The sequence below is a fragment of the Cannabis sativa genome, chromosome 8 (assembly GCF_029168945.1).
Source record: "Cannabis sativa cultivar Pink pepper isolate KNU-18-1 chromosome 8, ASM2916894v1, whole genome shotgun sequence".
In the NCBI taxonomy this organism is placed as follows: Eukaryota; Viridiplantae; Streptophyta; class Magnoliopsida; order Rosales; family Cannabaceae; genus Cannabis; species Cannabis sativa.
In genome coordinates, this window is record NC_083608.1 from 20,217,711 (window position 1) to 20,354,647 (window position 136,937).

Consider the following 136,937-nt stretch of genomic DNA (forward strand, 5'->3'; position numbering starts at 1 on the left):
ATTTTGATTAATCAATTATAATTCTAAAGTTAGACTATGTCTACTTTGTGAAGTTTCACTAAGCAAGGGCGAAATTGTAAAGAAAAGAGATTCTAGGTTTATTTATTAATTAAGAGACTTTATATGTCTAATTAATAAATATATTAAATGACAATATTATTTAATAATTAATTTTTAGTTATTAAATAATTAGAATTGACATTTAAATTAGGGGTGTTCGCGGTGCGGGTGGTGCGGTTTTTAACCATTTTTTCAAACCAACCCGCACATGCGGTTTTTCCAATTTTTCAAACTGCACCCGCACCGCGATACTAAAAAACTGCAAAAACCGCACCGCAAAAAATGATGCGGTGCGGTGTGGTTTTTGCGGTTTATGCGGTTTGAACTATCACAATTTTTTTTTTTGAAATAATCATAAAATAATTAAACTATTGTTTAACGCCCAAATGTGACTTCCACTAGCGGTGGTTGTAGTATAGATCGGGCGGTCGATTCCACAGGGAGGTGATTATGGACAAAAGCGTTAGTAGAAAAATAAAAACAAAAGGTTAATAATAAGTGATAATAGTAACCAATGATTTTGTGATTTTTAATTTGATAATAAATATTAAAAGAAAGCAAATAAATGTATAATCAATAGTAAAAGAGAGAAAGGCTTTAAGAATCATCTATATGCTTGTTTAGCTATTTTGTACCTTTGATTCACAAAGTTGACACTAATCATACAACATTAAAGTTCATTATATTTTGAGTATACAAGTTCTTGAAAATAAAAGAAATGATTTAATCTTATGTAGAACCTAGAAATGACATTATACATCAAGCAATAATGCAATAAAAGATTAAACATAAAACAAATCATAAATATTATTTTTACTAAATGGAAACACATAGAAAGAGCATGACTAATCCTATATATCTTTAGTAAAAATAATGACAAAGAAAATATAAATAAAGATGGTGGTGATAGTGAAGGAAATGAACATTAATATTACTTTTCTTAATTTTTAAGCACATAGGAAGAGCATGACTAAACCTATATGTTTAATAAAAAGTAAATAAAAATGAACATAAAAGATAGAACAAGATAAATACTACTATTACTACAATCACTAAATAAAAATATATAGAAAGAGCATGACTAAGTCTATATATATATTTAGTATATAATAGCATATATAGTAGTATAGATGGATGAAGAACAAGAAAATAAAAGTGAAATAAAAACTTGCATTACTCAAATAAATATTACATGTGAATCAAAGATACAAAATAACCTCACTTTGCATATGGAATCATCCCTAACCTTCCAAGGAAGATTAGGCCATTATGCTAATCATTCTCATAAAATTTCTAAAGAGAAAAGATGAGAAGAAAAGATGAGAGAATTTTGCTATAGTTTTTCTACACTAAAAATTACACACTAAAAATTACTAAAATGAGCTCCTATTTATAGAGCCATAAAAGGACTAAAAATAAATAAATAAAATTTGGGATTATAAAATAAATATTAAGATTAAATTTGACATTTCAAATCAAAAATAAAATTAATATTATTTTTGTTATCATTGTGATTTTGACTTCTACTCTTTGGATGAAGGTTGAGTGTGGAAGAGGAAAATAGGGTTGATGATGACCTAGATTTATCATCATTGCATCACATGCTTTGGAAGAGACAAAATTGATGATGAGCTTCATGGGCTAGGCTTAACCTTTTTGGGTTGGGTTGCTTTGGACTTCAACAAAAATGCCATTTTTTCTTCATTTCTTTTCAACTTTGCTCCTTCCTCTTTCTTTCAACAAAAATACACTTTAATTCCTACAAGAAAGACATAAATTGAATCAAAATCAAATATTTTCATTTATAAAATATATTACAATAATTTCATGAAAATATCAATTAAAACTCAATTTATTTTATCATTTAAAATAAATAAAAGTGTATTTTTAACCACTAATCAACTATCATTAATATAATTATTTCAAAACACTTAAGAAAATACAACAAACTTGAGACTAATTAAAGTTATAACAATAACAATAAGTCAATAATCTTTTTAAAGTTTCAACAACACAATTAAATCAAAATAACAAACTTGAAACTAATTAAGTTCCAACAACAATATAAATGTACATTTAACATACTTACATCAATGAATTAAAAATAAAACAAACACAAACTTCCAACTCCAAATTTTAATACACATGTATGGACTTGGGTTTGTTGCTAAGAAGAGAGGGTTTGTGAAGAGTTATGGATTTTGCCTTAAGATTTATAGGCTTGGATTGGGCTCATATGTATGGGCTTAATAAAATAAATATAAAAATTGAAATTTTAAAAGATGCGGTGCGGTGCGGTTTGAATCGCGGTTTAATAATTCAAAACTGCAAACCGCACCGCACCGCGCGGTTTGGGAAAAATTCAAACCGCAACCGCACCGCGAAGAATTTCAAACCGCATTTTTTTTGCGGTGCGGGCGGTTTGAGCGGTTTGATGTATACCCCTAATTTAAATGGTTGAATTTGAAAATTGGCGTTTTTGAAAAAATCAGACGCGGGAATGATAAAACAGCGAAATTGCATAAGTGAGGCCCATTATCCAAAGCCCATGGCCGACCACACTTATAGGGTTTTATCATTTATTTTTTCATTATTTTAATTCCAGATAATTCTAACCTAAACCTAGATGGTTACCTATAAATAGATAGTGATGGCTCTCATTCACACTTAATTCTGTCAGATGAAAACTGAGCTTCCTATTCTTTTCTCTATAGGCCGAACCACTTCTCTCTTCTTTTCTTCTCTAAATTTCGAATTCCTTGAGTGAATGAGTGAGTGCCCACACACATCAAGTGGTATCTCAATCATAGTGTGTAAGACTGTGGAAAATCAACCAACAAGAAGGAGATTCAGCATCAAAGGAAGGAGAGAAAGAGATCCAGGTTCAGATCTTGGTGATGCTCTGCTACAGAAAGGAATCAAGGGCTAGAGATCTGAACGGAAGGAGTCATTATATTTAGCTGCACCCAATGTAAGGTCTTCTTAAACTCTTATGTGTTTATTTCATTGTTTTAGAATTCATATTAGGATGTTAATGAAACATACTTGTTAGTAAATCTAGATCCTGGTAAAATAATTTCCAACAATGCGGCCTTCTAATAATCCAAATTTGGAGCCCTTCGCGGATATCAAGCAACTCAACAATCAATGGAGAATACTCTTGCTTAATCTTCTTTGCATGAGCATATGCAACCTCACCTTTACCATTTTTGACCACAATTCCCAGCTCGGAGGCACCATGCCCCACTTTAACACCATCATCAACATTAATTTTTCAAGTAGTGGAGTTCAGGGTTTGCCATTTTGCTCTACTCCTTTATTGTGAGACACCTTTCTTATATCCATTAACTTCTTAAAAATTAGCCAGATACTTCCTACACCAATCTTATATATCCCCCACTCGAGCCATCTTATCCTTGTGTTTGATGTTGTTACAAATGGACAAGTTTAAAATCTTCCTGCTGCCAGTGATTAGAAAGGCCATAAAGCAAAATAAATGTATCATTGTTTTTAAACCTCTGCAAGTCTCCCCAAAATCTACTTTTTTCTAAACCTCCCTACTACTTATACATCCCCATAAAAGCATGAAACAGTTTCTCCTCATTCCCTCCAAAACACCTTTCACACATAGGATAAACTGTCATTCCTCTCTTAGACAAAATATAGTTAGTAGGAAGCTAAGAAAAGCATACCTTCTAAACAAATATATTTAACCTTGGTTGGTATTTTGAGCTTCCATAGTAACTTCCACCATCTCTCCATATGTTGAGTATTTGATTGAGATTCCTTTTCCTGCAAATTGGAAGCCAAAAGATATCCACTTCTAACAGAGTACTTATCTTTTTTGTTGTAATGCCACATTATTTTATCATCAATGTCCCAAGCACCACTTGGTAGGTTCATAATCAACTCAGCATCTTCAGTATTACATACTGCTCTCACTAAATCATTGTCCCATGAACCGTCTATCTTCTTTAGATCCACAACATAGAGCTGCTTAAAAAGATATGGCTTATCATAAAATTGAAAACTCAAGGGTCGAGGTAGCCACAAATTTTTTAACACACGGAAACTCTCACCATTGTCAATCCTCCATCGATATCCCTTAAGAATCAAGTTCTTTTCCCACACCAAACTCTGCCACACAAAAGATCCATGAACCCACATTTTGCCTCTAATATCCCCTTATTCAGAAAGTAACTAGCCTTTAATACTCTGCTACATAAGGACGAGGGAGATCTAATACACCGCCAAACTTATTTAGCAATCGAGCTTGATTAAATAAACTTAAATCACGGAACCCCAATTCACTTTTGTCCTTTGTCTTACAAAGATAGTCCCATGAACACCAATGAATCTTCTGACTTTTATCTAACGAACGCCACCAAAAGCGAGCAGCCATCCAATGAAGACTTTTTATAGTGCTTTTAGGAAGCCTAAAATAACTCATAGTATAAGTTGCCATCACTTGGATGATGACCTTTATTAACACTTCCTTACCAGCAATTGAGAAAATAGAGCCTTTCCATCTTCTTATCTTATTCCACACTTTATTTTTAATGCCTTTAAATAACTCTTTTTTTTCGTTTTCCCACCATAGACGGTAACCCCAAATATTTGCCATAACTTTCGACTACCTGAACATCCAATAGTTCAGCAACCCTTTGCTTATTAATCGCCACCTCAGTCCTGCCAAAACATAGCTCAAATTTATGAAAATTAACGACCTAACCTGAAGCAATTGTGTACTTTTACAACACTGTCTTACAGCATTGACATTCCTCTTCATTGGCCTCCATGAACACCAAGCTATCATCCGCAAAGAATAAATGTGACACTCTTAGTCCACGATTTCCAAATGCCAACCCACTTAACCGACCCCGCCTCTCCTCCGCTTGAATTCAACTTGAAAAAGCTTTAGCACAAAACAAAAAAAGAAACAGAGACAAAGGATCACCTTGTCTTCACCCTTTTTAAGGAGTGACATGTCCCAAAATTTTGCCATTTATCAGGAATAAGAAACTAATTGAGTAACATACACCATAATCTTTTGTACCCATCGATCCTCATACCCCAATTTCAACATCATAGCTTGGATAACTCTTCACTCCACTTTATCGTATGCTTTAGCCAAGTCAAGCTTTAGTGCCATCTTGGAACCATTACGGAAGTAATTTTTACGCATACAATGTAGCCCTTCATACCTGATTATGGCATTGTCATGAATTAACCGACCTTTCACAAAGGCACTTTGCGTATCTAAGATGACAACTCCAAAGGACTGTCTCAATCTATTAGCAAACACTTCGAGACCACTTTATAGATAACATTGGACAAACTAATCGGTCTAAATTCTTCAACCTTTTTTGGTTTATCAACCTTTGAGATTAAAGCAATTAAAGTATCATTAAGACTCCCAACCACAGCTCCATTATTAAGAATTGTTAAACATACCTCAACCACGTTAGACTCAACCTTATCCCAAAATTTCTGATAGAATAGGGTTGGTAGACCATTCGCTCCTGGTGCATTAGTCGGGTTAATATTCTTCACCACTCGAATCACCTCATCAACTAAAACTCTTTTAAGATCATGATTCATGACTTGAGTTACCTTAGGCTGCACAACAGCTAAAACATCTTCCATGACTTCTTCATTGAGCTCAGAAGCAGTGAACAAACCTTGGAAATACTCTCCAATAATTTGTTGAGCTATGTGGCTATCATTCAGCCATTTTTCTATAGAATCCATCAGACCTTTGATTTCATTTTTCCTCCTACGGGATGAAGCTTTATGATGGAAGTACATTGTATTTTGGTCTCCCCATTGTAACCACATTTCTCGGCTCCATTGTCGCTAGGGGTGTTCATCAAACTGCTCAAACCTCACAAATCGCCCGCACCGCAAAAAAAATGCAGTTTAAAATTCTTTGTGGTGTGGTTGCGGTTTGAATTTTTCATAAACTGTGCGGTGCGGTTTGCAGTTTTGAATTGTTAATATGCGCTTCAAACCGCACCGCACCACACATTATAAAAATACTAACTTTTATATTTATTTAGTCCAATATGTAAATGTCCAACCTAAAACTCACTAATTATTGTATTATTGAAACTTATTTTTTTTCATATTTATTGTCAAGCCTTATGGTATTTTTGACAAATGTTGCTCAAGCTTTGTTGTATTTGTGATAGTTTAATTATTTAGTGATAGTTCAAACCGCATAAACCGCACCGCATCGCACCATTTTTTGCGGAGTGATTTTTAAGTTTTGCGGTGCGGGTGCGGTTTAGAAAATTAGAAAAATTGCATGTGCGGGTTGGTTTAAAAAAATGGTCAAAAACCACACCACCCGCACCGCGAACACCCCTAATTATCGCCAATATTTCTCATCTTTGTTGAGCAATCCATTAAGCTTTTTCTCCTCCCTCATAATTTCAACCCAAGCACTTGGTTGTTGGGCAGCTGACAATTCAGCTAGTATCTTTTTAGATTTATCGATTTCCTCATAAAGTTTATTTTTTTTTCCTCTTATTCCATGCTTGTAATTCTTCCCACGACAATTAAACAAAAAAAATACAGATTTGAAAAAAAAAACTAATACCGAGAGAGGAAGGGCGGGGTTCATTGCCTAACGTCTTCAACAATTGACGATCGGAGACGGGGCCTTGTGGCCCACTGCCCTTTTTCGTCAAATAGATAGATAGACGAGAAAGGAGAGTGAGCGTGAGAGAGACCGAGAGAGAATCGGGGTAGGGATTTTTGGGTCTTGGGGTTTTGTGGGTATATGGATTGGTAGTTAATCTGGGTATTGGGGGTTTGGGGTTTGTTGATGGCTAACAGAGAAGGAGAGGGAGAGCTGTGAGATAGAGAGAAAGAGAGAGATTATGGTTTGAAGAAGAAGAAGAAAAAGAAAAAAAATATTTAATTTTTTTTTTCCGATTCTTTAAATTTTTAATTTGATTTTTAAATTTTTAAATATTTATAATTATTGGGAAATTTGTATTCTCTTATGCTAAATGGAAGAATTAAAGGATCTTTTAAAGGCGAGAAGGGTCTTCGCCAAGGAGTTCCTATGTCCCCGCTCCTTTTTGTGCTCATTATGGAGTATTTGACTAGATTGCTTATCCAAAAGTCAAAGGAGAAAGAGTTTGGTTTTCACCCTCTTTGTAAATCCATTGGCCTAGTCAATCTTTGTTTTGCGGATGATCTAATTATCTTTTGCAGGGGTAATGAGAAATCTGTCAAACTTGTTAATGAGGCTTTCCATCGGTTCAGTGAAACCACAGGGCTAGTGGCTAATAAATCCAAGTCCACTGTGTACTTTGGGGGTATTCAAGATGTTGGCAAACATAATCTTTTGAACATTCTTCAAATGGATGAAGGAAATTTTCCCCTCAAATATCTCGGTGTGCATCTCAGGCCCACCAAATAGAGGTTCTCAGATTGTGGGATCATCATTGATAAAGTTCACAAATATTTGCATAATTGGGCTAGCAGGAATCTCTCGTTTGCGGGCAGAGCTCAGCTGATCCATTCTGTCCTTCTGGGTAGGGGTAAAATCGGTCGGTTATGGTCGGTTTTTAAAATTTTATAACCGACCGTTTAGAAATTATAACCGTATAAAACCGACCGTACGGTTTTTGGCGGTTTTCGGTTTGGCGGTTTTGGGCGGTTTTGACAGTTTTTCGGTTAAACTATTTTTTTATTTCAAAAACTGAAACCGACCGCCATGTCAAAAAAACCGAAACCAAAACCGACCGCCAAATTCGGTGATGACGTGGAACCGAAAATTCGGTTACGGTCTGGTCAGTTTGATGGTCGGTTTTGGTTTTTCGGTTTTTATGAACACCCCTACTTCTGGGTGTTTAGAACTATTGGATGAACCTTTTCTTACTTCCCCAAAAAGTTACCGCGACCATTGATAAATGCTGCAGGGATTTTCTTTGGGGAGTGAATGGGAACCGTAGCAAAATGCATATCCCCTCTTGGGAGAAAGCTTGTCTCCCCAATAAACTTGGAGGCATCGGGTTTAGGGAAGGGAAGAAATGGAACATTGCTTTAATGGCTAAGTATTTTTGGGATGTTTCGAACAAGCAAGATAACCTATGGGTCAGATGGATTGATGCTATATATTTGAAAGGGCGAAGCATATGGACTGTCAACTTTCAGCAAGATGCTAGTTGGTATTTCAAAAAGCTTCTCCGGCTCTGCTCAATTATAGGTGACGATGATGTTAAGGCGGCGGTGAGGAGAGGTAAATTCCACTCTAAACTGTTTTATGTTTCTTTTGTTTAAGTACTGACTGATAATTATGCAAAGAACATATGGAATAGATTGATATTGCCAAAACACAGGTTTATTGGTTGGCAATTAGTGAATGAAAAACTGCTTACTAGAGATAATATAAGCAGATTCATTGTAATTCCTAATGAGAATTGTCCTGTTTGTGGTACTGAGAGAGAAACACATAGTCATTTATTTTATAGCTGCTGCCTCACTCAAAAGATCATCAAAGAGATTATGTCCTGGTGTGGTTATTTCAGCTGGCCAAACAACATCAGACAGTGGTTGTCCAGGCCTTCAAATAATGTTAGGGAGCATATGTTGAATGCGATTGTTTTAGCTACCTTGTATGCTGTTTGGACAAACCGAAATAGTTGTGTTTTTGAGCAGGAATGTAAGCTAGCTGAGATTGCTAGTAAAGAGGTCAAGTCGACTGTCAAGCTGAGATTTTTAAGCTGTAATAGCAGGAGAAATGAACCCCTGTTCGATTATATTGTCAATGTAATGGATAGTTGGTAAAGGGTGCGGCTGCTGCTCCTTGTGGCTGGCTGCTTTCCTTTATTTGTTTTGTATTCTTTTGCTTGTTTTGAATAAAGAACTTCCTCCCTTGTTCAAAAAAAATATTTATAATTATTTTTTAAAATTAATATTACGCGGGCCACTAAAAATTTGCTACGTGTACAAGTGTGTACACGTGGTCAGTCCACTGGCATTTAATTGTGATTTTTAGACGGAAGTGTAGAGAGCAAAACAGAATGAGAGTATAGGTAGTTTTGCTCATTAAAAAATTAATTTTTGTGGTTAAGTTTTATAAAATTTAAAGTTTAGGTGGTTTAACCGTTAATATTTTTTTTTATTATTTTTTTTTTGTATATCTAAATAATTTTTTTTTTTTTTTAAAACAAAACAAGTGGGCCCAACGCCCAAATCCGGAAGTGAAAACATACGATTCGACCACGGACCTGAATCCTGATCGGTAACTGAATAGTTGCCGATGCCGATAGTTTCACGTTATCTATTTATTTATTTATTATATATGATAAATTATTAAAAAATAGTCTCTTTCTTCTTTCTTCTTCTTCTTCTTCTTCTTACAGGGAGGGACACATGGAGCTTCTGTGTATACACTGAAACGACAAGGATAGAAGAAACCATTCTCACTTCTTTTTTTCTTCTAGCCCTAAATTTTTATCATATTATATCGAGAGAATTTTCTTTGGTTCTCGCTAATGGCGCTCTCGGAGGAGGAATGCTCTTCCGCCAAATCCCGATCGTCATCTTCCGCGGCCTCTTCCACCAGCAATCACTACCTCGCCAAGTGCGTCCTTAGAGGAAGTGTCGTTCTTCAAGTCGTCTATGGTCGAATCCGCTCTCCTACCTCACTCGACGTCGTTTTCGGCAAGGTCATTCTCTTCTTCCATTTCCTCATTTTCTCTTCTTCTTCAATCTTGATTTGTGATCTTTCTTCTTCTTGTTCTTATTGCATTGTTGGAGTATAAATCGAGTATCTGAAATGAATAAATGGATATCAGTGTTTTCACTGAGATTAGGAACTTTTTAATTGCCAATATGGTATAGAAAGTTCTTGCCTTTTCTTTGCGGATTGATCTTCACACATAGCTATGGATTTAATTCATATGCCTTGGAGCTGCCTTTGTGTAATTCTGTATTTTCATGTATGTTTTCATAACTAGCTACGGAGGTTTTTTTTTTAGCTGAACAGTGGGGTACTTGTTTACAAAAATTGATTCAGGAGACTTCTATAGAACTGGTTGTAATAGGCGAAGATGGGATAGTGCAATCTGTGAGCGAGCAACCTGTGTTTGGCACCATTAAAGACCTTGCCGTTCTGCCCTGGAAAGACAAGTTTTCGCCTCAGAATCCGCAGGTTTGGATTATTTCAACTATATATGGCCATAGTAGTTTGAAAGAGATATTTGTGTACATCATAATAAGTTCTTATTGGCAGAAGCTTTTACCTTCCCTTGTGAAGATCATAATTATCCCTTTTCTTGTTGTAGATGCTAGGTAAAGATTTTTTACTAGTTCTTTCTGATTCTGGGAAGCTCTCGGTTCTATCTTTTTGTAATGAAATGCACAGGTAATTTTTTTTTCTTACTTATTTCTTCATGTTGTTGTCTTGGTGAATAACTATTTTTGAACTGATTCTTGGTCTGTATGGTATGTGTGACTGTTCGAATAGATTCTTCCCAGTGACGCAAGTTCACCTTTCAAATCCTGGAAATTTGAGGGATCAACTCGGAAGATTGCTTGCTGTTGATTCCAGGTGCACCACTACTCTGCTTATTGGATATTTGTAAATGCTTAGAGCATCTCCAATTTTTTTTTTTAGCTAAAATAACTAAAGTTAAAATAGAGAGCCAATTTTATTATTGTTGCTCCAACTATGGTCTTTACTATAGTTAGTCTTGGATTATTTAATAATATTTTATAATTTAAATTTGTCAAATATAAATTAATATTATAAAATAATGGAAAAATAATATTGCTTTTAATTAAAATACTATTAAAAAAGTTTAGCAAAAAAGTAGCGAGCTCCCTCTCTCTATCCATTCTCTATTATAGAGAGCCATTTTTTGTATGGTTGTAGCTTATTTTTTCAAGTCTAACTCGCTATTTTAACTGAAGAGTGTGTTTAGAGAGCATGGTTGGAGATGGTTGTGATTATAGTGTAGTTTAATCATATATACATTTTTTTTAACATTTCTTTCAAATGTTTGTCCAATGCCATTATTTATAGAAATTAATCAGGTCGATTTGAGTTCATGAACTGATTTTGTAATTGAGAGATATATCTTTGTCTTGTAATTTTTTGTTGAGGTGGACTTCCTGTTTCCCTTCTCACACTAAACTATTATATTCATAATATATTCCTTTCACAACTAAAAGAAAAGAAGGATAGGAAAGACAATGAAAATTTGAGGAGTTTTTGTTGTCCTTATTATTTATTTTTTTATTTTACTTTACAGTGGATCTTTCATTGCTGCAAGTGCCTATGAAGATCGATTGGCTATGTTCTCTGTTTCAGTATCTGCAGGCTGTGATATCATTGATAAGGTTAGTTTTTTTTTTCTCCCACTCTTTAAATTTTCCAACTACTGTCTTCTTGTAAAGAGTGAACAGTTCCTAGCTTCCGCAATTATTTGTGATAACGTGCTCCACTCCCTTCATTTTGTTGAAAACAAAGTTTTCAAACAACAAGATTATTAAGTTATGTTAAGCTGTTATTTCAGAAAATAATTTATCCTCCTGAAAATGGAGGAGATGTAAGCACAGCTAGAAGCATTCAAAAGAACAATATAAGCGGTACCATATGGGGAATGTGCTTTATTTCAAAAGATCCTTATCAGCCAAGTAAGGGGCATAATCCTGTACTTGCCGTTCTTTTGAATAGGTATTGCATTTACGAGTATTTATGCTATTCTCTATGGTTGAGCTTTTCTTAGTATAAATTCTCTCTCTTGTTTATGTTTATCTAATTTGAAAATATATATAGGAGAAATGCAGTCCTTAATGAGCTTCTGTTATTGGAATGGAACATTAGAGATGATGATGTTTCTTTGTTATCGCAATTTGTTGAAGATGGACCTTTGGCATACGACATTGTTGAAGTTCCTCATTCCTATGGATATGCCATCATGTTCAGGGTGGGTGATGCACTCTTAATGGATCTTAGAGATGCTCTTACACCCTGTTGTGTCTATCGAACAAACTTAAATTTCTTACCCCATGCAATTGAGGAGCAGAATTTCAGTGAAGAGTCAATCAGGGCACAACATGATGTTGATGATGAAGGTTTGTTTAATGTTGCTGCCTGTGCTTTGCTGGAGCTTCGGGATTATGATCCTATGTGTATAGATAGTGACAATAGCAATATAAAGATTAGCTACAAACATGCATGTTCGTGGAGTTGGGAACCAGGAAATACTAAAAATCCGAGAATGATCTTTTGTCTAGACACTGGAGAATTTTTTCTAATTCAACTTGGCTTCGATTTGGGTGGTCTTAGGGTTACTCAATCTGACTGTCTTTACAAAGGATTACAATCAAAGGCGCTTTTATGGGTTGAAGGTGGCTTTCTTGCTGCTCTTGTTGAGATGGGGGATGGAATGGTTTTGAAATTGGAAGATGAAAAGCTGATTCACAACAGTCCTATTCAAAACATTGCGCCAGTACTGGATATGTCAATTGTAGATTACCATGATGAGAAACATGATCAAATTTTTGCCTGTTGTGGAGTGGTGCCAGAGGGTTCGCTAAGGATTATTCAAAGTGGTATTAGTGTAGAAAAGCTACTTAGGACAGCTCCTATCTATCAAGGCATAACTGGTACCTGGACAGTTCGAATGAAAGTTACTGATTTGTACCATTCTTTTCTTGTTCTGTCATTTGTTGAAGAGACCAGGGTATTATCAGTTGGTTTAAGCTTTACTGATGTGACTGATTCAGTTGGTTTCCAACCAGATGTTTGTACTTTGGCATGCGGCCTTTTGAACGATGGATTGCTCATCCAGATTCATCAGCATGCAGTAAGAATTTGTTTGCCCACCAAAGTTGCCCACTGTGATGGAGTCTCTTTGCCTTCTCCAGTTTGTAAGTCTTGGTTCCCTGAAAATATGAATATCAATTTGGGGGCTGTTGGAGAAAATTTAATAGTTGTCTCTACTTCCAACCCTTGTCTTCTATTCATTCTTGGGGTCAGAATGATATCAGAATACAACTATGAAATATATGAGATGCAACATCTGAAACTGAAATATGAGTTATCATGCATTTCCATTCCTCAAAAAAGTTTTGAGCGCAAAAGCACAAATCATCCCATGGACGTGGGAGATGAGAGTTGTGTGGCTTCTCTTTCAACTGAAGTTGACATCAGTAAATCTTTTGTTGTTGGCACACATAAGCCTTCAGTGGAAGTTTTGCTTTTTGATCCTGATGACGGCCTAAGACATCTTGCAATTGGAACGATTGCACTTACAAATATAACGGGAACTACTGTCAGTGGTTGTGTTCCTCAAGATGTAAGGCTTGTATTTGTTGATCGGTTTTATGTCCTTTGTGGACTTAGAAACGGGATGCTGCTTCGATTTGAGTGGCCCATTGCCTCTTCAGTTCCAACATCTGTATTACCCGACTCTTTTGTTTCAGTGGATATAGATTCTGATTTTTCTAGCATGTCAGCACCAAATAGTTTTGGTTTACAAAGCAATTATATTGAATTATCTGAGAAGACAGTGAGCGGGGTTCCGATTGATCTTCAGTTGATTGCCATTCGCCGCATTGGCATTACCCCTGTTTTCCTAATTCCCTTGAGTGGCTCGCTTAATGCTGATATAATTGCTCTGAGTGACAGACCTTGGTTGTTGCACACTGCAAGGCATAGTCTCTCTTATACATCTATTTCATTTCAATCTTCAACACATGTAACTCCTGTATGCTCTGTTGATTGCCCTAAGGGTCTTTTGTTTGTAGCAGAGAACAGTCTACATTTGGTAAGAAATCTAATCCATTTTATTATGTGATGATGTGGATATTTTGCTTTCTTTATCATTGATAGCTGGTACTTTCTCTGTTTGTTGAAAAGTTTGTTTCCATTGAACAGATGTTTTATAGATTGAGCATCGAATATCATGCTATCTTCAACTGCTACAAAAATTAATTATTCATTTAGTTTCTAAAGAGAGCAATTTAGTTGGTTTCATGGTTTATTTTCTGCTCTGGTATATGCTCTTGGATGGTCTTTTGTTCTTCCTCTTTTGGTTTCTCAGTTTTATTTCTTTCCCTTTTGTGGTGGTTACTCTGTAGGTTCCTTAAGTTTCTGGTGAATGTAGAGGTCAATTGGAAATTTTTGCAAATATGTAAACTAAATTGTTATGGTGTTAACAAATATCTAAGTTAACTACTTAATGATGTAAGTACTGTAGTTACCGATATTATTGTACAATTAAAATTGCGGCATTTCTTACTCTTGCTATCATGTATCCAGATTTACTGTGTTCGAGTTATGGACTCATTTCAAGAACCAAGTTCTGTACTTTTTCCTGGATACCTATAGTGGCTGTTTAGTTGAAGGAGTATATTATAGGAACTAGAAGTTGATGATTTAGCAACCCTTTTTCCTGTTTTAAGACTTACTTGTTACTTAAGCTGATAAATGTCTGCATCTTGTGATTCTTTAGGTGGAGATGATTCATAGTAAGAGGCTTAATGTGCAGAAATTCAATCTTGGAGGCACTCCTCGGAAGGTCCTATATCATAGTGAAAGCAGGTTATTGCTTGTGATGAGGACTGATTTAACATATGATTCATGTTCATCTGATATATGTTGTGTGGATCCTATTAGTGGGGCAGTAATCTCATCTTTTAAATTTGAGCATGGAGAAACAGGGAAATCAATGCAGTTAGTAAGGGCAGGGAATGAGCAGGTCATTGTTGTCGGAACCAGTCTATCTTCTGGTCCAGCCATAATGCCCAGTGGCGAGGCTGAAAGGTGTACCATTTTCCCCCTACTTTTCCATTTACTTTCTCTGCTTGTTCCACGTTGCATCACGAAAATGCTTCACACATTAAGACTTGTTATTTTTCTTAATGAAGTTAACTTTTCAGGAATTAATTTGGGACTATACAGGCATTCTTTTATAACTTACATGTTTGTTTGGATTTTATATCCCCCCTTTTGTGTATAGTTCCAAGGAAATGTCATCCTAACTTGACTTTTCTGAACAGTACGAAGGGCCGTCTTATTGTTCTGTGTCTTGAACATGCGCAGAACTCAGATAGTGGTTCAATGACTTTCTGTTCAAAGGCAGGGTCATCTTCTCAAAGAGCTTCACCATTTCGTGAAGTTGTTGCATATGCTACAGAACAGCTATCTAGCAGTAGCCTGTGCAGTAGCCCAGATGATAATAGCTCCGATGGAATTAAACTTGAGGAAACTGAAGCATGGCAGTTACGGTTGTCATATTCACTTGCATGGCCTGGAATGGCACTTGCTATCTGCCCTTATCTTGAGCGTTATTTTTTGGCATCTGCCGGTAATATTGTAAGTCACTAAACTCTTTCGTTCTTTTAACTTTTCTGTTTTTTAAACGTGCAATTTAGCATATATGATGGCAAGTGCAAACGTTCTCACATCAGATACTAGGATGAGTGTGGTTTTCTGTGCAATTTATTGGTGATAAAAATATATTAACTGCTCTATTATTTCAGTTTTATGTATGTGGGTTTTCAAATGACAATACCCGAGTGAAAAAATATGCGATGGGGAGGACAAGGTTTATGATTACGTCTCTAACGGCACACTTCACAAGAATTGCTGTTGGTGATTGTCGTGATGGAGTCCTCTTTTTTTCTTATCAAGAAGTAAGTGGAAAATTTATTTTGCCAATAAATTTTTTTTATTGGATGGATTATCTCCTTGCCTTCTTTCTTAGTTTCTTCAGTCCTCCACACTTCTATTCTTAGAAGGTGCTCTCTTGTTTCCTACCTGAATATAACAGGATTTAGCCTGCTTGTTATGCAATACTTGTGTTGAGAGTGCTGCTTCTCTTTCTTGTATGGCAGGATACTAAAAAACTGGAGCAACTTTACTGTGATCCATCCCAAAGACTAGTTGCTGATTGTATTCTCAAGGATGTTGATACTGCTGTTGTGTCAGATCGTAAGGGCAGCATTGCTGTTCTATCATGCACAGATCACTTAGAAGGTATTAGAGCCTTGTAAGCAATTGCTTCATTTTATGGAAATTATGGAACTTAAAATTACTATAATGTTTGAAAATGAGGCAGTAACGTCGACGACACTTAGAAGTTTGACCTTAGTTATCAAATTTAGGCATCAGCTCATAAAAGTTGGTAATTATTAGGCATCAGCTCATAAAAGTTGGTAATTATTAGGCATCAGCTCTACTCGGTTGAAAGGGAAATTAAATTAATACACAACCTTATAATCTTTGGTGAAGTACAGTTGGCGACTACATAAACATATGTGCAGGTTTGGAAAACTTAGACATGGTTGGTACAGAGGCTAGCATATCTTAATTTTTATGAATTATCAAATACTAATGCTATGTTTGGAAGTTGGATTTTGGTGAGAAAAGAAAAAGATGAGGAAAATGTAGGGAAAAAATGTGGAGAATTAAAAAAAATCAATTTTTCATGGTTGGTATGGAAATTTTGTTGAATCAAGTTTTTTTCCATACACTTTTTCATTCCACACTGAACATGAGAATTTATTCTTTTTTATATTTATTATTATTTTTTTATTTCACTTTTTTTTTTCCTACATTTTCCTCACATTTTTCATTTCCCACCAAAATCCAACTTCCAAACAGAGGATAAAGAAATTTCAATTACTATATGGTGTAACTCTTGGAAGATTTTGCCTTCATCATTAAGATGTGGGGCAATGTGGAGGATCTCTTTGAAACCATGAGTGGGAACTTTCAACTTAATTTTTCTGCCCCATTTGTCATTTTGTTGTTGCTCATGTTTTCCAGTTTGAATGAATATATCTTAATTTTTCAATGGGGTGCCAGATAATGCTAGTCCAGAGTGCAACTTAACAGTAAGCTGCGCCTATTATATGGGTGAGATAGCTATGAGCATCAAGAAGGTACTTGCTTTTGCACTTCCACATTATTTTCTTTGTGAAATCATCAAATTACTTTGCAGTGGAATTCAAGTATCTAAATCCAATTTAATGCATGTAACTTTTAGATCTGGTATCATATAATCATTGAAATTTCAATTAGTTACAACTTTGGAAATAATTTTGCTACTCCTGAACATTTATTTTCTCACGTTCGATTTTAGGGATCATTTTCGTACAGACTTCCAGCAGATGATGTATTGAATGGTGGTGACTTGAAGATTGACTCTACACATAATACTATTATTGCCAGCACTCTGTTAGGAAGTATAATAACTTTCATTCCTCTGTCAAGGTAAGGGACAATCATTTCAGCTTTCTTGAGGAATAAATAAATGCCTATAGAATGCAAGAAGTATAGTTGATTAATATTGTGGATGTTCGGAAATATGTTGAACATCTTAAATATCTAACAATTCCTACCTTGATCAGGACTTTGATTACTCATTATCTAATTAATTTTGAGTTGATCTAACTGATATAAACTTCATTTTCCTGCAGAGAAGAATACGAACTCTTGGAAGCTGTCCAAGCTAGATTAGTGATTCATCCATTAACTGCTCCTATTCTTGGAAATGATCATAATGAGTTTCGAAGACGAGAAAACCCAGTAAGATTAGTGGCTACCATTAGTACATTATATGGTTTGACATGCTTTCATGGGGTTTGTCGAAAATGTTATGCATGTAAATAGGGTTATTACTTTTTTTTATTTATTTTTTATTCTTTTCCTTATGTTATGAACTTATGATCATTACTTTCACCTTGATAAATGCATGGGTTTGTGTGTACATGGATTCTACCCTATGCTCCCACTGAATTATTGTTTCTTGGGTGTAGAAACTTCACAAAAGCAGTTGTGTGTCATAACTAACTGTTGTATATGTTGCACATTGGATTCAAACTAAATTATCTTTTGCCTAATGATCGTCGTATCAATTGCAGACTGGAGTACCAAATATACTTGACGGTGATATGCTTACTCAGTTCTTGGAACTTACAAGTATGCAACAAGAGGCTGTATTATTGTTTCCTCTTGGCTCAAGAGATGCTGTAAGCTCAAGCATGAAATCATCGTCATCACCTTTACCTATCAATCAGGTTGTACAACTTCTGGAGCGAGTTCATTATGCTCTAAACTAAGTACATGTCTCCAACTTGTTCTGGAGCTATCGAAAATGGCTTCGACCCACCAACCTTGATGGTCGTCAGATCACTTGTCATCCAATTTTCCCAGCACTGATTCACTGACTATCAAAGAAAAATTCCTTATATATAATCACTTCACTTGGATGAAGGGAGTGGAGGTACTGATGGTGGAGATAGAAATGTTCAGAGAACGTACTTGGTTGGTTCTTATTTAAAGTGGAGCAACAATTGAGTAAGGTGGGGAAGAAAGTGTGAGGGGTTAAGGTTTTTTACCATTTGTTCCATGTAATTAATTGCTGCGTTGGATTTGTGTTGTTCCTATTTATTGTTGACATGCCGTGTGGGAAGAAAGTTAAAAATCATCATTCCGTAGAGTAATTGATTCAACTTTTGTTCTTTTTTTTAAGCCACAAATAAAGGGTTTATGTATGTATCACTTGCCTTGTAGCTAATGCCATCTGTTGCAAGCGACGAATTTACAGAAATGGTAAAAAAAAAACTGAAAAGTTAGATTTTATAAATCTGGACAAAAAATAATGATAATAATAATAATATTAATAATGCATAGGTAGTTAGCCAAAAAATAAGGGTTTTCTTTTTATTTATTTTTTTTTTGTAAGGAACCAAAAATAAAGGTTAAAATATAGAATATGCATAAATTATAATATAAAGATACCATAAACGAACTTATCTAATTATTACATTTTCTGTTCTTTCATTATTTTTTTTTTTTTAATTTTCCTTTTTACATTCCTTCAAACTATACAATAAACAAGAGGGAAATTTGAATTTTTATGCTTACATTAGGGAATAATTTTTTCCCTAAACTTAAAATAGGGAATATTGGTAAAATGGGATAACATTTTCTTAATTCTCACAATACCCCCCCATTTGAAACTTGATGCCCTCTCTCTCTTTCGCCTCTCTTTCTCTCTTTCTCTCTTTCTCTCTCGCTCGGTGCCGCACCCACACATGCAGACCACCCACCCACGGCAGACCGGACTACGCACGACCACCGTCCGAACCACGCACGATTCAGCCCCTTCTCTCGGACCCAGCCCCTCTCTCTCTTCCTCTCTCTCAAACTGAAAAAAAAATAATACCAAAGGTCCGATGGTCGGACCACATGGTCCGATGGGGTCTGACCAATCGGACCCATCGGACCTCGGACCACGTGGTCCGACCATCGACCTCCGGTTTTTTTTTTTTTTTTTTTTTTTTTTTTCCGGTTTGAGGAAAACAAAGAGACACATTGGTCCGATGGTCGGACCACATGGTCCGATGGGTCCGATTGGTCGGACCCCATCGGACCATGTGGTCCGACCATCAGACCTCTGGTATTTTTTTTTTTCAGTTTGAGAGAGAGGAAGAGAGAGAGGGGCTGGGTCCGAGAGAAGGGGCTGGGTCGTGCGTGGTTCGGACGGTGGTCGTGCGTAGTCCGGTCGGCCGTGGGTGGTCTGCCGTGGGTGGGTGGTCTGCATGTGTGGGTGCGACACCGAGCGAGAGAGAAAGAGAGAAAGAGAGAAAGAGAGGCGAAAGAGAGAGAGGGCATCAGGTTTCAAATGGGGGGGGGGTATTGTGGGAATTAAGAAAATGTTATCCCATTTTACCAATATTCCCTATTTTAAGTTTAGGGAAAAAATTATTCCCTAATGTAAGCATAGAAATTCAAATTTCCCTAAACAAGATCACAAAGAAGAATTACTGCCAGACTTAAATGATGGAAAGTTAGCAGAGCTGTCATTGATATTGGAGAAGTTGTTTAAACATCACCAGAGTTTTTAATTATTATTGACTTCAGAAAAGTCAGCAGATAGTGTCTTTACATTGCTGGTGTTGTTATCGACTTCAGAAGTCATCGAAATGTCGTTAGAGTTGTCATTGTTATAGGGAAAGAGAAAAATCGTTTTGAGCTTTGATTATCGATCCAGATAAACATATAGGACAGTTTGCTCTGAAATTGAGGGGCAATTTTTGTGCCCAAAATATTTTGGCTCACAAAAATTTCCTTATAAAGAAAGGTTTACAAAAGTCCAAAATTAAAATATTCTGATCCATTTAAAAATGGCTAAAAGTATCTGTTATGGACTCGAGAATGAGCTCGTAGTAAGGTGAATTGAGCTTTCCTGATGTCATCAATCTGCACGAACGAGAGTAAAACTCTGATGACATCATCAATCTGCATGAGTACTCTTTTTTCTTTAAATGAATTTGAGCAGAAAATTCACTTATCACACACTAAGTGGGAACTGCCTAACCACCAAATCAGTTAACGATTATAGTTAATTTTCTCCAATACTCCATACTATAAATAAGGAAAGATGATTAACAAAAATGGTTGATTCCCAAAAAATATTTATGAAATAGACCAAAGTATGTGACGGTACACTATTTTGACAACTTGAATTTGAGTATTATTCTTCTTCATAATATAAATTATTAAGAATGAAACTATCAGTGAAAGTTGAAAATTATTTTCTTCCTTAGATTAGGATAAGATTGTTATAAAATAATATAGAATAGAGAAAGAAATAGTAAAAGAAATAAGATAACCAGAAGAAGAAAATGAGAGAGTGAAACTTTTTAAGTACATTATTTCAATATGGTAATCTTTTATTTATACATGTGAGCCATAAATTAGAAAACTAAGGAGATGAATAGTAATTACAATTAATGATAATTAATAAAAAAGATTGGATGATTTAGACATCCATATAAATAATATTTTATAACACTTCCCTTTAGATGTCTATAATAACTTTGTGAATAAGTATGCATGATTGACACCTGATTGAATATGTTAGACACCAATATAATTATTTTCTTGAAGATCATGTAGTAAGAAGAACTTGGTAAAAATGTCTTCTTCAAAGAGGATTGCTAATGTTGATGTTGCCTTATAGAGTGCAATCCATATATTTTCTGAATATGTTATGTCAATTATGTCACTTCCACACATTTTCTATTTGTTTCATAAAGTACAAGTATGCTAGCATGATTTAAAATTGCCTCGTTAAAAATCTTATTAGGAAAATCTAGTAGGATAAAATATGAGCTAAAAACAAAGAGTGCCATATATATATATATATTACATATTCATAATTATTTGCAAGTTGTTGTTGGGTTTTATGCCCTAAATAAAACTCTTTACAATCTGATTAGTTATCAATATAAGAAATTTGAAGTGATTGATGTTTACATGAATTTTACATGCTAATGGTTTAAATATGTTTATTACATTTACACACAAAATCAGTTAAATCCAGATCATATGTTTATTCACAATTACAGTATCGTCAACACAGTGGAATGTGATTGTGATCATATGAATCAAAAGACTTAGTCCCTGTTTCATCAGTGTTATTGGATTTACACTAATGTGATAATCAGCGATGATGTGTACTTACACTTGGAGTAAGTGTTATGTTCTTTCCAGGACATTAGTAAAGTATATTAGTTTCGAATGTATGGAGTATACATTGGACTGGACCGATATTGCAACTAAGTTAAGGTATTACAAACTTACCGTTATACATATCTTTCCAAGTCAATATCAGTAGTTGATCTTAAGATTAAAAGAATCTAAATCCTGATATGCTTACGCTCAACTCAGGAGTGCTATTCATGTTCTTAGATTTATTAGTTAAGCTTACTTTTGGGTCAGGGTGATACGTATATTTTGGGAACATGATAGTATGATTGAGTGGGAGTGCTGAACATAAATATGGAATCTATAGCTTCTACTGGTGTATAGAAGTCAAGTGATGATTCCCTTCGAGCTTAGCAAATAGAAGTAAATGGATGAGCTCTTGTTTATCTGACTAATTATTAGATCACTAAACACCATTTATAGGTAGCTAAGTGTTTTAAGGGGCAAAATACATTGAGGGGTGAGAACGGTAAAGAAATCCCTTCTCGATGTAGATCATCTATATAGAGGATCTTTAAATCACAATAAGATTATAACAATGGTTAAATGAGATAGCGTATTGATATCGTGGAACATACAATATGCTCTATATAAGTCTGAGAGTGCAATTCTAAGTTCTAAGAGTGGATTCAACGAAGAATTAATAAGTAGGAATTTACTTGGTAAATTTGGTTCACTTATTGGAAGCTCAGCATATAGATCCATGGTCCCCATTCTAGTTGAGAACATTCTGCTTGTAAGACTCATTAATTGATTCGTGATTGATCAATTATAATTCTAAAGTTAGACTATGTCTAATTTTATGAATTTTCACTAAGCAGGGGTGAAATTGTAAAGAAAAGAGTTTCTAGGTTTATTTATTTATTAATAGACTTTATATGTCTAATTAATAATTAAATTAAATGACAATATTATTTAATAATCTATTTTAGTTATTAAATAATTAGTTTTGGCATTTAAAAGGTTAGAATTAGAAAATTGGCGTTTTTGAGAAAATAGAGATAAAATTTGATAAAACTGCAAAATCAAGTGGGGCCCAATACAACACCATGGCCGGCCACTTATCGAGGGTTTTTCAAATTAATTTTTTCATTATTTTAATGCCAAATAATTCTTAACCTAAACCTAGTAGTTGCCTATAAATAGAAAGTGATGGCTCAGTCAAAAACACATCTTTGAATATCATCTTCTGACAGAAATTTCTCTCTTCAGAAAAACTGAGCCTTCCCCACTTTCTATACCTGGCCGAAATCCCTCTTCTCTTTTCTTCTTCATCAATTTCGAACCCAAGTGAAAGAGTAAGTGCCCACACACAGCAAGCAGTAACTCAATCATAGATTGGAAGACTGTGAATGATCAAACTTGAAGAAGAAGGACATTCGGGCTCAGATCTTGATTATACTCTGCTACAGAAAGGATACAAGGGTTAGAGATCTGAGTGGAAGGAGACATTAATTCCGCTGCATCAATGTAAGGTTTTCTTAATTTTATATGTGTTTAATTTATCGTTTTAGAAAGTTCATATTTAGGGTGTTTAAACAACATACTTGTGAGTATATCTAAGATTCTGGTAAAATAAATATTCCAACAGTTGTCTCGTTAAAAATTTTGTCAGGAAAACTCAATAGGACAAAACCTGCTAAGAGAAAAAGAGTGTAACATGAATATGTCTCTCCATTATGCACATATGATCCATAATTATTTTGGTGACAATATACCTCATAAGATTATTATTACCACTTTTAAAATATCACCGTATATTATTTATGACCATATATTTATTATAACTCTTCTAGAGTATGTGTGGACTTCTAAATTATGGATGATGGATTCCTGAAACATCAATATTTATCCAACTTATTGAATTATTTATGCGTGTGTATATACAATATTGTTCATACCAAATTTTGAAATTTTAAGTAATATGAACATAACACATTAATGATAATATAAATTTTTATTTGCGATAATAATGGTACTCTAAAACCATATATATATATATTCTATTATTGTTGCATGATCATAATTTTCATATCAGATGATCATATATCTATAATTCTTGATGTATATGAAACGCTTTTAAACTTCTTTTCTAATACTTATGAACAAACACACATTTAAAATTCATCAATATACAAAATAAAAAAAAATTCTTCAACATTTATAATATAATTAAAAAATCTTCAAGAGTATCACAACGTATAATTTATGAATTCATATTGCATAGACAATCATATGTATTTTTTAAATAATAATTTACTTACATGTCTTTGTTTCATACATAGATCTTTGTCATATAGTGCACACGACTTTTAATTTATATCACTTAAGACATGTATTAAATTTTTCTAAAAATTTTAAATAAAGCATATTTTAAATTCTCAATATAATAGGAGCTCCAAATAAATAACTTTTGTTGAAACATTTATGTGACACTTATAAATCCTCATAAAATATATTTCAAGCTATAATCAAATCATGATTATATTTTCTCAATGTCTAAACATTATTTCAATCAATATCATGTCTATGCAAATTTTGTGCAACAATTCATTTTGTGTACAAATATATATATATACAAATTTCTCATTAGAAATATTTATTTGCACACCCTAAATATCTTACTCCACTTTGAGCGAAATTATCTCTTATTTTAATTCAAAGTTAAACTAAGTAAGTTAAAAATGTGGTTAGAACTATCTATAATATTTTTAGTATTTTTAATTTAAATTAATTTTTTTTTATATAAAATGTTTACATAATTTTTATTTTTAAATATGGTTTTTTTTCAGTTTTAACCAAAAAAAATAATAATATTACAAAAATACTTTTAGCTGGCCAAATAAATAAATATACAGCCCATATACAAAAATTATAATAATACCACTTACACACACCTTCAACTCAGGATCCATGCTTCTTGGGCAACTATCGTGCAACCATCGTGCAACTACGTAGCAATCCAACGCAACCGAAACGAAAATTCAATGAGAAAGATAACCACCATTACTTCCGGCGACTTCACCTGAGAAGATGACCAGAATCAATCAAAACAGGGGCTGCTTCAAATTCATAAAAAAAAAGTGTAGAAAAACTACTACGAAACTAAAATTCAACTGAAAATCCAATTTAATTTGCATAAAACTAATGTCCTGACTTCAATTTTTAGATCCATGAAAGACAGATCTCAAAAAGTTGAACTGGAGTTCTCAAACAATCCAACTCAAGTATAATCCAAAAAAAGTACATCAATACTATAGTAAAATATTTATCCTGGTGTATTTTTGTTGTTTTCCGAATTTCTAATGGTGAATTTATTCATATTAAATCATTAAGAGACATGTAGATAGAGTTACGTACGTGGAAACACTGTTTTGATTTTTAATGTTTCACAATAGTTGCATTACAGTTGCCTAAACATTTTGCTAACAGTTATTTCGTCTGATTGAAACCTTCGTCTGATGCAACCTTCAACCAACCATCTAGCAACCACCCTGCAACCATCGTTTGATTCGTCTGATGTAACTACTGTGCAACCACGTAGCAACCACCCTGCAACCATCGTCTGATTGTGTAAGTGATGATAGTGTAAGTGGTATTTTAGTAATTAAAATCATATAAAAGGTATAAATGTTGTCTTTACCTTATGAAGGTATTTTTATAAATAAAATATCAATTTATATTTTCTACGTAATAATTCCTTTTAAATATATATAATAATATTATAAAATTAATAAAGAATATTATGTTATATGTGAATTTTGAATATTTTCTGTGTATTATTATCTCAAAGAGAGGGAATATATATACAACTTAGAATCAGACCTAATAAATATAAATAGCTAATTCTAGAAAGTACACCATTAAAATCCCCTAATTTTAGAAAGAATAAATATACAAAATATTTGGTATTAATACAAAATAGATTCCTATATACAACTGTAGTCAACTTTCCTAATTACTGAAATAAATCCACACTCCCCCTCAAGCTGGGTTGTGTATATCAAACATCCCAAGCTTGCAAATTAAATCTTCAAAACTGGTTCTTGGGAGAGCTTTAGTGAGGATGTCGGCTATTTGAAATCTTGATGGAGTATAAATAGCTTGAACAATAGCATTCTCAATCTTCTCAGTGATGAAGTGTCTATCTATCTCAATATGTTTAGTCATGTCATGATGAACAGGATTTTTTGCTACACTGATGGCAGCTTGATTGTCACAAAGCATTTGGATAGACTCTTTTGTAGATACTCCCAGTTCACCAAGTAACTTCTTCAGCCAAATTCCCTCACAAATACTGAGAGCTAGAGCTCTAAACTCAGCTTCAGCTGAGCTTCTGGAAACTGTCTGTTTCTTACTTCTCCATGTTACTAGATTACCCCAAACATAAGAACAGTAACCTGAAGTACTCCTTCTGTCTGTTATATCTCCTGCCCAGTCTGCATCAGTGTACACTCTGATTTCCTTATTATCATTCTTCTTGAATAGCAAACCTTTTCCTGGAGTCATCTTGAGGTATCTTAGGATTCTTGTAACCGCTTCCATGTGTTCCTCTGTTGGATTACTCATGTATTGACTCACCACGCTAACAGGGAAACCAATGTCAGGTCTAGTGTGAGATAAATAAATAAGGCGTCCAACTAGCCTTTGATATCTCCCCCTGTCCACAGGGGTCTGATTTGTTCCCGAGCCAATTTTCTTGTTCGACTCCATTGGAGTTGAGGCTGGTTTACACCCAAGCATTCCTGTTTCTTTGAGTAAGTCTAGAACATACTTACGTTGAGAAACAAAAATTCCATGTCTTGATCGTGCAATTTCCATGCCAAGGAAATATCTGAGATACCCTAGGTCTTTAATCTCAAATTCCTTTGATAAGAAACTTTTCAACCTTACTAGTTCCTCCTTGTAATCTCCTGTTAATATTATATCATCAACATAAACAATTAGGATAGCTATCCTTTCATCTGAGTCGATTTTGACAAACAATGTGTGATCTGCTTGACATTGAGTATAGCCATTTTAAATGATTGACTTAGTGAATTTTCCAAACCATGCTCGTGGAGATTGCTTAAGGCCATATAGAGATTTTTTAAGTCTACATACTTTATCCTGGTTGGATGAATTCTCAAAATCAGGTGGAATATCCATATAGACTTCTTCTTCAAGATCTCCATTCAAGAAAGCATTCTTAACATCTAGTTGGTGCAATGGCCAAACCTGGTTTGCAGCAAGGGAGAGAAGAACACGAATGGTGTTGAGTTTAGCAACGGGTGCAAAGGTCTCTTGATAATCTATCCCATAAGACTGAGTGAAACCCTTGGCAACCAAGCGAGCTTTAAACCTCTCAATGCTACCATGTACTTTATGCTTAATAGTGAATACCCACTTGCATCCCACGAGTCTCTTCCCAGTTGGAAATTTTGTGATTTCCCAAGTACCATTCTTGATCAGGGTGTTGATCTCATCTTGTACAGCCTTTTTCCAACGAGGATCAAGCAACGCTTCTTGAATTGTATGGGGAATCTGTACACCGTCAAGAGTAGAAACAAATGCCTGATAGGATGGAGATAAGATTTTGTAGGACACAAAGTTGCCAATAGGATGTCGAGTACAAGCTCGAACACCTTTTCTTAAAGCAATAGACAGATCATCATTTATATGAATAACATTATCATGACTAGGATTACTCAAACCTGAATGTATTTCTGGAGGATGTGGATCCAGTTCTGATTCATGGTGGCACTCAAGATGTGTTCGATCTTTTAATTCTTTGTCAGAATTTTTTCTTCTTTGGTAGACACGGATCTCTTTAGGTTCTTTTTGTTGAGGCTCAATAGTCATAGGCGGATCTTGATTTTCTATGACTTGGGAAGAACTAGATGGACCTTGATTTTCCATGACTGAAGAAGTCGAAGAAGTGTCCTTGACTGGATTGGAAAATTGATCGAGAGGCGGAGTATGAGTATGAGTACCTAGAGTAATGTCAGTATGGGTACTTGGAATACTCTCCCAAAGATGAGATTCATTTACATTCTCCCCCTGAATCTCAGATTTGTAGTAAGCATGTTTTTCAAAAAAGGTTACATCCATAGAGTTATAAGTTTTTCGAGTAGTAGGAGAATAACACTTATAACCCTTTTGATGGGAGGAATAACCAATAAAGATACATTTGATAGACTTAGGATCTAACTTACTACGATGTTGTGAATAGAGATGGACAAAAACAGTGCATCCAAAGATTTTAGGGTCAACAAAGCTAATGAACCTAGTGTGAGGAAATAGTTGCAAAAGAGTTTGACAAGGAGTTTGAAATTTTAGCACCTTGGATGGCATCCGATTGATGAGGTATGCAGCAGTAAGAATGGCATCACCCCAGAAGAATTTGGGAACATGAGTCCCAAACATGAGAGACCGAGCAACTTCAAGGAGATGTCGATTTTTGCGTTCAGCAATTCCATTTTGCTGAGGAGTATCAACGCAAGAACTTAGGTGAATGATGCCTTGTTGTATCAAATAAGAACCAAGAACAGAATTAAAGAAGTCTTTGGCATTGTCAGTTTTGAGAATTTGAATCTTTGTGTGAAATTGTGTTTGAATCATAGAATGAAAGCGCTGAAATATTTCACTCACTTCTGTTTTATTTTTCATGAGAAACACCCAAGTTAATCTCGTGTGATCATCTATAAAAGATACAAACCATCTTTTTCCCAATATAGTGTTGACCCGTGAAGGCCCCCAAACATCACTATGAATTAATGAAAAAGGTTTGGATGGTTTATATGTTGATCTAGAATAATTATTGCGAGTGTGTTTTGCAAACTGACAAATTTCACAGCAAAAAGAGTTTGGATTTTTGTTAACAAATAAAGAGGGAAACATTTTTGACAAATACAAAAAATTTAGATGACCAAGACGATAGTGCCATAGCATAATATCACTATCTTTATTAGAACAAGAAATGGATTGATTATTCAAAGAAAGCAAACTAAACTTTTGGGTTGTGCTAGTAGATTGAGTTTCATTCCTTAGAACATAAAGACCAGAACACATCTCAGCACTACCAATCCTCTTCCCCGAATCCAAGTCCTGAAACACACAAAGATTTGAGAAAAATTTAGTCACACAATGGTGATCACGAGTAAATTTACTAATAGAAAGTAAATTACAATCTAATTTCGGTACATAGAGTACAGACGTGAGGGTTAGGTCCTTATTAATGATGACTGAACCCAAGCCCTCAACTTTAGAGAGTGTACCATCAGCAATTTTGACAGTATGATTTCTTGTACTCATGTGCAACTCAGAAAAATTTGATGCATCTCCTGTCATGTGATCTGAAGCCCCAGAATCAAGAATCCAAGATTTAGTATTTCTTTTATTGACAAAATAAGCTACTGATTTATTACCTCGTTCTGCCAACATTCCAGTACCATGAGTGGCAGTCAATGAAGTGGAGGATTGACATAGAAGCTTCTGAAGGGCCTCAAGTTGAGCTTTAGTGAATGGAGCTGACTCAATTGCCTCACTTTTTCCTTAGCTGTGAAACCAGAAGTAGCAGCAACATTCCCCCTACTCTCACGTTCACCCCAAGACTTTGGCTTCCAATTTGGAGGCTTTCCATGAATTTTCCAGCATGTTTCTTTGTAGTGTCCAGGTTTTCGGCAGTGATCACACCAGGGGCGCCCCTTAGTTTTACGAGTATCAGGGGTAACTTCTTGGAACTGTCTTCCAGCAGCAAGGGCAGATGATTCTTGATCTGAAAAAGGATTTTGAGTACCCATCATAACCTTTTTCCTACTTTCTTCAAGACGGACTTCAGAAAATGCTTCTTTGACCTTAGGAAGTGGCTTGGTGCTCATGATTCGACTCCGCACTGGGTCAAGATTTTTGTTAAGGCCATGAAGAAATTTGAAAGTTCTCTTTCTCTCCACAATAGCACGATATAGAGTAGTGTCATCACTGCATTTCCAAGCATATTCCTCAAATAAATCCAGCTGCTGCCAATACCGTGTGAGAGTGTTGAAGTATTGGGTGACTGAGGTATCATCTTGGCGGAGATCGAACAAGGCAGCTTCAATTGCAAAAAGTTTTGAGGTATTTTTAGAACTTGAATAAGAATCTTTGACAGCATCCCATAATTCCTTTGCTGTGGCATATAAGAGAAAATTTTCTCCTATATCATTGTTCATAGAACTGATCAGCCATGATTTAATCACGTGATTATCAGATTTCCAAGCTTTGAATGTAGGATCATCTTGTTTTGGAGTAGAGATTTCACCCGTGAGATACTCCTCCTTGCCTTTTCCACCAATATACATCACCACAGATTGAGACCATTGAAGATAATTATGCCCATTAAATTTGTGACTGGTAACTAGGGAGATAGCTTCGTTGCTGTGAGAGAGAGTTGGAGTAGAGATGGGCTGATCTGGTGAGAAGTTCTTGGAGGTCACCTCTGATATGGAGTTGTCTTTTTCGGCAGCCATGGTAGTCAGAAAAGGACAGAGATGGACACAGAGAAGAGGAGAAAAAAAAATTGGAGAGCTAGGCAGCAGAACCTTGCTCTGATACCATGTGAATTTTGAATATTTTCTGTGTATTATTATCTCAAAGAGAGGGAATATATATATATACAACTTAGAATCAGACCTAATAAATATAAATAGTGTATTCTAGAAAGTACACCATTAAAATCCCCTAATTTTAGAAAGAATAAATATACAAAATATTTGGTATTAATACAAAATAGATTCCTATATACAGCTGTAGTCAACTTTCCTAATTACTGAAATAAATCCACATTATATAATAGTATATTCTGTTAAAGTTAACGTAGAAAATCAAAAAATATCATTAAACTAAAAATTTTGTTACATAGTTACATTTTTTATAAAATAGATTTAGAGACTCAGATCTCAGATTTTTTTTTTTAATATATTGAAAAAAAAAATAGGCGTGTTGGATCAAATTCAAAATTCAATAAGTATCTAAATATTTTGGATCAGAATTGATTTGTCGGATTGGAGCTTCAACCCGATCCGAATAAATGGATTTTTTTGCCATACCTAAGATACCTAAGAAGGAACAAAGGAAAATATGAGATGAGGAAATAAAATTGAGTGTGAAGAGATGAGAGAAGAACCAAATTTTGAGTGATTGAGTACTTTGTGATCTCCATATAAGTTGAGTGTTTTCTCTAAGAAAATTTGAGTATTTATTCATGTGTGCCTCTCCAAGAGAGTTCATTATTTCTCTATGTGAGTTTCTCGAAGAGAATTTGTGTGTGCTCTCCATATGTGTTCTGGGTTTCTTAGGGAGATGAGAGGATTTTGATGTACTGTTATGAGTTGAGTTTTGAGAACTCTTTGTATAATCTTGGTTATGGTAATTCTATTCTTGAAAACAATAATAAAAAAACCCTAGTACTTATTCCTCGTGGAGACTCAATTGAGTTCGAATCACGTAATTTGTGTCTTTTGTTTCCAATTACATCGGTAGAATTCATAATTTTATTTATACTTTTTCTTAATTTCAGAACTAAAGTTAATTTTGAATTTTAATTTGGTCTGTAGTATTAATTTAATTTGAAGTTATTGATGGGTGTGATTTGTATTAAATCAAAATACATTATTTATAATATTTCAATTAATTATACAATTATATTCACAACTTCACTTTTCTCCGTGATTATTTCTATGTTTATTTATAATTCACTTACAATCAATGTCCTATATCCTAAGCTACAACACTATTTCTAGTTTTAATATAGATTTTAAGAAGTCAACACAGTTGTTACTTAACTGTAAAATAATTTGGTATATGTAATGTATTATTTGGAAAAATAATGTGATGGGAGGAAATTACACAAGAATAAGGGGTCTCTAATAAGTTTGATGGTTGTAATTTAGAGGGCTCTTTAAAAGCTTCAAAGTTGAGAGTTAGTTTATTTATTTTCATTGATGAAATAAAATTTTTAGAGAGTTTTAATATGTATTAGTAAGTTTCTGTAGCATAAAATAGTAGAAGATTTCTTCGAATTTGTATGTTGCAGTTTTGGCTTAAATATTTTTCTGATTTAAATTTGACCAAAAAGAATAATTAATTCATAGTGGAAGAAACAAAAGAACCTTTTCTATGAAGTGAATAAATTTTACAACTGAAATATTGCTTTCAAATGTCCTTTTGTGACTGCATCATTCAATTCAAAAAGCTTACACAACACAGAAAATAAATTGAAGGTAGGCAAAATTGTTAGATTGCATTTATTGTGCCTATAAAACTTTACCTAATTTATAGTCTATTCATTTCATATATGCCAACTACTTTGCAAATTCACTTCTTTACACTAGAGTTCACACTATTTGGATTGTGTAGTAAGTGGAATATGTTTAATTTACTTATATATATACCCTATATGGAATAATTACATAAGTTACCATGTTTTGTAAAATATTTATATTTTTACGTTCAAAGAATATTTTTTTTACATTTTTACGGTTTTTCAAAAAATAACACGAAAACAACATAAAATCAACAAGAAAACAACATAAAAGTAACATGAAAATAATATTAAAATAACAACAAAAAAACAACAAAAATAACATACATATAACAAAAATTAACAACAAATGAACAAAATTTTAACATAAAAAGACCGTATTTTATGTAAATAAAATCAAAAAAATCGTAAAAATGTTTAAAATTCCGCGAAACCGTATTTTTGTTATTTTTTTGTTATTTTTGTGCATTTGTGAAATTAACCCCTATATATATTAACACTGTTTTTATCCAAAATTTCTTACTCAATAGCATTGGTACATTTTAGATATAAGGATAAAAAAAAATGTTTATGAAAAATTGTGTAGACGTATTTTTTATCCTTTTGATTAAACAGTCAAGATGACATAAATCTTGAAATCAGTGGATAAATATTTGAGGAGCGTTAATTACAATATTATATTATAATTTTTTAGTCAACATCTATGTCCGATATTATATGTCGGAATATTTTCTTTTAATTTTTTTTCATAGTAGTATTCGTTATAGTTATAATGTCATCTCTATAAATTTTTATAAAATTTTGAATAGTTTTCAGTACCGAAAACAGAATTCTTGATATTTTAATTTACCACGCGTGTTCAAAAAACTTTAAATCTATTTTGGCATTGTAAAGTATTCGAAAATGTTCAAAAATTTACAAGAACGATATCGTAACTATAACAAACACAGCTATAAAAATAATTTTGAAAAAAAAAAAAAATTCAACATGTATTTTCTGACATAAAAATGTTGACTTTACTCATGTATTACCAACTGAGCTACACTATCACTAGTCAAAATTTGAGTAAAGTGAATTTATATGTAAACAAATTATATAAATACCCAACTGATATAGTTATGGAGTGACACAAATATTGAAATATAGGGCAATCACTTGTCAATGCTACCAAAAGAATCTTTTAAACCATTATTTTTACTTTCAATTATAATTCTACAAAGCTTAGCTTATTCATTTAAGCTACTTAATTGGCAAGTCTATCTCCCCCCATACATATTCATGTGGTTCTTATGAAAACAAACAAAGCTCAGCAAGAAAATTAGTCAAATAAATAAACAATTTTTTAACGACCAACTTATTCACATATTATAGATGCTTATGTAGTTTACTTTTTCTTAGTCCATAATTAATAATTATACAATAATTTTATCAATATGAAATGTCTGCTGACATGGAAAAGAGAGTTCTATATATATATATATATATATATATATATATATATATATATAACATTTGCAAGAGAGTGATAGGAAACTTTCAATTTTGAAGATTTTCAATCATTTATATATTGACTAGACTAGCTTTCATGAACATGGATGCCTTATGCAGCCATGGAGGAAATGTTGTGACAGCCTTGAATGCTAATGTTTATGGAAATGGCACCCGAACTGTAGTTCTAGCACATGGTTTTGGTGCAGACCAGACAGTTTGGCACTACCTCATTCCTTACTTAGTATGTTATTTCAAAGTTGTGGTTTATGACTTGGTTTTCTCACCCAATGTAAATCATAAGCTTTACAACCAAACAAAGTACTCGAATTTCAACGGCTATGCTGATGACCTGCTCTGCCTTCTTGATGAACTCAATGTCAAGAACACTTTATATGTAGGTCACTCTATGTCAGCCATGATTGGTTGTGTAGCTTCTATAAGAAGACCAGAACTCTTCCAACAACTTGTCTTAATAGGTGGCTCACCAAGGTATTATATGTTTTTCTGCTCTGAAATGTTTCATTGGGATTTTTCAAGTCTGTCTTTGTTATTTGTTTGTCTGATTTTGTTTTCCTATTCTTATTATGATTTATTATCATATTAATAGATGTGATTGACTTATCTGTTGGAAAATTGCATTTTTGTTCACAGATATCTTAATGGGAAAGATTATAATGGTGGTTTTGAGAGGCTGCAACTCAGCAGAGTCTTCAAAGATATGAAAACCGATTTCCCAAACTGGGTTAAAAGGTTTGCTCCAATAGCTGTAGGTCTAAACAGAAGTGCTGCCATTGCTCAGTTTGAACATAGTTTGGGGAGAATGAAACCAAAGATTGCACTGAGTGTAGCCAAGACTGTTTTTCTAAGTGACCTAAGGCAGATTCTACCTCAAGTTTCTGTGCCCACTTTCATAATCCAATCCGAAAAGGATTTTGTCGTTCCAAAATCAGTTGCATTCTTCATGAATAGAAAGCTAGGCACCCCTGCTGGAGTTAAGATACTTAAAACAGAAGGTCATTTTCCTCAGCTGACTGCTTACCATATGGTTTTGAAAGCTTTGAAGACAGTTTTTCATATCAATAGATAGCAAGTTCAGTAGCTTGAAGATCCTTTTATGAGCTATTCTCGACCGTTTGCCTTAGGATTAGCTCGTTCTATTTCTCATGGTGAACAAGGGAAGGGATATAGCTCAGTGATAGAGTGTTGTCCTAACGTGGTCGAAGTAGTAGTGTTTGAATAGATGATTAGTTTTCTTCTATTTTCTCATACCACTTTTATGTATGACCAAAAAAAGAGCATAATTTGTCTGAGTACTTCGAAGTTTCAAGGTTTTTAGTGTACCTCTCCATCTCCACTTAGACCATCTTGTTTGTTAGATTTAGTCTTTATCATAATTGAATGTGAGTAGCATTACCTTGTACTTTGTTTATCAATGTATTCAATGTTGCCACGACCGTTGTGGCCTTTAATTTATATCAAGCACTTAATAGAAGAAAGTCTAATGTATTAGTCTTAGGTGGATTGGTATTGTCCTAGTATTTTGGTATCATGCCACCTTGCTTAAATCATTAAAATAAAAATAATACAACTAGAAAATTAATTTGGTACTTATCAATTTTAAAAGATGCCAAATGCATTCAATTAAGAAACACGAGTTTATTTCAACAAAAAAAAGCTTTAGTTCTGTAAAGAATGCCTTTATCTGTACAAATACAGAAGTAGAACAAAAGATAATACATTACAAGAAATAAATACTGATCATATACTCCTGATAATTCCCAAGGGTAAAAATGTCTTACAGAGTGAATTTAGGTGTCAAAATTTTTCTTCCAAATAAATAGGTCAAACCCCAAAAGTACACCTTCATTTGGAATCATGATTTTTCTACATTCCCCACACCCCACTTTGTATTGAAGATTCTTAAATGTAGCAGATCTCCGAAATCCAAAAGGGATGTATATGTTACTCCAGAATCCTCAGGTGTGGTGCGTACCCGAAAACGACAAAAACTTGTATTCCAGGGAAAATTTCTGCGCTCTCTGTGCCCCACGCATGAAGAGACTAACTTAACTTTACCTCAACGAACATGAACAACGCGACGCTTACTCTGCTAGTGTGCTCTCAACGTATTCCATTGCTCTCTTTTTGACATGCTCAATCCTCTCCTCGTCACCAAGAGACTTCTCATACTCCAAATACTTTTTGAATAAGAACTATAAAATCAGATAGAAATGAACATTCAATAACAGTAAGTTAAACGAGGAAACGAACATTCAATAACAGTAAGTTAAACGAGGAAACGAAATATTTGGCTGAAAGGAAAAGATAAGAGGTACATACTTTCATTTTTTTAGGTGCAAGACTCAAACAAGTCGCCCTCTCAAATAGAGCACGGATCACATTCACATCTTTAAGTCGAATCTCCTGCAAGCAATTGACACAAGAATGTAATTTCTACAGTGAACAGAAATTGAATAGACAAGTAACACTAGAATGTTGCCATCCCACAGTTTGATAAGCTTGGAAATAATGTAATTGTGTCAACTTTGAAAGGGATTTACTTGATCAATATAAATGCTCCATAAGTCTGTTCTCTTGGGATATTCTTTCAAAATTCCTTCAAACATGGATCTTCCCATATGAGGAACACCACGGTGGAACTCACGAATAGCCGTCTGTGTGATGAACTTTATGTGTTTGTGACGTGGAAGGCTTAACAGCGCTCGATTGATAACAGCCTGAACTGCATCTTGCTGTTGTCGTTCCAAGAGCCTGTCCACCCGCCGTAACCAAACCTAAATTTCCACAAAATATCGATGCTTAATTTTTTATGAATTTGGTTTTCTGAATGGAAAAAATAACAGCATTAACAGTTCATACAATAATACCTTGCATGACTGCTTGAACTTTCTGGTCATCTTGTCAACAAGTTCATCAGCTAGCCCAAGTTTCTTTGTCCTTTCATACAACCCCAATAGTGCTATATAAACTTTTTTGGGATCATTGTATTGCAATGCCCTTTGAAATACTTTCAAAACAGCCTCCTGAAAAAAAAATCCAATTTAAGAGATCTTAATACCGATGTAACACAAATTACAAGTGGAACTACAAAGTGTCAACTTTACATGATGTTACCTCAGGAGGATTTCCATGTTCGTTTTCCAAATTAAAATAAGCCACCCAAATATTGAGCTTCTCATTCTCTTCTCGGATATTTATTGTTTGCAAGGCCCTAAGTAAGACAAAGCAACGTCAAATGACAAGAGTCAACTGAGAGTAACCTTTCAGTTCTAAGAAGAGGGGAAGAATATTAAGACAATTGGCGATTATAATTTGCAATTTGCTACATTTGTAAGAGAAATACAAAAAGGAAAAAAAAATACAAAATGAAAAATGCAATTGGAAGAGAAGAGAGACAACAACAAACTTAAAAGGATTATATTATTACTACTACTACTATTATTATTATTATTTTCAGATTACCATGTTTAAGGCTCTGTGAGAGGCAGGGTAAGAGTGCTTATAGTTTTCTTATTATTAAAGTAAGCTTAGTGTGAAGTGAATTATAGGACAGCTTATTGGGTTTTCGAAACTTAACAACAGTATTAATTTTTCACAGCTGGACAAGCCGGACAATGAATTTACTTGCCAACCATTTATTGTGGTAGATTACTCTATATCAAAGGTCTTTTACTTGAAAATCTTAAACTAGAAAAATACATAATATGTAACTGTACAGAGAGACGATGATATCTGATAGCCTAGGATGAGAAACAAATAATAACAGAAGATGTGTTACTGCCGTGAAAAAAAGACCTAAACTTAGAATTTATTCAAACATCAGAGAAAAATGAAATTTAAGCAAGATTCTGGTGAAATAGCAAAAGGCAATGCACATTTGGGCTGAAGGGCTGAAAGAGTACCTTTCAGCAATAGAACGAGCTTTTTCAACGTCTGCCATGGTTGACTCAGCAAATTCCATGAATTTTATCCACCAATAGCTGTTATTTGGAGAACTTCTAACTTGTTTCTCAAATTCCTCAGCAGTTCTTGGCATATCATTTTCCAGTAATCTTTCTTCAGCAGCTCTAATTTCTTTCTCCCTGCACAAAAATATTTCAATATTAAAGGTAAAAATAAATAGGGGGATTTGGGGAGGGTGGAGAAGTTTCAATTGGAAAAAACTACAAAAATGTGAAGACTAAAATAACCTCTCTTTCTTTGCTTTCTTCTTTGCTTCTCTCTTGCTCTTTTCATCTAGGGTGTCTGTAACATTTATAAGCTCTTGATTTTGAATAGTTATACCATCCACATTTTCCTGGTATATATCATCGAGGGCCACTTCAAGTGGAGGAACAAAAGCCCTGGATTCCGCTTGTGCAAGAATGGGGATTTCCAAATTTAAACTTGGGCATTCAACATCCATATTGTGGATTCCTTGAAAACCACTTTCAGGTAATGATACCAACTTAGTATCATTTACAGAACTGTTGTTAATGGTTGCATCAGCCACTTGGTCTGAAGATTCCTCAGCATCATCATTTTCTAGAACATAGAAATTCTTCATTCCGAGAGAGATTCGATTTCTTTCTGCATCCACCTAAACCGAAAGTATATTGTCAGAACATAAAATTAACACATTCTGTTTTATTGAATATCATACAATCATTTTCCACCAAATCTAAATTGCAATTCTGGATAATCCAAACCATAGCAGGACCGACATTAGTTCTACAATGATCAGGTTAGATAATAAACGATTCCTATCTTGACTACAAGTAAAACACAAATGTCGAAATGCATAGAAACTGATGTATCATAAGCCTGAATGAGAATTAGATTTACCTTCAATATTTTTGCTCTCACTTTCTCACGTGCTTTGTATTTGCTTTCAATATTCTCAGTACGGTCATCTGAAAGCTCTGAGATATGGCACAATCCAACCTGAAAATAAAAGAAAAATTAAAAGTAAATAAAAGAAACACATCAAGGCATTTCACATAGTAAATAACAAGCAACCCCAATCGAATTCCACACACTGTATTGCTCTGTACGTAGAGCAATCCAACAGATTCCCATTTCTATTACAATTCTAAGTGACTTTACAAACTATCTGATTCTATGAGAAACAATCTTGTTTCAAAATAATTCTAGGGAATACTTCCAGCTAGGTAATAAAGACTGGAAGGAGTAGGCTGGACAAGGAAACGTCAATGGAGATGCAAAGTTAGTTAATATGAGGAAAAAGTGATATATCAAAATGGCATTGGTCAGTGGTCAAGAAATAGTTTACAGAATCATAAGATCCTCCAGATTACACACTCTGATTACATGGATCTTCATTTAGGATTTACTCCAACCCACGCAAGATAGGGGGAAACAAAAACAAATAAGTTGGTTGTGCAAATAAATTTCCACATGTTGACTTCACAGAATTACTTTCTCATTTTCAGGTAAATTTTAAATGCCCATTTTCAGGAATCAAATCACAATTATAATTATGCAAAAGTGACTTATCCTGTACCAGGTTGGTGTTGTCAATAGAGATAAATAAACCATACTTCTCCACCCACTTAATCCTGCCAGAAATAATATCTCCCACGTGCAGGCTACTTAAATTAGTAATATCTGATTTTGGTCCACTGCTTGCACCCATGGTCTTCAATGTAACTTCAACTCGCTTTGATAGAGGTTCCACAGATAAAATCCTGTATCGAAACTCTTAATAAATGCAACCCGTATTCATCTGCTAATAGAAAGAACTTTAGACAACTGACAGATGAAGAAATTGACTTACCTGCCAGTCACAAGTTTACCAATGGGGAATTCTTTGACAGGGTCATCAACAAATCCATCAGATAAATTTGAAAGAAGAATTTTGGCATCAAGTCTCCGGGAGAGAAAAATGAAACAACCTTTTGGAGTAACATTTTTAACATAACCCTGAAAAGCCCAATAAATTATTTAAGATGACATCGGCATAATATTGTAGGGCAATACATGATACATGTATTTTATAAGGAAGAGATGTTTTACAGCACCTGTATCTCCATATTAGGATGAAGATCTTCAATCTTTTCCACACACTTGGTTTTAGTGGGCCTGCATAGGTACCAGAGAGTAAGTAGCCAAATGAAGAAGAAAGAAATTAACTGAATGGTATATTTATGTATTAAAACTTTTATTTGTTAATTAGAAAAAAACTAAATTAGATTGAGCTGCAAACAATAAGGTAATCTTTGAAGAATAATGAAAACAAAAAACCTCTGCCACACATTTGGTTACAGTGGGCCTGTATAGATACCAGTGAGTTAGTAGCCAAATGAAGATGAAAGAAATTAACAACTGAATGGTATATATATGTATTAAACTTTTATTAGTGATAGTAATTATAATAATAATAATAATAAAAAAAAAAAAAAAAAAAAACTAAATTAGATTGAGCTGCAAACAAAAAACCCCAAAACTTGAACAAATTGAAACGGAACAATTGTAAACATTACTAAACAAACTGTTTTTCCAAGTAAAGAGTTATTTAATCCTTAAATTCAATTGCCACAGAAGTCCAGACAGAAGCTAAGAACTTGATTTATTATACTAAGAAAATATTCAAGAGTTTCTTCATTTAGCAACCACCAAATTAATTTCACGGAAACAACTAAGACAAGACAAGACAGATTTCTACTCTTCTAAAAGATTTCTAGTCTAGACCATGACATAGAGACACAAATTAAAGACTACAAGTCTTCAACGTATAATGCTGCTACTGAAGAAAAAGTGCAAGCAATACTATTTATGCATTCTCTTCTATAAGAGTGTTTGACATGTGGACTCCACTAAAATATCTCACAATTTAATAATATTATAAGTGATTCTTGGAATCCAGATGCAAACAATGAAAATTTGAAAAAGAAAAGTATCAAATAGAGAGGAAAAAACAATTCATTTATCACTTCCATATTATATGACATGGAAATGTACAATGTATATAATCATGTCACCCTAAATAAGCATATTATGCACCATATATACATTAATAAGTAAATTGAAATACAGAGATAACTTACATATTTTCGCAAGAATCATTTGGACGTTGAGAAATAATGTCTTTCGTTGATAAGTTTAATGATAAATCAATCTCAAATGTTCCTTTGGCAGATTGGTTGATCTCAAGGACCTTGCATTTGACAAACTCTCTTTCATGATATCCGGACAATGGATCTGACACCCATGAGTCAGTAAGTTCTGTATAATGAACCCTTCCATACGTGTGAGGACCAATTTGCACAATTAATCCACCAACACCGGGAAGTACTTTGGATACTCTGCCACCCACAATACATCCTTCACAAATATGAGCAGTAACATTTTCATTTGAAACGGAAGCTTGTTTATCATCTATCGTTGAAACTCCAGCTGAAGCTTTATCAGGGAAACTATGTGGAACAAGCCGCAATAGCTTTTTATCCTTGTTAACACTTAATACATGACCAGATACAACTTTTCCCACATGAAATTGCTTCTGGAACTGATGAAGTTCACTAGGCTCACATGAAGTGTCGAGAATAAATAGTTGAGCTCTCACATGTCGAGATATATTTAGCCACACCCATTCACTGTCCACTTTATATACATAACCAGTGACAAATTGTCCAGAAGAGAAATCAAACTTTTCAATCATAAGCTTCTCCTCTGTTTCATAGGAGCCTGAATTTAAATTTAAATGTAAGAGAGTATAAGTGATAGAATTTCACATTAAATACCATTTGGCAAAAATAATTAACAATAAATATATATTTATTTATAGCCAAAATCCATTAGAAAAACACAGATTAGGAAAAGTAATGCAAGCAGTAAAGGAAAGCTCCAATTAAAGATAACTGCATTTATCTGCCAGATCAGCATTTATGCGGATGAAACAACTAGGGAATCTCTGATCTGAGTCAACAATAGTTATTTTTTTAAAATAAATTGCTTAATAGCAAAAGACATAACTTAATATACTAGTGTTAAATAACAATAAAATAGTATTAAGTGTAAAAAAACCTTGCACAAAAATCTCAATATCTATGTTACCTGAGAGAACACTCGGTTTCATGGAAAGATCAAACTGGTAGCTATTCTTTTTGCTATCTGAATTATTAGCCTTTCCAACAATCCGTGCATTCACTGTTTGCCCAACTCTAAAGTTACAAAATGGATTTTCTGAAACATTATCATCATTTACCTGCCCAGAGGACATAGTTTTTGATCAACCAGTGACAAAGGAACATGAATAAGATGGAAGAGAATTTAAATAATTGTAGATCAATAAAAATGCAAAAATAGCAAATGCTAAGAGGTTTTACCTCTGTTATGTGAACACGCCCATGGAGTCCAATTCCAAATTTCAACCTTAGTTCAAGTGGCCTGATTTCAGTAATCTGGGAAGAACCAGAATGACATAAAAATATCTTCTAATAATTATTTGTGTACATTGAGCTACAGAAAAACAACTCTTTGTACTTTCATTGAGAATCAATCAGTGCCAACTGGTAAAGAAAAAAAAAAAGGGAAAGAATCATGTTTACTTACCTCTGCCTGAACAAGAGATCCCACAGTGTAGCTTGACTTCTTTTTTGCTCTTTTTGAGCTTGATGTTTCAGATTCACTGATCGATTTAAGAAGCAACAGTAGCCTCCCTGCTGTTGAAGGGCTTGGAAGAGCCATAACAGTGGCAACAACACTGCATGAAGTGTAACAATTACATGTAGCAAGCCAGTCATCATGTCATTCATATTCAGCATTGGATATGTACATTCATACATCAAAATCAAGTACACAGAAAAGGACTCGAGAACAAGAGGATAGTTTTGAACTCAAAATATGTCAAATAGTTCAGAAAGTCATATGCTGTGGTTTCAAAAGATGAAAGTAATAGAGCGCACCTTTGTCCATTCAGAAATTGTTTATGAGGAAACTTCTGGACATTATAGTCAGATTTTGATGCATATCCTAAGGCATAATTATATTCGGGTATTGAGAGAACCTAAAATGGGCATTATAAAACATTTTTAGAAGGGGTTGAAGAATATAGATATGTAGACTAAAAAAGATAAACAAATAAAGCAGACTTGCCAGGTAATCTTCTTTGACAATTTCAACAACAGCATTAACTGTCTGGTGAACCTCCAAGTCCTTGGATGCTTGTCGTTTACGCTTCTAGAATTCAGACAGTTTTAGATTAACAATAGAGTAAAGCGTGGCCAAAATGAACAAAGAAAGTCTAAGCCACCAACAGATCAGAATAGAAACATGAAGAAAACAAATATCGAAAGAAAAATATTCAAGATCAATGCAATATTTAAAAAAGCTAACGTAAGCATCAAAGCATTTTGCCTTGATAAGGTGAGGCATATGCCTCAAATCTATGTTGAAATAATTTTTTTTTTAAAATTATAAACTTTAAACACTAATAAACAAAAATAATAATAACATAAAACAAATGATAAACTATATACATATATAAAATCTACTAAATGCTTGAACTAGCAGCCTAATTTCACGAGGTATTTTCTAACTAACACTTAGATTTTATGAATAAATTACTACTCTAGGCACAATTTCTAAGTCCAGTACTTAGATAGAGGAGTCACTCTTGCTGCACCAAACATAATAATGCAATATTTATTAGACTAGTTTTGTTTTGGTAATCACAAATAAAGGCCCAAAATAAGAATTATATGTGAGGTGTAAGCCTTTCTAAGGCATAAGGTTTGAGGCCTTTTTTATAACGTAAATAGACAAAATGTAACTGCTTTAAACCTTTTTATGGCTTTGGCTGTGAGAGCTTTCTTCTCTGCTTTTGGCAATGAACTCTTTATTGAGAGACAAGTCGACCAAATGCTCTATTTTTGAAACATCTAGAACAGTTGCCTGGATAATGGAGCCTGTCTCTACTATTATACCAGCTACTGCAAAATTCATACAGAGAAAGAAACACAACACGAATCAGAACAAATCAACACACCACCATGACAGCCCAGTGAAAGAAGAAAACTTACGCTGATGGGGGGTTATAAAACCCAAGACATCATTATACTTGTCAAAGCTCACAACCACTCCAATATCCTTTGTTTCTTGTATTTTTCCCTCAACAACACAGCCAATGTTAAATCCCTCAGTCCAGTTTAACTCAGATCCATTGGAAACCAAGGATTGTAGATTGGCAATCTGTTATAAATAATAATATAAAAAACATGATCAAAACTATAATATGCATAAATCTAAACTTTGACGAAGTAATGTAGAATTAAGTCCCTGAATAAAAAGGAAAAAAAAAAGCAATTATCACCCTGATCGCAGGGCAAAAAGAGAAAAAAAAAAAGGAAAGGAAAGAAAGAAAGCAAGGAAAAAAATCAAAAGGTATTGCTAATTTGCTGCAATCAAATAATATACATAAACACTGAAAAACGATATAGTCCATTTATACTTGAGAAATGATACGTGTCTTTGTGAGCTAGCAAGGTAATCTTAAGAATATCCTAAATGAAAGCTAGACATTAGAATTCTTATGTAAGTAGTACGTGAAGAATAAAAAGTTTTTAGCAAGCAGTATATGGGTGCATATTAGAAGATTTTATCTAATCTGAATAATGTATCCAGCAATAATAACACCAGGCCATAGTTACGCAAGTATATGTATATAATACACTACAATTTTATTGACATAACATCTTACTTGTTCATAGTTACGCAAGTATAGGTATATAATACAATACAATTATATTGACATAACAACTTGTTCAAAGCTTTTCCTTTTTATTTTTTATTTTTCTTTAAAAAAATGAAAGAAAGAAAAGAAACTAGGCTCCCCAGGCCAACAATATTTATATACCTAGAAACTACAGAATTTTTTTGTGAGCACTCGCAGAGGGCTCAAACCTCAGACTGTGTTGAAGTTATACAGAAAGGACAGAAGCTTCAGCTAACAAGAATATCCAATAGCATCAAATAAGCTTACCTTTTCCTCCAAAAGAAAGAAATCTTGCATGAATGATGCATCTGTTGAAGAGCAAGATGTCTGCTTCAATGAAACTGTTACTCTACCGGTTTCACTATTAACCTGCAGAATAAACCCAATGTGATGATGAATGATAATCATAAAATGTTTTGAAAGGTTACAATTCAGAATGATATAATCTCAAAGAGGTCACCAACATCGAGTATATTACTGCGCACGGACTGTCCAATGTAAAAGACTTCAGGAAGATTGACTTTGTAATCATCAGTTGCCTAAAAAACACAACGCATTTGAGTGCCCGCTCATCACTTAAAAGGAAATGATGAAAACTAAAATAAAGTGAAGACAACCTTATTTCTAGGAGAGAAACCAGTTAAACGACCAAGAAAGCGAACAAAGCAGCCAGTTTCAATCAGGTTGCAGATGTAGCCCTGCTTCAAACATAAAGATTTGTAAATAAAAAACACTGAAAACCAAATTGATGTAAGACACCTAATGAGATTATAAACTTTAATTTAGTCAGGAAACAATAGTATCATTAGATTCGAGTTCCATTTGGTAATCCCGCATCAAACTTTTTTTAACAAAAGAAATATCACATTCAATGTTTATGATTTAGTCAGGAAACAATAGTATTTTTAGATTTCGAATTCCAATTGATAATCCTGCATCAAACTTTTTTTTAACAAAAGAAATATCACATTGAATATTTATACTTTTTACTAGATGTGGTTCCAACAAAGAAAATTTAGACGACCATACAATCATAATTAAATCAATTACTTACGTGGACAACAGAGTTAGGGCGGATCTGACTGATCTCTGATGGAAGCTGCTCAGCAGACTTGACAAGAGAATATTTTGCAGAGAGTTTCAAATTGTTGCTTTCATTATCTTCATTATTGCAAAATGAAAAAGAAGATAATATCTAACATTAATGTCAGTCATACGAAGTTTATAGTGCAGTAAAAGAGGAAAAAAACCTTCAATTATTTCATATAAGTTCCTGTGTCAATTTCTTTAAGAGCACATGCTTTGAAGTCCTTTTAAAATGTGGTAGAAGATGAATATTAAGAATGGTAGGAAAGGAAGAGAGCTTTTGTTCTACCTAGTAGCACCAACTGATCAAATTCAAATCCAGGCTTTAGTACTGACTTAAGCATATCAGCTTGCCCTACATTGATAAAAATACGATCAGCATATATATTCAAAACAAGAAAAAGACTGAAAAATGCTCCAACCATAAATAGATAAAAATATTATACCTTGATGATCAGCCAAATGTTCAGTTGAAATTGTACCCTTCAAGTAATTTTTCCCATTAACACAAACTACTACTGCATTTGGAGTTACCACATCAACAACTCCTGAAACAAGTGTACCAATCTTGATAACATCATCCTCAGAAACCCTGAAAACATGATAAAGGAGACTTGTCACAGGACGTCCAACATTTTCCCCCTTCTTAAGCTATTCAATGGCATACAACTGTTGGAGTTTCCAGATTGTACTATTATTTACACTGTAGAGAAGCAAACCTTGAAGGCTTTATTATGAAACTAAGATTGATGCGTCTTGATCCTGAAACAGGACCTATTATCCTACATTTGACCACTTGTCCAACATGATATATTGAGCTAGGATCACTCCCTGGGTCTAAACCGAGTTGAGATCTGGTTCAAAATGAGAAAAAATTAACCACAGCAGCAGAAGAAGATGAAAAATGGAGTTAGTTACAGTAGCTCCAACAACAGGAGAAGAACAGCCAAACTCATTCACAATAAGAACTAAAGCTTCTGTATGCCTACATTCTAACAACAACTAGTATGTACCTAGAAGGGTAAAAACAGCTGCAAGACTAGTATTTAATGTAAGATATCTTCCATGCTAGCCGCGTGTCATAAAGGGAAAGCCGATAAAGTAACTCTCAGGATATCATTTACTTTTCTAGTTTGATTTACATTACGTGAAATTCTAACTCCTACAATTACTGTCAGCAAGCAAGCATGTTATACTGAGTTAGCTAGAAAACACAACTGTTAACATAAACTTTTAATGCTCCAACAAATTATGCTGTTAAACTACAATTTTTTTGCTACATTGTTATCATAGAATGCAATGAACAAGCTCATTCTGACATATCTAACGATAACTACGATTCCTCTCAACAAGCAAGGTTGTTATAGTGAGTGAGCTAGAAAAGGCAGATGTGAACACAAACTATATTGCAAGGTTTTTATCATAGAATGCAAAGAATATGCCCCAGTCTAACATATCGAGCCATAGCTAGGGTAACCATCAACAGACGCTATGAAAAGAAAGATACAAAACCGCTAAAATAATCAGTAAGTCTAACAAACAAACAAAAAACGTATAAACTTAGCAATTGGGACTAGCCTTGGAGCAAATCCCTGGACACCACTGTAAAATCGAACAAAGCATCCATGTTCCTCAATCTTTGTTATCCATCCATGTGTTATTAATCCATCAATTGCATCAGCATAAGAGCTAACAATGGGAAGTTTAGATTTCACTAGCGTTTTCTTGTGTGTAACAGTTATCCTCTTAGACTTGCAACCAAGTACACGAAACACCAGCTCAGCTCCAACCTGCCGAGTGATTCAAACAAGGATATATGTTCATAGCTCAATACTTATAAACAAACTTAAGGAACCATTCATACAGTATCAGAGAACTTTTACACAATCTGCTAGAATAAAATCAAATAAAATATTAGTTATTTTTCAATGTAGAAGTACCTGAAACTTTTTTCCAGGCTTAGAAAGTTCAAATTCAGACATATGGCGAAGTGGGCAAAGAGCCTTAATACCACCTGAGAATTTCACAATTGCTTGATAGGGTTCGACAGCTATTACTTTGGCCTTCACAATCATCCCAGGCTTGACATCAGAGTGAGTGAACACTGACCCTTCGAAAGCACCAGCCTATAACATTTATACATTTTATTTTATTTTTTAAAAAAAGTACACATATATACACATTATATTGGGAGAGAAAATATAAAGCTCTGTTAACGTCTACATAAATTGTATAACAAGACAAAAATAACAAAAGCAATTAGCATATTCAGCGTGAATTCTTCAGATGGCTTCACCAATATCAAATATAATATAGACACATAACGTTTGATATTTCAACCTTACACACATATATATCTATACAACTTAAAGACAGATTGTTACCGTAATATTACATGCTTTCTCTTTTAAAAAATAAGGGTTAACAGAGGAAAAAAAAAACCTTCAGAGTTCCAGTAGCCACCCCTTCCAAGTGCCTAAACCCGAGAATCCTAACACGGACGCGACTACCTTCCTTAAACTTCTTTTCAAGCTTATGAATTCCATCTTCTGTCACATCAGATATCTGAAATCAACCATAAAAAGGTTAAAGAACTGAAAACTGAAAATCTTTACAACCAAAGCCACAAAAGAAATCTTCAAAAGATAAAGAAATAGAGGAGATAAAAAGCACATACACTAACATACGCCGGTGTAGGAACCGGTGAGGTTGGTATTTCAAGGAGAAGACCCAACCCTCTATCAACTCTGACCACTTTCAAGTCTTCATATATATCTCCAACTTTAACATGCTGCATACAAAAAATAAGATACAAAACTCTTATCACTCATTATTAACTTTCATTGGACAACATAGAGAGTGGTATATACACTGGAACCAGCCCTCAAAGAAAGAGCAAGCAAAACTGAAAAGAATGTTTAAGCAAATGGAGTTTTGATTTTTGAGCCGGTGAATATAATATAATAAAAAACCTTCTCAGGAAATGCTAGGCCTAGAAAATATTACATTCATAATTCTATATCTGATAACAGCAAGTTAGATAGTAAGCAAGCAGTGACAACACAATCTAAATTCCATATCCATAATGTATTAGTAAGCTAGTAAAACAGTGAAAAAGTACAATTCCCAGGAGGCTCAACAGTTCATATTAAAGGGAAGCAACAAATCATCACTCTTGGAATTCAATTTAAAGGGAAAAGGATTAATATGTTTCATACAAGGATGCCAAACAAGAAAGGATTGCAAGCCATGTAAAGTAAATTGGCTCAAAACTTACTGACGGAGGAGACATGTTCTGAACAAGATGTGGATTCAGAGTCAAACCAACAGCTCTACTTGAAGGATCAATAAACAATATTCGAGCATTAACCTGAAACAGAATACAAAAGTATTTTAGTTAAATAAAAGTTGACAGCTAAACTAATATTCAATGGAAAGGGAAACATATTCAATCAAGTTCGCATACTATGTAAATAAACTAAATCTATAATTGGTGCAAGCTCTAGACAAATAGGCACAATCATAGAACTATCTTAAATAACATAACTAGACAGAAGGTCAGAACATATATATAAGGAACTACAGCACATTTGACATGAAACCACATAATAAATTAAAGCCAAATCATTTAACTGCATAAGCAATAACCCATGGTTCCAGGAAAAAAAAAACAAGCTGTTCGCACAAGCAATAGAAACTTTACAAATTACAAAAAGGCAACAACATTTCATCTTTTTCAAGGTAAGGTTAGTTTGCCTCTGTACTAAAATATCCAACCACATATGCAATAGAAACATGTTATTTATAAATAAAATCTATTTCAATGATAGCATGGTGTAATAAAAACATGACAATCACAAAACATTCACGCTGAATGCTTATACCAAAACATCCTAGTGTAGATATCCATCAGATAACACATTCTTCTACAAAATAAAATCTATTAATAAGGACAACTCAAGATGCAATGAATTGAAAAAGTGACAATCACAAAACATTCACGCTGCATGCTTATACCAAAACATCCTAGTGTACATATGCATCAGACAACACATTCTTCTACAAAATAAAATCTACTAATAAGGACAACTCAAGATGCAATGGATTCGTAACAAAGCTACTCTCACACAGCGTAGTCATACTAAAATACCCAAATACATATGCATTATTTACTAAAAGTTCTTATGGATAAATTCTATTTATAAGGATAAGATGGTGTATAACAAATTCATGACAACCCTAATCTCACAATGCATGCACATTCCACATAATAAACCATTCAATGATCTTGTATAAAAGCCTAAAACAAGAATTTTCTTGCACTTACTTTTATTGAGAAAGAAAACCATATACACCGAATGTTAAAAATCTTAGTACTAAGAAAATTAAGATAAAAATATACTGCAATATCAATATATTACCTTCTTAGTTTGATTGTAATCATCCTGCCAATTTGAAGTAGCAAAACTACTTTGCAAGTGAAACATATCAACCTGTAAAATTGAGATTAGGAAATATGTATGTACCTTGTAGTCATTATCTCAATCGAAACATTATTTTTTCAAGTAGCTGACGTGACTAGAGAAAATAAAACTTACAGTTCCAGTAAAGTATGTCAGAAATGATAACATAACACCATTTTCAAGGGTTGATTGTACACGAGCATTAACCATCACGCCGGGAGTAAGAACATCAATTGAAATACCTTTAACATCCTTGGTCTGTTTGGGCAGTAACAATTAAAGATTATAATCAGCCCGACACTGAGAGGAAGGCTGTGAACAAAGAAGAGAAGGTTTCAAATAATAGGCATACCGCATATTTTGACACGGTGTCTGGGTTAGAACTTAAATAAACAACTCTATGGGCTTTATCAATTTTCCCAACAATGCCCTGTAGAAGTTGTCCAGTGTTAATCTCAGAGCTGGCTGCAAGGGCATTGAAATTAAATAACATAAAAATGTGAAAGTTAAAAAGGGGTTAATAGGAAACCAAAGAAAAAGCTTATACCAAGGAATATGTAATATTAAGAATATATGTTATGCCCACTGGCAATGGATCACATCATAAGAGTACACAGTCATAATAATAATAAATAAATAAAAACAACAACAACATAATTACAAATTTCCAATAAATCTCAATGACCATTACCAACGTATTCAGTGATCAGTCTAACATACTTTCAGAAGCTCTCAATGTCGATCACAATGATCATTTCACAAAATTCAATGATGCTAAGATAGATACTAGATTTCTGGAGGTGAAAGTTAACACCATCATTTGAAAGTAATTTTCTAGGAAGAAACTACAATCCAAGAGATCATATGTACACTAAAAGGGGGGAAATCTAGACATTGACACATTGTATATCGTTACACCTTTGTGCACCATCATGTGTCTAGACATCATTCATAAAGAATGCTACAGCATGTATGAAAAGTAAATGCTTTGACGAGAACCTTGCCTAAATTTATCATTGAGCTGCCTACTTGGTTCATACTTACTACATTTTTTTTACTGAGATACTTACTCCATTTTCACTAATTAGAAGTCATATGCATGTATAAGAGCTAGAAATGCACATTAAAGTTGAGAACTGATTCTAATTATCCCTGGGTCCTGGGAAATGTTCATGCTGTGTGTATTTGGTTAATGTTACTCATATTGACCAATGTTATTAGTTTCTGAAAGTCGTTGTATAATGAAAACAATAGATGTGAACAAAGTAACATAAATTACAACAGAAAAGAAGAGTACTTAACAAAAATTAAATTTTTTATTCAACTTATGTTTACCATTTTTGCTCTCTCTAGGCAAGAACCCGGTGAATGAAGTCGAACCAAAATGAAGAATATAACCATGGTCTTCAATACTTTTCACATAAGCACTGAGGACCTGAAGAAAAGAAAAACAGTTGACCACTCATCATTAGCACAAAGTATCAAACACATGAGAAAATATAAATGAGAGAAAGTTATCAAAATATCTATCCCAGCTTATTTGGTTGACATACCATGCCTTCTTGAATAGAATCCAACATGAAGCCCTTGTGCAACAAAGAAAGACGCAGGGAAAGCCAGATCTTCCTTTTGCCACTCTCTTTGTTATCACTATCCAGGTGTAAAACCACAGAAGCTACCATTTGCCCAACGTGGAAGACACTGGGCAGCACATTATCTGCTATGCTCTATAAAGTGAAGAAACCATAAAAAAAAAAAAAAAAAAAAAAAAAAAAAAACCAATAAACAACAGTAGTCATTATACAAAACACTCAACGTTGAAGGAAAAGAGAAGAGGAAAAAAAAAAGTAAATTAAAAAAAAAAAACACAAAGATAACAGTTTTGATGAGTGAGAGCCATTATAGCCACGAGTCATGACAACAGTAACAGATTACATATCTTAACTACATGCTTACTATTAGTATTACCTCAACTTCGGTATCTGAAATAGGATCCAGAGCATCGGAGGCTCGAACTAAACCTCTTAAACCCCCTGGTAGACTTATTACGAGGTCTCTCTCATTTACTTCAGCAATAACTCCCCAAAGCTTCATTCCGGGGGATATATTCTGTGACAACAAACAAAAACACATCAATTTTTGGATGGGGATGATAGTATGATGCATATGACATAAAACAATGATCAAATTCGATAATTATTTCATTTTCACATGAAATCCTTCTTTCCCGTAGTTGGCATAACTCTTCACTTCTTAACCATTGGTATGTTGTGCGAATTCTTGCTCAATAGTATTGAGTTAGTGACTACCAATAAAGGTGGCGTTAAATTATTATGTTCCACGAAAAACGGATACCAAAGAAAAATGGAAGAAAAAGTACATGTAATGGTACCAGGGTAACCCACAAAAGGCCAGAAATGTGACACTAATTCAAAAAATTCTCGTTTCTTATCACAGAAGGAGAATTATACAAGCTAAACCAATATACGCAATCAGTCATTGAAGTTTTCCTTCCCTGTATGTATCTTATATAAAGATGCACTACATTCTATAATTTTTAGAAGAAAACAGTCAAACTAAGTCAATATGTAACTCCAACAGTATCAAATTTGTAAGGAAAAATTTAAGACAATGTAATGTTGTTTTTCCTTTTTTTCTTTAAAAGTGACAACTGCATCCAGCTTTATACCTTCAAAGTGATCTTATTAGCAAATCGAGGCAGTTTGCCAGTAATACCGCCACCAAATAAGGACCCCAAATCATCCTCTTCCTGACTAATCTTCGGCAAATTCTTCCTCTTCTTCTTTGTCTTCAGCTCCTGCTCTTCCACCTCAAACTGGGCATCCACTTCAGCCCGAACTTCCTCACGTTCTTTTCGACTCAGAGAACTTCCTCCACCTAAACAGAAAAAAAAATGTTTACCACAAACTAAAATGCATAGGTAGTTAAATTTCTGATTGTTGCACATTTATCAAACACAATCATAAAAAAATGGCACAAAATTAATCATTTAACCTCTAGGAAAATCAGGAACTTCATCTTCTATCTGCAAAGCAAGGGCCTCAGACTTGGCGGGACCGTTTTGCTCCTTCTTCGCTTTAAACGCCGGCTTGGAAGATTTATTAAACTTTGTGGCATCCTTAGGCTTCTTCTGAAATTTCTTCGAAGGCGGAGCCATTTTCTCGGGAAAAAAATAAATATTCCCGGAAAATAAAAGAAAATGTGTGCTAGAAAACCCTACTTACAGTTTGGTTTCGTCTACTTCTGTTTTGTGTTTTGTAAAGGTTAAGGCTTTAGGAGGGTTTTAGAGCAACGAGTCAAAGAAGTAAAAAACGAAGCCGATAGTCGATGGAACAGAGACGTTATTAGGGCTATTCAGCTGGGTTTAAGCCTTGATTCTTTAAGCCCAGTAACTTCAGACAAAACTTATTGGGCCCATTTATCATGGGCTCCGAGCTCTGAAATGGGCCCGTTATCGAGAATCTTTGTAGTCATCCATCATAACCACCGGTTTGATGTCGAACTGTATATAAATCAACGGTTAGAATTATTGGAACATTTCACGAGTAGAAAGTTCTCGAATCATAAATTTTCTCGTTCTTCAACTCAAAAGGAAAATAAGAACCAGTTTTTTCAAGAATTTGATTCGTGTCCAGAATTCGGAGAAATTACGTTCTCAGTGCAAACCTTAGCTAGCTCTTACGATTTACGTTTATCAGGTATATTACTAAATCTTGCCACCATTTTTAATTTTCATCATCGACCTTTGTTGTTATCGTTTTCTTTCCTTCCTCTAATTTGACAAGATTTCAACCACAGACCCTAGTGTGAATCTTTGAACTTTTAGTTTTTATACTCTTCTTTGCTAGATCATTCTTTTTAATCTAATTATGAGAATTAATTTCATATTCTCAATTTTTATTTGTGTTGTATGTTTGGTTGGTGTTTGTGGAAAGTAATTTCTTGTTTGTGTCATATAAGGAAAAGAATTCAACTTAATTTTTGTTCTGACTTAGTTTTTGCTATTTATAATAGAAGTTTTAGGTGATTGAGAATGAGGGGTAGAAGCTACAGCTACAGCCCTTCGCCCACCAGAGGATACAGCAGTAGAAGGCGTCGGAGCCCTAGCCCGAGGGGTAGGTATGGAGGTCGTGATAGAGATCTTCCTACTAGTCTTTTGGTTCGCAATCTTCGCCTTGACTGCAGGTACGTGAATTTTTTGTTATACTAATTTTGAGAAGTATTGCTTTGAATACCAGCTTACATGTTTGTAAATTGTTTGCAAATTTCTACTTTAAATTGCATGGACAATATTTACTTTTTAATCGTCTGGGAATGAATATTTACTGAATTAAATGGCTTGAGAATTTGTGAGTTCCTCTGGCAAGAATTTATGGAAGTTATGAAACAAGGCTTATGTATAGTATGCACAAAACAATGTTATTTTTTTAATCGTTAGGAAATGAATATTTGCTGATTGAAACGTATTGAGATTTGTGAGTCTTGCACGAATTAATGGATGCTATGAAACAATTCTTATGTCAGTATGTTCTGTTGGACAAAACAATGTTATTTTTTAATCGTTTGGGAATGAATATTTACTGATTGAAATGTCTTGAGAATTTGTTAGTCTGGCAAGAATTTATGGAAATTATGAAACAATTCTTATGTTAGTATCTTCTGTTGAATTTTAGTCATAGGTAAGCTGGAATTACTATTTTGCCTCTAATTTGGAATTTCCATTCATTAATTGTTTGCAGGCCAGAAGATCTGCGTGGGCCTTTTGAGCAATTTGGTCCCCTCAAGGACATTTACTTGCCTAAGGATTACTATACTGGGTAATGCCTTCCATGATGCATCACTTGCAAAAAGAGTATTTATTTTAGTGTTTCTGTTTTGCTATCAGAAAATACTTTCTTTTGATACTGTGAATTTTGTTTGGTTCTATGACATCATTTTGAATAATTGTCGCCCCTAAGATTGTAGTTATTAATACTTAATAACCTATTATCCGTTTATGGAAATTTGGCTGTTTACTCTAAGTGTTGAAGACTGGTATGAAGTAGTAAGAGTATTGTGTTGAAGACATCAATTGAAGTAATAAAGAGTGTTGTGTTGAAGAGAGCAATCAAGGTAATAAAAGTGATCAAGTGGTTCTTTTAGTGTACTTGACGATATGAAGAAAGTTGCATTTGAAACATAATGAGAAGAAGTTCAAGTCTTGAAGAATTTCATCTCAATTTTGTCTTAGCATCCAACAAGGTTAGCGGCCACGTGATGTTTTCAGTTGTCTGTCTTATGCAAAGTGTGAAAAAACACTGGAGATTATAATTCTCATTTCATTTCACACTCAAATCAGGATCATGTTCCTATTTAGGTGTAATCAGCATTTTTGTATGAATGTGTTTTTTGCCTTTGTTTTTCATTTTATTGAGATTGCCAAACTTGATTTTGTTTTAGGGAGCCTCGTGGCTTTGGATTTGTTCAATTCATAGACCCTGCTGACGCTGCAGATGCCAAATACCATATGGATGGGCAAGTGCTTCGAGGTCGAGAATTGACAGTAGTATTTGCTGAAGAAAACAGAAAGAAGCCATCTGAAATGAGAGCAAGAGAGCGTTATACGTAAGGATTCTTACTGTCGAAGGAATAATTTTCACATGAACATGATTGCCTCTTTTTTTTTTTCTTCAATGCATCTTATACATTAACTTGTTACTTTCATTTATTGTGGTCTATAGAGTATGATTTCCAGCTGTTCTTTTTTATATTGTTTGCGTATCATTTTGTTGTGTACATCTCACTGCATCTGATTCTTTGTCTATATTTCTTCTCACACGTTGGGATTTTGATCTTAGGCGGTCTTCAAGTCGCTATTCCCGATCACCACGCTATGCCCGAACCTATTCTCGCAGTCCAGACTATTATTCCCCATCTCCTAGACGAAGACATTACTCGAGGTATGCCAACTCATCTTTTGTTTTTCACATTCTGTCAAATAATAGATAGTAGAAATTGTTTTGTGTTTTAAAGTGTTTTTTTTTCTTAATGTATTAATGCAGGTCAATGTCTCCCAGGGACCGAAGATACAGGGGCCGGTCATATTCAAGGTCACCTTATGGTTCTAGGAGCCACAGCTTTAGCAGGAGCAGGAGCCGCAGCCACAGCCTTGAGTATTCTCGATAGATCAAAGGTTTTGGCTTAGAGAATGTCACTGTAGATGGATTATGATGATTCTCAATTAGTGTGCTATGATTCTCAAATAGTGTAGTAGAGTTTAATGTTCCAAGAGTTATCTTGATGGTGTTGGTTTTTATCTGAAATAGTATTGGGATGGAGATGGAGTTATTACTTGACTTGAAATGATAGTACTCCTCTATGTTTTCTCGTTTTGCTTTTAAGCTCAAGTGCTCCCGCTGAAAAACCTCCTCGAGGCTCCAATAGTCCTTGTTGCTTAATGTGAGAAATAAATAAATAAATAAAAAGATATTTCTCTTTGGCGAAAGTTGCACATAATCTTCCAGTCAAATTATCAAAAAACTTGGAGTCATGTTAAATATTGATTAACTAGGAAACACGGTGTGGTTGATTATTAAGTTATAAAATTATTTTAAATTTTGATATTTTAATATTTTTTATGTAATTTTTTAGGAGATTTTTTATTTTTACACTTTAAAGTGATTTTTTCTTTTCTGTATTTTTATAGAAGTTTACATAACAATTTACATAGCAATCAACGGAGTAATTTAAATTGTAACACTTATCGAAAATACAACAAAGCGTGAGCAACACTTGTCAAAAATATTATAAGGCTTGAAAATAAATATGAAAAAAAAATTAAATTTCAACAATACAATAACTAGTGGGTTTTGGGTTAGACCTTCATATAGTGAATTTAAATAAATATAAAAATTGATATTTTTATAAAGTGCGATGTAATGTAGTTTGAACTACTTATTAACAATTTTAAACCACAAACTGCACCGCACCACGCGGTTTAGAAAAAAATTAAACCACGATCGCACTGCAAAAATTTCAAACTGTATTTTCTCGTGGTGCAGACGAGTTGAGCGGATTGATGAATATCCTATAATTAATGGTCTCAAAAACAAAAATTTTCGTTCCAGGCGTTTAAGCTTCGATCTTCACATCCAAATTGCTTATAATGTCCCTTAAGCTTAAAAATAAACCTCAAATTCTATTTTATTGAATGTGCAAATGGTGATTTTGGAAACTTTGATGATGCTCAAAGTCTTCCTTAAATCATAGAAAAGAAATATAAAATACTAAAAATAATTCAAAAATTTCTTAAGCCTTTTAATCCTAAATCATAAATCTAAAACGACTGCAAATACGAGAATAATAGGGGCAGAAAAATTGAGAGGGCTTGAGATTTTCAGGGTTGGAGACTAGTATTTTGTGTCGGCTTTAGATGGTGGCCGTTGGAGATGGAGATATGGGTTAGGAACGGAAATGGAAATATAAGATCAAGCTGAGAATCTAAAAGACAGAGGGAGATGCGTGAGGGAAGAGAGAAAATTTTCAAGGAAAAAAATAATTTAATTTTTTAATTTAACTTTTTAAATTTTTTTTTTTTTGAAAGAAGAATATATTATTAAGCGACACTAGGCACATTTGCTATTAAAAAAGCAGCAGCACAATTTGGTAACAAATCAGTCCACATCTCGGACTTTTGAGTCAAACGACTCCACTTAGCTAAACTATTAGCAACTCTATTACAACTTCTAGTAAAAAATAAAAATTGTAAGGTCTGAAATTTGTTTCTCAAAAGCTTGATGTCTTGCACCAGTTGCCCCCAATCCGTGAGATAAGAAGTATCTGAATTTAAAGCTTTTATGAGAGAATGGCTGTCGGATCCAACTTGAGCATTTGTTATTGACCATCTGATAGCTAGCTGAATTCCTAAGTGGACGGCATTAGCTTCAGCAAGCAGAACCGATAGGCAGCCAGGGATGAAGGAAGTTGCAGCAACCACTAAACCACCCTTCGGGTCTCTTATCACAGCACTAAGACCACAACCCTGTTGTCCAGCAATTAAAGATGCATCTGTATTGATGAGGAAGTAGTTCTGTGGAGGAGGAATCCAAGCAGAGTTTAGTTTCATAGCAGTAGTTTTACTGATTTTTTGGTGTGGCTCCAAGTGAGTAAAGATGAGATCCATAGCCCAAGATGTCCAAATCTTTTCATCTAGAATTTTGTGTTGGAAGACAAAGTTATTCCTTCTTTGCCAAACCAACCAAGTCAATCCCATGAACTTGAAAAATTCTTCTTTAGGAAGATGTTCATGCAGCCACCAAAGTACATCAGCAGCTTTTTTGAGATTCAGTGGTATGAGTTTGGGGAAACCAAACAACTTCCAGATGTTTTGGACCTTCGGGCAGTGCCATAAAGCATGACATATGTCTTCATTCTGGAAAGTGCACAGTTCACAGTGAGTATCAATAACCATACCTCGCTTTGCAAGCTCCAATTTTGTGGGAATCCAATGATTAAACACCCGCCATATGAAATTCTTTATTTTCAGAGTGAGATGAGAACCCCAAATGAATTTCCACCAAGATTTAATTTGTGATTTGTTAGAACATTCTGCTACATTCGGATTTTGGAAGCAAAGTTTGTATCCACTTGCAACCGAGTATATACCATTAGGGGATGGACTCCATGTAATCCAATCCGACCGATTTATAGCAGGTTTAATACCAAGCACCCAGGGTATATCATCATTATGGAACCAGCTTCTAACTTCATTTTCTTTCCAATTTCCATCTGGTTGCAGTAAGGAATTAATCGTTACCTCAGCTGGGATTTGAACCTTGCTCCGAAGAGTAAACGGTTGGCTTCTAGGGAGCCATTGATCTTCATTGATTCGAATCTTACTTCCATTGCCAACACACCACCTAGTACCCTTTCGTAAAAGTTCTCTTGCCCAAAGGATGCCTCTCCAAACCGTAGACCTATAATGGCCTTATTTAGCTTCAAAAAAACTTTCAGACGGGAAATAGAGAGCTTTTAATACTTTTGCAAGCAAGCAGTCCGGATTTTGTATGAGTTTCCAGCCTTGTTTAGCTAGAAGTGATTGATTAAAATCGTCCAAATCACGAAATCCCATTCCCCCATGCTCTTTTAAGTTGCAAAGTTTTTTCCAGTTACCCCAATGTAGCTTGTGTTTGTTCTTTGTTGATCCCCACAAAAATTGAGCTATTAACCCTTCAATTTCATGGAGCGAATTCCTTTAGTAATTCGAAAGCAGCTCATGACATAGCAAGGAAGGGCTTGAATGAATGCTTTAATTGGGATCTCTTTCCCGGCTTGAGAAAATAACCCCATCTTCCAACCTTGGAGCTTCGCTTCAATTTTTCCTCTGATCTTGCCAAAAACTTGTTTCTTATTTTTTCCAACAAATGTCGGCATACCCAAGTACTTTGTATGATGCTTGACCAAAGTAACACCCAAGTTTGAGGCTAAGCTAGTTACCACAGAATCAATAACTTTGCAACCCACACACATCTCGGTTTTTTCAAAGTTTATGCATTGTCCGGACATCTTTTCATAGTTGCCAAGCACCTCTTTTAAGGCATTACTGTCTTCTAAATTTGCATTCAGAAAGATAAGGCTGTCGTCTGCAAATAAGAGGTGAGACAATCGTTGTTCCATAGTACCAAATCGCAGCCCATGTATTCGACCAGCTCTTTCGGCTTCAAAAATTAAACAAGAAAGCCCTTCAGAACATAAAAGGAAAAGGAATGGAGATAGGGGGTCACCTTGTCTCAATCCGCGTTCTGGAAGGAAGGAACCTTTGATGGATCCATTAATGAGAATGGAGAATGAAACTGACTTTATGCAGTTCATAATTTTTGTAATCCATTGAGAATCGTATCCCAAATGACCCATCATTGCTTCTATGAAGTTCCATTCGACCCTATCGTAAGCTTTGGACATGTCCAACTTGACTGCCATCTTTTTTCCATTACCAAAATGACCTTTCTTCATACAATGGAGACTTTCAAAACCAATAATCGCATTGTCTTGAATGATTCTTCCTCCAATGAAGGCACTTTGATTGTCCAAAATTACCGAATTTATACTTTGTTTCATTCAATTAGCTAGACATTTAGAAATCACCTTGTATATCACATTGCAGAGGCTAATGGGGCGAAATTCGAACATCTTTGTTGGCTGTTTAACCTTTGGTATTAAGCAAATTAGTGTTTCATTGATCTGGTGGCAGTCGGCATTGTTATTGAGCACATCTAGACAAGCTTGAGTCACTTCCTTTCCAACTACATCCCAGTTTTTTTGGAAAAAAAGCCCCGGTAATCCATCTTTTCCAGGCGCTTTTAGAGGATGGATTTGGAACATAGCCATCTTCACTTCTTCACTTGTAAAAGGCTCCATTAAAAGAGCATTTTCAGCTGAACTTAAGCGGTTTGGGGCACACCTTCTGAGAACATCAGCAATATCAATACCATTATTTTTCTTGGTGAACAGTTGCTGAAAGTAAGAAATGGCAATATCCTCCACATCCTTCTCCTTTGTTTTCCATTGTTGATTATCATCAAAGAGACCCTCTATTGTGTTTTTCTTTCGTCTTGAAGTGGCTTTAAAGTGAAAATACTTTGTATTTTTTATCTCCATGTTTTAACCAAAGAGCCCTACTTCTTTGCTTCCAATATATCTCTCGTTTTTCCTCCACGCAATTAAGGTCGTGTTCAAGCCGATTTTTAGTGAGCCAATCATTTATTTTTACTGAATCCGCAATGCTTCCAAGTTTTTCTTTTAACTCCTTCGTTCGTGCTACTGATTCACGTTTCTGAGTTTGGTTCCACTGATTTAATTGCTGTTCACAATCAGCAAGCAGCCGCTTCAAGTTACATACTGGGTTTTGGTGATCACTTTGTCTCCAAATATCCTTAATTATTTTGAGGCACTCTTCATTATCCGCCCAGGCCTGTTCAAAATGAAATTTGTGCCCCCATTTCTTTTTGAAAACTTCGCCTTTATCCTTGAGCTGAGCCTGAAATAGTAAAGGTCTATGATCCGAATTCCACCAGTTTAAAAGAGACACCGTATTCTGCTTAAAATTCTTGTTCCAAGCCGAGTTACAAAGGATTCTGTCAAGTTTTTCAAAGATTAAGTTGGCTGTCCTACCATTGCACCAAGTAAAACCATCTCCATCCGTTTGAATTTCCTTTAGAAGACAATGAGAAATGGACATACGAAAATTACGCATCAAGTAATCTGGTTTAGTACCTCCTCCTCTCTTTTCGTTATGATTAATGATCTCATTAAAATCTCCTCCACAAACCCAAGCACCAGAAAACATGGTTTTGAGACGCTTCAAAAGTTTCCAACTTTCCCTTCGTCCTCCCGGATCCGGACTGCCATAAAAACCAGTAAATCGCCAAGAAAAACCCAGATTATTTTCAACAATGGCATCTATATGTGAAACCGTATAGGATTTGATCTGAACCGAGTAATCTTTTGACCAAAGAAGCGCCAAACCACCACTCTTGCCTTTAGCATCCACCGTAAAGCAACTGTCAAAGCCTAATTGGATGCAGACAAGTTCCATTCGAGCACTAGTTAATCGAGTTCAGACAAGAATATCATCCCGGGATGATAGTCTTTGACATGGGATTTCAAGGTGTTTAGAGTCCAAGGGTTCCCAAGCCCTTGGACATTCCAAAAAAGGGCCATCATTGCTCTCGGCGACCCAGTGCTGCTGAGTTCGCCGCTTCCAAGTTCACAGCAAAGGTCAAATCAGAAACAACTGAAATTTCCTTTACATCATCTTTCCTTCTTGCTATCATCGGGTCTGTTGAAATTGCTTCATTTGAATTAGTTCCTTTCCTGTTCTTGTTTCTCTTCGGGATCACCTTCCTCTGCTTAGTTGGACCTTCAATTTTTGAAAGAAAATCACAACCGGTTGTGTATGTAATAGGAACATCCAATAGACTCTCCGTATCAATGTTTAGAGAATCAATTGCAGGCCCCTGTATACCATTCTTGTGCTGGCTGTTGAATAAATTATGGTCTTTAAAGATATTGTTGAACTCCTCACTTCTCCAAGAACCGCTTCTCTTACTATTCGTTAATTTCCCACTTATCCCGTGTAAATCTGCTTGCTGAGTATGGTTGTGTTTCCCCTTTAGAACCTGTTGTTCAGAAATTAATTGTCCAACAGGATCTGTCATAGCAATCGCCTTGCCTTTATCCACCGTTTTGAGCCCTTGAATGGTGGGATTGGTATTCGGGTTTATCATTTTCGAACTAGGCAATTCAGGTCTAGCCATTGATGGAGATCCTACTGCAATACTTTGTCCCCCCATATCAGCCATTGAATTACATGAGTAGGATTTTTTCTCATAAAAACCAGGGGGAATGGGAGGTGTTCTTTGAGGAGTAGGCCTCTGAATTGGTGAAGCAGAGATGCCCTTTCCTTCTTCAACTTTTAACCAAGCTCCATATCCCGGAGTGCGATTTCCCATTCCATCTTCAATCATTGTGATTGGCTCTGCACAAATCCGAGTATCATGTCCCACAAAACCACATTTAAAACACATAAAGGGAAGACGATCATACCTGAACGGGAGCCAAACTTTCCGACCTTCGCTCGGAAATAGGAAGCCTGGGCAGAGTGGGATATTGATATCACACCACACCTTAAATGTGAAAAACCCCTTAGTCACAATCTTGGTTAAATCAGCCTTTTGAACTTCAATGGTGTCTCCAACAAACCCCGCCAATCGATTTAAGTTTCCCTGAGTTATTGAGCTCGTGGGTAAATTGAGTATTCGCCCACTTAGAGGAAATTTGGTAAGGATTTTATCCCAATTAGTAGGCATTTCAATCATCCTTTCCACAATTAGAAGCCCATTATTCAGAAACCAAGGGTTCTTGGTCAATATTCTGTCCAAATCTTGGGAAGATTTGAAAGAAAAGACCAAGAAACTTGCTTCTTTAATGGTGTGTTTGATCTCCACACCCCAATTCCTGTCAGCAATGCCCCAAACTCTTCCAAGGATCGTTCTCAACAAAGAACGACTGATTGGTCGATTGGAACAAAACCTCCCCATCGCACAAAATGAAGCTACCTCAGTCCCTCCAGCCATGTTAATTTCCCAGCCATCTTCGTCTAGAACAGTTAGGTTGGTAGTTTTAGCAAGTAGGTCTTCCATGATAGTATCAGTTGTATCCATAGTTGCAAGCATATTCAGCATTTCAGTAGAAGGCTATTCTTTTTCGAAAGAGAGCATATTAAAATTTTTTATTTTTAAAACATTAAAAAAAATTCTATTTAATTATAGTAAATATTTAAAATGATTTTTTATAACAATTAAATAATTAAATAATTTAAATTAATATGATTGTGTCATATGTATGTGAGTTTATACCATGACATTTTAACTTAGCATTTAATCGACAAAAATAAATAAAAAATTAAATTTATTAATAGAACGGTGACATTTAGTTAAATGGAATAAAAACATAAAAATATAAATGAAAATAAAAATAGAATAAAATTTAAAATACATAAAAAAAAATATTGATAAAATCATTAAATTTTTTCTCATGAATAATTTTTTTTTTATTTTAAAATAGAATAATCATTCTACTAAAATATAGTGAAAAAGACATTCTCTTTGAATGATATTTTGATATTTTAAAATACAACTAAATAAAAATTGTTTCTTTTTCATTTCATTCTATTTCATTACCTCACACCAAAATTTAGCATCAAAAATTCTATTATTATTATTATTATTATTATTGATTTTCTTGATGTTGTGCCTTTCCGGTGGAACCATATCTTAATTGCACATATTTTTCATCCAGGGTCATGTCGTGATCGTACTATATTTTTTACTCTACTTTGTGGCTGCACTAATACCATTTTGTATCGCGTCGTGTCAATAGGCCTCCGTTTTTAGCATTAGCATTGTTTTAGGAGCTAAAATCCTTTTTCTGATGATTGAAAAAGTTTCAACAGAAACACAACTTCTAATATTCTATTTACAGATTACATAAATATAACAACACTGCTCTTTCTTTTCTTTTTTGGGATACCAAGACAACACTCCATCAAAAAGAAACTCATATTTTACATATTTTCAATTCTATTTTATAAAATTTATATAAATTAAACCTCCACGCAGCAGCCTGATTGTACGAACCCATCAAACTCTTGAGGGACCTCAATCTTGTTCATTTTACCACTTTGCCCTTCCACCACAAAGAACTCCTGCCGCCCTCCCTGACAACCCGACCCGGATAAATAGGTCCGACTATCCATTTCAATCCCGCATGACCCGACCCGAACTTCCGAGACGGAATCAGCCCAGCAAATCAACTTTCCATCTTTGCCCACCCCAATATTCGACCTCGGACACCGACTCGTCCCCCAAACGTTCTCGACTCGCCGCCACTCGCCCGAGTCGGGATCGTACCACTCAGCACTAGTGTCGAAGTTACCTTGACTCTCGGTTCGGTACCCGCTTACAACCCAGAACCTTGAACCGATTACCAGTCCCTCGCACTCGTCTCGCTCCTGACTCATGTGAGTCAACTGGGTCCACTCATCGTTCCTCACATCATAAACCCGCGCCGTACTCAACGCGTTTTTGTTCTCATCGTGGCCGCCGGAGACGAATATCTTACCGTCGATTTCACCGGCGGCGAAGAACGATCGGGATTCCGGCATGTCCTTTCCTTGCCTCCACTCCCGAGTTGTGAATTCGTAGACGAACACGTCTCTAACCGGTTCGTAACTCGCCGGGTCCCAACCACCCATCACCACGAGTTTTCCCTCCGAGCTCGACACTTGGCAGAACAACGGTAAGCCACGTGGGTATTTGGGAACAGGATCGACCCAGTCCCACTCGCCACTCACTGGGTCGAATATGGACACGCCGTAAGAAGGTGGAGGCGTCTGTTTAAGGCCTTTCGGTTCGGGTCGACCCGGGAGTAACTGGACCAAACAGGCCACTTTACGTGTATGACCGGCGAGCTTCCTGTGATGGTAAAAATGTGGGCTTTGGAAGAGTTTTCTCCATGATCGGCAAACTCGAGCGGAAACTCGGTGAGTTGAGTAGTGAAAACGAGTCAAGCACTCGAGTGCAAGATCGTCAGGAAGTTGAGGGATTAATTGGGTAAACTCAGTCATACATATATTCTAGAAGGTTTCTATTTGAGAATGGAAGTTGTTTTTAAATTGAACACTTCAATGGTTTTTATAGGATATTTGGGTATAAAAAAAAAAAAAAGCAACATTATTTAAATATTTTAAACGGATTAAATGCCACGCGACACACACTGTTTCGACAGTACTTTACACTTGGATTTATATTTATTTATTTATTTTTATATCTAATTATTTTTATTAATTTAGCGAAATGTATTTCAAATATAAAATCATATATTATTAAATTTAACTAAATTAGTTTTATAAATATATAAATATTAATATTATTTATTTAAATTAATTTAAATATATAAATATTAATATAATATTTTAATATTAGAAGTATTTTTAATTTTAATATTCTTAAATTTTATACTTTTTTAATTTAAAAAGATAAATAATTTTCTTTTAATTTATAAAATTTTAAAATATATATAATAAAAATTAAAAAATTAAATACGAGAAAAGTATTAAAAACAAAATGATAAATAATACAAAGAAAAGTGACTGTGACAAAGTGAACATCCAATTACAATTTTTTTTTGTACCTATAAATATTGTAATATTCTTTTTCAACTTACAACATCAGTAAATTCTTTTTTTAAAAATTAAATAATTTATATTGTCAAAAATTAATTTAAAATTTTTTTTTTTTTTGATAAATGATTTAAAATTTTTTAAACATACAAATATCAAGAATTTTATTTTAATATATAAACTATTTAAAATTAAAAAAAAAAGAAAAAAAGAAATTCTAACATGTAATTGTACACATAAAAATTATAATTGACACTCCTTTAATATTTAATTCGAGAATGAATCATTTTGTTGATTGGGAACTATACTCATTTCGGTGATTTTAAGATTATCACAAAAAAAAAAAAAATATACATATATATATACATAAATTATATGTACAAGTGGATAACTATGCAGATAAACTTGTCATAATTGAATCATAGCATATGAGTTAAATATAATAATATGATACTGTTCGAAACACTTAAACTTGTTGCGATACCTATCTAAAGTGGATTCTTATCTATATAGAAGCTCTTATTTAGAGTCTTTAGGATAAATGTGAGTTATTATATCTATTCTATATAAAGTGTTCCTATATAATTGAATTTTTGGTTTATAAGAAATTCATGGGTAATTTTTTATTTATATTTAATAAAATAATAAAATATTATTTATATATAATAAAATAATAAAATAAAAATAAAATAAATCTCATTAATATTTGAACTGATATTTGATGCTAATTATTCGAGAGTCACAACCCTCTTTCCTTGACGTTGCATATACCAAACTATGTATGTTTATTATCTTATTATTGCTTCTGACAAAAACTATGTTGTGTGCAGGTGTCGTTCCTTTTGATAGCGTTGAACAGTGGAAGAGGAACTTAACTATTCTTTTAAGAGACAAGGATAAGCAAGAGTTGATTTCCAAGGAGAAAAAGGATAGACGTAACTTTGAGAAAATATCTGCTTTGGCGAGCAAAGTGGGACTCTATAGGTAATAATATGTTTGTTATCTTTTGAATTTCATGTTTTTGTACAAGAGTAGGGATTAAAAATCTGATTGATGCTTACACTTGGCAGCCATCTATATGTAAGAGTTCTTGTTGTTAGTAAGATACCTCTACCAAACTATAGATTTGATCTGGATGATAAGCGTCCACAGAGGGAGGTATTTTTCATAATTTTTTTTTCTTTATTATGATGCTTGATTATCTTAATAATATGCAGTTCTATACATTATTGTAACTTTATTTTGATGCTACAAAATTATGTTTGATTCTTTCTCATTCTTTATTTTGCTTGTATTTATTTACATGTCCCATGTTTGCTACATAATCATCACTAATTGCTTTATGCCTCTAGGTTGTTCTTGTGTATTTTTCTCGTTTCTATAATTCATTTTAAATTATTCAATTTTTTTCCCTTATAGACTTCTATTAAAGGTTGTAAGACTCTGGACAGGTTACTTTGCCTCTTAGCCTACTCAGAAGGGTTGAATCATTCGTTAGCGAGTTCCTATCTCAAAAGTCTTGGAGTAGGGATAATAATTCAGATGTTACTTTTTCAAGATCAAGCAGTAGTTGTAGCATTGCCACTAAGGAAGGGCTTTTCGAGGCACCGAAGCTCGAGCTTTCTTTATTCTACGCCACCACACGAAGCCGTTCCTCACCTCCACCGTCACCTCCATAGCCTACAACGAGCAAAAGGTAAGATTTTAAATTTGATTTTAGGTTTTAGGTTCAATTGTTATGTTATTGAGAATGAGATTCCATATTTTTTTTCTATTTTGTGTGATTTTGGATGTGGGATGTGATTGTTTTATTTTGTGTGATTTTGAATGTGCAATGATTGGATTTTCTGTGGAGCCAAACAAGAGAGGAGAAGACGTTCACACCTGAGAAACTCCCAATGGAGATGGGATTTCAACCCAAGCCTCCTTATGATATGGTCGAGGAATGAAAGGGGAGTTACTGGGTGCATCTTCCATTGGAGAGTTGAAAGTCCAAAGCTTTTACTTATGGTGGCCAACGCTCAGATTCCAACAATGGCAGTCAGTAACAGCAGCAAGAGAGAGGAGAAACAAACAAGCTTATGGGATCATCAAAATAAACTATTCCACTTTATCTTTCTTCACTGTCCTTCCTGTTTCCACTTTCTCTCATTATTGTTAAAAATACTGTAAATCTGTATATAGCCCTAATTAATAGCGGAATAGCGGAAGCGTACCGGAGTCCATAGAATCGACTTTGTAATGATCTTTATTAGTATGATCTTCCAATTTGCATCAAAACCTTTCTCTGTAAACTTTTGCTCTTGGTGATGGGGATACAAGAGTGAAAAGATACGATGCAAATGGGGACCATTACCCGTTATATTACCAACAGACAAACCTGTTGGTAATATTTATTGACTATTTCTATTTGGCCCCTCATCAATATAGAAATTGTCTAATTGGTATCCACATATTAAAATCATGACAATCATGCCCTTAAGTCATAAACTTTATTCCAAAATAGACCACATAAATTTGACTTATTTATTTGATGACCCAACACACATTTTATATATACAATTGTGACCCTAATTATTTCTAACAATCTCCCACTGGGTCACATATGTATACATATAAATGTGTTAACCTTATTGAGCTCATAACTTTGTCATCATAACCATAGGCATGTGCAATCTCGTCCATTAACTATATCAACATAGGATCAAAGCGATTTTCGTTGTATCAATCACAACTAAACCCATCAATGGTCACATATATCAACATAGCCAAATGACATAGATCAATCATGATAATGTGGTATGAAAATTACATGCACGGTGATCTATTCATGTCAATTTTCAATTGGTCCTACTTTACTTTATGGAGATCAAAACTTTAGCTTAAATGTACAAAGTGTAATAAACTGAATAACATAATTTCTGATCAGAAAAATATCCAAATACAGATGTTTCATGAAACAAATAAAACACACTAAAGACAAACTCCCACTGAATCTAGATATTCTCATAATCTAAAACACCCATACGAGCAGTGTGCTCATGAAAGACCTTGGGTGGCAAACCCTTAGTAAGGGGGTCTGCGATCATGGAGTTTGTACCTAAGTGTTCTATACAAATCTGTCCACTTTGTACCCCTTCTTTTACAACAAGGAACTTGATGTCAATGTGTTTTGACTTCGTCGAGCTCCTATTGTTGTTGGAATACAATACAGCTGACTTATTGTCACAATACAACTTAAGTGGTCTTTCAATTCCATCCACAATGCGCAGCCCAGTGACAAAGTTTCTCAGCCATATACCATGGTTGGATGCCTCATAACATGCAACAAATTCTGCTGCCATGGTGGATGAAGCTATGAGTGTTTGTTTTGCACTCCTCCATGATATAGCTCCACCACCTAACAGATATATGTAGCCCGAAGTAGATCTCCTACTATCTTGGCATCCCGCAAAGTCAGAGTCAGAGTATCCAATGATCTCAAAGTGATCTGACCTCCTATATGTGAGCATGTACTCTCTTGTTCTCTTCAAATATCTCATAACCTTTTTGGCTGCTTTCCAGTGATCAATTCCTGGATTGCTTAAGTATCTGCCTAACACTCCAACAATGTACGCTATATCCGGACGCGTACAAACTTGAGCATACATTAGACTCCCAACAGCCGAAGCGTAGGGAATCTTTTGCATTTCTTGAATTTCAAGGCTTCCTTTAGGGCATTGTTTAAGACAAAATTTGTCTCCTTTAACGACAGGGGTATCACCTGGTCTACAATCTTGCATGCCAAACCGTTTGAGTACTTTATCGATATAGCCCTTTTGTGATAATCCAAGAATACCCCGAGAACGGTCTCGATGTATTTGAATTCCTAAAACAAAAGAGGCGTCACCAAGATCTTTCATCTCAAAATGCTTCGATAGAAATCTCTTGGTTTCGTGCAATAAGCCTATATCATTAGTGGCAAGCAATATGTCATCGACATATAGAACCAGAAATATACACTTACTCCCACTAAACTTATGATACACACAATCATCAACAGCGTTCATCTCAAAACCAAATAAGAGAACCACTTGATGAAATTTGTGGTACCATTGACGGGAAGCTTGCTTGAGTCCATAGATGGATTTTTTTAATTTGCAAACCATTTTCTTTGGGTCACCAACCACAAAGTTTTCTGGTTGCTCCATATAAATTGTCTCATCAATGTCGCCATTGAGAAACGCTGTTTTAACATCCATCTGATGTAACTCAAGATCAAAGTGAGCAACAAGTGCCATTATTATTCTAAAAGAGTCTTTCGATGAAACCGGAGAGAAAGTCTCTTTATAATCAATGCCTTCTTTCTGAGTATAGCCTTTTGCTACAAGACGTGCCTTAAACCTCACCACATTACCATTTTCATCCCTCTTGGTTTTAAATATCCATTTACAACCAATGGGTTTTACACCTTCTGGTAATGGGACAACTTCCCAAACTTTATTGTCTTGCATAGACTTATTCTCTTCATTCATGGCATCATTCCACTTTTGAGAGTTAGAACTTTTCATGGCTTGATGAAAGTTGATTGGATCATCTTCCATCATTCCAATGCCATCCTCATGTTCTTGAAGATACACTATATATTCATCTGGATTAATAGCATTTCTTCTTTCTCTAGTGGATCGTCGCAAAGGCACTTGTTCTTGAGGTTGTTGAGTTTGTACCTCTGGGGTTTGATTGACTATGTTTGGTTGCTCTTGATCTAAAACTTGATCAATATTAGGAATGGAATCCTGAATATTGTCAAAAGCAACTATTGGAATAGGAATCAACTCATCTTCAAGAGAAGTGGGTGATTCTAAATCATCCTCAAAAACAAAGTCTTTAACCGTATTTCTCCCCCCAAACTCAATATCCTCAAAAAACTTTGCAGTTCCCGTTTCAAATATATTCTTTACTTTGGGATCATAAAACTTGAAACCCCTGGATCGTTCAGAATATCCAATAAAGTAGCTGCTCACAGTTTTGGGTTCCAGCTTCTTTTCATTTGGCCTATAAGGCCTAGCCTCAGCTGGACATCCCCAAACATGAAAGTGCTTAAGACTAGGCTTTCGCCCTGTCCAAAGCTCATAAGGTGTTTTTGCAGCTGCTTTAGTTGGTACCCTATTCAAAATATAGGCTGCTGTCTTAAGTGCCTCTCCCCAGAGTGATTCTGGTAAGGTTGAATGACTAATCATACTCCTTACCATATCTTTAAGAGTACGGTTTCGTCTTTCAGCAACACCATTCATGCTAGGAGATCCTGGCATAGTGTACTGTGGGACAATTCCACACTCCTCTAGATATCTAGCAAAAGGTCCTGGACGTTGTTCACCTGATCCGTCATATCTGCCATAGTACTCACCACCACGGTCAGACCTGACTTGCTTTATTCTTTTGCTAAGTTGATTCTCAACTTCAGCCTTAAAAGATTTGAACACGTCCAACACTTGAGACTTTTCATGAAGTAGAAATAGGTACGCATATCTTGAGTAATCATCTATGAATGATACAAAATATCGTTGACCATTCCAAGAAGGTGTAGGAAATGGCCCACAAATATCTGTATGTATCAACTCTAAGACATCGGTAGCTCTTTTCGCACCCAATTTCTTTGTTTTGGTCTGTTTGCCTTTGATGCATTCAATACAAACATCAAAGTCTGAAAAATCAATTGAATCTAAAATTCCATCAGATACAAGTCGCTCAACTCTATTTCTAGAGATGTGACCTAACCGTTTGTGCCATAAGGAACTTGATTTTTCATTATCCATTTTACGCTTAGTACCACGTGATTCCACATTCAAGGTTTCATTATAAGAAGCAACAGTGTCAAGCAAATATAAGTTGTCATAAACCATAAGTGAACCAGTTCCAACAGTATTTGAATTAATAGATAAACTAAAGCAATTGTTTCCAAATGAACAACAATAACCCAATTTGTCCAAACAAGAAACAGAAACCAAATTCCGTCTAAAAGACGGTACAACAAAAGTATCTATTAAGTCCAAATAGTAACCAGTACTTAACAACAACCTAAAATGCCCTATTGCTTCCACATTTACCGACTTGCCATCTCCCACATAAATGCTTCTTTCAGCATCATTTGGCTTTCGGTAACTCAGGCAACCCTGCATAGAAACACTGATGTTAGTAGTAGCACCGGAATCTAACCACCAAGTGTTTCTTGGTACTGAAGCTAAATTTACCTCAGAACAGACCAAAGTAAAAAATGTACCTTTCTTTGCTCGCCATGCAATATACTTAGCACATTCCTTCTTCATGTGTCCTTTCATGTTGCAAAAGAAACAACCATCGTCACTGTTGGTTTGAGTTTGTTTCTTATGTGCAGGACCTTTATCCTTAGCAGCCTCATTCTTTCTTTTCTTGCCCTTATCCTTAGAGGTGCTTGCCAAATGAGCACTTTCAGTCTTTTCTTGCTTCAATCTTTCTTCCTCTTGAACACAAAATGAAATGAGCTCATTAAGAGTCCACTTCTCCCTTTGGCAGTTGTAACTGACCTTAAATTGACTGAATTGTGGAGGAAGAGAGATAAGCACTAAATGCACAAGCAAGTCATCCGAAAGCTCAAGCTTTAGTGCCTTCAACTTTGAAGCAAGGTGAGACATTTCCATAATGTACTCCCTTATATTTTCCTTGCCCTTAAACTTCATGGAAATAAGTTTCTTTAAAAGAGTACTTGTTTCCGCCTTATCGCTTTTTGCAAAGCGCTTCTCAATTTCAGCAAGGAAAGTTGTGGCATCGGTGACCTCCTCGGACACCGCACCCCTAAAAGCCTCAGGTATGCCGCGCTTAATGATCATAAGACTCATGCGGTTTGAACGGTCCCACTTCTCATAAATCCTCCTTTGCTCGGAGGTACTGGTATCCGTAAGAGAAGCAGGACGATCCATCCTTAATGCAAGGTCAAGATCCATGCAGCCAAGAACAATAAAAATGTTCTCCTTCCAGTCCTTAAAGTTATTACCATTAAGGACCGGTACCGAATTAAGGTTAGCAGATACACTAGCAACAGCTGAAAAGAACAATACAATTACATAAATAACATGCTCATATAAGAATCCAAATAAAACAATAAATTCAAATAATGGTTGATCCCATCTCAAGATACCAAACACAACATTAATATTAAGTCTTTGGACAGTAATATTAATTGCAAGCGGTACTCTTGTTGTAGTGATAAAATATTGACAATAAATTATGTCAAACAATATGCAATCTTTGGACTAACAAATTGTTCACATAAAATACCTTATAATTGTCACACATTTATCACCACAAACATGCATGAAATTCAACCAAATATTAACTCACCTTTGGGTTAGTTAATAAATTTATGAATCACATACACACAATTATCATAATATTTTTATTAAATTAATCTACACAAAAGAAATCACTTTGGTGATATTTTGTTTCAATTAATTTAATTAAATATTAGATATCTTTAATAAACTTTAAACCAAAATTTGAATTTAATTGTTACTGAATTATTATTATTATTATTACTTTAAAATTATTATATATTAATAAAATAATAATAATAATAATCATAATAAAACAAAAAAGTCTAACAAAATGCAATGCAATGCATTCTTTAAAAAAAAAAAACATAACAGAATGCAATGCATTCTCTACTAACAGACCAATAATCGCATATGTATATAAAAAAGATACTGTAAATTATTATATGCGATTGACTGAAAAAATCAGAATGTTGACCATTTAGTATGTGATGCATTCTCGCATCAGTAAAACAAAAAAGAAACAATATACATGCATCACATATATGATCGCAGCAACAATAAATTACTTTACACTTTATATATATATTACATTAAATTGAAAAACTTCAATCGCATGCGGTATATATATACCAACGAACGATTGAACCAAGAAGCAATTTCCAGCGGTGGCACACGGTGGCGCACACACACACATATATATATAATACTGTAATCAAACGATTACTCTCAAAGTAAATTCATACATATTCGGCATGAATACTTAATCAAATATTCGAAATGCAAATAAAATTTAATGAAAGATCAATACTACCATAAATCCTCAAGAATTAATTTAAGGATGCTCTTGATACCACATGTTAAAAATACTGTAAATCTGTATATAGCCCTAATTAATAGCGGAATAGCGGAAGCGTACCGGAGTCCATAGAATCGACTTTGTAATGATCTTTATTAGTATGATCTTCCAATTTGCATCAAAACCTTTCTCTGTAAACTTTTGCTCTTGGTGATGGGGATACAAGAGTGAAAAGGTACGATGCAAATGGGGACCATTACCCGTTATATTACCAACAGACAAACCTGTTGGTAATATTTATTGACTATTTCTATTTGGCCCCTCATCAATATAGAAATTGTCTAATTGGTATCCACATATTAAAATCATGACAATCATGCCCTTAAGTCATAAACTTTATTCCAAAATAGACCACATAAATTTGACTTATTTATTTGATGACCCAACACACATTTTATATGTACAATTGTGACCCTAATTATTTCTAACAATTATATCTATAGCTTTATTATTATTTTGTATATATAAATATATATTGTACGTGCCTTCCTTCCATGGCAGAGAGGGTCGAAAGAGAGAGAGAGTATTTAAATACTTGTCCTATATATATTATGTATATAAATATTTTTAGATACATCTGATCAAACATTGTTATAAATACTTGAAATTTGGAACTGGGTCAGCCGTATTTTTATTATTTTTTAATTAAACAAGCTATGTACAAGTTACGCGATTTTTATGAAATTATTTTTTTTTTGCTGCTTATTCTCCCAAGTATTGTTAATATTCATCACTTTAATATCATATTTTTTTTTATCATTTTTTTTGAATAAAGATAAATATAAAATTTTAATGTTAATATTCATCGCTTCTACGTTTGTTTCTTTTAAGAAGAATATATCTTCATCATGCATCTCTCTCACATTTCGTTCTTATTATTATTATCAATTTCGTTTCTATCGTTTCTATTAAATTTTTATCCAAATTTCAGAGTTGACGAAAAATCTGCAACTGAATGAGGTAAAAACTACTACAATATTTACTTTATAAAACTTTTGTTTCAATATCTTAATTATTAACACCATTTGATTTGGATGTAGAAAAAATATTTTTAGATTGAGGCGGCAATAAAAATAACTGATACTCTCCAGAATTTTTATTACATATCATGTGATGCATGTCATAAAAAAATAGATTTATACAATCGCGATGAAAAAATCATATGTGACAAGTCAACATGCGGCCAAGAAGGATTTCCTACACCACGGTATATTACAAAAAACTTATGATGTTATTGAAATTAAGTTAAATTAAAAAACATATATACTAACAATCTTATTATGCATTTTACAGTGCTATAGCATATGTTGAACTTGATGACAATACAAATAGCCTATCTGCTGTCATGTTCGCAAATATTGTGAAAAAAATATTTTTGTGTACTACTGCCAAACTAATGAAATATACTGCAGATGTGTAGTTTTTAAAAAATAAAATAGTTTTACATGCCTTTCATAAGTTGATTTTTTAATTAAATAAATTATGCACACCATGTCTAATCATCTTAAATGAAAATACATCACTGTTTCCAGGAACACCGCCGCTTTGTTGACACTACCATATTCAATTTATCAAAGAAAAAATAGATAATCCAGATATATGCGGACCCAGCTAGAATGAAAAGTGTAAAATACAAAAATTACACTATTGTCACTATCGAAGAAAATGAAGATTGAAATCCACTAATGACTATCATTAGTTTTCTTATCTACAATTTTTAAACTAATGCTATCTTCAATTATCAACAATTTAGAGATTGATTTTTAATTTTCTTTTTATCTTACACCCATTTAAGTAATGTTTCTTTAAGTATTGGAACATCAATTTTTAGTTTATTTTTGAATTAAGTTAAGAACATATTTAAATCATTAAGCTTTCTTAAACACTAATATATTGCATTCGGTATTCACTTTTAATTGACAACATTATAAACTATAATATTTAGATACACCTAATAATAATCTCACCTAATAACTAATAATATTTTTTCTTTAATTTTTAATCGTATCACTTTCAAATAACATAGAAAAAACCTAGCATAAAATTTAGTATACGTGATTTGCACGTAGCTTTTTGCTAGTATATATATATGTGTGAGTAATTTGTGTATAAATACTTAATTTTAATTTTTAGCTATAAATAAATATGTAAGTTTAATTTTTGACGGTAATAATATTTAAGTTATATTTTTAAAACTCTGTATGTACCTAATCGTTAAATATTAGGCCATTAAATCTACGTGTCATTTTTTTATTGGTATATTTAAATTATTTTTTTAAAATAATAAAAATTTAATGACTTGGACCAATTAGGGATTACCACGTGGCAATTTACTCAACCAAGTACCTACAAAAGTTCTAAAATTATAACTTAGGTATGACTACCGCTAAAAATTAAACTTAAGTATTTATTTGTAACTGGAAATTAAACTTAAATATTTATACCGCAAATTACTCATATATAATTTACTAACTGAAAAATTCTTATTCAACACAAATCAAAAGTTTAGAACACAAAAGTAAAAGTAAAAACAAAGGGTTCTACTTCTCTTGTCACTAGAAAACCAAACCGATTAAAAGCAAAACTCTAAATAGCCAAATTATGAGTTGCTTCCACTATAATTCTAAGCAGCCATCTGATAATTATATTACAAGAATCAATGAGAGCTAAAAGAACTAAAAATTGTGCCTTAATCTCCCAAGAAGGAGCTTTGCGACAAAAGATTACATCCACCGATTGTTTGCAATCAGATATCAAAATTGTAAAGTCCCAACCCCTTAATCTACAAAGACTAACAACATGGATTAAAGTAAGAGTTTCAACTTTAAGAGTCAAAAAAATCTTATGTTTAACAGTGAGGCCCTCAATAAGCCACCCCTACTCATTAGCAGCAATAATCGCTCCTGCCGCTACCATCCCACAACAAGCAGCATCCATAATCACCAAATTCCTTCCCCTTGGAATATCTTGCAAGTTTGTCACTAAGTTCACCTCAAATCTTCTAGTCTCATGGTCTCGGGCCCAAAACTGTGTTTGTCGCCTCTACAGTTGCTAAGATCATGTGCTTTAAACCAAAAAAAGTTAGAACCATCCTTTGATGAAAGGCTAAATTTCTAGCATTCCACAAAGAATGGCATAGAATATTAGAAAATTGACTAAAACTATCTTTCTCATTTCCTACACAGTCACCAAGAAATTCAGCGTAATCTATTAGGGTTTATGCCCTAAAAAACCTATAAAGATATTTCTGATCATGTATAAAGAGTTGAACATTTTGATACATGTTTGAATGTTAAATTATTAATGTTCATTATTGAATAATTTATATGTAAATGTCAAAAAATTCCTTATTCTTATATGAGACTATGACTTGTAGCTTTATAGAGAACTAAGATCACTTAGCTATGAATGAAACAATAAAAAACATATTAAAGTTATGGAATCTTTAATCAATGGTTGCTTGTATAGTTCATTGATGTCCGTTCTTTGGTGCAAATAATCTCAGTTCAGATTATAGTTGTAGTATGACATCAAAGTGAAGGTGTTGTATATAATAGAGATTATATATGACAAGGACTGATATGAATGAAGCTATCTTTATCTAACATATTGTTTACTATAAAGACCTAATTCAGATCATAACAATGATCAATGGTAGATCGACCTAAATCCTGAGTAATCACAAACTCTTGTTCGTGTTATTAGTTTCTTTGATTCACTTGATAAAGTTCCTAAGAGAAGATGATTTTTACAACTTTTGTTTTGGGAATCTAATAACGTGGATGGCTGAAAATATGATCTACAATTATGGAATCATAACTTTCCTAACGGATCGAATGCTAGTTCCCTTTAAGTGCTAATTCTTGAACTGAAAAGTTGTGCACAAACTTAGATGGATTCTAAATTATACTTTCATTAGTGAATTAATGGTACTAATTGATAAATAAGTAACCAGAAGGGTAAAATTAATTTGACCAAAACTAATTACGAACCAACAGATGGAGGGCTAATCACTAGAATTGATTATATCAATGGACACTGCAGTAAAACTCAATAAATATAATTTTATAATTACAAAGAGTTCAATTCCATATTTATAGTGGAGTAATCATAGAATTAATAAAAAAAAATTATTTGGTTGGTGAGACTCAATAAATAATCTAGTTTATTGGAGCTTAGAATTATAAGTCCATGGTCCCTGAATCGCCACCTTGAAACACTATCAAGGAAAGGGATAAAGAGTTGTATAATGTTGTTTGAAAAAAAATTTATTTTGAATTGGAAAAATAGTAATTATTTATTTTTGTAATAAATAAATAATTTTTCAAATTAATTAAATAGGAAAAAGATAAAAATTGTTAAGATAATTTGTCAAGACAATATTAAGACAAAAGTTGTCAGGACAAAAGACATCATCCCTGTCATAATTAAGACATGGTAGGCGCCTATGTCCCTATTAGTTTTGTCTTTATGGGTTAATTAATTCAATTATGTAAATATTTAAATTTGAAAAGTGGTTAAAGATATTTCAAATTAGTTAAGATATTCTCTCAATTAGTTGAGAGATTCCCTCATAAATATTAGTAACTGAATTCGATTATAGATATTTATTTATTTAATTAATGAGATTTAACTACTATAAATAGAAACCTGATATGAGAAATCAGATACACTTTTCCAACTGGTATTTTTGAAATATAGAGAGGAGAAAAGAAAATTATTTTTTCTCTCAAATTGTTCTTGCTCATGTGTTGAGGAATCAACAACAACACATTATACACTTTATCCCACACTCTTCCTTATGTGTGGTGGATCGATTTAAAAGATACCGGTGTGAATTAATTTACATCATCCTCATCATCCGATTAAAGGTACAGCATACGAGAAGTTTTGAGGATACCTTAATAGTCATCAAGAGGTATATGTTCTTAACTTATTTTTTATTGTTATGATTTAATGTACACACATCTAGAGATTCATTGAGCTATGGTATAATGATAATAAGATTATACACAACTCTTCCGCTGTGTACCTAATTTAGTACTAGAAAATCCAACATAATCTAATTAAGGAATTCCAATGGAGAAGGAAAATTAAGAGCCTAAGGACTATTCAACCACATCTGACAAGCAAGATGACACCTTAGAAATAAATGAGAAAAGAGCCCTCCCGACTGTTACAAATAACATAGTTACCACCGTTACCAAAAAGAACCTGAAGACATTGTCCAAATGGCAAGATATCCCTTCTCGATTTCCAAAGAAAGAATTTAACACACTCCTGGAGCGAAGCTTTCCACAGATTCTTCCACACCACATCAAGGGATCCAACTCTTGAATTAACAAGATACTTGTAAGCAATCTTGATACCAAAAGCTCCATTAGGAGCCTTATTCCAAATAAGCTCATCTGGCTCCGAAAGAGGAAGATTTTTGGTAAGTTTCCAAGACCCTGCCATTGCAAATATGGCTAAAATGCAAACTTGTTATGCCTCTTCTAAATCGGTTTTTGATGAAAGCTAGTACCCTAACTCTTGGGCTACTCATCACCTTATACCAAACAACTGCAATCTTGATGCTAGTAGCTCCTACTCAGGCCAAGAATAGATATTTGTAGGCAATGTCACAGGTCTTTCCATTGAAAATATTCGTAGCTCTTCCTTTCTTTCGCATTTTTCATCTAAAACACTCACTCCTAAGAACTTGTTACATGTTCCTTCTACCACCAAAAACTTTGTCTCCCAATTTTCCCAAGATTATAGTGTCTTTTTTGAGTTTCATCCTTTCTCCTGTTATGTCAAGGATCAAGTAACCCATAAGATCCTTTTGGTTGGGAAACTTGACAAAGGCTTGTACAAGTTTGATTCAACCCATCTCAGTCATATGCCTCCTAGTCCAGCTCTTGTTTCACCAGCTTCTACCTTGAGTCTGTCATCTCAGAACTTTTATTGTTTCGCAATTAATTGTATATACCAAATTCCATTTTTTATCTATGAAATAGTGGGCTTGGCCACCTTACTGCCAAAATTGTAAAAATACCTTTCTCTAATTGTAATATTCCATTAATTAATAAAATTTTCCTAATGTTTGCACTGCATGTTATCTTGGTAATTCTCATAAATTGACCTTTCCCAATTCTACCACCACTTACAATGAACCCTTAGAACTGTTACATTTAAACTTATGGGCCTCTGCTCCTATAAATTCATCTAATGGGTATACATATTATATAAGCTTTGTAAATTCTTATTCTAGGTAAATTTGGATCTATATGTTAAGAACCAAAGATGAAGCTTTACCTACTTTCACTAAGTTTAAAGTACAAATTAGATTACAATTAGGGTGTTCCATCAAAACCTTACAGTCTGATTGGGGTGATGAGTTCAGGGCTTTCACTCATTTTCTTAAAACACTAGGAATAGTTAATAATCTAGCTTTTTCCCATACAAATGAACAAAATGGGGTAATGGAGAGTAAACACATACATATTATTGAGACAAGCATAACTCTCTTAGCTCAAGCATCTCATCCATTAAAACTTTGGGATGAAGCATTTAGAACAGCAGTGTACCTTATTAACAGGATTCCTACTCCTACCTTACATATTTCTAACCGCTTAGAATTTTTATTTGATACCCTCTGATTACCACATGCTAAAAGTGTTTAGTTGTATTGGTTATCCTAATCTAAGATCCTATAATAGAAATAAACTTCAGTACATGTCTACACCTTGTAATTTTCTAGCCTATAACATGTCACATAAGGGGTATAAGTGCTTGTCTAAATATCATAGACTCTATATATCTCTAGATGTTGTGTTTGTTGAGGTTTATTTTTCCTATGCTCAAACGTTTACCTCCTTTATCCAATACCACTCATTTTCCCTCTACCACTTCTGCTATTCTGCCATTTTCGTCTTCCTCAATCTCTGCAATCCAACACCACCAGTATCTCAAAATGTAGTCCCTCCATCTTTATCACCTCCTTCATCTCCACCAGTCTCCCCACCGCCTTCTCCACATCCTGAGTAACCTACACTTAATCCTGCTGAGATGCTTGATGAAAATGTACCTATTCAATACAGTCCATCAAATATTTTTCCTCCAAGAGTTACAACTGCTTCCTCATTGTAACGTCCCCGCTTCAAGCCTCCATTGGGTCCTTACACCCACGGACTCATGGCTCTTATACACGAGTACGCCATTTTGGCTGCTTCATGGACTGATGACTGACCCTACAGACCAACACGAGTGTTTCCAGCATGCTTTGTCCTCACTCACACGCATCCTGGGAAAACTTCCCGGGAGGTCACCCATCCTGAAATTGCTCCAAGCCAAGCACGCTTAACTGTGGAGTTCTTTCGTGATGGGCTACCGAAAAACAAGATGCACCTTGTTGATATAGGTAGTACCAATCAATCCATTTAAGCCCTTCTCAACTGTGTAGTCCCATACCTACACAGTCTCAGAATCATCCCACTTGACATTCCCCAGGCGGTGTGGGATTGCACAGCTTACCCGATGTTTCCCCTTACGGATCACGGGACTACTGACTGTCACAATCACCCCCCTTACGGGGTCCGACGTCCTCGTCGACCACACTTCCGGCTGGGTCAAGGCTCTGATACCATTTGTAACGTCCCCGCTTCAAGCCTCCATTGGGTCCTTACACCCACGGACTCATGGCTCTTATACACGAGTACGCCACTTTGGCTGCTTCATGGACTGATGACTGACCCTACAGACCAACACGAGTGTTTCCAGCGTGCTTTGTCCTCACTCACACGCATCCTGGGAAAACTTCCCAGGAGGTCACCCATCCTGAAATTGCTCCAAGCCAAGCACGCTTAACTGTGGAGTTCTTTCGTGATGGGCTACCGAAAAACAAGATGCACCTTGTTGATATAGGTAGTACCAATCAATCCATTTAAGCGCTCCTCAACTGTGTAGTCCCATACCTACACAGTCTCAGAATCATCCCACTTGACCTTCCCCAGGCGGTGTGGGATTGCACAGCTTACCCGATGTTTCCCCTTACGGATCACGGGACTACTAACTGTCACACTCATCTCATATCCCTGTTGATATTCATGTGCCTACTATACCTATTGTCTTTACTCATCCTATGATGACTAGATAAAAATCAGGTATCAGGAAACCAAAAGTCTTTCTTGGTGCTTGTGAGCCCAGGAATGTTAAGACTGCTCTTCAAGGCCCCAAATGGGTTAAGACTCCTCTTGATGCTTGCGAGCCCAGGAATGTTAAGACTGCTCCAGTTTTAATACACATATATAATCTTTATATTACATAAAACCATGATAAGTATATAGAGTAGAATATTCTACTTAATATTATACAATAAAATTATTGAATGAATGAGTGTTACATATGAACATAGATGGGTCAAAATATAGTCATATATACATGTATAGAGGTACACAATACTAATAAGAACATGTATATATAAATAATTATTTTAGTACATAAAAAATATTAATGTTGAATGAAAAATAATAATCTCAACAACAATATGAATCGAAAAGATTAAAATAAAAAATATTTCTTTCCATCGGCCATGAACGACCATGAAGAACAAATATAAATATATATACACACACGAAAATACTAGAATTGAAAAATAATCAAGATATAGATAAAGCCGCTATGATATTAACTGTTAAAAATTTATATGAATGATTTAAAGCATATATGATTATGTATGAAGTGTAGAATTAATCGAATATATATGCACTATGAATAAAAGATCGAAATATCTGCAGCCATTAATTCTTTGAGCTTTAATTTCACACTAGGATCTGCAAAAGAAAAGAAAAATGATTAGTGTGAGTAATTGGACTTCCAAGCTCTCTCTACTCTAGTGTTGTAAATACCGGTCGAATTTTTTGACATGACACGAAACCGGCACGAGCCCAGAAGGCACAAACACGACTAGGCACGGAAAAATATAGGCTTGTGCACGACACTATACGATGCTACAAATTGGCACGACACGACATGAAAAACTATGTCCTTAAGCACGACACTGCACGAGAAGCACAAAAGGCATAACACGTAAGTACAAAAAACACGACACACAACATGCCATATTAAAAAATCTTATAATTTATTATTATTAATAATAAGATATGAATTTATCAATTATAAATAAATTAAAATAATAATAAAACTTAAATATAACAATGAATATTATAGTTCTATAATTAAAATTATTAAAACATAAAAAACTAAGATTATATATTAATTTATTTACAAGGTGTGATATAAAAATTTGAGTATTTATAAGTAAATATTTAAATTCTAATGAAGTTAATAATTTTCTTATTTGATTATATTTTTTTTTTTATAATCTTATTGAGTATTTATAAGTCTTTATAATATTTAAATTTAAATTTGAGTATTTATAAGTATATATTCAAAATTTAAATTCTAATAATTTTTTATATGATTATTTGTGAAATATTGCTCATAAGTTATACAAATATAATTAAAGCATTGAAATATACATATAATTTAGTAATTGTAAGAATATATATAAAAAAGTTAAACACGGATTTAAGGCCGAATATGAAAATGGGCTGACTTGTTTAAGAAATATGGCCCGACACGAACAAAGCACGACACGAAAATACTAAGCCGTGCTGGGCCTATCCTTGAAAAATATGAGCACGACATGACACAATTTATATTTTTTGTGGTACGACACGACATGACCTGTTTTTTGAAAAACATGAATGAATACGGGTCGAACCAACACGACATGCACGAACTTATATTAGATGGATATACTATATTTTTACAGAATGAGTAGTGAGCTTAAGGATCGAAACCTTATATTCATATAAGTGGGACCTTTCATCAAATTAATTATTAGAATATTTTGATAATTAATTTAAAAAATTAAATCGAGCAATGAATATTTAATAAATTATAATATAACCATATATAGAATATTAACTAATTAATTGTGAACAAATACATCAGCTTCTTTATATTTTTATCTACATCATTAAAATAATATATTTTTAATACATTAATAGTATATAAATTAATAAAAATATTATATTATACATTATATATAATTATAAAAAGTTAGTAAACTTAAATAAAGTAGTAATAAAATAAATAAAAATTTTTAGCTCACTTTCTCTCCATAGCTACATGCATAGATGCATTTTATTGAAATTTGTTCAAATTTATTATAGCTGAGTTATAAAGATTTTGAGCTAAAATTTTTAACTTTTAGCTGGGAGTGCTCTTATACACATACTATATTAATGATCATTTCTAATAATACTATTTACAATTTCTCATTTATAATATTTATGGAGAGAAAGAGTGTCGAACTGGACGAAAACACCAACCATTTGAAGAGACTATATATTATTAACAAATACATCAATTTTTTTTTATGTGACGAATGGAGTTTAAACCCCATATTTAATTTACAAAATTAAGATCAACCCCATATTGTTTATGAGATCAAAAATTTGTTCATGTTTTGTTTTGTCCACTTTATTTTTTAATTTCATTTTATTATTCTTAGTGCCAAATTTAACTTCTAATATAGTATAATTTTCCCCATAAAAAAGAAAAAGAAAAAGATTAAGATTGGTTATGTTCAATAGGATAGGCAGTGGGAGTGACTATTGGTTTTGACTGGGTGTTGTGTATAGTAGTGTTGACTTTATGGATAAGAAGTAGAAGAAGGATACTGATTTCCGACGTGTGAGATCAGAGGAAGGATACTGATTACAGACTTCATGGGCCATGCATGTGGCCCATTATGGAAACAAACATAATTTTCTTAGTATGCACGACAAATTTCTATTTCGGATAAGGATATGATCAAATTCGACCCCCTTCTCACTCTTACTAGACTCCTTCAAACAAGTTTTAAGATTGAAAATAATACATTTGAATAGTTCAAATTCATCATAAATAAATGCTATACATGATGTACCTTTTGTTGAGAAATACTTGTGGAATTTCGGGGATGGAAATAAATGATGTAGAGCTAATAAAAAAAGGGATTATTTTATAAATACACAAAAATAAAAAAAAAATTATAAAAATACGATTTCACAGAATTTTAAAAAATTTTACGATTTTTTTGATTTGATTTACAGAAAATACAGTCTTTTTATGTTGTACTCTTGTTAATTTATTGTTGATTTTTTGTTATTTGTATGTTATTTTTTGTTATTGTTTTGATATTATTTAGATGTTATTTTCATGTTACTTTTATGTAGTTTTCTTGTTGTTTTCATAAAAAACCGTAAAAATTTAAAAAAAAAATTCTTTAAACATAAAAGTATAATTTTTTTACAAAAAAAAAAAATAAGGGCTATTTTCAAAAATATGGGAAAAATTATTAAGGTTATGATAAATATGGCATAAAAAGTAAATACCACTAAATATGACATTATCTAACCAATCAAACTAAAAATATGGTTTTTTTCTAAAAAAAACCATACAAAACATTAAAAAGAAATCTGAATTCAAAATTCATAAAAAATAAAAACTTAATTAAATTACCATAAAAAATATTAAAATTCCCTTCATATTTATTTTTTTTAAAAAAATAAAACAAATAAAACTATAGTGATTGCCGAAGTTGTCACTCGTGCTGGAAAAGTCCTTAGGAGTTCTTGTCGGCACTGGAAAAGTCGTCGGAGTATTCGTCGGTGCCGAAAAAGTCACCGGAGTTCTTCTTGCGCCGAAAAGTCGTCAGAATTAGCATTGTCGCTGGAAAAATCACCAAGAAACCGGTTTCTTGATGTTAGAAACCGGTTTCTTGGTGATTTTTCAGTAATTTTACCAGTGACAATGCCAAGTCCGACGACTATTCTGGAGTTTGATGTCGGTGCCGAAAAAGTTGTCGGAGTAGTTCCTGGTGTTGGAAAAATCGCCAGAGTTATTGCCGGCGTAAAAAAAGTCGTCAGAACTGGCATTGTCGCCAGCAAAATCATTAGAAAAATCACCAAGAAAGTGGTTTTTTCATCAAGAAACTGGTATCTTCACCAAGAAAGTGGTTTCTTCATCAAGGAACTAATTTTGTTACACAACAATAATAAAGATTATGAAAACAAAACAAAATGATATACACTGAAAATAATTGAAACCAGTTTCATCAATCAACCAAATAGAGAAAAAAAATATAAAAAAATTACCAAGAAACCGAAAAAAACCAGTTTCTTGGTGATTAGCCCGATAATTTTTCCGGTGACAATGACAATTTTGACGAATTTCCTAGAGTTTACTGTTGGTACTGAAAAAGTCACCGGAGTAGCTGTCGGTGTATTAGTCGTCAGAGTTGCTACCAACGCTAGAAAATTCGTCAGGCCATTGTCGTCAGAAAAATTACCGGAAAAATTACCAAAAAACTGGTTTCTTCATCAAGAAACCAGAAACCAGTTTCTTGGTAATTTTTCTGGCGACTATGCCAATTCTAATGACTTTTCGAAGTTCTTGTCGGTGCCGGAAAAGTCGCCGGAGTAGCTGCTAGCGTCAGAAAAGTCGTCAGAATTGGCATTGTCAACGGAAAAATCACCAAGAAACCGGTTTCTTAGACTTTAAGAAACCGGTTTCTTGGTGATTTTTCAGTGATTTTTCCGGCGAAAATGCCAATTCCGACGAATTTTCCGGCGCCGACAGCAACTCCGACGACTTTTCCGGCACCGACCGCTACTCCGGTGACTTTTCCGGCACCGGCAGCAAACTCCGGTGACTTTTCCGGCATCAATGACAAATAAAACTTCCTAAACAAATAAAAACAGTAAATATGGGATTTAGAAACCTAATTACATATATATGGCATATCAAATACCATACAAAAACCTAAAAACAAAAAAATACCATATAAATTGGCCAAACTTAAATGTGCCATATTTATCATAAGAACTTTTAAAATCCCATACTAAGTGTAATTTCCTCATAATAAAAAGAGAATGTACTCAAAAAAAGAAAAAAAGAACAAAATATACATTGGGCTTTGAGAGGTCCACCCATATAAGAAAAGATAAAATAATGTCTAAACACAATGGCTCAACTTGTGTTTATGATTTGGAAAAGTGTTGGAAAGACAACTTTTGGTTTTAAATTATATGAATGTATAAAGTCAATGGTACATCACCTCTTACAAATTGCATTTTGGAGATATAATTGGCACTTTTATTAGCTGAATTGTAAACAACCGATGTCGCTTTGTATAGAAGAGAAAAAGTGATCGTTTACTTGGAAATAAGGAAAGGGAATTGAGGGAAAACCACTTTGCTCAACATTTGTTTTATATAGGTATTTGAATGTTCCAATTAGCAACTCCAACTACAAATGGTTTCTTTCTTGCACTAAAAGATAAGATAACATATTTCATTGAAAAAAAAAATGATAACATGTATCTTAACAAATCTATGTAATGATATGAACACACAAATGTGGCACAAACTTATATTACATTTGTATATAATTTATGTTTGTACATATCATTACTCATATTTTTTTAATGGCACTTCTTTGATATCTCGATTAATTTTAAGAGCCTAGGTCCTTTATAAGCCAAAACATCAAGTTTATTGTAGTTAAACATTATATTCTTAGTTCTAAACAAAATATTATATTTTGGAGTATATAAAACTGTTCAAAGAGTTTAGAAGCATTTAAAGATGTCTCACCAAGTGTTTTTTATTTTTTAGAGTTTTGGGCGGCAATATCATTGACTGATTAGACTTTAAAGTGACATGTCACGCTTAGGATAATTATTATTTTTGTGACTGAAACATCATTTGACATGTCGTTTGAGTGTGTGTTGATTACCTGTAGGCTATCTCAAGTCAATTAGGTGCTTCGGTTCATATGATTCTTTTTTTTGTTTTTTTTATTATATGTAGTGATAAAATTTTAAAATATAGTATTTTAAAAATATAATTACACATTTTTTAATAAAATATTAAATATATTACGTATTATTTTTAGGTAATAATTAAATTTTTTAATAAATGATAATAAAAATACAAAATATGATATTTTTTAAAAAATAAATTTAGAAAATTTTTGTTAAGAATTGTTTAGGCTGTGTGAGGGGTCTTGGGTGTTCTACTGTTCTACTTTTGAGCCGGCCTTGATGATAACATGTTTATTTAGTAATAGATTTCAAATTTGAAACTAAATACTCTAGTCTTACCAATTAAGTCTAATAGTCGTTCTTACACTATTTAAGGGGTTCATTAGAGTGTGAAACCATTGATCACACTATTACTTTCTTTATAGTTGATAAATGACGCATGTGGTATCAAATTTAACAAATTTTTGAGTAATTACATCATTGCATAGTAATTACATTTTATTTTAAAATAAAATATGTTTGAATATTAAGTGGTAATTATATCTGAATTTCTATTGTCATGTTTAGTAAGATAGTTTGTAATTGTTATATCCATATTTTGAACAGTAAATGAATGGATTTATTCACATGACACGTGTACAAAATACTAAATGACCTCCTCGCAAAGAGAAAACATGAAGAGAATCTTCTTGACAAATATCAAATATGTCATGGTGATCAACGAGGCAAATGTACCATCGAAAATGCTCACATTGCATATCACAAAGAACTAAGACATAACCTACACAGATAGAAAGGTCAAGTTAGTTGCGAGATGAAATGTATTTAACTCAGCTCGCATAAGGTTTACAACTTGAAAATGCTTACTTATGAGGAGAAGAATACTTCAGCCAAACCTCATTCTTTTAAGCGACCAGCAAGAAGGGCTAGTCCATCCCCGTTATTCGTGAGGAGGACCACGATTCAACATACACCAATCACTCAACGTATTTTCCGAGAAGTAATGAAGCTACTTGGTGAAAATATGATGAATGTCCACGTTTGATAACTGTATTTTAGATAAGGAGGAGGAGGTTTATATGGAACAACCCGATGGGTTTATCCTACCAAACAATGAACATAAAGTATGTAAGTTGAAGAAATCTTTATATGGATTAAAGCAAGCTCCGAAATAATGGCATGTCAAGTTTGACAATGTTATTCTTTCAAATGGCTTTAGGCATAACAATGGAGACAAGTGTTTGTATTCAAAAACTTGTAAAAATTATGTGATAATTGTTTGCTTATGTGGATGACATGTTAATTCTTAGTGATAACATGAAAGGAATAGAAGAAATTAAGAGGTTTCTTTCTTCAACCTTTAAAATGAAAGACCTTGGAGAAGTTGATACTATTTTGGGTATCAAAGTTACAAGGCATAGTGGGGGGTTTCGCTTTAGGGCAAGCACATTATATTGAGAAAATATTGAATAAGTTTAGCCATCTAAAGGCTGAAGAGGCCAACACACCATTCGATTATAGTAAACCACTAGTTAAAAATAGTGGTAGAGTGGTGGCTCAGTTGGAGTACGCAAGTGTTATAGGGAGCTTTATGTACGCTGCCCAATGTACAAGGCCCGATATATCATTTGTGGTGAGTAAATTTAGTAGGTTTACTAGTAATCCAAGTGTGGATCATTGGAAGGCAATAGGGAGAGTTTTGGGTTATCTAAAGAAAACTAAAAACCTATGCCTTCACTACTCCAAATTTCCTTCAATTTTTGGAAGGATGTACTGATGCAAGTTGGATAGCCAACCTTGGGGATAATTGTCCACAACTGGTTGGGTATTTACCCTAGGTGGAGGGGCGGTTTCTTCGGGGTCCAAGAAACAAACTTGCATTTTTCATTCCATAATGGAAGCGAAGTTTATAGCTCTAGCTGCCATTGGGAAAGAGGCTGAATGGTTAAGAGATCTCTTAATTGAGATTCCAATTATTAAAGAGGATGTATCTACAATATCGATACATTGTGATAGCCAAGCAACATTAACTAGAGCATATAATGGAGTATACAATGGGAAGTCTACACATATTAGTCTAAGACATGGATATGTAAGTGAGTTGATTCAAAGAGGAGTCATCTCAATATCTTTTGTGAGATCAAGTGAAAACTTGGCAGATCCAATTACGAAGCCATTAACTAGAGATTCAGTAGAAAATATTTCTAAAGAGATAGGACTAAAACTCCCTAAATCGGTTCATAATTGAGGTTAACCTATCTTAATACTAGTAATTTTACTAGTGTTAGGTTCAATAGGTAAGAACAAATCAATGTGTGAACAAATGTGATAAGTACTATATGTCCCATCCTACAAAGCTGCGAAGTACTTAGTGAGTTACCAATTTGAGGGTTAGACTTTTAAAAGTATTTAATAGAATTCAGTTTGGAAAACAAGTATTTTGATAACAAATACTGTAAGAATTCTACCTATATTGACCTAAGGGTGGTGCCACCATAAATGAGAAATAGGGAGTATATTTTCTCAACAAGGTCAATGAATGGAATGTGCACGAGGCCATTAACGTTGCAAAGCAAGACATGAGGTCTTGGGTGAACCTAGCAAAGGTGTGTGTGTCACCGTTAATTTTATTATAAAGAAAAGTTGGTTCAATGCTTTGTCAACTAAAATTTCAATAAAGTTTGTGATGATTACACTATGGTTAAGTTCAAGTTGAAAAACACTTAACTTTATGCACTTAAGCAAGGACTCTATAGAGAGTGTTGATTTATTCAATCAAAGTGGGGGATATATGAGATATTTGATTGATTAAATAAAGTGTTAGAAGGAGATATCACAAAATTTAGTCTAGTGGGGAATGTTATATTATTTATTAAATAATATAATATTTAAGATTAAAATTATGATATATTATATATATTGTTATGAATATAATATGATTGAATGTTATATACATGTAATAATCACAATATAATGTGATTGGGAGTTACATATATGTAATAATTATAACATAAGAGGTGGAGTTATTCATATTTTGTAACTTTCACATGATCACCAATTAAGTGTGTAAAGAGTGGTTACATAACTTAATTTTTTGAAATTCAAAACTATAATTCAAATATAGTTGTTGGGGATTGAATTTTGTTATTTATAATGTGTATAAGTGATATAAAATAAAGTGAGAATAATTTGGAATGGTTTGGAGAGTTGTTTGCATAAAATGAAAAATTTGGTAACTAGTAACTAGTTACTGTTTCTTTTTCAGCTTTAATTCTTGAACGTTTTTCACTATGGTGATGCTTTTTAACAACTCCCATACCTTTTAAATCACCTATTTAATTCCATTTACACCCAATTAAGAGATGGTAACAACCATTGAGTGTAGGAAGTTTGAATTTCAAAGTGTGTGGTCCTAAACACTATAAATAGAGACCTTGGTTCACATTTTGAGACACACTTTTCTCTTCCATCTTTCAAACACAAAGCTAGAGAGTTATAAGACTTGATAATTCCTAGAAGTATTTCGACAAAATCCTAAGTGTTTCATAGAGGGGTAAATAATTTTCTTGGACAAAGGTGTAGAAACTTTGTTCAAGCTTTTGGTGGTCCCCATCGGGTGTTTGTTCTTTTTTCTTGTTTTGTTCTATTTTTTAGTTTTATATTGTTTTCTTGTTCTCCTCTAAACACTCTTATTTATATATATACTATCATATATATATTTATATCTTGACTATATAGTATTATATATATTATATATACATACTATATACACTCTCTATATGCACTTTTTATATCTCTACTATATATCATCTGTTATATATATATATTCTATATCATATATATACACTATTATATATATATGCTTTTATATAGTTTATATTTACTTGTATTTTTGAGTTTTGAGTTGTAACTCTTTTTTTTATTTGTATTTTGTGCTTTGAAATTGTAACACTTTATTTAATGTATTGTCTTTGTAATATTTTGCTTAGAGTTCTAATTGTTTTAGTCTTTTATTCATCTTATTTTATTCTTCCATTGTAATTTCTCTTTTATTTTTATCCATACGTAATATATATTATTCATATAATAATATATTTATATCATATTTTACTATATACTTATTATATTATCAAACAATGGATCATAATAAAGTAAGCTTGAATTTTTCTTTTCTGTTTTATGAATTAATAAAAATGAAAAGAAAAGAAAAGAAAAACATCAAGGCTATAATAATAATAATAATAATAATAATAATAATAATAATAAGAATAATAATAATAATAAATAATGATGATGATGATGATATGTGAAGCTAAAGCTATCATTAATTTTCAAGTATGGATCTTGCATGGTGTACGTGGGTCATTAAAAAGCATAAAAGGGTCATAAATTCTTGTATGATTGTACCATAACAATCAAGTTATATTGGAATGGTATCTCACATTTTGTGGGACAAAGTGTCTGGCCTTTAGGGGATTATTACCACACGAAGCACAATGAAAGCATTATTAGCTAGTTTACCATTAATTTGTCACCTTTAGGGGTTATTTTTCTTCCTCTTCGCTACACCACCCATAACTAGCTAGCTAGTGTTTACCATTAACTTGCCACCTTTAACAAGCCCCACATTCTTGCATAACCACACAAAATATATCCATAACAATTTAGGTAGAGTCCTACTCATGCATATGGGACTTTTTTTTTGTTCAATAAAATGATCATCCTAGTTTGGGTGTACATAACAATGTGATATGCACATAATAAGGAATCTAAAACTCACCCTTTCAAAAGTATTCTTATTATTATTAACCACTAAAAACACCGTGTGGAACCCACCACAATTAATTCCAATTAAAAAAACAAACATGAGGCATTGGTACACTTCAAAGTTCAAATTATAAAGCTTATTTATTCCAATACTTTTATCTACTATAAACGCCTCCTTAAATTCTTAAGTAATTTTTTCACGGTAAATGTACTTAATATGGTTACAATTCAATTACTAAAATGCCTAAATCATCATAAATTTATTTTTGAAATTTAAAAAAAAAAAAAGTTAAAAAAAATAAATTATCAAATTGTTGACGTGAAGTATATAAGCACTTGGATTGTCAAAAATTTATATATTAGATATTTTAGTACTTAAATTAATTGCAACAACAAACTTAAGTGTTAAAGTGTAGTTAAATTATAACAATCTTAGACGACAATATGTCTCTATATATTTGATTTTATATCAAAAATATTGCGATCTAAATGATGTGTTGTACATATATCTACATCTATAAATTATTAATTCGATCTATTCAACTCAACTCAAGGTCTTTCTCCAGCCTTTTTCATGTGTACTTATTTTTTCCTTCCCCACTTTTTCTTTCACTATATTTTGACAGTGTACTTGTATAATATTTATAACGAACTATTTTTGTAATTTCTTGCACTATTCAAGCCCAACAAATTTAGCACATCAAATTGTAACTTTTTCATATACATTTGATATTTGACACATGGGAAGCATCATGCCCTAGCTATATTAATTTTCATGAAAAAAAAACTTAAATTATTGATTTGGTATTGAACTTGTAACCAAAATGCAGTAAAAGTGATCATAGAGGCGTAAGAACATTTCTTTCTCATTTTACCGAAAGATGAGAGCTTCCATAGTACATACATATGTGTGATTTCTTTCTTTCTTTCTTTTTTTTTTTTTTTTTTAATAAGATTTCTTTCTTTCTTTCTTTCATAATAAAACTAGCATTTTCAGTGTTTTCTATTCTTCAATCACTAGGAGATATATAATATAGGAAAGTGTTGTAATAGCTTATAGGATTCTTCTGTTAATTTTTTATCTATTTCACATTAATTAGAAGAGTCTTTTAGTCTATTCTTTTGTTATGATCACATACGTTGTAACTATTAATTAAGATCACTTGTAAATTTTTAAAAGATTCTGAATAAATTGTAGTGCCGATAATAATATTTAAACAACCACTTACCACATGTATAAGAAAAAATAATCATGCGTGCCATAAAATATGTAAATCTTATTTTTAGTATTGTAAAGTGATTCTAAATAACTATAACATACACGATCATAAAAAAATTAAACTAAAAAATTCTTACATATGCCGAAATAAATGGGGAAACCAAAACATTCATTTAGAGGGTGTCACTACTAGGGGTGCATATGGGTTGGGTGGACGTTAGAAGTATTTTAATAGGCAAATCCAATAATTGCGGCTTGGATAAGCTATAAACCATTCAATTTTTTTTTTTATTGTACAACCCAACCCTATTTATAGTACAATAGGGGTGGCTTGGATTGGGTTCATTGGGTTGAAATGAATATTTTAAACTTTAATATTTATATATGTTACAAACAAGATAAAATTATTCAAGCTAGTGCATACAAAAAAAAAAACATAATGTGTGTATGTGTGTGTGTAATATAGTGCTTTCAAAAAAAAACTAAGATAGTAGTGGTATCATTGTGTGAGTAGCAAAGTTAATAATAGTGATTGATTCTCACATTAGGCTTGTTCGTAGAAGTAGCAGGGTAAATATAGACTACATGTTAGTGATGTGTTTTGGTTAATTCACGTTCTAAGGTTATCACAATATATGAAAACGTAAAATATATATTTGTATATATTTTGTGAATATAAAATATATTTTATGTATGAAAGTTGTCTCAAATTTGGAACATCTTTCAAAAAATAGGTTGGTTTGATTTATATAGAGTTAAAATGTGTCCAACCCATAATTATATGGCCTATCACTTTTCAACCCAATGAGCCATGGCCTACTCTTAACATAACCCTTTACTACAAAAATGGGTTGGGTTTGCTGGATTAAATGGTTTGACCCATATTTTGTGCACACCTAGTCACTACAAGAAATGTTACTTTTACCAGCACAGTTCCCTACTGCGCTGGTAAAAGTAATTTTTACCAGCGCATTTCGCAAACTGCGCTGGCAAAAAAGTTAAAGTTTTACCAGTGCACATTTGCAGTGGCTAAAATCTAACTTTTACCAGCCTATTTACGCGCTAGGAAAAGTCATTTTTTTTTCATTTTGTGCTGGCAAAAGTTTTAATACCAACGTTAATTTGCCAATTCCTTTTGCCAACACATCAGAAGTAAATTCTATTTTATCAGCGCAATACTAAATTTTTACCAACATAAAAATATGCTGATAAAAGTGACATTTCCATATACTATAGTCTTATACAAGTATGCAAGTATAAAGTGTTAGAATATTTATATTTGATAATTAATCAATTAATTTAATATATCAAAGTCAAAAATTTCATTGACTAAAATATTCTAATTTATGGTGATCAACATTTAATTTTGTTCAATATTTTCTTTTCTATTTAATTGTCATAATATTTTAATAATTAATTGTAGCAGAAATTTTGATGAAATATATCACCTATATAAATATAAGTATTGGTCCCCAAGCTTACTACTCATTTTAGTTTCTATCAAATAACCATCAAAGAGAGCTAGAGAGAGCTTGAAAGAAACATATACCCCACTAATTTATTCACTCTCTTATTTTGCAGTTTTGAAGATTTGATTAACATATTAGTGAGATTTACATTTATCAATAGTTGGAGATACACATATTCAATCATTTATTTGTATATGTTCAATTCATAAATTTATTTTGCATACATATATAGGATTCTTCATATGCATATAGTTTCATATTTATCTAATATAAAGTTCAAAGACAAGAAACAAAGTAAATTATATCTTTACAAAAGTAAAAATTTATATGTTTTAAAGACATTTAAATCTTAAATAAAGAAATAATACAATTTACATGTTAAGATAGTGAGATCAAATATAGATAGAGCATACTACATTAAAATTCGTGAGAGTGGATGAACTCTCAATCCATTTGCAAAGTGAAAAACCGTGTTTTTGCAAATGTCAGTTGTATATAAGAAAATATAAAAACTGTAAGCGTTTGCGAAATAGAAAGTAATTCTCGCTACAAAGAAAACCGAACGAGTAATATAAAATATTTGCAGACAAATAAATAACTTGACACAAGAGATTTATACGTGGTATCAGTGTTCTCACGAACACTCCTAGTCCACGGGGCCACGCCCAGAGAATGAAATCAATTAATAAAGTATCAAAATTACAAAGACAATTGACTTAAACAAGTTTAGACTCCCTCTAAAGTATTGCCGCAATCCTTTGTAATCCACTTTATGAATCTGACTTCTTGAAACACCTTCAAGCCCGAACTCCCTTCGTCTTTGAAGTGTGAGTGCTTACTTCCTCCCGAAGTAAGGCTTCAACAAGTCTTCTCCCGAAGACCAAGTGCTTACTTCCTCCCGAAGTAAGGCTTCAACAAGTCTTCTCCCGAAGACCAAGTGCTTACTTCCTCCCGAAGTAAGGCTTTATCAAGTCTTCTCCCGAAGACCAATCTCTTGTTCAATCAAGTAGTTCTTCACAACCTCTAGGATAGAGTAAGAACAGAAATAGAACAACTAGAACCTAGATGAACAACTAGGCTCTCACAAAACAAAGAAAGACTCTCTTCTCTCAAAAGATAAATGTAGAAAATGAATAATGGAAGAGGTCATTCGAATGGTTGCTCTCTAGGCTCTATTTATAGATCATAGAAACCAAAGAGGCAACCACAAGTTCGAATTAGCAGCTGTACAAAAACTTTCCAAAAACAAACACGATCTGCTACATCAGATTCGGTTGCTGACGAAGCGGATACGCCAGAAACGGGAAACTTACTAGAATCGGGTCCGATCTTCTTTCAAAGCTTGATTCCTGCCAAAAACAGATTAGATATTCTGATTGTATCAAGATACAATCGAAATTAATAAGGAAAAGGCAATAATCAAAGTTTCCCTTAAAAGGACAACTTTCCAAAAGAGAATTTCTTCTCTTTTGAGAAGTTTTCAACAAAGGAAAGTTCAGCTGAAAGTGCAACTTTCCAAACAAGGAAAATGGCAACTTATAACCGAATAAAAGAGGTAAGATTTCGAAAATAAATGCATAGCAATCTTACCATAAAAAGGAAAAATTATTTTGTCACCTAACTTGCCAAAAAAGGACTTTACAATCTCCCCCTTTGGCACTTTAGATGAACAAAATAATTTTTACCATAAAGTACCTGCAATGCAAAGTTAGCAAGAGCAAAAAAAATACTACTCCCCCTGAGTAACATAATCGAATATCACAATAAAAACAAAGAGCATGCTAACTTTAAATAATAAGAAACATTAAGTTCACAAGTACTAACAAACCACAACTCCCCCTGAAAAAGAGGGTCCAGAGTTGGGCAACAAATCAAAAAATAAATATCTCTCCCCCTTTTTGTTTATCAGAGTGCCAAAGTAAACAAAGAACAAAAATAGACCAAAGTTTAAGGAAAAAGAAACAAACTATAACACTTTAATTTTTGGAGAGTTTAATCAAGGTGGTCAGTTGCCTGGACATGTCAAGCTGGACATTAGCCATTGCTTCAAGACGAGTGTACACATTCTGAAGTTCAGACTTGACTTCCAGGAGCTCTGCGACGGCGAGCTCGAACTTGCACCACGGCGAAGCAAGACCCGGCCTTTGGCCGTTTTTGGAACACACCAGCAAAATATTCAGAAGGTTGGAATGTAGGGCCAGTGATGGGAGGCTCAAGAGTTTCATGTTCTTGGGCCACATTCTTCTTAGAGGATAAAGCCTTGAAGATGAGATTTGGAAATACAAGTTTGAAGGTTGGCTTTTTACCTCTTCGAAAGGAGACAATTTGGTTGAGAATATGAGAGGCTAGATCAATGGAAGTTCCAGAGGTGATGCGGTATAGGAGTGTAGCCACTTCTTGAGACACCACGGTCTTGTTCGAATTTGGAACCCAATTGCTTAGAGCAAACCGCATAAGGGAAGCATGAGCAAAAGTGAGGTGAGTAATTCGAAGACTCTCCCCTGGTTTCAATTCTGAACGAGCACCAGTGAGTTCAGAGTGCATCAAGTCACGATCCATGGACATCACGGCATTGGATACATTCTCAGGCAATTGCAGAGCCTGAGCAATGTCCTTTTCAGAAAATGAGAACCAGTGACCCCTAACATACACTCTTCTATACAGCCTAGAGTTCTCATCAAGGAAATCATCAGTAAGATTAGCATAGAACTCTTTAACAATGTTAGCAATGAATCCTATAAAACCAGTAAGAGTGTGTTCCCATTGATGAAATTGAATGAACTTTACAATACCATATACACGATGGGCATGCAAATCATAATTCCTCTCACTTTCAAACTTACGAGTTGCATAAAGATTCCAGTCACGCTCATTGTCTCGATAGTAAAAAGTTGGACAGCCAGAGATAGAGGAAGGGATATTACCAGATGGAGGATCTTCCATGGGCTGCTTGCCTTTGGCGACGCGGCAGAGGCCTTTCTTTGCAGAAGCAATTTTTGAACGAGGAAGCTCTGGCTCGAGTTCTGTGTCTTCACTGTCCTTCTCAGTATGCAGAGATACTGATTTGTCTGAAGAGACTTCCATTGGATCCTCTTCTTCTGAACTGGAACTTGAGGAAGCCGAGGGAGGATTAGACTTGAGTTTCTTCTTGGCTGGAGGAGCAGTCTTCTCTCGAGATTGAGAGGCTTGAAGTTCTTTCTCAGCCGAGGCTTGCTGGGCTCGAGTTCGAGTGGAAGGGCCTGTTGGAGTGGTGCCAGCCATTGATGCAGCAGGAGGAGGAACAGCCAATGGAGGAGGAGATTCCTTTGAGGATTCAGAAGAGGAAGTCCAGGTGCGATAGGGCCTTACAGATTTGCGAGCAACTTGCTTGGGTGGACGTTTTGGCTTCACGGCTTGAGATTCACGCTGGGGAAGCGATGAATCTCCAGGCTTTGCAACAACAGGAGGAGGAACTGAGGCAGCAGGGGGTGCACTAGAAGGAGTTGGAACGGTTTCTTCTAATTTTTTAGAGTGCCCTAGATTCTTGGTTCTCACCATTTTGAAACTGAAAGAGAAGATGAATAGTGTTTGACAGAGAAACAAGAAAGGGGGTTCGGGTAGGTGGTGAAATAAGTGACAAAATTTGGTTTATATAACCTTGGAATCAAAACAAGAAAAAGGAAACCAATTTTGAAAATTCAAAAGGAAACCGCCAGCCCATGAACCAAAAGAGGAAACCGCCCACTTCTCAACTCCTTTCCCCTTTCTTTTTTTAAAAAAATAAAAGGAAACTAGAAATGCCAACAAATTTTTCCAAAAATAAAGCAATCTATCAAGAATAAAGACACATTACCATATAAAGATTAATCTTTACTTGGAAAAATATCATAATAAATCAAAGAAGAATGAATGTTGATACTTACCATTTATGCACAAGATTTTCTTGACCCATGAAGCAAGTCACACGCCTCCCTTTTTTTTATTATTTTTTTTAATTAAAACCGAAAATAAAATACAATGTGTACAATAAATATATGTGATTCGAATCAAGCAAAGAAATCAAATATCATTGACAATTGACAAAATAAAATACATGTTATGCTTTTAAGGAAAATAACTAATTAGTATCTCATGAAATAATCATACTAATTGATGTTAAGGAAAAAGATATGCATGTTACTGAAAATTGTGTACCAGGATTATCAATTTAATTTTAATAGAGGAGACTTACAGAATTGAACACACTTGTCAGACATAAGTGTGTGCAGTGAAAATAGGATCATTGTCCTTGGCAAGATTTTTCATTTTCGCCTTTTTCAATTTGATCCCGCAACTGGATGCTTTCACACCATACTGAAGGTAGCCCTTTTCTATGGTAGTGCATCCTCATCATAGTTGCTAATTACAATGTTCCAGCTTACTCATCAGATGGCTTTCACACCTCAGTATGGGTAGCTCTATTCCAGCAAGGGGCCTGACAAGTCTGAAACAAAAATTGCTCAACTCTGTATAAGAACATTATTTAATCCTAGACACAAATAAAGAGTAACATGAACCTTTTAACACAACATCACAAAGTATGATCAGACAGAGATCCTAACTAATTATATTCCAATAGCATAAACATGATTTGTCAAAATACAATGATAGAAGATTAAGAGCTAGAGATGAATCACATAACACTATTGTACAAGAATTATGAACTAATAAAATTAAACAATGCAAACTCCCAAAGACTTTCTGAGGGAGTCAAAGCGACTTGCATCTAGGGCCTTTGTGAAAATATCAGCTAATTGTTTTTCAGTATCAACATATTCTAATTGCAATGATTTATTTTCAACAAGTTCCCTGATAAAGTGGTGTCTTATGTCAATGTGCTTTGTTCTAGAATGTTGAACAGGATTTTTGGAAATATTTATGGCACTAGTATTGTCACAAAAAATAGTCAAAACACCCAATTCAAACCCATAATCAATCAACATTTGTTTCAACCACAATAGTTGAGTACAACTGCCACGGCGATGTACTCGGCTTCGGCGATGGATAAGGAGATGGAATTCTGTTTCTTGCTATGCCAAGATACTAGATTATTCCCAAGAAAGAAACACCCTCCACTTGTGCTCTTTCGATCATCGGCATTTCTGCCCAATGCGCATCACTAAAACAAGCAAGATTTGAATTGGTATCTTTCGAGTACCAAATTCCATAATCAGGAGTGCTATTAACATATCTAATAATCCTTTTCACAGCTGATACATGAGATTCCATAGGATTACTTTGATATCTAGCACACACTCCCACACAGTAACATATATCAGGACGACTAGCAGTTAAATACAAAAGACTTCCAATCATGCTACGATAGAGTGTAGTGTCTACCTTTACTCCATTCTCATCTTTTGTTAATTTCAGTGTGGTGCTCATAGGAGTACTTACCTGCTTAGCCGATTCAAGGCCAAATTTCTTGACAAGGTTCTTAGCATACTTGCTTTGAGATACAAATGTACCTCCTTCCATTTGTCTCACTTGAAGACCCGAAAGAAATTAAGCTCACCAACCATGCTCATTTCAAATTCACTTTTCATTTGATCAACAAATACCGCACTTCATGGTTAGATGTAGAACCAAAAACTATATCATCAACATAAATTTGAGCAATGATAAAATCAGATTTTATATGTTTGATGAAAAGAGTTTTATCCACACTACCTCTGTGATAGCCATGAGAAAGTAAAAATTGAGTCAACCTTTCATACCAAGCTCGAGGAGCTTGTTTCAGACCATACAAAGCTTTTTCAAGCTTGTATACATGGTCTGGAAATTGAGGATCTTCAAATCCTTTTGGTTGCTCAACATAAACTTCCTCATTCAAAATACCATTTAGGAAGGCAGATTTCACATCCATTTGAAACAATTTAATATTCAGAATACAAGCAATACACAAAAGTAAACGAATTGATTCTAATCTTGCAACAGGAGCAAAAGTTTCATCAAAATCTATACCTTCTACCTGTGTGTACCCTTGAGCCACCAAACGAGCCTTGTTTCTCACAATTGTACCGAACTCATCACTTTTATTTTTAAACAACCACTTTGTTCCAATAACATTTATACCTTTTGGTCTTCGGACCAAAATCCATACCTTGTTGCGAACAAATTGGTTGAGTTCCTCTTGCATTGCATTGAGCCATTCCTCAAAGGTCATGGCTTCCTTCACATTTTCGGTTCATATTGAGAAACAAAGCAAAGAAAGCCGATTAAATTAATATACCTTCGCGAGTTACCATGCTTTCTTCGGGATTTCCAAGGATGAGATCTTTTGGATGATTCGGTTTGACTGCGGTGCTTGGTTCTTTACGAATAGAGTCGGTGATGATGTTTGGATGAGTCAAGATAGACGGTTACGGTTCTCCGGTTTCGGTTGCAGCAGCGAGATTCGTCCTTTGCGGCATCGGCAATGGGTTCTGCCGCATCGGGATCCGCTTGTTACAACTTCGGAGGAGTATCCATGAGACTATCTATCTTGGCTTCGTGGAAAACTACGAAAAATCTCTAAAATCATCAACAACCACATTAGCTGATTCCAAAACAGTTTGAGTTCTCATGTTATAAACACGATAAGCTCTACTGTTTAAGGAATATCCAATAAACACACCAACATCACTTTTAGCATCAAATTTACCAATATGCTCACGATCTCTATAGACATAACACACACATCCAAAAACATGAAAATGACTTACATTGGGGCGCTTACCTTTCCCGGATTTCATAAGATGTTTTTGAGGTACCTGGACGAATAAACACTCTGTTTATTATGTAGCAAGCTGTGTTAATAGCTTCAGCCCATAAGCGCTTTGTCAACTTCTTGCTATTTAACATCACTCTTGCCATTTCCTGCAATGTTCGATTCTTCCTCTCAACAACTCTATTTTGTTGAGGAGTTTTGGGAGCTGAAAATTCATGAGTTATACCTGTAGACTTGCAAAAATCATCATACACAGAATTTTCAAACTCCTTACCATGATCACTTCGAATTCGAACAATTTTCCCAATATTACAACCTTTCTCAACTCTTAATCTCAGACAAAGAGTTTTAAAGGCATCAAAAGTGTCAGATTTTTCTCTTAAAAAATCTACCCAAGTAAAACGAGAGAAATCATCAACACACACAAAGATATATCGTTTACCATTCAAACTTTCAACTTGGATTGGACCCATAAGATCCATGTGAAGCAATTCCAATACCTTTGAGGTATTGATATCGGTTTCTGAGCTTGTGAGTGATTTTTAATTGCTTCCCAAGTTGACACGGTTCACACTTACCTTCACTTTCCTTACCAAGCTTGGGAAGACCTCGAACAATACCTGCATTTGACAATTTTTTCAGGTTTTTAAAATTAATATGCCCAAGCTTGGCATGCCGCAGATCTGTGGTGTTGTTGATAGCTGAATGACAAGTAAACACAAGGGTTAGAGTGTAACAGTTATCATTGGATCGAAATCCTTGCAATATACATTCATTGTCTTCATTCAAAACATAACAATGATCACTATCAAAAGAAACAGTAAACCCTTGATCACAGATTTGACTGATGCTAAGTAAATTAGCCCTCAGTCCTTCAACTAACATCACATTTTTCAGTCTAGGTAACCCTTCAAAATTTAGAGTTCCCATACCAACAACTTTTCCTGATAAGCCATTACCAAAAGTGACTTCTCCACATTGCATAGACCGTATGTTAGTCAAGAAATCCTTGTCACCTGTCATATGTCTAGAGCAACCACTGTCAAAATACCACATTTGAGATGCAGCAGTTTTATCAGAAAAACCAGCTAGACACTTCTTTTTCACCCATATTTGTTTCAAACCTTTATGTTTCTTTTGAGATTTTTTCAAATTATCAAAGTAATTTGTTTTAAACAGGTTGTTCAATGTGAAACATTTAGGTCTGATATGTCCTTTTCTACCACAAAAATGACAAATGGGAACAAATCTTTTTACCTGAGATCTTACCCTTTTCGAAAATCCTGGAGATTTTGCAGCATCAGAAGTTTTCTTCTTGCCACAGTACGTGAAAGCATTACAGCAGAGTTTGTAGCCTCATGGTGATTCGTTGGAACACTAGATTTTACAAACTTCGTGACTCCAGAACTTTCCATTCCATTAGAACCAAGGCCTGCAAAGCCTCTCTGACCTGCATTCTGAGCTTTTTCAAAAATAGAAGATCCAGGATTAAGCATTTGAACATTTTTCTTAAAGTTTTCAAGTTCCTTCTTCAATAGAGAGATTTTTTCATCTTTATCACAAACACTTGTCTCATATTCTTTTATTTTCAACTCACACATTTCAATCTGATGAGACAATTTTTTATTCAATTTATTCAACTCTCTATTTTCGAAGCAACTTTGAATCCATTTTTCATACATGACTTTGTATGATTCAGCAAGAGATTCTTCACAGATTTCAGACTCATCTGAATCTGATTCTTCTTGTTTGGTGGTATTATTCAGACATACCAATCTATCTTTCACTGTGAATCACACAACACATTAGTCATAACAGAGGTTAGGGCAACATTTTCAGTAATATCTTCATCACTTTCGGTTTCATCATCACTCCAAGTGACATTGAAACTTTTCTTATTCTTTTTCAAAGTGTTTGCACACTCAGATTGAATATGCCCAAAACCTTCACATTCCCTGCACTGAATTCCCTTTTTGTTAGAGACAGATGGTTTAATGAAAGCATTACCTTTTGAACCTTTCGAAATATTCTTTTTATTTCCCATCTTTTTCATATATTTCTGAAAATTCTTAGTTAATAAAGCAATCTCATCATCACATTCACTATCAGAATTTTCATTATCAGCAACTTTCAAAGCAATACTTTTACCTTTATCAGCAATGGATTTGGGTTTGTCCTTTTGTTTAATCTGTTGATTTAATTCAAAAGTACGTAAGGAACCCATCAATTCTTCCACTTTCATAGTGCTAAAATCTTTAGCTTCCTCCATTGCCAAAAGTTTCGTATCAAACCTTCTGGAAGAACTCTAACAATTTTTCTCACAAGAACAGAGTCATCAAGCTTTTCTCCAAGAGCAAAATATTCATTAGCAATGTCAGATAATTTTTCATAGAATTCAGTTAAAGTTTCATTATCAGACATTCTAAGCTCATCAAATTTAGTTTGAAGCATGATAAATCTAGATCGTTTCACATCAGAAGTTCCTTCAAACTGAGTTTGAAGAATCTCCCAAGCTTCCTTAGCAGAAACACAAGATGATATAAGTTTAATGTAACCCTCACCTACACCATTAAAGATAGCATGCAAGGCTTTGCTATTGTAGGCAGATAGTTTATCATCTTCAATAGACCATTCCAGTTCAGATTTTATAATAGTATTACCTGAAGAATCTGTCTCAACTGGAGGAGACCAACCTGATAGAACCATTCTCCACGCCTTCTCATCTTGAGATTTGATGAAGGCTCTCATTCTAACTTTCCAGTAAGGATAGTTAGAGTCATTAAGCAATGGTGGTCTAGAAATAGAACTTCCTTCTGCAAAAAATGACATTCTAACAAAAACGTTATAGGACCACACTAAGAGTTTAGTGTCCCGCTCTGATACCAATTGAAAAACCGTGTTTTTGCAAATGTCAGTTGTATATAAGAAAATATAAAAACTGTAAGCGTTTGCAGCAGCAGAAAGTAATTCTGCTACAGCAAAACTGAACAGGCAGAATATAAAATATTTGCAGAAAAATAAATAACTTGACACAAGAGATTTATACGTGGTATCAGTGTTCTCACGAACACTCCTAGTCCACGGGGCCACGCCCAGAGAATGAAATCAATTAATAAAGTATCAAAATTACAAAGACAATTGACTTAAACAAGTTTAGACTCCCTCTAAAGTATTGCCGCAATCCTTTGTAATCCACTTTATGAATCTGACTTCTTGAAACACCTTCAAGCCCGAACTCCCTTCGTCTTTGAAGTGTGAGTGCTTACTTCCTCCCGAAGTAAGGCTTCAACAAGTCTTCTCCCGAAGACCAAGTGCTTACTTCCTCCCGAAGTAAGGCTTCAACAAGTCTTCTCCCGAAGACCAAGTGCTTACTTCCTCCCGAAGTAAGGCTTTATCAAGTCTTCTCCCGAAGACCAATCTCTTGTTCAGTCAAGTAGTTCTTCACAACCTCTAGGATAGAGTAAGAACAGAAATAGAACAACTAGAACCTAGATGAACAACTAGGCTCTCACAAAACAAAGAAAGACTCTCTTCTCTCAAAAGATAAATGTAGAAAATGAATAATGGAAGAGGTCATTCGAATGGTTGCTCTCTAGGCTCTATTTATAGATCATAGAAACCAAAGAGGCAACCACAAGTTCGAATTAGCAGCTGTACAAAAACTTTCCAAAAACAAACACGATCTGCTACATCAGATTCGGTTGCTGACGAAGCAGATCTGCCCAGAAACGGGAAACTTACTAGAATCGGGTCCGATCTTCTTTCAAAGCTTGATTCCTGCCAAAAACAGATTAGATATTCTGATTGTATCAAGATACAATCGAAATTAATAAGGAAAAGGCAATAATCAAAGTTTCCCTTAAAAGGACAACTTTCCAAAAGAGAATTTCTTCTCTTTTGAGAAGTTTTCAACAAAGGAAAGTTCAGCTGAAAGTGCAACTTTCCAAACAAGGAAAATGGCAACTTATAACCGAATAAAAGAGGTAAGATTTCGAAAATAAATGCATAGCAATCTTACCATAAAAAGGAAAAATTATTTTGTCACCTAACTTGCCAAAAAAGGACTTTACACAAAGTTTCTTGAAAAGCATGGATTTGTTGCTCAATACATATGCCTAGTACACCTAAATAATAGTGTGTGACAGGCTTAAGAAACTAAGCACTATTAGACATGGGGTGGAGCCTGTTGCTAAATTTATGATCACTACGCAAGTATACGCAATCAAGTAGTAAACTCACACAGGTGAGGTCCAACCACAGGGAATTGGACTAATTACTACTAAATTATACTATTGATTCTATCTGGTAAAAGAATACTTTTTTATGAATTAAATAAGACAATTCAGAAAATTAAAAATAACAAAGAGGAAGATTAATCAAGATAAGAAAATAGGGAGACGAATCCTGTTGTTAAGTTACCAATGTTAATGTTTAAATGCTATCCTTCTCTTGAAGTGAATGACAGATTATAAATTAACCTAGCTCTTTTCAGATCTTCTAAGTTCTAAATCTCATGCTCTCTAATTAATCTCTTAATTAAACTAACATGAAATCAGCATTAAGCAATAATCTAAATGTCACAAAGGCTATGTAAATACTTTCGTTTCACATCAAAACCTAGACTATCCAATTTTAGCATTCTCAATTCTCACTTTTCAGATTTCGAATTAAGATCATAAAAACATGTAAAAGGTGATCAATCTTGCACATGGAAATTAAACACAAATATGAATAGTATTCACAATCAAGATGGAGGAATGGCAATTAATCATTAACTAGGAAAAACTTAAACAACATTCATCATTCTCCCTAAATAGGAGTTTAGTTCAAAACATCCATAATCAAATCCATAATTAACATTGAAATAGAAAAGAACATAGAAAAATTAAAGAGAAGAGAAAGAACTAGTTGAAGCAATTGATCCGGGTCGCCACAAGCCGCTCTTCTAGCCTCCTCCTTTGTTTCTAGGGTTCCAATTCTGAATGAATCCTAATTTTCACGAACTCCCTCTATTTAAACCAATTTTCATCTTTAAAATTCGTGAAATTACGAAACTGCCCAAAAATCCCGTCACTGGGTCCCCGTCGCAACTGGCAATGCCCCCGTCGCGACGGGGTTAAGCAGATCTGTCTCAAAATTCTCTCTGCCTTTTCCCGTCGCGACTGGCAGAGTCCCAGTCGCGACTGGATTACAGTTTGAGTTCTTGGGATGTCTCTGCCAGTTCCCGTCGCGTCTGGCAAATTCCCCGTCGCGACTGGAACTGGCAGCGACACCAATCTTGGATTTTCTTCTCGATTCTTTCACCATTTTTCCTCAATTCTTGTACATACTTTCTTTAAATGCCCGAGGACCTGAAACAAAAGAATCAAGCGTAATATAGCCCTAAAACTAGAAACAAAGAGTGAAAACTAACCGAAATATGACCCGAAACTTAGACTAATTTAAGCCTAACAAATTCCCCCAAACTAGATTCTTACTCGCCCTCGAGTAAGATAAATACTACTAACTACTAACTACGCTATCAGATAATCATAATACTACTGCCTCATGTGTTGTTCTCTTCTATTGCGCAAACTAGAATTTCAATTCTACCAACTCTAACAATTAATTTAGATGCTCAGTTTATAACACTATGTACAACTGCAAAAATTTATTCAAATGTGAAACATTGTTATAAAAGTTTTACTCTTTCTAACAGTTCCACAACCCGATAACTCATAAGCTTGCATGCTTACCTTTCTCCACTAATGTTGACAGTATTCTTTGGAATCATTAGGTCTTTTCAAGGCTTTAGGTAGTATGGCTCAGATATTCAGGGATAGGCAAAAGACAATTTTGGCTCAATATATCATAAGCACACAAACAGAACCCACAAGCTTCTTTTCTTTCTTCTAAGATCCCATAATATTCCCAGATTCACCAAGATTAATAGAAGACGTCTCTATTATTTATTTTTTTTTTCAACATCACTGAAAATTTTTTTCTTTTTTTTTTCCACATATTTTTACTTTTTATTGTGTTTTTTTTTTTCATATTTCATTTTTTTTTCTTTTCAGTGACATTGAATTACACAATTTTTTTCTTCTTCTCAATCTTACAAGTTTTTCTCACTCTCACTATTTCCTCACACTAAATGTTTCTCCTCCCCCAAACTAATTATGTAGCTTATGATATCATGGATAACAGGGTGAAGAAAAAATTAATAGTGTGGTTACAAATTTTTTTTTTTTTTTTTTTTTTTTTTAAATCGATGGGTGAAAAGCATAATAGATTTAGGCTCAAAAGGTTAACTATGGATACATCTTATTACGGTAGGCTTGAAAGGCTCAAACTATCCAACAAATGCTTAAATCATATTCCAATTGAACACTATCAAGGATTTCGTCTCAAAAGAATAAACATGCAAGCTCTACGCTATCCTGTCAATCTTACCACAAACCATCATAAAACAATTATAACAATTTTCACAACTTGAATATTAGCAGATAAACACATGTTTCTAAGCATCCAAACTAATCCAAAGAGTTAACAGAATCAAGCACACAGTTATTTTACAATTTCAGAACACATCACACTAATCAGCAGTATACAACTATCGTCAAGCTTATTGCCATTCCTTAACTAAAACAGAAAATTAAAATGCAGCAATTAAAGTGCAGAATTTAAAAATTTTAAGTCTCTCCCCCAAAACTAAATATGACATTGTCCCCAATGTGCTATTATACTCAAGGTGAGAAGGACTTACCTGAACCCCCATCAGAAGGGGTTGGGCGGTGGTGGCTGATCATAGGGCTGAAAACGAGGAGGATATGCCAAGTAATTCGGGTCCTCGACCCCAAGACTCCACGAATCAATTAAATGATTGAACTGCCTCACTTGATTTTTATCAAATTCACTTCTTCGCACCATGTAACTCTGGATATGATTGTTTTGCTGGATAATGTAGTTGAGTTGAGCATGGATATGTTGCATCCCCGCATTAAGAGGAGTGGATGTGGGAACAACTTGAGGCATTTCTTCATTTGGATTGTCCTCTTCCTCGGGGACATGAACTTCTGGCTGTTGGTTACGACGAGGAGGAGGCGGTTGACCATATGGATGAGGGGGCTTTAGGTTGCGCACCATTGTCCAATCAATATTCCGTTGTGGTTGTACTTGATTATCATAAGGATATTGTAGCACACCATTCGCAACACACAACTCAGTTATAATTCCTGCTAGGCCAATTCCTGTATGTGCAGTGGCTTTGACCATGTTATCAAAACTCTGCAAAATTATACCTCCAACTGGCACATAGATTCCCTTCATTATTGCATGAACAATTCGGAGTCTATCCAACGGAAAATCCGATAAATGCTTACTAGGCATAAGCCTAACACTTACAAAAAACATCCAAGCGCGAGCCACTTGGTTCAGTTCACATCGATAAAGCATTTGGGGTTCTTCATCCACCTCATGCAATCTCAACCCCGGAAAACCAACTATTTCCGCCAAGTCCACAGGGTCAAACTTTTCTTTCATAAATTGTCTATATGTTTCCTCCATAAGAATTTCTTCCTCTCTTGGCATGCCAAACATTTGATGGATGGTGTTAATGTTAACTCGCACGGTTGTTTTGCGTACCCGTACCCTTTCATTTTGTGCCTCAGGCCAATTGGCTAAAAATTCAAGAGCCAGAGTTTGATTGATTCTTTCTGAAATTTTCACTAACTGCGCCCAGTGGCGATTCTGAATTTGTTGCCTCATGGTCTCGAATAATGGATTATTCGGGATGGGATTTTCATCATATTCAATACCTCGATCCATAATGAAGGCTCTCTTTTGCAGTTCAAAGTATCTTTCTTGCGCTTTTAAACTCACAAATCTATCTTTTTCATAATTGGCCTTTGACGCCGGTGTTGGCGGTTTCGACGATGACGCACCTGATTGCCCCGTTCTAGTACGCTTGGAACCCATTACACACTTCAAAATTACCACACAAAAATTTTGGGAAAAATTCGGCAGCACTTCCCCTTAATTTCTTCACTTCCCAAAAATCACAATAATACCACAATAATTGCACAACAATAATATTTCACAAATATTCAACAATTTCTCCAAAATAATCCACAAATTTCCAAATGCTTCTAGAAAATTATTCAACTTTCGGAAAACTCGCCTAACTAATCAAAGTTTTGACAAGAAAGAGACTTACTAAGCGAGAATGCCGTTCATCCACCACCATTGTTGCACATCCATGGAGAACTCAAGGTTGAAGATGATGAATAGTGGAAAATTCGGATTTGGGTGAAAAAGTGGAAATTGTGGTGTGATTTTTGAAGAAAATAGAAGATTTATGAGAGAAATTTGTGTTTTTGGTGTTTTGGATGGAAGATTTGAAGAGAATGAGAAGAAATTTGAGGATTAATGGTGGAATGAGGTTGAATAGGCTGAGAAAAGGGGAAAATCGGGTTGGGGTTGAAATTAGGTTAAATGGTGAAATTGGGTGAAATTGGGGTTTTAAAAGCTGAAAATCGTGTCCTGTCGCGACGGGCTATGTGTCCCGTCGCGACGGGAGTGGGCAGAAGGTTTTTTTTTCGTTTTTTCGTGGGCTTTTTAGTCGCGACTGCCAGTTCTTAGTCGCGACTACTGGAGCCATCCCCCTTTTTTTTTTTTTTTTACGTAGGAGGCTCAGTCGCGACTGGGATAACTCCCGTCGCGACTACAGTAGCCATGGCCCCTTTTGCAATTTTTTTTTTCACGATTTTCACGGTTTTATTTTAAAACTAACAAATGCAATTCTTTCCTAAATGCAACAAATTAAAAAGCTACAAAACAATTGTAAATGTCTTCTAAAAAAATTTCAAAAGAAAAATAAAGTAAAATTAAATTAAAAGATTGGGTTGCCTCCCAATAGCACTGCTTTATTGTCGCGAGCTAGACGTTGACTGAGATCTTCATAGTGACGCCAGAATCATGGCGGACTTGGCTTGGTCAAACTGACCTCCCAAGTAGAGCTTTAACCGCTGCCCGTTAACTTTGAAAGTATTAGGGCCTTCACCTTTCAGTTCCACCGCTCCATAAGGAAACACTTTGACCACTGTAAATGGCCCTGACCACCTTGACTTCAATTTACCAGGAAACAACTTCAGCCTTGAATTGAAAAGTAGAACTTGTTGCCCAGGTTGAAACTCCTTCCTAACTAAATTTCGGTCATGCCACCTTTTAGTTCTCTCCTTATAGATCTTAGCGTTCTCATAAGCCTCATTCCGGAATTCTTCCAACTCATCCAACTGTAGTAATCTTTTCTGACCAGCAGCCTTTAAATCCATGTTCAAAGTTTTCATTGCCCAGTACGCCTTGTGTTCTAGCTCCACCGGTAGATGACAAGCCTTTCCAAACACCAACCGATATGGTGACATCCCGATTGGCGTCTTGAAAGCTGTTCTATAGGCCCACAGTGCGTCATCTAACTTTCTTGACCAATCTTTCCTTGATCTCTGCACCGTTTTCTCCAGAATCATCTTTATTTCACGGCTAGAAATCTCAGCTTGGCCATTACTTTGCGGATGATAAGGTAGAGCAGTTCTATGACGAATACCATATCTCGAAAGGAGTGCTTCGAACTGTTTGTTGCAGAAGTGACTCCCTTCATCGCTTATGATTGCTCGGGGAGTACCAAACCGCGTGAATATGTTCTTTTGAAGGAACTGAAGAACTGTTTTACCATCATTAGCTGGTGTGGCTGCAGCTTCCACCCATTTTGACACATAATCCACAGCTAGTAAAATGTATAAATTGCTAAATGATGAAGGAAAAGGACCCATAAAGTCTATCCCCCATACATCAAACAACTCTACTTACAAGATTCCTGTCAAAGGCATTTCGTTTCTCCTTGAGATGTTTCCTGTACGCTGACAACGATCGCATGCCTTCACAAAAGTACTAGCATCTTTGAAAAGTGTTGGCCAAAAGAATCCACTTTGCAACACCTTGGCAGCTGTTCTAGTTCCACTGAAGTGTCCCCCACATGGTAGAGCATGACAGTGATTAAGAATAGAGTACATCTCCTCTTCAGGCACACACCTTCTTATTATCTGATCTGCACAGTGCTTGTAGAGGATTGGCTCTTCCCAGTAGTAATGTTTCACCTCAGAAAAGAATTTCTTTAGTTGTTGTCGAGATAGCTCAGGAGGAGTGATATTGGCAGCCAAGAAGTTAACATAATCAGCATACCATGGTACCATCAGACTTTCCCTCACACTAAAGAGTTGTTCATCGGGAAATTGTTCATTTATTTGTACCTCTTTCGTATTCTGACTTTCTTCCAGCTCTAGTCTTGATAAGTGATCTGCTACCAGATTCTCAGTACCCTTCTTATCTTTTATGTCTAGATCAAATTCTTGCAAAAGAAGAACCCATCGAATTAGTCTTGGTTTGGCATCCTTCTTAGTCATCAAGTATTTGATTGCTGAATGATTTGCATACACTATCACTTTATTGCCAATCAAGTAGGGTCGAAATTTGTCACATGCAAACACTATAGCCAGCATCTCTTTTTCTGTAGTAGCGTAATTCAGTTGGGCATCATTCAAGGTTTTGCTTGCATAGTAAATGGTTCTGAATACCTTGTCAACCCGTTGTCCCAACACTGCTCCAATCGCATAATCACTTGCATCGCACATGATTTCAAAAGGTAATTCCCAATTTGGTGTAGTCACGATCGGTGCTGAGATTAACTTATCCTTGAGAATCTGGAATGCTTCAAGACAATCTTTCCCAAATTCAAAAGGTACGCCACTAGCGAGAAGATTAGATAGCGGTTTGGCAACTTTGGAGAAGTCTTTGATAAATCTTCTATAGAACCCGGCATGACCCAAAAAGCTTCGAACTCCCTTAACTGAAACTGGAGGAGGCAAGTTCTCAATTTTAGATACTTTGGCTCTGTCAACCTCAATACCTTCTTTCGAGATTTTATGCCCCAGCACTATTCCTTCCGTAACCATGAAATGGCATTTTTCCCAGTTCAACACCAAATTAGAATCTTCACACCTTGTTAAGACCAATTCCAAGTTGCTTAAACATTGGTCAAACGATGAACCAAACACTGAAAAATCGTCCATGAACACCTCGATGCATTTTTCTATTAGATCTGAAAATATAGCCATCATACACCTTTGAAATGTTGCTGGAGCATTACACAGCCCAAATGGCATTCGCCGAAAAGCAAAAGTACCATATGGACATGTGAATGTCGTTTTCTCTTGATCCTCCGGTGCTATAGCTATTTGGTGATACCCTGAGTACCCATGAAGGAAACAATAGTACTCTTGACCTGCCAACTTGTCTAACATCTGATCAATGAATGGGAGTGGAAAGTGATCTTTTCTTGTGGCCTTGTTGAGTTTTCGGTAGTCAATGCAAATTCTCCATCCCGTGACAGTTCTGGTTGGGATGAGTTCATTCTTTTCATTCTTCACCACCGTCATCCCTCCTTTCTTTGGAACAACTTGGACTGGACTCACCCATTTACTATCTGAAATAGGATACGCTACCCCGGCATCTAACCACTTTAAGACTTCTTTTCTGACAACCTCCTTCATTGGTGGATTTAATCTTCGTTGTGCATCAATGGTAGGCTTCACTCCTTCCTCCATTAGGATTCTGTGCATTACAGTTGAAGGGATGATCCCTTTAATATCTGCTAAAGTCCATCCAATGGCTTTCGTATGCTTCCTTAGAACCCGTAATAGCTTGTCTGTCTCTACAGAAGATAGGGAAGATGCCACTATAACAGGAAGTGTCTTATTTTCTCCCAAATATTCATACCTGAGATGCTCCGGTAGGAGTTTTAACTCTAGTTGAGGAGGCTTTTCAGTAGATGGGGTAGGCTTTGTTGGTATGACTCCTAACTCTTCATAGTATTTTCTATTCAGCGGTCCATAAGAGTCGAGCCACATAGCATACTCATAAGCTTCCTTACCGTCTTGTTCCACCACCTCCCCTTGTACCAAAGTCAAATTAAGAGGGTCTTCAGCATGCGTCTTTGTTTCCACCAACTGGTCCACCACATCAATTGCAAAACAGTTGTCACTAGCCGTAGGGTAGGTCATTGCTTTGAGCACATTAAATACAACTTCATCTCCTTGTACCCTCAGCTTTAACTCTCCTTTCTGAACATCAATTAGTGCTTTCCCTGTTGCCAAGAAAGGTCTCCCCAGGATGATAGGAACATTGCTGTCTTCTTCCATATCCAGAACAATGAAGTCAGCTGGAAAGATGAACTTGTCAACTTTTACTAACACATCCTCAATGACTCCTCTAGGATGAGCTAGTGATCGATCCGCCAATTGAAGAGTTACCGTGGTTGGCTTTGCTTCCCCCAGCTGCAGTCTTTTAAACACTGACAAAGGCATTAAGTTTATACTGGCTCCCAAATCACATAGTGCATTTATTCCTTCAATTTTTCCAATAGTACAAGGAATAGTGAAGCTCCCTGGATCTCTGAGTTTTGGAGGGAGTTTCTTCTGTAGAATAGCGCTACACTCTTCAGTTAGAGCCACTGTCTCATAATCTTCCATCTTCCTCTTCTTTGACAAAATTTCCTTCATAAACTTCACATAACTTGGCATCTGCTCTAGAGCTTCAGCAAAAGGAATGTTAATGTGAAGTCTTTTGAAGACTTCTAGAAACTTGGTGAACTGCTTATCTAAGCTTGACTTTCTGAGCCTCTGAGGATAGGGTATTCTCACATGATGATCAATGCTAATAGGTGGAGACTGTTGTGGTAGTGCTGAGCTTTCAGTAGCTTTCTCTGCTGTTGGTGTTGGTGTTTGCACTGGTTGAGCATTTATTTCTTCATCTACCTCAACTGGTTGTGGTAACTCAGGCCCATCATACTTCTTACCGCTCCTCAGGGTAATTGCTTTGCAGTTTTCTTTGGGATTGACTTCAGTTGTGCTAGGGAAATTTCCTTGAGGGCGGGTTGCTACCTGAGTTGCTAACTGGCCCATCTGAGTCTGCAGGTCTTTAATTGAAGATCTAGTTTTAGTCATAAACTGGAGCAGTAAATCTGTTTGCAAACTAGAATTTCCACTCGCAGGCTTGTTCTTGATTAAGCTGTTGGTTCCGATTTCGTTCTTGATAGAACCCACTTGTTTCTTCTATTATTCACAGTTGAACCCATAATTGTTGTTGTTGTTGTTCTGTGAAAAATTCCCAATGGCCTTAGCTTCATCCATTGGCAAATCATCCACATCTGCTTGACACTCCGAAAAGTGATGACTTCCTCCACATAACTCACAAACAATTTGGGCTTGTTTAGCTTGCCCTGCAATTATTTTTGTCAATGCCTCAACCTGAGCTGTTAACTTTGTGATGGCATCAACTTCTAACACACCAGCTACCTTCTTAGATTGACTCCTTTCAGTTGGCCACTGCTGATTATTTAGAGCCATCTCCTCCAATAGATCATAAGCCTCATTAGCACTCTTTCTCATAAAAGCTCCGCCCGCTGCTGCATCTATTAGAGTTCTAGTATTACCAACCAGCCCGTTGTAGAAGTATTGAACCAGCATCCACTTCTCTATACCATGATGAGGACACCTCCTAATCAGATCTTTAAACCTCTCCCAAGCCTCATGGAGAGATTCATTATCTTGTTGGCAGAAATTATTGATTTCTCCTCTCAGCTTTGCAGACTTGGCTGGAGGAAAGAACTTTGACAAGAATTTTGTTGCCAGATCATTCCAGGTGGCAATAGAGTTGGGTGGCAAAGAGTTCAACCAACTCTTGGCTCGTTCTCTGAGTGAGAATGGAAACAATCTCAGTCGAATGGCATCATCGCTAACTCCATTAACTTTAAAAGTTTCACAAAGTTCCATGAAGTTAGAGAGATGCAGATTAGGATCTTCAGAAGGGAGGCTACCAAGGCGGGCGAAGGCGCACCATTTGAAGGATGGCAGGTTTAATCTCGAAGTTGTTTGCATCCACTGCCGGTGGCCTGATACATGACTGCACTCCCGTCAGAGTAGGGAGAATGTAATCTCTCAAGCTACGACCATTAGCTTGATCTTCCACGGCGCCTCCATTATTACCGTTATTACGCCCATTGTTTCCAGCATTATTGTTCACATTGGCAGCCATGATTTCTGATGTTTCAGCAGTTGCTGAAACTCTTTCTTGCCTCTTGTTCTTTCGATTCCTCCTGCAGGTTTTCTCGATTTCAGGATCAACTGGTAATATGACTGCTTGTCCTTGACGGCGCATACACTTAGGATTCCTGAAATAGATCAAGAAAATATTGCAAGAAAAAAGGTTAGAAAATCAGCAAGAGAAAATATACCAAAGTAGAAGTTAGTATAATTTTGGGTAATATTAATCTTTAAACAATTCCCCGGCAACGGCGCCAAAAACTTGTTGCTAAATTTATGATCACTACGCAAGTATACGCAATCAAGTAGTAAACTCACACAGGTGAGGTCGAACCATAGGGAATTGGACTAATTACTACTAAATTATACTATTGATTCTATCTGGTAAAAGAATACTTTTTATGAATTAAATAAGACAATTCAAAAAATTAAAAATAACAAAGAGGAAGATTAATCAAGATAAGAAAATAGGGAGACGAATCCTGTTGTTAAGTTACCAATGTTAATGTTTAAATGCTATCCTTCTCTTGAAGTGAATGACAGATTATAAATTAACCTAGCTCTTTTCAGATCTTCTAGGTTCTAAATCTCATGCTCTCTAATTAATCTCTTAATTAAACTAACATGAAATCAGCATTAAGCAATAATCTAAATGTCACAAAGGCTATGCAAATACTTTCGTTTCACATCAAAACCTAGACTATCCAATTTTAGCATTCTCAATTCTCACTTTTCAGATTTCGAATTAAGATCATAGAAACATGTAAAAGGTGATCAATCTTGCACATGGAAATTAAACACAAATATGAATAGTATTCACAATCAAGATGGAGGAATGGCAATTAATCATTAACTAGGAAAAACTTAAACAACATTCATCATTCTCCCTAAATAGGAGTTTAGTTCAAAACATCCATAATCAAATCCATAATTAACATTGAAATAGAAAAGAACATAGAAAAATTAAAGAGAAGAGAAAGAACTAGTTGAAGCAATTGATCCGGGTCGCCACAAGCCGCTCTTCTAGCCTCCTCCTTTGTTTCTAGGGTTCCAATTCTGAATGAATCCTAATTTTCACGAACTCCCTCTATTTAAACCAATTTTCATCTTTAAAATTCGTGAAATTACGAAACTGCCCAAAAATCCCGTCACTGGGTCCCCGTCGCAACTGGCAATGCCCCCGTCGCGACGGGGTTAAGCAGATCTGTCTCAAAATTCTCTCTGCCTTTTCCCGTCGCGACTGGCAGAGTCCCAGTCGCGACTGGATTACAGTTTGAGTTCTTGGGATGTCTCTGCCAGTTCCCGTCGCGACTGGCAAATTCCCCGTCGCGACTGGAACTGGCAGCGACACCAATCTTGGATTTTCTTCTCGATTCTTTCACCATTTTTCCTCAATTCTTGTACATACTTTCTTTAAATGCCCGAGGACCTAAAACAAAAGAATCAAGCGTAATATAGCCCTAAAACTAGAAACAAAGAGTGAAAACTAACCGAAATATGACCCGAAAGTTAGACTAATTTAAGCCTAACAGAGCCTGCATAAAAAACTCCAAACTTTCTTAAATCTTTGTCGGTTGACACTCTTCAACGGTAGTGTGCGTATCGAATTGTGTCCTAACCAATGTTCTTTCTCAAACATATTTTGAGTTGTAATAAGGTTAGAAACTGAATTTATGACATGTACACATTTTAAAAATACATGTACACAGTCAGAGTACAATTGTCAAAGGATAGAATTGAGCCAAAATACAATAAATAAGCATTTCATCAGAAATTCTACAAGGTTTAAGGGTTACATATTTTTTATCCATCTTACAACACTAGAATTGTGAAATTAAGAATTGACTTGATCAATGAGAGTGATCGATCCAGGAACATAATTTTTGAGAAAGATCATTCATAATTTTTAAACTTCTACCTCAAGTATTAAATTGATTGTGATTTACAACAACCCTTAAGTTTAAATGGTTACTAAGAATCCATAACTAATCATTAATAATCGACAAGTCATTAATAAAAATTTTAATAAGTCATGTTATTTAGTAATTTCTTACAATTGCTAATCAACATACATGTTAAACTATTTGCTTTTTTAAGAGTTTGTTGGTCCATTCTTAAGATAACTTATTAGAACAATAAGATCAATAGTTTCTAGTGATTAAGAGTTCAATTACAATATTAATTTGAGACACAAACTAAACTGTGGAGTGCAAAAAATTGAAATTGTGGTACAATATACTATGAATGAATAAATGAATTTTTTAAAGAGCAACGAAGTCTATCTTTAGTAAAGTTTCCTAATGGGGTGGAGGACATTAATCATAAGTTTTTCGCCAATAAATACTCATTTGCCACATGGAAAAATATAAAGATATAAAACAAGACTCATTGCTAAGAGGTTCATTAAAAAGAAAGAACCAATTACCAAGAGATTAACATTCTCATTTGTCTTTATATAAGTTGACTTTTGTTGGTCATTCTAATTCATTCATCAATTCTGAAACTGTAAACTAGAGGAGAAAGTATACAAACAACTATAAGATTTTCCTCTGATGGTGGTGAATATGTGCAAGCTTAAAGAGTCTACCTATAGATTAAAATAAATTTTTTACAATTGATATATCATCTTATCATCTTTTCCGTTAGTTTTGGAAAGAATTATGGATTAATTAAATATACCAGAAGGTCAGTGGGAGCTATATTTATTTTATATGTGGACAATATGTTACTAAGTGATGATAAAAGTTTCTTATATAAGGTAAAAAAATTCATATCTCAAATAATTATTTTTGAGATAAAGAATATAAATTGTATATATAATTTTAATTAATTAAAGAGTAGCCACAACATCTCTGATTAATAAAATTATGTATACTTCATCTTGTGTTACTTTTATCTTTAAAATTAAGGGTGATAAATTTAACTCAAACCAACGTCTGTAAAATGACCTGGAATGAGAATAAATTAATAACATTTATTTGCTTATATTTTTGAAGCCTAGTGTATGCCTAAGAGCTTGCATAAGATTTAACATTGTATTTATTTCAAGTATGTAAAGTAGTATCAGAATAACTTAGTTTTAGAGCGCTTTACATTTTTATACAAAATGATGAAGTATCTTTAAGATGATAAAAATTACATTTATACATACTTTATTAATATAAATTAACATTTTAGAAATATTGTTAGCAACTTACATTTTAACCTTGTTGGCTACATTCATTCATGTAAATCAACATCCGTATAGATGCAATGATTTTAAATTTTAATCGCATTAATATAGCTACATGTAATGTAAGAGAGATAACTGCAATAGGTATAACAGAGTAGTACTTGCAATAGGCAACGAACTGTGGGTTCTTTTAGAAATATTATAAACACTTTTTCTATTTTTATTTAACAAAAAATAATAATAGAAAATATATTTGTTTGGTAATTACAATAGATGAAGTAGTCACAATAATAAATTCTTTTAAAAATATTATAAACACAATTTTTATTTTATTATTTTTTTAATAATAGGAAGATAGTTTAAATTTAAATTGCAATGTTAAAAAAAAATAATACTTTTGTTATATGGATACATTCAATAGAGATTTATAATAGAGAGGATTTATGAGTGTGGTGTTGTGATTCGAAATCATCTCGGTGAGTGTCTAACATTTTTGCCTCTTCCTTTGTTGGTTATCTTTCACCACGAGTTGTAGAAGCCTTTGTTGTGCTTCATGGTTTAATGCTTTGTTCTTAGCTTATTAGAATTTGAGATAAGATGAATGAGGTTCTATCTCAAAACCAATTGGATATGGGAGGAGTAGCTCATTCATCTGATACATCACAATTTATTTCCACACATTAACAATGTGGGAATAACTCTAATACACCCTCCTCACGTTTGAGCCTAAAAAGTGTGGGTATAACGAATGACCTTTAAGAGACCACATGACCGAATATGACATTTGAAAGAATCCCACAAGGCCAAATATTGGGAAATTTATGGGTGTACACGTTAGGAAATTTGTGAATTTTTAAACAGGTCAAAGACCCAACACTGGAAACTGACACATTGGCCGAAAGGTCCCAAATGGAGGTTAAAGGGGAGACATCGGAAGTATCTGTTTGGACCGGCAGTACTTTGGCTCACAATGGATCACAAACGACTTTTTGGACTGGTAGCACTTTGGACTCACAACGGATCACAAGTGGCTCTGATACCATGTTATAATTTGGAGATAAGATGAATGGGGTTCCATCTCAAAACCAATTAGCTATGGGAAGAGTAGCTCATTCATTTATATATCACAATTTATTTCCATACATTAGCAATGTGGGACTAACTCTAATACAGCTGAGGTTTCCTAACGTTCAACTGAAATCAGATTGTTTATAAGTGGTAAATGCTTTAAATTCTAAGGATAAGCTTATGGTTGAGTTTGGCATGATTTTTATAGATAGTGTTCAATGTTCTTTGTTTTAAGTATTTTAATTGTCTTGACAATACTATAGGTTATGATCTTGCTTTGCTTTGGATCATGCTATGATTTTGTGGCTGGAACTTCTAAACTTTTTGTGAGTTTTGGACTCTTTGCTTGGCTATTTATCTTTTTAATGAGAATCTCATTCTTTTCAAGAGAGAGATATATTTATAATAGGAAGGTATTATTTTATTTTATTTTTTTTTTGAACAAAGGAAAATTATGCATTATAACAGGCCTCAGCCATAACAATATTTTGCAAAACAGAAGGAGCATTCAGCTCATTGAAAACGCAATCTGACGAAAAACAAGACCCCCTAGCAACACAATGGGCAGCCTTATTTGCAGATCGATAAACAAAAAAAATCGAAACATTTCGTAAAGATAATAAAATAAAACGGCAGTCAGCCACCAACAAACCAAACTGTGATGGCATGGAGACTAAACTATTTATTGCTTGAACTACCAATAGCGCGTCTGACTCAATGATCACATCTTCCCAACCTTTATCTTTGACCCAACTCAGCGCTTCTTTCATTCCAACCACTTCAGCAATTTCAGGAAAAACAATCCCATTCCAACTCGCTGAAATAGCTTCAAGTGGTCTTCCATTTGAATCACGAGCCACACAACCAAACCCGAACCTTTTGAAACGCTTCAAAAATAGCTCCATCGACATTTACCTTAATATGAAAGTTCTCTGGTTTACGCCACTGGTTGCAATGGAAAGAAACACCAGTCTGAAATAAAGACTGTTGGGATCTAGCAACCATCCATTGATTAAGGACCTGCCTAGCCGATTTCACTACTCTCAAAGCTGTAGCAGATTTTTTCTGCCATAACACCTCATTTCGGGTCTTCCATAAGCTCCAAATTAGCATTGCTGCATCAAGTATAACATCACCCCGATCCTCCTCTAAAAGAGCAAAGAACCAGCTGCTAAAATCCTGAAATAAACTAGGAATGGAGGCTGCAGCAGATAGATTCCAACAGCTTCGAGCAAAACCACAATCAACAAGAACATGGAAGATTGTTTCACACTCAACATTAGAAAATGGACAAAAATAAATCTACATTGACATGCTTTGTACTTATTCGAACCTTAGTTGGAAGGCAACTCGTACAAGCCCTCCATAAGAAATGTTGAACTTTAGGGGGAACATCAAGTTTCCACAACTTTTTCCAGCAATTATCTTCTTCCAAATGTAGCCAATTTCCAGCAGCAGATTGCAAGAATTTATAGACACTCTTGATCGTGTATAACCCCGAATGTTCCATATGCCAATACCACAAATCCTCCTCAGTCGAGTCACTTAATTGAATGCTCATAATCAAGTTTTTATCCCTCTCTACAAACATATCATCAAGGATCTCTAAGTCCCACGACTTCTCACCCACACTCATCAAACTAGCAACCTTTTTATCCACCAGACCTTGATGATCCAAAATGACAAATGGATTACTACCCATAGGAAGCCACGGATCAAGAAGGATACTAACAGATGCGCCACTACCAATTGAACGTCGAGCACCATTCCTGACCAGAGCTTGAGCTTCCCAAATACTACGCCAAATGAAGCTTGGATTTTGGCCAAGTTTAGCTTGCAAAAAAGAACCATTTGGGTAATACCGGGCCTTGTAAATTCTCTCCAACAATGTATCTTTTTTTGTGAGTAACTGCCATCCTTGTTTGCCCAAGAAAGAAAGATTATAATCACAAAGATCCCAAAATCCTAACCCACCGACATGCTTATGTTGACAAAGGCGCTTCCAGCTAAACCAACTAACACCCTTGCTTGAAGAATTAGATTGGGCTTTCCACCAAAATTTTGCCATCATACCTTCAAGACTAGCACAAATTTCCTTAGTCAACAGAAACACACACATAGCATAACTTGGGAGGGCTTGAGCAACCAACTTGATTAGAATTTCCTTACCCGCTTTGGAAAAAAACTTTGTTTCCCAACTAAAAATACGCTTTCTCATTTTTTCTTTTAGAAAACCAAGAATTGCATTCTTTTTCCTGCCCATTATACAAGGTAAGCCCAAATAAAGACTATTCTCATTGGCCTTAACCAAACCCTGTTGGGTTTTATGCCCTAAATAAAACTCCATTTCAATGTAATCCATTTTATTCAATATCAATAAAGAAACAGAAGTATTTTTCATTCATTTGTATGTTTTAGTTCATCTTATTAATTGTTTGTCTATTTGATTTATAAATTCATCCAAACCCTTTTCACATACTTGATCCTGTTTATTGTGTTGTCAACACAGTGGAAAGTAAACATGACTATGTGATTAAAGATTCCTAGATTTATCAGAACACTGGGGTTTTACTGATATGACAATCTACAATAGAGTTTACTTGCATTTGGAGAAATCCTATGTTCTTTCCGGAGCATTGGTTAAAGTAAAGTTTGGGTTGGATGCATGGAGTATGCACCGGAAGGGACCGATATTGAACTTTGACATAGATTTATTAAACTTACCGTAATATCTATTCAAGTCAATATCACCTAGTTGATCATAGATCAAATGATCATAATCCTGATATGATTTGGTTCTATCTCAAGAGTGTTACTCGTGTTATTTGATTTGTTAGTTAAGCATACTTTTGGGTCAAGGTGATACGTACATTTTGGGAACACGGTAGTGCAATTGAGTGGGAGCGCTAACATAAATATGGAATCTATAGCTTCTATCTGACAAATAGAAAGTAAAGGATGATTTCCTTCGAGCTTGACCACACAAAAATAAATGGTGGAGTACTCATTTCACTTAGCTGAAATATCATTTATACGGGGTGAAGTGTTTTAAGGATAAAATACATTGTAGGGTGTTACGGTAATCTAATCCCTTTACAGTGTAGATCATCTATATAGAGGATCATTGATCAAATTAGGATTATAACAATGGATAACTAATGACGTGTCTATATGGTGGAACATATAGAGTGTTCTATATACTGAGAGTCCAATTCTAAGTTCTATGCGTGGATTCAACGAAGAATTAATAAGTCAGTGAATTTAGGATGTAAATTCTTGATCTGCTTATTGGAAGCTCGGATATATAGACCCATGGTCCCCACACTAGTTGAGACAATACTACTTGTAAGACTCATTTAATTGGTTTTGATTAATCAATTATAATTCTCAAATTAGACAATGTCTATTTGTGAATTTTTCACTAAGCAAGGACGAAACTGTAAAGAAAGAGTTTTTAGGGTATATTTGTTAATTAAGATACTTTGTTTGGTCTAATTAATAAATATGATAAATGACAATATTATTTAATAATTATTTATAGTTATTAAATAATTGAAATTGACATTTAAATGGTTGAATTTGAAAATTGGCGTTTTTGAGAAAATGAGATGCAGAAATGATAAAACAGTAAAATTGCAAAAGTGAGGCCCAAATCCACTAAGCCATGGCCGGCCACTTATGTAGGCTTTATCATTTAATATTTTCATTATTTTAATGCCAAATAATTCAAACCTAACCCTATGTGGCATGCTATAAATAGATAGTGATGGCTTCAGGAAAAAGTGAACGTTTGCATCTTATTCCTTTCAGAGAAAAACTTGAGCCATCACACTAAACCTAGCCGCCACTCTCCTTTCTTCTTCTTCATTGATTGTTTCGAGCCCTCTTAGTGATAGAGTAGTGCCCACACACAGCAAGTAGTACCTCAATCATAGTGTGGAAGATCGTGAAGAAAGAAATTCAACAAGAAGGACATTTGGGCTCGGATCTTGATAATACTCTGCGACAGAAAGGATACAAGGGTTAGAGATCTGAGTGGAAGGAGACATATTATTCCTCTGCACCCAATGTAAGGTTTCTCATACTTTATATGTGTTTATTTATAATCGTTTTAGAAGTTCATATTTAGGGTGTTAATCAACATAATTGTGAGTAGATCTAAGATCCTGGTAAAATAATTTCCAACAACTGGTATCAGAGCCATGGTAATTGATTTTCTAGCAAGAAATTTGGACTTAAAACGATTTTTTTGTGATTTGGATGGTATCATATTGTTTTGTGTGTTGTATTGATGATTGATTGATGTTTGTGAATTTTCGTGAAAAATAATTGAATTTTTGTTTCAGGAATTATTTTTATTGGATAATTTGGAAAAAATTAAGCAATTTACTTTTTTACAGAACTCAATTTCGATTTTATTTGAATTAGTTATAAACTTTTGAAAATCGGAAAATATCGGGATGGTGTCACTCACCCTACGCGCGCGGATGAGGGTGCAACCCTCGGTACACGCGCTCAGACAGGCCTGCTATCCGAGATTTCTCGATTAGGACACGGGCCATGTCTGAAATCCTCCTTGGGCGTGCGCGGAGAGGCTACTTGCAGCCTCCTGTGCCGTGTCCGCTCGGTCAGGCCTCCCTCCTTACGCGCGCGGACAGTATGCAATGCATACTATCCGTACAGCTCACAAATTTTTTCGTTTTCTTCGATTTTTCATGCTATTTCATGAAATTAACTTCCGAATTTTTGTGTAGTTTTGTATTTTGATTTTTACTTTTCAATTTTCAAATCTAATTATCAGAAATAAATTAATTTGAATTTTTTAAAATTAATTTTAGATAATTAGTGTAATTTGAATTTGAAAATAGGTAAAAATCTATCTTTTTGCTTGATTTTTTTATCTTATTTTTAAATTTGATTATTTTATCTTATTTCTTAAATTTAAGGTCAATTATTAAATTTTTCTTTAAATTAAATCATTTTTTAAATAATTTGACCTTATTTAAATTTAAAATAAGATTACTATAATCATGATATTTTAAATAGAAATAAGATATTTTGCTAACTTTTAAATTTTTTTATTTTTATTTAAATTAAATTATAAAATATGAAAAATATTTATTTTTCTTATTTTATATTTAATTTATAAAATAACTTTAAAAATTTAAAAGTTAGTTAGCAATTTTTTTTAAATGGTATTTAGGTTAGTTGAAACCTAATATTTCAAAAATTGTAGGTTTAATTTTAAAATACCGAATTTTTTTTATTTATTATTTTCGAAAATAATTATTTAAAATTAAATAAATCCTACATCCAACTATCCAATTCATCTTGTTACAGGAGTATGTGTTTTAGCTTGTGTGTAAGTTTTATAAAACCTATTATTGCTTGATCTAAATTGCCATGGTTAACTTGTTGACAGATCCAATGATCTGATTTTAACCCATGGTTCAATTGTCAATAGGTCAAGTTAATAATTTGTAAGAGGTAAATTTTACATTCTTTTTTCATCTGTGTATGACCTAGTAACATGATAGGATCCATCCAAATCTGTGTGCCTGTGTGAGCCTATATGTTTACTTTTGTTATAGATGCATATAGGTTGTTGTTGCTAAATAAAATGTCATAGATTGATAGATTTTATTTAGGCCCATTTAGTTTTTGGGCCTATTCAATTAATAACAGTTGTTCATTTTAAGGTTAAATTCCTCTCTTTTGGGCCTTGTGTGAGAGTTGGGGGCCAATAGAAGTGGGTACGACATACTGAACCCAGCTTCCCCTCACATGAACTACCCCAATTGTGAAGGCCCATTTGCCTGATTTGGATAACTGTGCTAGGTTAATTAAATTAGTTTAACCTAATAAAATTGATTAGCAACATAATTAATTTCATTTATTTTGAAATTAATTTAAGAAAACATAGTTTAATGAATTATATTCTAGATAAACTATATGTATTTTCTTGTTTTAATTAAATATAGAATTATAGAATTATATTCTATATACTATAATCATAAAATGAGAATAACCTTGACTCTCGGCTACCAAGACAACGTTAGATTCTCATTTTGATCGAATAAAAGGTTGCTAAAATGGTTTTATTTTAGATGAGCTGACTACTCTATTCAAATAATGTTATCTTTGACTCTCGCCTACCGGGACACTGTATTTCATTATGTTGGAAACCTCGGAAAATAAACTATGTTAGATTTAGTATTTTTATAACATATGTGATTATTTGTTATTTTCTGAACTTGTGTATGAATTTACTGAACCAAAACCTTACTTCTGTTTTATTGATATGTTGTAGTGCAAATAACCCTCACCCCGATCCACTCCTAGTTAATATCTTAGCAAATGAACTTGAAGATATGAATAAAACTCCTGGTCAGAGTTATACTTCACATGTGCTCATGATGAACATGGAATTCCAGAAAGCAGATAAGCTGGGAATTGTTCACTCTGAAGAGCAAATAGTTCATAGCTCCATAAATTCTACTAATTCAAGCTCAGTTGAGAAGATAAGAGAAAGTGATTCCACTTCCTCAAGTTATACTTCACAACAAAATAAACCAGCAAGACAACAAATCTAAGACGATTAAGCAGTAATGCTTCAGTCATCGAATCATGTGTTTTGGAGAATGATAAATCCATTTGGATTCTTGATTCTGGGTCTACAAACCATGTAAGTTGTTCATTGCAATTGCTTGAAAAATGGAATTATTTGAAATCCGAAGAGTTGAAACTTAAGGTTGGTAATGGCGAAATGGTGTCGGTTAGAGCTAGAGGAAAAGCCAAACTCAAGTTTCAAAACAGAATTTTGGAATTAGACAATGTCTTATACATTCCAAATTTCAGTAGAAACTTGATTTCTATTTCATGCTTACAATTGCAACAATACAAATTAGATTTTTCGAGTTCTGGTTCTACCAGTTCTCGAAATAACATTCATATTTGTGTTGCATCCATGGAACAGGGGCTTTATGTTCTTAGACCAGAAGAACTATTTGTTGGGTTTTATGCCCTAAATAAAACTCATTTTAATATAATCAGATTTACTTATTAATATAGATCAGAAATAACATTTAATGTTGCATGGTTCACATGATTTATTTCATGATTATATGTACATAATGTATAAATTCATCTGAAACCCTTTTCACATACTTCATCCTGTTTATTGTGCCGTCAACACATTGGAAAGTAAACATGACTATGTGAATAAAGTTTCCTAGATTTATCAGACATAGGGTTTTACTGATATGATAATCTACAACAGAGTTTACTTGCATTTGGAGAAATGCTATGTTCTTTCCAAAGCATTGGTTAAAGTAAAGCTCAGGTTGGATGCATGGAGTATGCATCGGAAGGGACCGATATTGAACTTTGACTTAGATTTAATTAAACTTACCGTAAAATCTATTCAAGTCAATATCGCCAAGTTGATCCTAGATCAAATGTTCTTAATCCTGTTATGATTAGGCTCAATCTTGAAAGGCTATTCGTGTTCTTTGATTTGTTAGTTAAGCCTACTTTTAGGTCAGGGTGATACGTACATTTTGGGAACACGGTAGTGTAATTGAGTGGGAGCGCTATCATAAACATGGAATCTATAGCTTCTATCTGGCGAATAGTAAGCAAAGGATGATCTCCTTCGAGCTTGACCAAACGAACATAAATGGTGGAGTACTCATTTCACATAAGCTGAAATATCATTTATACGGGGTCAAGTGTTTTAAGGAATAAATACATTGTAGGGTGTAACGGTAATTTAATCCCTTTACAGTGTAGATCATTCATATAGAGGATCATTGATCAAATTAGGATTATAACAATGGATAACTAATGATGTGTCTATATGGTGGAACATATAGAGCATTCTATATACTGAGAGTGCAATTCTAAGTTCTATGCGTGGATTCAACGAAGAATTAATAAGTTAGTGAATTTTAGTGCTAAACTCTTGATCTACTTATTGGAAGCTCGGTTATATAGACCCATGGTCCCCCCACTAGTTGAGATAATATTGCTTGTAAGACTCATGTAATTGGTTTTGATTAATCAATTATAATTCTCAAATTAGACTATGTCTATTTGTGAATTTTTCTTATTAGTTATTTCTGACTACTTATTATTTCTAATATTAAATAGGAAAATATTATTCATTGTGAAATTAATTATTTATATAATTAATTTTGGTACAATTTATTTTAAGTATATTTTTCCTAGTATTAAACTAGAGATTAATAATTAAACCTTCTCTACACTTAATTATTTATTTCTTGAATTTAATACATTTAATTAATTTGAAAATTAAATATCTAAGTTGATTTTCATCATGATACTTAAATATTTCTTTTTCATGGCACTTAATTAAATAGAAAATTATTTTTAGTTGAAATTTATTTTTTCAACTAAATTTAAATAATTTTCAAAATATATTTTTTCTTTATTTTATTAATCAAATTTCGAAATTGCATTTCTTAAATGCTGGAATTTTGAATTTTATCTTGAAAAATAGATTAAGTTGTAAATTAATTATTTATTTAATTAATTCTTGGATCAACTTAAATCAATGATTTTTTTCATTTATTGATTAATTTAAAATAAATTGAATTAAAGTATATTATTAGAAGTTGAATTAATTAGTCAAAGGAAAATCTAGCTAGATGATATTTTTGCTTGAAGTATTTTTCTAGTGTATTTAATTAAATAGAAAATTAATATTTAAGTTGATTTTCATCATCATACTTAAATATTTGAAATTTTTTCTTATATGTTTAATTAAATAGGAAAATTATATTTTTTGTTGTAAATTAATTTTGGGCCAACATTAAATTAGAATAATTTTTCCAAGATTTATTTTTTATTTTAATATGCAATTTCGAAAATTGTATTCTTAAATACTTTAATTTTTCGAAATGCAATATATATATTTATAGAAAATAAAATTTGAGTTGTAAATTAATTTAAATTAATTTTGTAACAACTTAAATTGGTATTTTTCTAAATATTTATTGGAAATTATTACTTAGATGGAAATAATTCATGTTATTTTCATAACCATCTAAGTAAAATTTATAAATATTAAATTAAAATTTATATTTAGAATTTTTCATTCTAAATTGGAAATTTTAATTAAATAAATATATATTTAAAATAAATAGAATAAATAAAGAGAATCAAAGAAAATACAACTCTTTTTAAATAATGAGCTTTATTATTAAGACATTCGATCTCCATTGTGGGTTTTACACCGCTTTTGTTTTAGTGAGTAATCCTCCCTAATGGAGGAACGTTCATTAGCAATTTCGCACCGTTTAACCTCGCATGATAAGTAGTTTGTAAGTGTTTTTTATGGTATGGATCACCCTAATGGTGGCGACCATACTTGACTTGCAAATTATGAAACAATGGTGGAAGCTCATAAGATAGAATTGCCTTGACTCTCGCCTAAACGGGACAACGCTGAATTCCAATCTTGATCGAATAAAAGGTTGCTAGAATGTTTAACATTTTAGACGAGCTGACAACTCTATTCAATGAATGGTAGCTTTGACTCTCGCCTAAACGGGACAACGATATCGCCTTGTTGAAAACCTTGGAAATTATTTAGGATTGTAAGTTTTAGTATTTTCACTTGTCATTCCTACTTGCTATATGTTTATAATTTCTGAATTGTGTATGAATTTATATTGAACCATGTTATTTTCTGTTATTAAGTCGTAGTTTAATTTCGAATCTTCATTGTTGGTCTAACTTGGCTTGTTTATCTAATGAGATAAATCCCTAGTGGATTTTCACCATTAGACATTCATAATAGTGTTAGATCTCGAAAGATAAATATTGTATATGCGACATCTAGCTGTTCATCAATTGATGACACCTTAGACTAGTATTTTTACGATATGAAACAAGAAGATTGTATAAATAAGATTACTTTGACTTTCGCTAATCGAAGCATCGTTGGATTCTTATTTTAAACAAAATTATTCTAATTCCTCTTAGCTTATTCATTTCGAATTAGCTTAATAACATATCATTGGATGAATGGTCTATAAATCATTTCATGTCATTCTATATTTTCTCTTAAGAAATTAAATGACGCATATGATTATAATCCCGAAATTCTATTCCCAATTGATATAAATCCTCAATCTTAGAAATCTCCTACTTGTATGGGCAAATCTGACTTAGAGTTTAAATAGTAGTGGTGGTCCAAGAAAGAATTACTCATTATATTTGGTTGAATTTAAGTCTTTGACTTTAATTTTAGAATCTAAACAGAAATTTTCTTATATTTCTAATTCTAGATACAATACAGTTACACTTTCTCAAGTGTTTAATATCCATCTTTTATTAATGGATTCAAACTGTATGGAATATGAGTTAGGTATTCTGTGACCAGAATCCACTTGCACTATTCTAAGAATTCTTTTATAAACCTAAGTCATCAAAAGACACTACCACATTTTTTTTTAATCTATGGCATTTGTATCTTGTTCATAGTGGATTTGACAAGATCAATCTCTGCAAAGAGTTAATATGCCTATATCCACTGAAAGTAGTTCATCTCATTCGTAGATGGATGTACATTCAGGGGTGGATATGAGTTTTTCGTTGCATTCTTAAAACGATAACTCTAGATTATACCTTATGCAAAGAAATTTGAAATGTTTGAAAAATTTCATTAATTTCTAGCAATGGTTAAAACCATTAAGGTAAGTGGTTAAAGATCTTGCGAACTGATAGGGGTGGAGAAATAGTTAGTAGATATGCAGTTCAAAGATCATTAATTTGATTTTTGAATTATATCCAAACTTACCTCCCCAGAAATTTCGAGTTGCATGTTGATGATTAGTTACTAGTCGTTGCCTAAATCCTTCTATGGTAATACAATTTCAGAATGATGTAATGGTTGTATACTTAATGTAAATCATTACTAGATTCATGGATGACCTAATCAAAATCTTCAGAAAAGCTAGAACTGTTAACCATGGTTTATTAGCTTTTCTAAGTGATTAGGGGTGGACCATCCCATTGTCAATAGATAAGAAAGTGTTTGTTCAAACAAATACTACTTTTCTAAGAAAATGACTAAGTCTGAAAAACAAGTAGCAAATAAAGGAGATATTTTTTCTTGATTCCAAAAGTGTTCTATCATCTTATATAACATATGATGATCCCACTGCCTCTGTTGTCTTGTCACAACCAAAGAGGTTAATACCATTTTCTTAGACATAATTCACGGTACCTTGTCGTAGTGGGAGAGTTTCTAGGAACTTCACTTCTTTTGACTTGGGAGACACTAGTGATTAAAATCCATTGTGAGTTTAAACAAGTAATGGATTGTCAAGATGAGAAACTAAGAAGAAAAGCCAATAGAACTATGGTTTAATCCATTCACATGGAATAACCTTAAGTTTTCTGTTACAAGGACATAAAAGGAAATTTCGTTTATAAGTCTATTCAATTGACTTAACAAAACTTCCTGTTCCTAGTATTATATGTTTGAGTTTATCTAAACCTATGGCTTGTGGTATACCTGGTAATTACTTACTCTAATGCTAGCAACTTACTTTAGTAAGATGCTGAAGCATTTTCTTTCTAATGGCAATCTATAGAAGCTTCACAACTTCTTAGGCATAGATTTTATTTATCTAAGGAAAAGTCTCAACTATTCCAGAAAAGATAAAGCCATGTAAGAATTTCTTATATCAACAGTGAGAGGTCTTAGATAAGCTTTTGTATGCCTTAGACCAGACACCTGCTGTTGAGTGGGAGTAATGAGTAGGTATCATATTAATCCAGGAGAAGAACATTGGAACACAATCAAGTAAATCCTAAGATTAAGAAGAGGAACTATATGTTAGTCTATAAGGGTGTGTTTAAAACTCTTAGACTACACCATATCAGATTTCGAAATTTGCCTTTGTGCTAGTAAATCTTTCTGATAAGATGGTGGTTACTCTGGGGGTGGAATAGTGATTTTGGAGAAGTGTAAAAACCTGTCTGAAGTCTCTAAGTCTACTAAAAAGGGACTGAATGTTAAAGTTGCAGGAAAGGTACTTATTCAGTCTAAGGAAAGTTCTATACATTTTTGGTAGGGGTGAGCAAAAAATCCAAGAAACCGACCAAACCGAGTAAACCGACCGTCCGAACACCGAAAAAACCGACACCGAAAAAACCGAAAATCGAAAAAACTGCCTTCGGTTAAAACCGCCTTAACATGGTCGGTTTTAGTGTCAATCGCAAACCGACCGATTAAACCGAGAACCGACCGAACATATATATTATATGTAATATATATTATTTTTGTACATATTTAATGTACAATTTTATTAATCTAAGTTTACTTATATCTTTTTTATTTAAAGTCTCAATTATTCATTATTTTATTTTATTATAATTTAATGCATTCACGTATTATATACACACATTCATAAAATAGTACTAATTTTTTAATATAACTCATTACCATATTAGTAGCACAAATAATTTGAACAAATTTAAAAAAAGTTTATTTTACATTATTTATTTAATTAAGAAAGTTTTATTTTTAAATTATATGATATTTGATTCAATACTTTAATTTTTTAGTTTTCAAATAATTATAAAAAATTTAAAAACTTTTTTTTAAAAAAAAAATAAATAAAATAAAGTTCGGTTTGGTCGGTTTAAACCGACCAAACCGTGGATTAAAACAGTCGGTTTTTTTATATTTTTATAATGGTCGGTCGGTTTTCGGATTAGAACCATAAAAACCGAAAACCGAATTTTGGATTTTTTTTGTGTAAAAAACCGACCAAACCGACCGTTGCTCACCCCTAATTTTTGGCACCATTCCAAATTGCCTAAACTACTAGTGTTAATTTCCTGATTAACCAAAAGTAGTTGCCAAAGATATAGAATCCAGTATCCCAAGAGAGTAGACATATAGAGAGGAATTTCACATTATCAATGATTTTGTGATTAAAGGAAGAGTAATGGTGGAGAAAAGGTTGTGGATAATTCAACCTTTCAGATCCTATTACGAGGAGTTTACTACTACTACACTTGATTTGTATATCAAGGTGTTGAGATTATTTGAAACACACTTTTTGTTTTATATTAGTGCAAGTGGGAGTTTGTTGGGTTTTATGCCCTAAATAAAACTCATTTCAATATAATCAGATTTACTTATTAATATAGATCAGAAATAACATTTAATGTTGCATGGTTCACATGATTTATTTCATGATTATATGTACATAATGTATAAATTCATCTGAAACCCTTTTCACATACTTCATCCTGTTTATTGTGCCGTCAACACATTGGAAAGTAAACATGACTATGTGAATAAAGTTTCCTAGATTTATCAGACATAGGGTTTTACTGATATGATAATCTACAACAGAGTTTACTTGCATTTGGAGAAATGCTATGTTCTTTCCAGAGCATTGGTTAAAGTAAAGCTCAGGTTGGATGCATGGAGTATGCATCGGAAGGGACCGATATTGAACTTTGACTTAGATTTAATTAAACTTACCGTAAAATCTATTCAAGTCAATATCGCCAAGTTGATCCTAGATCAAATGTTCTTAATCCTTTTATGATTAGGCTCAATCTTGAAAGGCTATTCGTGTTCTTTGATTTGTTAGTTAAGCCTACTTTTAGGTCAGGGTGATACGTACATTTTGGGAACACGGTAGTGCAATTGAGTGGGAGCGCTATCATAAACATGGAATCTATAGCTTCTATCTGGCGAATAGTAAGCAAAGGATGATCTCCTTCGAGCTTGACCAAACGAACATAAATGGTAGAGTACTCATTTCACATAAGCTGAAATATCATTTATACGGGGTCAAGTGTTTTAAGGAATAAATACATTGTAGGGTGTAACGGTAATTTAATCCCTTTACAGTGTAGATCATTCATATAGAGGATCATTGATCACATTAGGATTATAACAATGGATAACTAATGATGTGTCTATATGGTGGAACATATAGAGCATTCTATATACTGAGAGTGCAATTCTAAGTTCTATGCGTGGATTCAACGAAGAATTAATAAGTTAGTGAATTTTAGTGCTAAATTCTTGATCTACTTATTGGAAGCTCGGTTATATAGACCCATGGTCCCTGCACTAGTTGAGATAATATTGCTTGTAAGACTCATATAATTGGTTTTGATTAATCAATTATAATTCTCAAATTAGACTATGTCTATTTGTGAAATTTTCACTAAGTAAGGGCGAAATTGTAAAGAAAGAGTTTATAGGGGCATATTTGTTAATTATGATACTTTGTATGGTTCAATTAATAAATATGATAAATGACAATATTATTTAATAATTATTTATAGTTATTAAATAGTTAGAATTGGCATTTAAATGGTTGAATTAGAAAATTGGCGTTTTTGAGAAAATCAGATGCAGAAAAGGTAAACCTGCAAAATTGCAAAAAGTGAGGCCCAAATCCACTAGTATAGGGCCTGCCACTTTTGTAGGAAATTTAAACTGATACTTTCATTATTTTAATGCCAAATAATTCAAACCTAACCCTAGTGGAATGCTATAAATAGATAGTGAAGGCTTCAGGAAAATTACACTTAAATTTTCTATTTTTCCTTCAGAGAAAAACCTGAGCCTTCTCTCTCCCTATCTTTGGCTGAACCCACTCTCTCTCTCTTCCTCATTGAGATTTCGAAAATCTTAGTGTGAGAGTAGTGCCCACACACAGCAAGTGATACCTCAATCATAGTGAGGAAGATCGTGAAGAAAGACTTTCAGCAAGAAGGAGTTTCAACATCAAAGATTCAATGAAAGAGATCCAGGTTCAGATATTGATAATGCTCTGCTACAGAAAGGAATCAAGGGCTAGATATCTGAACGGAAGGAGTCATTTAATTCCGCTGCACCCAATGTAAGGTTTCCTAAACTTTATATGTGTTTATTTCATCGTTTTAGAAAGTTCATATTTAGGGTGTTAATAAACATACTTGTGAGTAGATCTAAGATCCTGGTAAAATAATTTCCAACACTATTTGCCCTACATAACGAACTTTTTAAAGTAGCTAAACCTAGAAACCCTAAAAATCAAAAGATCGATGATGATAATGAAACATATCTATGGCATTCATGTTTACGTCACATAGGCTATGATAGACTAAATAGGCTAACCAAAGACGGTCCATTGAAAAATGTCGTCTTAGGTGAATTACCTGTTTGCGAGTCTTGCCTAGAAGGAAAGCTGACCAAACGTTCTTTCTCTGCAAAGGGAGAGCGTGCCAAACAACCCCTAGGGTTAGTGCATTCAGATGTTTGCGGACCTTTGAATGTAAAAGCCCGAGGTGGTTATGAGTACTTTGTCACTTTGATTGACGATTACTCTAGATATGGTCATATTTACCTTATGCATAAGAAATCTGAAATGTTTGAAAAGTTTCAGGAATTTCAAGCATTGGCTCAAAACCAATTGGGTAAAATGTTAAAGATCTTGCGAACTGATAGGGGTGGAGAATATTTGGATATGCAGTTCAAAGATCATTTGATCGAACTTGGCATTGAATCCCAATTAACTGCCCCTAGCACTCCACAGCAAAATGGAGTTGCAGAAAGAAGGAATCGCACGCTTTTGGAAATGGTTAGGTCCATGCTTAGTTATTCAACTCTACCTACGTCCTTCTGGGGATATGCAATTCAGATGGCAACCGACATTTTAAATATTGTTCCATCTAAATCAGTCCCTAAGACACCTTTAGAACTATGGAATGGTCGTACACCTAGTTTACGCCATTAAAGAATCTGGGGGTGCCCTACTCATATCTTAAGAAAGAAAGATTGCAAACTTGAAAAGCGAACTGAGGTTTGCATGTTTGTCGAAAATTCTAAAGAGACTAGGGGTGGACTATTTTATAGTCGCAAGGATGATAAAGTGTTTGTTCCCACAAACGCCACTTTCCTTGAAGATGACTATATTAAGAGTTTCAAACCACAAAGTAAAGTAGTATTGGAGGAAATGCTTGCAGATATAAGACCTTCCAATGTTCCGTCCTCTTCCACTCAAGAAGTGGATAATCCCACTCCCTCAGTCGAACCAACTGAGAAAACTACTACCAAAGTTCCTGTTCAGAAGATCACCGCTCCTCGTCGTAGTGGGAGGGTTTCTACAAAACCATCTCGTTATGACCTGGATGGTGAAATCAATATGGTCGTTGGTGACGGTATTGATGATTACCCATTAACCTATAAACAGGCAATGGCAAGTCCGCAACAGAAACGATGGTCAGCCGACATGGATTCAGAAATGGATTCCATGAAAAAGAACAAAGTCTGGGAATATGTAGACGCACCCGATGACTATCGTCCAATCGGATGTAAGTGGGTTTACAAGAAGAAAAGAGGCGCTGGAGGCGAAGTCGAAACTTTTAAAGTTAGACTGGTTGCCAAGGGTTATACCCAAAGAGAAGGTGTGGACTATGAGGAAACTTTTAGTCCTGTCGCCATGCTCAAATCCATCTGAATTCTTCTCTCCATAGCAACTGCTTTCGATTATGAAATCTGGCAAATGGATGTCAAGACAGTCTTCCTTAATGGGGTTCTTGAAGAAACCATCTATATGGAGCAACCAGAAGGCTATGTTCTTCCAGGGCAGGAAAAGAAAGTTTGCAAATTAAATAAGTCTATCTATGGACTTAAGCAAGCTTCTCGCTCATGGAACAAAAGGTTTGATGAAATCATCAAGACCTACGGCTTTCTTCAGAATGAAGATGAACCTTGTGTTTACCAACTCAAGGAAGACCAAGTAGTAGTATTCCTGGTCCTTTATGTTGACGATATTTTGATTATTGGAAACAATATCAAGAAAATGACTAACATAAAGGAATGGCTTGACACTCAATTCGATATGAAAGATTTGGGTGAGGCAGCCTATGTTCTTGGTATTCAAATTATTAGAAACCAGAAGAACAGATCCCTTGCTCTCTCTCAAACAACTTACATTGACAAAG

The 136,937-nt window shown here is 34.1% G+C and overlaps 9 protein-coding genes and 1 non-coding gene across 15 annotated transcripts; 6 read left to right on the forward strand and 4 right to left on the reverse strand.

Annotated features, from left to right (window-relative positions):
* Positions 1 to 8,031: 8,031 nt before the first annotated feature.
* LOC115699979 (uncharacterized) lies at positions 8,032 to 8,862 on the forward strand. The gene is made up of 2 exons (XM_061103210.1): positions 8,032 to 8,314; positions 8,357 to 8,862. The coding sequence occupies exons 1-2, from the start codon at positions 8,032 to 8,034 to the stop codon at positions 8,860 to 8,862; spliced, it is 789 nt and encodes a 262-aa protein (XP_060959193.1).
* A 457-nt stretch (positions 8,863 to 9,319) lies between these two features.
* Positions 9,320 to 18,598, forward strand: LOC115699205 (uncharacterized). Its single transcript, XM_030626494.2, has 15 exons — positions 9,320 to 9,746; positions 10,097 to 10,231; positions 10,365 to 10,444; positions 10,547 to 10,630; positions 11,334 to 11,421; positions 11,598 to 11,758; positions 11,861 to 13,856; positions 14,544 to 14,854; positions 15,091 to 15,406; positions 15,574 to 15,726; positions 15,928 to 16,069; positions 16,901 to 16,977; positions 17,178 to 17,308; positions 17,515 to 17,623; positions 17,959 to 18,598. Exons 1-15 carry the CDS (start codon positions 9,573 to 9,575, stop codon positions 18,154 to 18,156), a joined length of 4,155 nt encoding a protein of 1,384 aa, XP_030482354.2. The 5' UTR covers positions 9,320 to 9,572; the 3' UTR covers positions 18,157 to 18,598.
* Positions 18,599 to 33,368: 14,770 nt separating this feature from the next.
* LOC115699225 (strigolactone esterase D14) lies at positions 33,369 to 34,835 on the forward strand. The gene is made up of 2 exons (XM_030626521.2): positions 33,369 to 33,851; positions 34,014 to 34,835. Exons 1-2 carry the CDS (start codon positions 33,457 to 33,459, stop codon positions 34,447 to 34,449), a joined length of 831 nt encoding a protein of 276 aa, XP_030482381.2. The 5' UTR covers positions 33,369 to 33,456; the 3' UTR covers positions 34,450 to 34,835.
* Positions 34,836 to 35,003: 168 nt separating this feature from the next.
* Positions 35,004 to 53,054, reverse strand: LOC115699204 (rRNA biogenesis protein RRP5). 2 transcript variants are annotated; one of them, XM_030626493.2, is made up of 39 exons: positions 52,662 to 53,054; positions 52,336 to 52,544; positions 51,615 to 51,755; positions 51,200 to 51,373; positions 50,982 to 51,081; positions 49,999 to 50,111; positions 49,782 to 49,904; positions 49,605 to 49,676; positions 48,461 to 48,553; positions 47,861 to 47,974; positions 47,626 to 47,748; positions 47,124 to 47,309; positions 46,762 to 46,973; positions 45,903 to 46,037; positions 45,630 to 45,775; positions 45,473 to 45,538; positions 45,152 to 45,258; positions 44,715 to 44,795; positions 44,562 to 44,636; positions 44,365 to 44,466; positions 43,406 to 43,574; positions 43,167 to 43,315; positions 42,480 to 42,563; positions 42,290 to 42,390; positions 41,937 to 42,087; positions 41,711 to 41,785; positions 41,439 to 41,589; positions 40,430 to 41,054; positions 39,404 to 39,464; positions 39,160 to 39,305; positions 38,887 to 39,070; positions 38,208 to 38,306; positions 37,574 to 37,962; positions 37,286 to 37,465; positions 36,498 to 36,594; positions 36,251 to 36,406; positions 35,924 to 36,157; positions 35,703 to 35,786; positions 35,004 to 35,575 (listed from the first exon to the last, which is right to left on the reverse strand). In XM_030626493.2, exons 1-39 carry the CDS (start codon positions 52,822 to 52,824, stop codon positions 35,465 to 35,467), a joined length of 5,781 nt encoding a protein of 1,926 aa, XP_030482353.2. In that variant the 5' UTR covers positions 52,825 to 53,054; the 3' UTR covers positions 35,004 to 35,464. The 2 variants fall into 2 exon arrangements, with proteins under 2 accessions (XP_030482353.2, XP_030482352.2); XM_030626492.2 differs by having other exon boundaries at positions 40,430 to 41,069.
* Positions 53,055 to 53,222: 168 nt separating this feature from the next.
* On the forward strand, positions 53,223 to 56,151 carry LOC115699226 (serine/arginine-rich SC35-like splicing factor SCL33). 4 transcript variants are annotated; one of them, XM_030626522.2, is made up of 6 exons: positions 53,223 to 53,365; positions 53,682 to 53,852; positions 54,407 to 54,484; positions 55,107 to 55,271; positions 55,505 to 55,606; positions 55,709 to 56,151. In XM_030626522.2, exons 2-6 carry the CDS (start codon positions 53,701 to 53,703, stop codon positions 55,830 to 55,832), a joined length of 621 nt encoding a protein of 206 aa, XP_030482382.2. In that variant the 5' UTR covers positions 53,223 to 53,365; positions 53,682 to 53,700; the 3' UTR covers positions 55,833 to 56,151. The 4 variants fall into 4 exon arrangements, with proteins under 4 accessions (XP_030482382.2, XP_060958526.1, XP_030482383.2 ...); XM_061102543.1 differs by having other exon boundaries at positions 55,724 to 56,151; XM_030626523.2 differs by having other exon boundaries at positions 53,225 to 53,365; positions 53,685 to 53,852.
* Positions 56,152 to 63,656: 7,505 nt separating this feature from the next.
* Positions 63,657 to 64,909, reverse strand: LOC115699220 (F-box/kelch-repeat protein At2g44130). The gene has a single exon (XM_061102537.1). The coding sequence runs from the start codon at positions 64,828 to 64,830 to the stop codon at positions 63,808 to 63,810; it is 1,023 nt and encodes a 340-aa protein (XP_060958520.1). The 5' UTR covers positions 64,831 to 64,909; the 3' UTR covers positions 63,657 to 63,807.
* Positions 64,910 to 66,187: 1,278 nt separating this feature from the next.
* Positions 66,188 to 67,875, forward strand: LOC133030194 (DExH-box ATP-dependent RNA helicase DExH5, mitochondrial-like). 2 transcript variants are annotated; one of them, XM_061102539.1, is made up of 4 exons: positions 66,188 to 66,369; positions 66,456 to 66,543; positions 66,837 to 67,081; positions 67,241 to 67,875. In XM_061102539.1, the coding sequence occupies exons 1-3, from the start codon at positions 66,203 to 66,205 to the stop codon at positions 67,062 to 67,064; spliced, it is 483 nt and encodes a 160-aa protein (XP_060958522.1). In that variant the 5' UTR covers positions 66,188 to 66,202; the 3' UTR covers positions 67,065 to 67,081; positions 67,241 to 67,875. The 2 variants fall into 2 exon arrangements, with proteins under 2 accessions (XP_060958522.1, XP_060958521.1); XM_061102538.1 differs by lacking the exon at positions 66,456 to 66,543.
* A 3,363-nt stretch (positions 67,876 to 71,238) lies between these two features.
* LOC115700976 (uncharacterized) lies at positions 71,239 to 73,039 on the reverse strand. The gene is made up of 2 exons (XM_061102540.1): positions 71,645 to 73,039; positions 71,239 to 71,537 (listed from the first exon to the last, which is right to left on the reverse strand). Exons 1-2 carry the CDS (start codon positions 72,342 to 72,344, stop codon positions 71,509 to 71,511), a joined length of 729 nt encoding a protein of 242 aa, XP_060958523.1. The 5' UTR covers positions 72,345 to 73,039; the 3' UTR covers positions 71,239 to 71,508.
* A 37,296-nt stretch (positions 73,040 to 110,335) lies between these two features.
* Positions 110,336 to 110,971, reverse strand: LOC133030462 (uncharacterized). The gene is made up of 2 exons (XM_061103211.1): positions 110,554 to 110,971; positions 110,336 to 110,355 (listed from the first exon to the last, which is right to left on the reverse strand). Exons 1-2 carry the CDS (start codon positions 110,969 to 110,971, stop codon positions 110,336 to 110,338), a joined length of 438 nt encoding a protein of 145 aa, XP_060959194.1.
* Positions 110,972 to 115,136: 4,165 nt separating this feature from the next.
* LOC115701606 (small nucleolar RNA R71) lies at positions 115,137 to 115,243 on the forward strand. The gene has a single exon (XR_004008599.2). It is a non-coding gene; the product is annotated as a small nucleolar RNA R71 (small nucleolar RNA).
* The last annotated feature ends 21,694 nt before the right edge of the window (positions 115,244 to 136,937 follow it).

Coding starts and splice junctions, on each gene's coding strand:
- LOC115699979 (XM_061103210.1), top strand. CDS start 8,032: ATGCATATCCCCTCTTGGGAGAAAGCTTGTCTCCCCAATAAACTTGGA. Junction 8,315..8,356: donor TAAGGCGGCGGTGAGGAGAG/GTAAATTCCACT, acceptor CTTTTGTTTAAG/TACTGACTGATAATTATGCA.
- LOC115699205 (XM_030626494.2), top strand. CDS start 9,573: ATGGCGCTCTCGGAGGAGGAATGCTCTTCCGCCAAATCCCGATCGTCA. Junction 16,070..16,900: donor ATGCACAGATCACTTAGAAG/GTATTAGAGCCT, acceptor ATGGGGTGCCAG/ATAATGCTAGTCCAGAGTGC. Junction 17,309..17,514: donor ACTTTCATTCCTCTGTCAAG/GTAAGGGACAAT, acceptor ATTTTCCTGCAG/AGAAGAATACGAACTCTTGG.
- LOC115699225 (XM_030626521.2), top strand. CDS start 33,457: ATGAACATGGATGCCTTATGCAGCCATGGAGGAAATGTTGTGACAGCC. Junction 33,852..34,013: donor TTAATAGGTGGCTCACCAAG/GTATTATATGTT, acceptor TTTTGTTCACAG/ATATCTTAATGGGAAAGATT.
- LOC115699204 (XM_030626492.2), bottom strand. CDS start 52,824: ATGGCTCCGCCTTCGAAGAAATTTCAGAAGAAGCCTAAGGATGCCACA. Junction 45,259..45,472: donor TGATCAGTTGGTGCTACTAG/GTAGAACAAAAG, acceptor GCAATAATGAAG/ATAATGAAAGCAACAATTTG. Junction 39,465..40,429: donor AATGATTCTTGCGAAAATAT/GTAAGTTATCTC, acceptor GTACCTATGCAG/GCCCACTAAAACCAAGTGTG.
- LOC115699226 (XM_030626522.2), top strand. CDS start 53,701: ATGAGGGGTAGAAGCTACAGCTACAGCCCTTCGCCCACCAGAGGATAC. Junction 53,853..54,406: donor AATCTTCGCCTTGACTGCAG/GTACGTGAATTT, acceptor AATTGTTTGCAG/GCCAGAAGATCTGCGTGGGC. Junction 54,485..55,106: donor CCTAAGGATTACTATACTGG/GTAATGCCTTCC, acceptor ATTTTGTTTTAG/GGAGCCTCGTGGCTTTGGAT.
- LOC115699220 (XM_061102537.1), bottom strand. CDS start 64,830: ATGACTGAGTTTACCCAATTAATCCCTCAACTTCCTGACGATCTTGCA.
- LOC133030194 (XM_061102538.1), top strand. CDS start 66,203: ATGTTGTGTGCAGGTGTCGTTCCTTTTGATAGCGTTGAACAGTGGAAG. Junction 66,370..66,836: donor AGCAAAGTGGGACTCTATAG/GTAATAATATGT, acceptor GACTCTGGACAG/GTTACTTTGCCTCTTAGCCT. Junction 67,082..67,240: donor TAGCCTACAACGAGCAAAAG/GTAAGATTTTAA, acceptor TTTTCTGTGGAG/CCAAACAAGAGAGGAGAAGA.
- LOC115700976 (XM_061102540.1), bottom strand. CDS start 72,344: ATGGATCTTGACCTTGCATTAAGGATGGATCGTCCTGCTTCTCTTACG. Junction 71,538..71,644: donor TGCATGGCGAGCAAAGAAAG/GTACATTTTTTA, acceptor GTTTCTATGCAG/GGTTGCCTGAGTTACCGAAA.
- LOC133030462 (XM_061103211.1), bottom strand. CDS start 110,971: ATGTCACCATATCGGTTGGTGTTTGGAAAGGCTTGTCATCTACCGGTG. Junction 110,356..110,553: donor GTTAAAGCTCTACTTGGGAG/GTCAGTTTGACC, acceptor TGTTGCATTTAG/GAAAGAATTGCATTTGTTAG.